General features: G+C 49.4%; 2 protein-coding genes and 1 pseudogene across 5 annotated transcripts; all 3 read left to right on the top strand.

Moving 5' to 3' along the window:
- Positions 1-4,583: 4,583 nt before the first annotated feature.
- On the top strand, positions 4,584-12,244 carry LOC130024075 (aldo-keto reductase family 1 member C15-like; annotated as a pseudogene).
- Positions 12,245-40,976: 28,732 nt separating this feature from the next.
- On the top strand, positions 40,977-67,180 carry LOC130024073 (aldo-keto reductase family 1 member C15-like). Of its 3 annotated transcripts, none has more exons than XM_056114718.1 (9): positions 40,977-41,111; positions 43,130-43,297; positions 46,425-46,541; positions 47,015-47,092; positions 47,548-47,670; positions 47,976-48,085; positions 49,857-50,022; positions 66,149-66,231; positions 67,046-67,180. In XM_056114718.1, the coding sequence occupies exons 1-9, from the start codon at positions 41,025-41,027 to the stop codon at positions 67,086-67,088; spliced, it is 975 nt and encodes a 324-aa protein (XP_055970693.1). In that variant the 5' UTR covers positions 40,977-41,024; the 3' UTR covers positions 67,089-67,180. The 3 variants fall into 3 exon arrangements, with proteins under 3 accessions (XP_055970693.1, XP_055970692.1, XP_055970694.1); XM_056114717.1 differs by lacking the exons at positions 66,149-66,231; positions 67,046-67,180 and adding exons at positions 51,775-51,857; positions 53,257-53,569; XM_056114719.1 differs by lacking the exons at positions 40,977-41,111; positions 43,130-43,297; positions 46,425-46,541; ... (2 more) ...; positions 47,976-48,085; positions 49,857-50,022 and adding exons at positions 57,961-58,047; positions 59,364-59,531; positions 60,669-60,785; ... (2 more) ...; positions 63,643-63,752; positions 64,461-64,626.
- A 12,376-nt stretch (positions 67,181-79,556) lies between these two features.
- On the top strand, positions 79,557-93,950 carry LOC130024071 (aldo-keto reductase family 1 member C15-like). Of its 2 annotated transcripts, XM_056114714.1 has the most exons (9): positions 79,557-79,672; positions 80,798-80,965; positions 83,459-83,575; positions 84,240-84,317; positions 85,008-85,130; positions 85,445-85,554; positions 91,971-92,136; positions 92,751-92,833; positions 93,774-93,950. In XM_056114714.1, the coding sequence occupies exons 1-9, from the start codon at positions 79,586-79,588 to the stop codon at positions 93,814-93,816; spliced, it is 975 nt and encodes a 324-aa protein (XP_055970689.1). In that variant the 5' UTR covers positions 79,557-79,585; the 3' UTR covers positions 93,817-93,950. The 2 variants fall into 2 exon arrangements, with proteins under 2 accessions (XP_055970689.1, XP_055970690.1); XM_056114715.1 differs by lacking the exon at positions 85,008-85,130.
- The last annotated feature ends 15,943 nt before the right edge of the window (positions 93,951-109,893 follow it).

Here is a 109,893-nt window from a genome sequence, read left to right as displayed (position 1 = left end):
AGCACCCTGTGAAATCCTCTTCAGAGATAACAGCACTGGCAACAACACCCAGCATGTGGCCTTGGAACCTAGCAAATTCCTGCTTATGACTAACCCCCAGATGAAAGATTAGCCAGAAAAAACAAAGATCTCAAATGACTTCTTAACTTTTCCATTTGTTCCAATGAGCTAATCTAGAAATCCATTCAAGCAAATAAGCTAACTTCCTAGTTTTCTAGAGGTCCTTAACCCTTCTAGGCTCTTCCTCTTCCTAGATTTTGTAAACGGTCTTAGAACTGCTGCCTTCACTCTCTTTTTAAATTTTCAACCATTTCCTATGTTATCTCATGTGATCTATAATTGATGGTGATTTTATATTTGTTCTATCAGCTGAGATAATATAAAACACACTCATTCACACTCTCACACACACCCTCACACACATACTCTCTCACATGCATCTTCACACATCTTTTCTCTTACACACACTCTCTCTTTCACACTTTCACATTCTCTCACATTCTCTCACACATTCTCTTACATATTCACATACGTATACTCTCTTACACACACTTTCTCTCTTACACACACTTTCACAAATACGTACTCTCACACACAATACTCTCTCATACACAGTCTCTCACACACCCACACACATTCTCTCACACACACACTTTCTCTCTCTCATACTCTCACAGGCACATTCTTCTCTACACACACACTTTCACAACTCTCTCTCAAACACTGTCTCTCATAGTCTCCCCACACACTTTCTCTCACACACACACGTTCTCTCACACACTCTCTAAAACACATTCTCATATAATCTTTCTCACTATACTCTCACAACATTCTGTCACCCACTCTCTCACACACTCTATCATACACACTCTCATACATACTCACACACACTCTCTCACATGCACACTATCTCACATAGTCTCACACACACACTCTGTCTCACACACTTTGTTTTTTTTTTTAAATTTTTTTATTTAAACACCAATCCCACCACCATTATACCTTCCTACCACCAAATTTGGGATATTTCCATCCCAAGCCCCAATCCCTGTCCCAAAGCACAACTGAAATAATATACTTTGTATTGTCTGTTATGGTAAACCATCTTATTCGCGTGGCTACGAATGTGGCTGCCTCGTCCAGGAATACATTCACTCATTTGTGAAGCTTGGCCTGAGCGTGTGGGGAATGGCCTTGAGCGTGGTGGCTACTGGGTTCTGGAGGTTTTTGGCTGACAGGGCTGGGTCCCTTGGGGCAGGGAGGGCTCTCACCTGCCCCCTCTGGGGCACCCTGAGTGAAACAGCCTGTCACAAGTCTGGTAGCATGGCTATGGAGGGTGTCATATTGTTCCCTTCCAGGAGGAAAAACCATGTGATCTGAACGGTGTCTCACACACTTTCACACACACTCTCACACACTTTCTTTCTCACATACTCTCACAGACACAGTTTCTCTCTCTCTCTCTCTCTCTCTCTCTCTCTCTCTCTCTCTCATACACACATACTCTTTCACAGCTCTAACTCACACACTCTCTCACACATTGCCTCACACACACTCACACAATTTCTCACACACATACTCTTTATCTCTCACACACATTCACAGTCTCCTTTACACACTCTCACATACTCATATACTCTCAGACACACACACACATAGTCTCTCTCACACACACTCTCACATATACACACATACTATCTCTAACACAGACTTTCTCACACACTCTCACCAAGTCTCTCATGCATACTATCTGACACGCACTCACACACTTTCTCCCTCACACACTCTCATAGACACACTTTCTCACAATGCTCTCTTTCACAATTCTCACACTGTCTCTCACACACACACACTCTCAGCCTGTCACACACACTCTCTCTGATACACACACTTTCACACACACTATCTCACATATACACACTCTCACAACTCTGTCTCACACACTTTGTCTCAGATACTCTCACACACGTACTCTCTCTCACACATACTTTCTCTCGCACACACCCACACACACTCTCTCATACTGTCCAACACTCTCACACACAGACTTACAGGCTCTCACAATCTCCCTCTCTGGCACATATACTCTGTCACTCCCACACTCTCCCACAGGCACCCACTTTCTCTCAAACACTCTCTCAACACACATTTTCTTTCTCTCCCATTCTCTCTCTCTTTTCCTGATAGTGAGAGTTAACCCATTTCACTGTCCTCCACTTATAGACCAATTTTCAAGCCACAAGAGCTGTGTGTGAGAAGACAGGTGAACTCGGTGCTAGTGGCCTGAGAGGATGGCAGACTTGTCCCCTGCGCTCTCTCGTGCTAAGCTGTTTGGCTTATGCAGAGGTGATAGAAGAGAACTTTGCAGAGGTTTGTGGGAGGGGACGAGGGGGTTTCAGGAGTCAGAGAAACCTCACAGACTCTCAGAGGGCCTGGTGCTGAGACTTCTCTGACAGGGCTGGGGTCTGTGAGCCTGAGCGGCTGCAGGGAGGTGACCACAGTTCCTGCCACTTTCTCTCCCTGCCGTCTTGGGCAGAGACGCGGCTCCACAGCCAACACACAATACATGGGAAGTTGAGAATGGGACGCAGGCCAGAGCCACAGAGAATGTGGCCTAAGAAATGCAGGTGTGAGGAGCAGCATGAGCCTCGAAGGAGTCTGCCTTCCTTGGCCCTGATCTTCCTCACTGCTGATCACTGAGGCAATTGGCCTGGGCCATGGACTTTTTCTTCTTCTCTCTGATGCACTTTGACTTTCTCAGCTCTCAAAACTGTGGAAAGGCCGATCCCCCACCCGACCTGCAGTCAGCTTTCGTTCTGCTCTACCATTTCCCGATCTCCTATGTGCCACGGGGGTGGACTGGACACCTCACACTCCGCAGCTCTCCTGACAGTCCTCCTGCTGCTCTGCACACGCCCTACCTGCCTTTACTACTTGGCCTCTTTCCCACGCCGCCCTCCCTTCCCCAGACTCTCCCATCTCATGCTAGGCAGTGAATTCACTGGAGAGTGACTCTCTCTCTGCTGCCTGGCAGCACCACAGGCAGAGACTGCTGTGTGTGTCGGGCTCATGGCATGGTGGGCCTGTGTCTTGCCCGTGGGAGTTGCTCGCCGAGTGTGTGTGGGGTCGTGAGTGTGAGTCACTGTGGGAGCCCATGCAGGTCATTGCAGAAGCTCCTGCTCCACTCTGGGCTGGGGGGGCTCAGCCACGGCCTGCTTTCCCAGAACTCCATGCATCACTGTCTCCTGTGCTCGGGGCTTGGTGCTTCATTCCGTCACACTTCTGTGTGGGAGGCATTGCAAGCTGCTCTATTTGTGCCGTTTAATAAATGATTTGCTGGATTCTGCTCAGAGTCTTGAACCAGTGAAGTCAAGTTTCTGCTGACACCATAGCGAATCAATACCATGTGTTTGGAATAATGAAATCAACCATTCGACTTGGACTGGGCTTCTGTATTGCTTCAGCCTCTGTGGAGCAGTTTGGTGTGGTGCCAGCACTTGTGGTTTGGACATGGTGCAAGGCCTCTTCAGCTGAATTTGTTCACTCTCTAGGTTTGTTAGTTATTTAGATCTAGAGGCTATACAATACACTTTGTTCACAGGAGAGAGAGAGAGAGAGAGAGAGAGAGAGAGAGCACTGTGTTAGTATAAGAGAGAGATGGACAGTGAATGGGTGAGAGAAAGCTAAAGAGAGGGATAAGAGGTGGGAGAAGATGAGCAAGAGAAGAGATAGAGAAGGGAGGGCGATGGTGAGAGGGGTTTGGTGCTGCACTTGAAGTGACTTGAATTGAGTAGTACTTTACTGGGGAACTCCAAATATAAGATATGGAAATTAGAGATTGGGGAAAGAGAGCAGGAAGGAAAGAAAGAAAGGAAGAAAGAAAGAGAGAAAGGAAGGAAGGAAGAAAAAAGAAAAAATGAAGGAATGACAGAAGAATGCAAGGAAGGAAGGGAGGAAGAAAGGAGAGAGGAGGGAGGGAAGAAAGAGAGAAGGAAGAAAGAAGGAAGGAGAGAGAAGAAAGTGAGGGTAAGAAAGGAAAGGAGGAAGAAATGAGGGAAGAAGAAAAGAAGGGAAGGACACAAGGAGAAGGGGAGGAATGGAGAGGAGGAAAGAACGAGTAAAGGAAAAGAAAGAGGGGTAGGAAGGAGGAAAGGAAGGGATAAGTGAGGGGGGAGGAAGAAAGAAGCTGCATGAGTGCTCAAGCTAGCAGTCGCCTGGTTCGGCCACTCCAAGTCACGGCTTTCTGGGGGGGGGGGGGGGTTTCATGTGGAACTATTCCTGTGTGCGGATGGCATTGACCGTGGGGTTTGATCGCATCTCAGGGGAGAGCCTGGAAACGGGTTGGCTAGTGAGACCAGCCCTAAGGCTCATGTGTGAGTGAGTCTGAGTTTGTGCCTGAGGACACCAAAAGGACGCCCAGAACCTGGGACTCTGGTCCAGTTCCAGGTGCCCTCTGGACAGTATGCCTGCCCTGCCTCTCTGTGGGGGAATAAGAGCCCTGAGCCCTGCACTCCACTTCTCACCGCTCTGCAGACTCTGTGTTGGGGCAGGGAAGCACTGTTGGCAGTGCTCTATGTGCGGGTATGGACCTCCAGGGCATGCAGAGTGTGCGGCTCAGTGACGGGCACTGGATGCCGGTGCTGGGACTTGGCACCTATGCTTCTGGCGATGTGAGTGTGAGGATGGCGAGATCTAGCCGGGACCCAAGTGCACCTGCGAGAGACCCCAGGGCAGGGCACATGGGGCTGTCAGTGGTTGCCACAAGCTTAATGGACCTGGAGGCGCTGCCTAAGGCACAGCGGTGACTAATATCTGGGCTGTGAGCAAGGGGATAGGTGCTCATGTGAGCACAGCACAGGGAGATCTTGGAATCTCTTGGCTGCCCTTGGCATTCCTGTGAGTGGGTGCTCCCTGGGCCTAGGGGCAACCAAAGAATGGCCATGGCACATGGATTGACAATTGTCGGGGTCTGTTTGAGCTTTTAATTGGAGCTACCCAGGACCTAGACATTTTGGGGGGTAGAGATGGGTGCCCCTGTGTGTCAGCAAGTCCACTGGCTGTATGGGACCCAGGGAAGGAGCCTTTGGGATACCGCGCTGCTTTCTTGCTGGGGCTGCCTCTGTCCAGGGTGCTGACAGTCCTTGCAGGGCTGAGAGGCTGGACCTGGGACAGGGCAGGTGACCCCAGAAGTGCCTGGTGTTTCCAGGGCAGAAGCAGCAGGACCCCTTGGCTCTCTGGGGTCTAAGCCACCAGGCGGCCATCACCACCCTCGGAGGGAGCCCAGGGGGCAGCAACTGCATTTCTCCTATGGGACGGGGGAGTTTGTGGGGACCCCATGGGCCTGTGCTGGGCTTTGAGGAGGTGAAGACTCTGGCTGCCCCAGGCACCAGCTCCCTCCCTGGGTTCAGGGTCACCCTAATGCTGGAGAAGGGGAGTGTGAGGGCAGGAAGGGGGAGCTGCAGAGGCTGGAGGGCCTCAGGGAGGAGTTGACACAGAGCCCTCAGGCATTCCCTGAGAGGAGCTGGGGGAACCGCTCCCCCTGAGCCGGGAGGCCAACCATCCTTCTCACTTGCATTTTGAAGGTTCCAAAGAGCAAAGTCCGTGAGGCCACCCAAGTGGCCATTGATGTTGGCTTCCGGCACATCGATGCCGCCTACGTGTACCAGAATGAGGAGGAGGTGGGGGAGGCGATGTGCGCAAAGATGGCTGATGGCACCGTGAAGCGCGAGGACTTGTTCTACACCACCAAGGTACGCAGGGGGCCATTGTCTGAGGGAAGCCCTGCTGCCCACGGGAGGTCATGAGCCCAGATGTGTGTCAGATTCCTCTTGCATCCCCCTCTTTGATAGTCATGGGATGGGGCCACCAGATCCTTTGTGGACTTCCAGGCCATTGTGAGAAGACACTGTGCTCCCTTCCCTGACACTGAGATGACCAGTTGTCCGCGCACTCTCAGAGTTGCTTTTCTGAGAGGCTCTCAGTCCTCTCAGGTCTCAGGCAGGGAATGCCAAGAGAGGTCCATTGGCCCCTGCGGCTTGGTTGGCCCCGTGGAAGGCCACCTCTCCTAGTTTCTGGACCCCATAGGCCATCGGTCATTCCCACAGCGACAGGCTCTTTGTGGGTCTGTGGGGGAGAGAGTCAATGGGGCTTGGGTTCCTGTCATGTGCCCTTTTAATATCTCCAATTCAAGACTAACAATTCATTTCTTACCATCAGGCCCACTCAGATCCAGTCTCTGGGAGAAATATATTATGGGGTGAGGCAGCCCCGGGGCTTGTAACTGGTTTATTGCTCATGGGTAAGCAATGCCAATATTCAGTGGGGTAAGAATACAAAAGAAAGAGGTTCCTGGATTTGTAACCCATTCAAACAGTGTGCATTTAGATATTTTCATTTTATTTTTTTCCCATACACCTAGCTTTGTGCTCCAAGACTTTGGGATTCTTTGGGTTGAGCCACAAGCAAACCCCAGTCCTTAAGCCTCTTTCTGCATTCCCTAGTGTTCAGACACTTCACAAGTTTCACTTTGGTCCCCAAATATGTATGACTCTAAGCTCTATGTTATTCATTTGGACCCTGCAGGTTTGGCCGACTATCCTTCAGCCATATTTGGTTCGCCAGAGCCTGGAAAGGTCTTTGAGGAAACTGGGGCTGGACTACGTGGACCTCTTCACCATTCACATGCCAGTAGCTATGAAGGTAGCTTGGCTTTGCTCTTGGAGTGTGGATAGTTTGGTCAGCCTGTAGCTGCTTCTACTCTGTGCTGGGGGTTCCCTATCGAGGGTCCTGGGGAGGCCCAGGTGGCTGCGAGATGGACCTCCATGACCTTGGGCATCTTCCCACTCTTGGGGTTGATTCCACAGCTGAGGCTGCATGAATGAAAGTTGGGGGCCACACACACAAACACACACAGGAAAGCACACATACACACACACACACACACATACACATGCACGCATGCGTACATACCCACATACACCCACATGCACATGCATGCACACACAGAGTCCAGTGAGCCCAGCTGCGAAGTGCGATCCTTGAGAAACTCCTCTGTTCTCTGTTGCAGCCTGGGGAGGAGATCCTCCTCCAGGATGCCAGTGGGAATGTTCTCTTAGAGCCGGTGAACCTGTGTCAGACATAGGAGGTAGGTGCAGCCCCACAGCCTGGGGGCCCCGCCTGCTGGTGGCATCAACCATGGAGCCCTGGAGTCAATGTTTGTTCTGGTGTCCCTTCTTCTCCCACCAGTCCCAGATGACTCCTTAAAGCCACCCGGGGCGGAGGGTCACCTCCAGTGCCTGTTTCCCTGACCCTGAGGACTCAGGTTCCTCCTCACAGGGACTGTGGGCGTGTGGAGCCGCCTAGGGCTTTGGCTGGACTCACTCCTGCAGGACTGGGCTCCATGCACGCTCCCTACACCCACAGGGAGAGCAGATGCTGCAGCCCCCAGAGGGCAGGGGCATTTGGGGGTGGAGACCCTCAGGAGCCCTTTTCCCAATCCAGGGGAAGACAGAGAACAAGTCTCTAGGGTCCCGACGGTGCCCATCTCTGGTTGTTGAGTAACTGACCATGGGGAAGAAGAGCCCAAGGGATCCAAGACTTTCCTAGGCCCATCCTGGCACTCCCCGACCCTGAACACTGCAAGACAAACCAGTAAAACAGGGAGAACTCGGGCCGGATGGACGGTGTGGCAGGAGCAGACCTCAACTGGTGTGTGGCTGACCTGCTCTGTCTCTGGCCTCACTCATCTCCCTCTGAGATCAACCAGGGGTGACCTCTGAGCGCAGAGCCTGGTGGAAACCCTGAGCACAGTTGGAGGGGGCCCAATCCTTAGCTTGAAAAACCACCCCCAAAACAAAACAGTCCTTCATGCACGTAGGGACGTGGGCACCTTGTACAGACATGGCTGAGGTGTAGGCAGGCACGAGCCCCTGATGGCAGTGACCTGTCTGTGGAAAAGGGGCTCCTGGGGACACAGTCTTGGGGCACACGATCATGGGGCATGGGCAGATGACAGGGCTTCCGTGCGCTGTCCCCAGGCCCTGGATAGCTGCAAAGGTGCAGGGCTGACCAGGTCCATTGGCGTGTCCAACTTCAACCGCTAACAGCTGGAGATGATTCTCAGCAAGCTGGGGCTCAAGTACAAGCCCGTGTGCAACCAGGTGAGCCATGGGTGGGCCTGTGTGCCCCCTGATTCCTCCCTGCCCCCACTGTCCCCAGGGGTCCTGACTGCAGAGATGCCCAAGCAGGGAGGGTTGATGGGGCCAGAACCCTATCCCGGGCAGGCACGCATGGGCCTATGGTCATGCCCCGGGAGAGGCCCTTGGCAGTGGGTGCCCTTGTCCAGCCTGTGAGAGGGTCTGTGGGAAGGACGTGCCCAAACAAGCTCCCCATCTGCTCCTGACTCGGGAGAGCTTCCTTGGGACCTGAGTCTGTGTTCTTGGTCCTGCAGGTGGAGTGTCACCCTTACCTGAACCAGCAGAAACTGCTCGGCTACTGCAAGTCCAGGGACATTGTTTTCGTGGCTTACAGCGCTCTAGGGTCCCACAGAGACCCAAAGTGGTAATGAGAATTTCTAAATACATCATATCAGCATCTCTGTACCATAACACAGATCTCATTGCTTTTAAAAATTTGGGTTTGGAAAGATTCAGCATAGTCTAAGGCTTCCATATAGCCTCATGGGCTGCCCTGTTTGCCACTGCTCCTGTGGCCTTGTTCATCCTTGCGTCCATCTGCTCCACCTACACGATGTTATGTACATCTCTGGTCACTATTGGTGTGGGAACCTGCCAGCAGTGCTGGAGGCACATGACACTGGGCTGGGCCCATATTCTAACCATGCCAGGCTCAGGTGGAACCACCTCTCACAGCCTATATGCACTTAGAAAGTGAGGTGATGGACGTGTTTGCCCACGTTCCACACATGCACTCTAAGTCCCTCAGTTTGACAATGGGTGGACTGAGGGGGCTTCAGCCTGCAGGGAGACAGAAACTTCCACCTCCCGAAGAGTCCGGCTGTGCTACTTCCACACATGGCTCCTGCCCCAGGACACTTTCTTGGCTTTAATTTTTTGTCTGGGTGGGTTCCTGTGTGCTGGGCTGACAGGGGAGGCAGGCACCGAGGCCCTCTCTGCACCCAGCTCCCACACAGCATGCCACCTCTTTATTTCCTCTCTGCTGTATAGTTTGGCTATGCGAATACATACCAAAAATCAATTTTCAGTTTGAGAGTCGAGGGTCATGTTGACTCTTACCAGTTCTGTGCCTGTAGGAATGTTTCTGAGGATCATGCGAATCTTCCCTAAGTCATACCATGTCATCCCCTCAGCTCTCTGGGGATCTTGGGAGGCAGCCCACAGTACCCTCAGGCCACCTGCAGGTCCTCATGCTGGGAGTTTTTTTTTTTTTCTTGTAGGATCAAAGGTGATTGTCCACAGTTCTTGGAGGATCCCGTCCTGATGGCCATCGCCAACATGGCCGCAGCCCCGCTCAGGTGGCCCTGCGCTACCAGCTGCAGCGGGGGGCGGTGGTGCTGGCCAAGAGATTCAGTGAGAAGAGGATCAAGGAGAACTTCCAGGTAGGGGCGCGGTGGTGAGTGAGCAGGGCATGGCCCTCTCTCTCACCCCTGCATTTGGGCCCGCATGTTCTTTCCCACTCACGTCCAAATTCATTCTTGGTGTTCCTGGGTCCCCGGGGGTCAGTGTGTTATGGGATGTCTGGTCTGACTGCACAGCCCTGGGTGGGGATATGGTGTTCTCTGTCACACTTGGTTTGGCACGAGGACCTTTTCCTCGGGAGTCACATCAGTTCTAGGACTCCTCCACCCACAGGAACTGTGGTACCTGGATTGAGCTTTTCTCTTTCTCCCCATCAAGCACCATTTGCACCCAGGGCTGGTCTTGTGGGGAGGCCGTTGGGGCTCATCCGCTCTCGGCCCATCTTCCGCTGTGTCTCTACCAGCTTCTCCCCTCGACGGAAGCGTGTGGAGTTGCCGGGGGTGAGAGGCCCTGGGAGCAGCCTTACACATACTCTCCACACATTCTCTTCGACCTCACGGACACTCTGTGAAGAGAGAAAAAATTTCATCAGGGGAATTTATCATTTGTAGAAGATGACATTGTGTCAAATGACATAAGTATTGAATCTATAGACATGATTCACAGAAACACCTGAAAGCAACTCCAAAATCACTGAGACAGTGTCAAGCTTCATCTTATCTTCAGTTCAGCTCAGCCTATTCTCCAGACCTCACAGTAGCATTTCATGTCTGGAGTGTGTATGTGCATGCGTGCGTGTGCGTGCGAGGGTGTGTGTGCGTGCGTGTGTGCGTGTGTGCGTGTGCGTGTGCGTGTGTGTGTGTGTGTTTGGTCCACACCCAGAAGATGTTCAGGATTTGCTCATTGTTGTGTGCTCAGAGATCACTTCTGGAAATGCTCAGGGGAACATGTGTGGTGCCTGGGATAAAATCCTACAAAGCAAGTGCCTTATCTGCTGGTCTATCCCCCTGGCACAATGAAGAAACACTGAAGGGTTAGGTCCTTGGCATAGAGGGCATCTGTGTTTTCCTTTGCTATGCCTAGCAGCTGAGGTCCCTTCCCACTGTCTGCTGTCCTGCCGTGGAGTCTCCACCCAGACATGGATGCAGACTGAGGCAGGGTGGCTTTATTCCTGGGCGGGCTCTCTGCTGTGAGACCTGTGAGCCTCTCAGCCACTCTGGGCTTTCCTGAGAGGAGACAAGAAGAGAAGCAGCAGCACCTGGGGGCCGGGGCAGCTGAGGTGGCTGCACCTTCAGGCAGGAGGGAGGTTTCAGGACCTGTGACGCCGGAAAGGCCACCAGGACTCTATCTCCCTCTCTATCTCTGTCTCTGTCTATGTCTCTGTCTCTGTCTCTCTCTCATCTGAGCCAAGGGTCCAGGCTCTCCCAGTTCTACAGAGCGGCAGAAGAAGCGAAGATCCGCCTCAGTGTGGCTCAGACAGCAGGTGCTTTGGCAGTTGGTGCTGCTGTCCTTCAGCTGAGAGAACACAAAGGCCTTTCACTCACATCCACAGAAACCCACTCAGACAGATTCAAAATGGGCGAGTTGTGTCCTTCGTATGTGTGTTGAATGGAGACAGCAGAGAGGGCACAGATGAGTGGGGAACTGAGGCAAACGAAACTGGAAGCTGGAGACAGAACCCTTTCTAAACGGCTTGGGGGTGGGGAGTAGGTCCTGTTTCAGGGGACACTTCAGGGCATCCTTTCCTGCAGGTGTTTGACTTTAAATTGACTCCAGAGGACATGAAAGCCATTGACGGCCTCAACAGGAACTTCCGCTATTTCAAAATAGACTTGTGAGTGGGGTGCAAGCTCTTGGTGATGCTGGGGATGGGACTAGGGGAACAGGCTTCCTGAGTTGGGGAACGCCGGGTGTGTGGCAGAGAGTGGAACTGAGCTTCTGGACTTTGCAGCAGGGGACAGTCACTAGTAGGGGACTGGTCCCAGGAGTCACTGCAAAATGCCCCTGCCTCTTCATGGGTAATCACTGTCTGGCCTCGAGTCCTGGGCCTTGTGTGCTAGGACCTGCTCCCCTGCTCAGCTCAACTCTCACACACAAAGCCACGCCTTCAGGACTCTGGACAGCTGGGTTCAGGGCAGGGCACCCCCAGAAAGGGACATGTGGAAAAGGCAGAGGGAGAGCCGAGCACTGCATGAGTGGCCCATGAGGGCAGGGCTGGGTGTTCTCTGGGGTAGGGAGAGTTCAGGGAGGCCCCATGGGCGCCTCCTGTTCAGGGACTCAGCCTGGGGCCATGGCCCTTCCGGCTCTGACACTGGGGTCTCTGTCATGTCCATGGCCTTGGTACCGTGTCCCCTGGGCTGTGGGACTCAGAGTAGGTGCGGGACTTGCCCAGAGCCCCTTTGTTTGTTGGGGAGAATTTGTCAGCTGAGAGAACACAAAGGCCTTTCACTCACATCCACAGAAACCCACTCAGACAGATTCAAAATGGGCGAGTTGTGTCTTTCGTATGTGTGTTGAATGGAGACAGCAGAGAGGGCACAGATGAGTGGGGAACTGAGGCAAACGAAACTGGAAGCTGGAGACAGAACCCTTTCTAAACGCACTGGTGGGTAAAGGGGGTTCCTGGCCCAGCCACGCCCCCAGGCACCCTGTTGATGCCATGAAAAGGCGGCCACCAAACTGACCCGTCCTTGTCCTTCTCCCAGTGCGATGGGCACCCCAACTACCCATTTGCTGATGAGTACTGAGGCTTCACGTGCTGGTGTGGAGGGACTTGTACATGGCTGACGGGGGCAGCGCCTACGGTCTCAGCCTATTCTCCCCGTGAATTAATAAAGATAGGGGTTGTGTCCCAGTCACAGGGTTTTCAACATGCAGATTCCATAGAAATCATCTATTAATTATGAGGATAAAAAATTTGGAATTTTCTGATTAAATCTGTTTCCTTTGAGTCTTTCCATTATGATTTACTTCTTTCTAGTCATTGTATTGATATTGCCTCAGCTTACAATAGAGTATGTTCTGGGCACACTTTCCACCTGGGTTAGTGACATACCACGTTGCCCCCCGGCATGCCTTCCCGTGTCGTCACAGAGACCCCTGGCCTGTTCCCCTCTATGTCCCCATTCATTGTGAGTCCGAGGGCATGGCTGGTCCTTCAGCTTGTGTGGGTCATCTCTGTACCAGGGAATGGAAGTGCCTAGTAACTGTGCCTCCTGTCCTGCCTCACTCCCCAAGCACCATTCCCCCATGACCGGTCGTTTGTGGCAAGGGACAGATTCAGGCTCTGTTGTCATGGTCCCGTGGAGAACACAGTGCCCTGAGACCTCAGACAATGCCTCTCGAGTCAGTGTCCTGTATGGGGACCCATGGTCACCTAAATTTTAACATATATTTAAGGAATTTTTAAAAATTGAGTCACCATGAGACATTCAGTTATAAAAGTTGAGTTTCAGTCATACCATGTTTCAACACCCATCGATTCACCAACACATGTTTCCTGCCACCAGTGTCCCCAGTTTCCCTCCTGCCTGCTTGCTATTCCCCCTTACCCACCCCAAGCCTGCCTCTATGGTAGTCACTTCTCTCTCTCCCCTTCTCTCTTCTTCTCCCTCTCACTCTCTCTCTCCTCTTATCTCTCCCTCTCTCTCTCTCTCCCTCTCCCTCTGTCTCCCTGTCTTTCTCCCTCTCCTTCCCTCTCTCCCTCTCTTCCTCCCTCTCCCTCTCCCTCGCTCTCTCTCTCTGTTATTTTCTTTTTAGACATTGCATTGAATATGTATAACGATTTGGAGGAGTATTGCCATTTTAATGATATTAATCCTCTCAATATATCTGCTAGGATTATGTTTCAATTTTCTTGTTTCTTTTTTTAAATTTATTTTTGAGGTTTTTTTTTGTATAGGTTGTTCACCTCTTCTGTTAAGTTCATTCCTTGGTACTTGATTTTCTGAGGCACAGTTGTGAATGGGATTTTGTTTTTGAATTTCTTTCTCTTCTGTTTCATTATTTGCATATAGAAAAGCCATGGCCTTTTGCAGATTTTATAGCTTGCTACTTTATTATAAAAGTCAATTGTTTCTAGGAGCTTTTTAAAGAGTCTTTAAAATTTTTGAAGTATATTATCATATAAAGTTCAGAGGCATCTCTTCAGCAAGCTGCTTGGTTTGGAGATTCTTTTGTGTGTCTTTGGATCATGGCCCTTGTTTCCATCTTTTCCAGAGAAATGAACTATTGGCATATGCCCTGTAGGGTGTGCCTGCTCACCTGAATTGCTACGCGCCACCAGCCCTAACTGTGGCTTTTGATCTCTTTTGAGATTTATGGGTCTCTGAAATAAAGCCAATAAATGAGCTTTATAGCTGAGCCAGAGGTAGTTTGTGGGTTTGGCTCCCACATACCTAGCTTTTGACCTTTAATTTCTTGGTAAACTTGACCTCAAGTTGTTGGGGTCTGGCCAAAGGCACAGCGGCAATTTTGGGGTATCTGGAAGTCTGAAGGCACCATCATGCTGCTGATGCACTGGCCAGCAGGCATATGTTGACCTGCTGGTGGCACCATATCCCCCTAAGAGATATTTTTTTTTTATCTTGAAAGTATTGGATCTTATCAAATGATTTCACTGATTTATTGATATGATTATAGAATATTTATTGTTCCTTGTATTGATATATCAATTGATCTGCATATGTTAAACCTGAGGATATACATCCTGAGGATGAATCCCATTTGGTCATTTTGTACGATCTTTCTAATGTATTGTTGAATTGGATTGCTAGTATTTTGTTGAGGATCTTAGTATCACTGTTAATCAGGGATGTCAGTCTGTAGTTTTCATGTTTGGGGCTGCCTCTCTGCTTTTGCTCTCAGGGTAATGTTTGCCTCATGGAAACCATTTGGGAGTGTTTGAAGAGGATTGGCAGTAGGTCCTCTTTAAAGTTTTAGAAGAAATGACAAGTAAACCAATATATCTGGTCCTGAGTTTTTGTTTTTTTGGAAGACTTTTGATTTCCACTTTGATTTTCTCAGTAGTAATTGTTCTGTTCAGATGTTTCTAATCTTCTTGGTTCAACCTTGGGAGGTTATAGCACTCCAAACATTTCTTAATGGTTCCCTCGTTTTATGGCATAGATATTTTCACAGTGATCTCTGATGGTCCTTTGAATTTCTGTGGTATCTGTTGTGACATCTCCCTTTCATTTCACTTCATTTCATTTAATTTCATTTCATTTTATTTCTCCCTCTTTCTTGTGAATCTTGCTAATGGTTTGTTGGTCTTGTTTATTTGGGTTTTTCCAGTGAAGCAGTTCTTGGTTTCATTTATCTTTTTGATAGTTTTTAAACCCAAAATAATGAATTTATTCGCTAGTTTTACTATTTACTTCCTTTTGCCTTCTTTGAGCCCCTTTGGTTGGTCTTTTTCTAGTTTGTTAGGCTGTGAGGTTAGATTATTTAGGTGTGTCCTTTTTTTCTTCCTAATGTACACTTGCTTGCTATAAACTTTCTTCTTTATACTGCTTTTGCTGTGTCCCACAAGTTCTGGAAACTCATATCCTCATTCTCTTTTGTTTCCATGATGTTTTGATTTTCTCTCTGATTTATTCTTTGATTCATCATAGTAAATGATTTAGCTTCTAGGTATTTGAGGTTTTTTTTTTTCTCTCTCCACTTCTCTTTGTGATTCTTTTATTTTCAGTAAATCATAGTCTGAGAAGACAGTTCCTATAGTTTCTATTCTGTTGACCTTATGGAGGTATGTTTTATGACCCAACATGTGATCTATTTTGGAGAATATTGTATGAGCATTGGAGAAATGAGTATTCAACATTTTTTAATTTTTAATTTTATTTTATAAAGTAATCCACAATATTTGATTACATTTAATATTCAAACACCAATTCAACAACCATTACACCTTCCCACCACCATATTTTGGATGTTTCCATCCCGAACCCCAACTCCTGCCCCAAAACAGAACCAAATCATATATTTTTAAATTGTTTTTATGAAAATCCACTGAAATGCTATAAAAAAGTTTCCTTAGAGTAAACAGTGTGAAGATTGTTATTTTACCGAGTGGCCATTAAGCCCTTCTGTAAGAGATCACTAACATATTGTTAAAGGTTGAGCCTTGTGTGTGTGCATATATCTGTATCTATATCTATATGTAAAAAATATTTCCCTCTAAGATTGGTTGCCTCCTACTTTGAACCCCATCAAAAGTGGTGCGGTACACTTTGAGTCTGGGTAGTGTGTGGTATGAAGTGTGTGGTATTTAGGTCTCTTTTAGGTAGTAAACTTTGAAACTGGTTGCACATGCTTCTCACCTCTGGGGGCCTCCCCATTCTGATTTCTTTGACACTTGCTTTTTCATCGGACTTTCCTTCCAGGCCTTCTGGGGTTCCCATTGTTAGGTCCCTAGGAACCCTGAGGGAGATTCCAGAGTTAAAACTCTATAAATTAGTAACTCTCCCTTTCCTGCCCTCCTTATCTGTTACCTCCCTTAAGAACTATTCCCTTATCCACCTCCGGAATGCAGGGCTGAGAATCAGAGGAAGCAAGGTGATAACCAAATGTCCAAGTTACCTGATGCCCACTAGTCACAATGCCTATGTACGTAAATGCTGATCGTTGAATCTATAGGCTAAGGAGTGATGTACTTCTACATGGATTGGTTAAGAAAGCATATGTTGTTACAAATCTATTGGCTATGAAATGCGCGGGCTTTGCTGTACCGGCCAGTGAAGGCCTATATAAGATCCCCTTTGAAGAGGTTCGGGGTCTTGCCTCACCTAACTGACCTGCGTGTCTGTGTAGGCGGCTTGACCCTGGCTAGCCAGTCTTACAATAAACCTTGCTTGCTGTTTGCAGTCTCTGGAGTTTCTTTGTCGTTAAAGGGAGATCACGATCCGTGCCCTAACATTTGGAGGCCCCAGTGAGATCTCCCGACGGCAAACGGGCCCAGAGAGCGGGTTTTGAAAAGGCCTTAAAAAAAAAAAAATTTTCTGGGGAATATTCCATCTGTTCTGTGGGGGGACGGTGTCCCCTTCTGGACCGCGGCAGGGAAGTAGCTAACCCTGTGAGGACTTGGGGGGACATAGGGTTCCCTTGGGTCCTCTTCTGTTCTGGAGGCCTCGTCTGTTCTGGACCGCGGCAGGGAAGTGGCCAACCCTGTGAGGACTTGGGGGGACATAGGGTTCCCTTGGGTCCTCTTCTGTTCTGGAGGCCTCGTCTGTTCTGGACCGCGGCAGGGAAGTGGCCAACCCTGTGAGGACTTGGGGGGACATAGGGTTCCCTTGGGTCCTCTTCTGTTCTGGAGGCCTCGTCTGTTCTGGACCGCGGCAGGGAAGTGGCCAACCCTGACTGGGAGGACTTGGGGGGACATAGGGTTTCCTCGGGTCCTCGTCTGTCTGTTCTGGAGGCCTCATCTGTTCTGGAAAATCCGGCGCCGGGAGAAGACCTGGAAGAACTAAACCCTCCGGAGGTGAAAATCACGTGCACGCCCTTTGGGCATATTCGGGAGTCCCAGGGTGACTGGTGAGTGTGGTGCGCACCCGTGTGAGAGAGTAGACCGGTCCGAGCGAGTGCAGGAGTGTGATCTGTGCGTGTGTCCTTAGTCTGTGTATTTGTCTTATTATCCTTCTCTTAGTTCTGTTTATTGAGATTGTTTAATATGGGTCAGAATCAATCGACCCCCAAAGCTTTAATTCTTGATCACTTCTCTGAGATCCACAGGAAAGCTCAGAATCTGGGCTTGATGATCAAGAAAGGTAAGTTTGCCAATTATTGTTCATCAGAATGGCCTTCCTTTGGTGTGGATTGGCCCCCAGGAGGTTCCTTCTCTCCAAACCTTGTGGCTCGGATAAAGGAGGCAATCTGTGGAAGATCTGCTGTGAAGGTATGCTCCCTTGGAAATCTCTAGGGGGACTGGGGGAGGAATGTGATAACCTCTGTGTGAATGTGTGTGTGTCTGAGCACCCTGATAGGTCCTCCTATCGGGCGTGATTTTGTAGCTCCACGACCTGGCACTCTTAAAGTCCCTCTAAAGTCACGGAGCTCGAGTGGGCTGCCTGCGACTCCACGGAGAACATCCGGTCAATGGTGGCACTGGTATAGCTACCGGTCGCAAGTCACAACGCTGAACCACTAAGGCTAAGTTCTCCTCCGGCCAGGCAAGCATCTGAATGGTCTCTGCAAAGAGGCACCCCTCCTTTGTCTGTCTCGCGTCACCGTCCACTATGGGAGGAGAGCCCACTAGTGAGAAGATCCTGGTAAACTAAGGCAGATCAATTTCTAGTTAGAAATCCCTTTCTTAAGCATTCTAACCAGCAGAATCAGCTAGAGGTCAATTCAAATGCTAATGGAGGCAGTCAGCAGGTTTAGCCCTAGGCAAAGTGAAGCAGAGAAAAAAAAAGGTAAAAAGACAGACAAGAAGTTTGTGGAAGAAAGTGTCAGCAGGGAACATTGGAATATGTGGCAAGCTAAGAAAGGCAGAACTTTTCTCTTCTCCCCTTAATAGGCTTATTGGAAACCCATGGCACTCTAGGTATGGCTCCACATGTGCAAGCCATGGTTGTGTGGACGCTCGGGAGGCAGGACCCAGGGATTCCTAGGGTGACTCAGAAATCTCTAAAGGAGACATCCTTTAAAGAGAGATTTTTCTGATGGGCCGGCATGCAGTTGTGGTCCTGTCCGCTCCCTCTGTCTAGAACCACAACACCACGGGCCGGCATGCAGTTGTGGTCGTGTCCGTGCTCTCTCTAGAACCACAACACTAGAAACTATTAGGAGGAGAGCTTGCTAAGGACTTATCCTACCCTAGATTTTTCTTTTCCCTCCCTTTCATAGGTTATTGCTGACACTTAGGAGATATGGGAAATTCTACATCAGTACCTAAATATTCTCCTTTGGGTTGCTCTTAAAACACTGGAAGAGCTTCCAAGTAGGTAGTTTAGATAAGGAATATCTTGTTGACCTCTGTAACACCACGTGGCCTGAGTATAAGTTAGAATATTGGGAAGGATATACAGTGAATGGCAGTTTGCATTACCAGATCATTCTGCAGTCAGATCTTCGTAGGTAACAAAAGAAATAGGATTATCAAAGCAGAGGAGGCAGGAAAATGCAAGATCATGATACTAGCTCCCTGCCTCAGATTTAGCCTTGGCCAAAATATGGTAACATCTTTGTCATAGTTTATTTTGCCGGCTTATATCAACAAAAGCGCTTTCTTGACCCATTTTTAACAAGCGGGAGACTGGATGGTCAGGCTGGGAAATGGGGAGCAGAGTTCCCAATCAACGATAAGGTTTCTTCGCCCTGGGGACAGTCCCTTCCTTTCTCAGTCCATCAGTCTCTCCCTGCCATTTTTTTGAAGGGTCAGATTGATCGATCAACTACAGATATGTGCACATGTATGTGTGGTGTTTTAGTCAGTTCATTGTCTTGTTTGTCTGTTTGTCTGTCTGTGTCTGTCTATCTGTCTCTTTACGTGAAACACTAGAGTGTTGGGACCAGGCTGAAATCAGAAGTAGAAATTCTAGAGAAGTCAGTGATATGCAACTCAGTGATTTAAGGAATGCAGTTGTTTTTGGAACTTGCTAGACAAGGTTTAAACGAAGATTTCTTATCAGAAGTTTGAGCCTACAGAGAAAGCAGAATTCTCAATCTTGATTTCTTATTAGAAGAACGTTAATGATTATGTGATTAACAGTTGAAATCCTTTTGAACTTAAGAATCTTGTACTATCTAGAAGAGCTATGGAACTAGAGCCTGAAACTTAAGTGAAATAAGAGTTCAGAGAAAGCAAGACCTTATCTTATAAGCCTCAGCTAACTTTAATGAAAAATTAGGCCGCTTTTACAAACTACAGAGGTACAGAAGCCATTAAAATTAAGTTTCCTTGTTTTCCTAAACTGTGGCAATTTATAGGATAACAATTGGACTTGTCCATTCCTCCTTGACAGAAGGAGCTAAGGTTTATCATGTTACACCCATCACAGTGCTCCTGAGTCACTTCCATTCCTTTGTTTTTCTGTAACCACTTCTCTATGCTCTCCTCCCCAACCAGATAATCAGCTTTCACCCTAGTCAGAATCTGTTATTTTGTAAGATCAGATCCTTCCAGGACACTGAACTTGTATTGTAAATTGTGAGTCGATCTGTTAAGTAAGAATCTGTCCTAGAAGAATGTCCTGACTAGTTTGGATGAGGTTAAACATTTTTCCCTTTCAAACTGCCTTCAGTAAATAATTTCAGTATACTGCAAGAGGCAGCTTCCCTTATCTCACAGAGCAGATCTCAGGTGCTAGCCAGGCCTGATCTTTGGGATGTAGATTCCCAGCTCTAGCCAGGCTAGTCTTTGGTACTGGCCTGCAGATGTAAAGAAGCAATGTATGTTTTGCTGCCTCAATGTTCTTTCTCCTTTTTGCCCCTTTAGAAGTACCATGAGATTTTGGGGCTCTCTACTAGGTCTGAGAGAACAGGGGAAAACATGCTTGAGAGAACCTGAGTTCCTTTTATGGGATATAATGAGACTGTAAGAATGGGTGGCTAGGAGAGGCAGGAGAGATACGGGAGTGAATGGAGAGAGGATTGGAATAAACTGCAACTAAGATCAAGCAACCTGGCCATAAGATTTCCTTCCTTTTCTTGCCCATCTCCATCTACCTCCCTGGAGTGGGGGAAACTACCGAACGCGGGCGGTGGGAAAGATAGATTGTTGCCATCCTTTTTGTGCTCACACAGCAATTCAAATATTTTCTTATACTGATATCAAAGTTTGGTTAAAAAAAAAAATCCAAAGGGCTTTTTCTGTGTCTGAAAGCATGTTTGTATTTTTGTGGAATTGTTAAAAATGTCTGGTATAGAGAGCTCATGATTTTAAATAATTAAGGTACAAGAACTATTGAAATTAAGCCAAAGAAAGTTTTATCATGTTCTATAAAAATTGATTGTTTATAGGTCTTTTGCTGTTATGTTAATGTACATATTTGTATCTGGATTGGATTAGAATATTTGACATAGAAGGAGTTAAAATGACACATGAAAACAGGTTCAAAAAATAATGGTTTAGTTTAAACATGAGTTTCTAGAGTTATAAAATTGGTTGCAAAGTTTGTCCTACCAGTGCTCTATGTGATCTCTGAGACTCTTGGTTAACTAAAATTTCTAGAACTACTAAGAGTTATAAAATGGGTTCACCTCAGATGTCAGCCTTCTGTAATAGTTTCTGAGAATGGAGAATTGCATGGAAAATGTGGGAAATTTTACTAACTATGCTGTTAATCAGCCTGTCTATTGCTTAAAAGTGCATGCTATTATTTTGATAATTTTATTTCATGCCAAGCTTTGTCTCCAGGTATCAACCTAGTCCTGACATTCACAGAACTTTGTACCTAAGTGTGAAATTCTTTCTGTTTCATGGTCATCTATGAGTGTTTTAATCTTTTTGTATTTGTGTTTTCCTAGAAATCAGAATTCTAAGATGTCTCTTGGTTAATTTCTAATGTGAAGTGAACTTTTGCCCAGTGAATGTATGTTGTAAGAACTTTAGTTGTGAGCATCTCTAAAGCCTTTTGCATACCTATAGAACTGATATAATGCTTTTGAAATGGTACTTCAGAGTATTTTTGTCAATGTTAAATGAGATGATTGGTAACTAGTGTCTAAACTTGGAAGATCATGTTGTACTAAGTTCAGTAAAATAAGAGGTTAAACTTGTGGGATGACTATTAGGAATATAGATGTGTGTCTTAAGTCAGAAAGATAATTGATGGAGATATCAGTGGGAAAAAGAAAAGGAATCCAGTTATAGAATGTTTGTAAAAGAAATGTGTATATGAGGCTTGAGGTTGGTTTAAGAAAAGGAACTGATCAAATTGTTTTGTTATAAGAAACTCTTTAAATCATATGCAGAATTGTTCTAATACCTTTTCAGTAAGATCTATGGAAAAGACGATAGGTGGATTATCCGGACTCCTGTTACAGTGCTCTTAGATAATTGAATTTTTCAAAAGTTGCAGAGAATCAAGGGTTTTGACATGGGATTGAAAACATGTTAAATGGTATGCTCTTTCTCTACAGATTTTAGCTTCTTTTGACTAGGACCCACAGCAAACAGGTGTATTACATCTCTGTGAGTAAAGTAAAATGCTTGCTTTTCTCTTTTGCACCTTCAGTATGTTTTTGATGTTTCATGGCTCTATGTTGGTTTGCATAAATCCAGATAAGCCTTTCCTCTCTGTAATAGGGTCTACCCCTCATGCAGACAGGAAAAAAAAAAAAACAACTGTGAGACCCCAAATCCCTCTTCCAGGGAAACAGTCAGGGGATCTGTCTAAATGACAGGAGTAGGGACTTAACAGGTACTGTTTCAAGTACCCTACAAACCTCAGGGCGACCCTAGAGGCAGGCCGGCTCAAGAAAAGACCAGAAATTATCACTGCTATAGAGAATGAGGAATCTAGGACTCTGCAATGACTAACTCAGTCTGGGCCTACTCTCAGTGTCAAGGAAAAAAACCTGGAAACCAGGATTTCTCCCACCCCTGAAGAAGGGATGGGATGGACTCCTTTCTGCCAGGACATCTCTGTGGAATATGAGGCCTGAAGGCTCGAGGCCATCCAGTTCATCGTGGGACATCTTCTGGCTAGGCCTGGGTAGCTCTGATGTGCCAAATCAGATTAATGCCACTATTGGTGTGTCTCCTGTCTTTAGTCAATCCCCAGGACTTCTCAGTTAATAATGGGGTATCCGAAATGGAGAGTTCTCTAAGCTTACTGTGTTTATGCAAAAGAACAAGCCAGGTTTGTTAAACTATCTTGCAAAGTTTTAAAATGAAGGTGGAGAGAAAACCATGTTTCTGCAACTAGTTTTTTGTAAGAACCAGATTCTAATTCTACAGAGGTGATTGAATAAATGTATTTAATCTTGATCTAAAAGGTCCTTCCTCTTTTGGGAAATTTAGATAAAACTTGGTTTACTGACTGTAGGAAAACAGCCTAATCTATAAAGGAACTCAATGTTATACATGCTGTCACTAGTCTGATCAGAGCATTGGAAGTCAGAGCTTTACTAGGGTGAAGCTCATCTCAAAGTGCAGAATTGCTTTCCCCCAGTTTGTGAATTGGCAAAAGTGTCAAGAAAGGGCATCTAAACTGGTTAAGTTAGAATGGATTAATAGCTCGTTCTAAAATACTGTGAATTTTCTTTCTATACTTTTTGTATTGCATCTCATTTTCTGTGAACAGTCATTTGGAGAGAACAAGGATGTTAACAGCTCTTAATTTTTGTTGCATCATGGGATTAACACCAGAGAGTATTTCCTCTAAGCCAGAATGTTCTGCAGAAGAAGAACAGTGGACATAGTGGACATTGGAGGTTTCCAAAATAAAGTTGGTGGATGATTTACCAACAAGGAAAGTTGCTAACTCCTGGACCAATGCAGTAGAATATTATTAAAGGGACTCAATAGCAAGTAAGGTAGAAGTAACTCAGAACTGTGCTTTCTGTGCCATTAATGAACCTAGTGGAAATCTTGATCCTTCTCTCCTAACACCTGTTCAGCATCAAGGAACTTAGAGGAGGATCGCAGCTTGGCTTTATGCAAATGATCAAATGCTCATATGTTCAAGGTATAAATATCTGTTGGTTCTTATTGATAGCTTCAGTGTATGGGCAGAAGCTTTTCCAATCTGCACTGAGAAAGCCAGAGAATGGCTTGGTGTTTCTGTGTCCAGTAGAAAAATCTGGACACAGGAAGTCATTTTTCTATCAGCCAAACCTGTGGGTAGAGAACTCTGTCCTTACTGGGTCAGAAAGGAACTTCTACTCCTCCAGGGTCTAACCCTTTCAAAGTGATATCCCTCAGTCTAATCGAACTGATCTTTTCTTTCAGATAACTTCAGGAACCCAACCAATTCATTGCTGAGGGCCACTAAAAAGCTGAGGTAGCATGAGATTTCACCCCTTGTGTAGGCAGGGCCAGCGCCCCATTGTCAGCATGAAGCAGCTCCAGAAGATGGACCTTCTGCCATTCTCCCTTAAAGATTCAAGGTGGTGGAATCTCTGGGGGGGTGGGCAATAGGATGTAGGCAGGTAGATAGGGAAGGCCCCCTCCCAAGGCAATGAAGAATGGGGATTTATGTGTGATGTTGGGAGAAAAATGCTGCTACTCTATACTGATCACACAGGGATGGTCTGAGACTTCACGGCCAAGCTCGGGGAGGGCCTTGAACAACGTCGGAGAGAAAGGGAGGCCTGGGAGAATTGGTTTGAGTCTTGAAAATCCTCCTAATTCTGGGTAACAATACTGGACCCTGCCCACTGAGGAAATTACTCCTCTGTATGAAGAGCCCACTGAGGAAGATTCCTCAATATGAAGTAGAGAAAGGGAGGAATGTTAGGTCCCTAGGAACCCTGAGGGAGATTCCAGAGTTAAAACTCTATAAATTAGTAACTCTCCCTTTCCTGCCCTCCTTATCTGTTACCTCCCTTAAGAACTATTCCCTTATCCACCTCCGGAATGCAGGGCTGAGAATCAGAGGAAGCAAGGTGATAACCAAATGTCCAAGTTACCTGATGCCCACTAGTCACAATGCCTATGTACGTAAATGCTGATCGTTGAATCTATAGGCTAAGGAGTGATGTACTTCTACATGGATTGGTTAAGAAAGCATATGTTGTTACAAATCTATTGGCTATGAAATGCGCGGGCTTTGCTGTACCGGCCAGTGAAGGCCTATATAAGATCCCCTTTGAAGAGGTTCGGGGTCTTGCCTCACCTAACTGACCTGCGTGTCTGTGTAGGCGGCTTGACCCTGGCTAGCCAGTCTTACAATAAACCTTGCTTGCTGTTTGCAGTCTCTGGAGTTTCTTTGTCGTTAAAGGGAGATCACGATCCGTGCCCTAACACCATGAGTTGGTTTTCTTTCTCTTGAATTCTTCCGAGTTCTCTTGTCTGCTGTTCATTTATCAGAATACAAAATTTAAAAAGCCTCAGAAGGCTTTCCCCCTATCTTCTGCTGATTTCTGCATCTCATCCTGGAGCTCACCAATTTTGTTCTCAGCTGATGTTATTCTGCTGCTAGTGAATTTTTCATTTCACTCACCAAATTCTTTATTTCTGTCATTTATCATATAGTTCCCTGACTTTTGTGTTCAGAATGTCATGTGTTTCATTGGCTCTCTGTCCCATTGTTTCTCTGAGTTCATCAAACACCTCCCACATTTCCGGTCCACAGTCCGTATCCAGGAGGGTCTATACGTGGTCAGTGCAGGTTGGACTCTTCGAGGCTCACAAGTCTGTGGCATCTGTGCTCTGTCTCCCTCATGCCTGTTGCAGCCTGGGGTTTTTATTTCCAATTCGCAGCTCACACCTTCCCAGTGTTGGGTGACCTCTTGGGAGACCTGATGGTCAATACTCTCTTTGTTCCCTGCCGAATCTATTCCGACCAGTGTGTAAACACAAAAAGGCTGCAGTGGTCTATTTCTCCCGCCGCCCACGTTTGGCAGTCTCAGGCTGTTTCCCCACTCCAGGGAGGTCGATGGCAATGGGCAGGCGAAGGAAGGAAATGAGGGCCAGGCTGGTTGGTCTTAGTTGCAGTTTATTCCAATCCTCTCTCCATTCACTCCTCTCCTCTGCCTCCCTCAGCCCCCTCTTACAGTCTCATTATATCCCATAAAAAAATTATGCCATGGTGTTTCTGCCTGGTTTTCTCAGACCTCTCTCCCTCAAGAGCCCGAAATCTCCCTTTATTGATCATGCTACCTCTAAAGGATGCAATGGAGTGATTTCATCAAAAGGAGTTACAGAAAGAACATTGAGGCAACAAAACATACATTGTTTCTTTACATATGTGTGCTAGTAATTTTGGCCTCAGGAAAGAAGATACAAAACCAAAACTGAAACCTTTCTTGGGCTACAAACACTTGGATTTGCATCCCAAAGACTAATCTGCTAGAGCTTGGAATCTACATCTCAAAGATCAGGCTAGCACCTGAGATCTGCATATCTAAGACCAACTAGGTTTCTGTGAGAAAAGGAAAACTGCCTTTTAACAATATACTGAAATTATTTACTGAAGGCAGTTTGAAGGGGAGAATTGTTCAATCTCATCCAAACTAGTCAGGACACACGGGAAATCTGCTTCTAGGACAGATTCCCATTTAGCAGATCAACCCACCCTAGAACAGAATCCCCTGGGTGTGTTTCTCCTCTCCTTGTCCAACAAACATATAAGCATACATAATATAAATCATTTTGTATGGACACAGTAAAAAATACTTTAAGTTTATAGAATTGCTCTCCTAGGGCCATCTCAATCTCAGACTATAGTGCTCAGGCCAGATAGTCTTTCTTATCCCTAGCAGGGTCCTAGTATCACTGTTACTTTTGGATCATGACAGCATTTGTCTATGATCAAACTCTTAACTTATAGTTAAGAATTGTGGCACTTTGGCCTGGCCCATCTCGATGCCAGGGTAGCACATAACTTACCGCTTGCCCTGGTTCCATCCAGTTCCTCATCGGGACCCTGCTTTTGGGGGTGCTAGGAAGTGAGGGCAACTGAGGCTTAAGTTGAGAAAGCAGATGCCCAGGAGTGAATAATATTCAAAGCCAATTAAATCCTAAGTTACAAAGCATAATATTAATGGTCTTTCTGTATCTATTCAAAAAGGACATTTGCATTAAAGTAAACTATTCAAAAGACATAAGGAGAGGAGAAAGGCAATATTAACTTACAAGTTCAGTGTCCTAGAAGGATCTGACCTTACTGTAAGGTCCCATGGGAGTCTGAGGGAAATTCCAGAGCTAAACTCTGCTAATTAGTAACTCTTCCTCACCTGCCCCCTCCCTAGAAAGCCTTGAGATGTAAATCCTGCCCCTCTCTAGTAAAGCCTTGAGATGTAAATTCTGTCTCCACTTGTTGACTCTTCCTAATTGGGATGTAAATCCTGTCTCCACTGTTGACTCTTTCTTATCTGCCCCTCCACTAGTAACTCTCCCCTCATCCCCTCCACCGGAATGCAGGTGTCCTGAGCTGTAAATCATGGGGAGCCGGGTAGACATAGAAGATAACAAGATGTCTGAGTTATGAGATACCCACTAGCCACAATGCCCATGTACGTAAATGCTAATCTTTGAATCTATAGGCTAAGGAGTGATGTGCTTTTAAATGGATTGGTTAAGAAAGTATATGTTGTTACGAATCTATTGGCCATGAAATGCACGGGCTCTGCTGTAATGGCCAGTGAAGGCCTATATAAGATCCCCTTTGAAGAAGTTCAGGGTCTTGCCTAACCTATTGGACTTGCGTGTCTGTGTAGGTGGCTCGACCCTGGCTAGCCAGTCTTTTTTTTTTATTATTATTAGTGAAACACCATGAGGTACAGTTGTAGATTTACAAATTTTTGTGCTTGGATTTCGGTCATACCATGATCAAATACCCATCCCTCCACCAGTGCCCATTTTCCACCACCAGGATAATATCCCTCCCCCTCCATCCCCCCCATCCCCCCATCCCCCCCTGCCACTGTGGCAGGGCATTCCCTTTTGTTCTCTCTCTCCTTTTGGGTGTTGTGATCAGCAAAAGAGGCATTGAGTGGCAAACATGTTCAGTCCAGTCTACTTTCAACCTGCATCTCCCCTCCTGGGAGGATCCTCCAAACACCCTCCATTTGGTGTTCCCTTCTCCATCTGAACTGTCCTTTCCCCTAGAATACCCGGCTGGCCTCTAAGCTATGGCCTCTAAGCTCCTGGTGTTGATCTCTGGCTAGCCAGTCTTACAATAAACCTTGCTTGCTGTTTGCAGTCTCTGGAGTCTCTTTGTCATTAAAGGGAGATCACGATCTGTGTCCTAACACTTACAAATTAGCAGATTCTGATTATGGGAAAAGCGGATTAACTGGTTGGGGAATAGGGCATAGATAAGTGGTTACAGTTAAACAAAGGAATGGGAGTGACTCGGGAGCACTGTGGTGGGTATAACCTGATAAACTTAAACTCCTTGTGGCAAGGGAGAAAAGAACAAATCAATTGTTATCCTACAGACCAGATTTATTATTACTAACTAGTTTGGAGGTTCATGCTCTGGTTCCAAGAAAATTTTCAGTGTCATTGACCTGCTGATATGATGGCTGAAATTAAACTCCTTACCACCTTCTGTGTGTCCTTGTGTGACTGGAATTGGATCTCTAACTTAAACTCCCCCCTGAGATATGAATGAGTCAGGTATCTCCAAACTGCTGACCCTCAAAGGTAGTCTTGGTGGCTTCTAAGGCAAGGCCCAGGAGGGACTCTGATGACCCATCCATTTCCTGGGCTTGGTTGAGCAGGCTTTAGGATTACAACCCTGTGTGGTCCCACAGGGACCCTGACTGGTAGAGAGAATGCTCTGGTTACTCTTCCTTTGAGCCCTATTGACAATTTAACACTTCTCTGTTTTAATTTTTTTTATTCTGGAACGATTCCAACATAAACTCTACACTGTGAATGCTCTGTACACTCATGGGGCTGCAGTACTCACCACCATTCTTTCATTTTTTAAATTATTGATTTTTTGGTCACATCCAGCAATGCTCAGGATTTACTCCTGGCTCTGTGCTCAGGGTTTACTCCTGGTGGGCTCCGTGAATGATATCGGGTGCCAGGGTTGGACCCCATGCTGACTAAGTGCAAGGAAAGTGCCCTTCCCCCCGTACTGTCACTCGTGTTCGCTTTCATTCTTTTTTGCCCATATGTTGGTCTAATCCAGATTCCACTCCAAACATCACTGTTCTTTCGTCATGATTGTCTTGCAGTCCACACCCAGGGATCTGGGCAGCAGTGAGGTGACAGGGACAGATCCAGCACCCGGGACACCGGAGATGTGTCCATGAGTTGCATCTTCTGTCCAAACCATTTTGTGAAGGTGAATCCAGTCAGTTGGCACCACACATTGTAAATCTCCAGGTCTGGTGAATGGGTGCACTGTACTGGCCATACTCCATGGAGAAGCAAAACCTTCCACATCCCTAATGATCCTTCCGTGTTCCCACCAAGTCTCCTCTTTACCCAGAGCCACCCTTGCCTCTGACCTCTCCTTCAGTCTTGGTAAGCTGCAGCTCTCACCTGAAAAAGACCACGAGAGAGAATACACTTGTGAGCATCAGGCTTCCTCTCTCGCCTTCCACTCATGTCTCTCTGAGAAGTGACAAATACCTCATCATTTTCTTCTCTTGTATGGGCACATATATCACATTCCTTCATGACAAATATCTCATCATTCTCTTCTCTTGCTGAGTAAATTTTTTATGTAGGAGTATTGCTACTTATTCAGTCATTGATTAGGCTGATTGAATTGGGCACGAACTCCACATTACTTTTTATTTTTTTTCCTTTTTTATAATTTTATTAGCACAGCGGTAGGGTGTTCGCCTTACAAGCAGCCAACATGGCCGACCCGAGTTCGATTCCTCCGCCCCTCTCGGAGAGCCCGGCAAGCTACCGAGAGTATCTCGCCCGCATGGCAGAGCCTGGCAAGCTCCCCGTGACGTATTCGATATGCCAGACACAGTAACAACAAAGTCTCCAATGGAGACGTTACTGGGCCCGCTCAAGCAAAATCGACGATCAATGGGAGGGCCTTTACTTTTTTATAATTTTATTTATTGAATCACTGTGAGAGCAGTTACAAAGCTTTCGGGTTTAAGTCTTGGTCATACAATGAAACACCCGTCCCTTCACCAGTGTCTATTTTCCACTACCAAAAACCCCAGTATACCCCCATCTCATACCCTCTCCCTACCTGTGGGGCAGATGATTTCCACATTACTCTCTCTCTCTACTTTGATCACATTCAATATTTCGACACCAGACTCACCATTATTATTTGGAATTTTACCCCAACACTCAGATCTGCCAAAAAGGCAACAGTAGACAATTAGTTTTCTATTTGTAGTTATGAATAGCATATGATGCTGCACGGCCACAGTAGTGGCCGTGTGATTTTGGAATTCTGAAATTTTAACACTTAAATCTGGAGGGATTTCTGTCAAAACCTGCTGGGTTCTGAGATTTTTGTTCATGAGTCTCTTGGATCATGGCCTTTAAGCAGCTTGATCAGGAACCAGAGAGGCTGTTCATGGGCAGCAACTCGGGATCTCGTTGGGGTGGGGAGGAAAGGGCTGGCTCCACCCCCATCCCTTGAGGTCCCACGTGTCTCATCACTGCGCGCCCAATCCTGACTGTCCAATGACCTCTGGAGGATGTGACCACCGAGTCGCCAAGGGGGAGCAGATGGAGGGACAACACCCTCTCCCCCTGGGGTGGTTGGGTGCCGGTAACCTACTGCGGGGACCAGACGCATTTCTGCCAAAAGCCGCTGGGTTCCAAGATTTATCTCTGAGTCTCTGGGATTATGGTCGTTAAGCAGTTTGATCAGGAACCAGAGAGGCCTTGCCTTCAATATATAGCTGAGACAGAGGTGGTTTGTGGGTATGTCTTCCACATACCTAACTTTTGGCCGTTTTCTTTCTTGGGAAACCTTGCCCCAAGTTTTTGGGGTCTGGCCAAAGGCACAGCAGCAATTTTGGGGTATCTGGAAGTCTGAAGGTGCCATCAGGCTCTTGATGCACCCGCCTCACAGGTATAGATTGACCGGCTGGTGGCACCATATCCTCTCTGAATAATTTTTTTGTATGGGCACATACGTCACATTCCTTCATGACAAATGTCTCATCATTCCCTTATTTCTATGAGTAATTTTTTTTGTATGGGCGGATATATCACTTTCCTTCATTTTCCTGTTGTTGCAATTATGAGCTGTTTCCATTTTGGAGCAATTATGAATTAGTCTCCATGAGTATGAGAAAAGTCAACCCTTTAGTTCTGCCATATTGTTTCTCCTTTTCTCAACTCTTGTTAATTTGAAGCTTAGAGGGACAGTATGCTGTGAATTCTCAATCCTACACCTTTTACACACACTTTTCAGTTTTTGTTTGTTTTTAACCTTTTAGTTAATTTTTTAAATTGAATCACCATGAGATACAGAGTTATAAAGTTGTTTTATAACAGGGTTTCAGTCATTAAATATTCCAACACCCTTCTCTCCACCACCACACACTTCCCACCAACAATGATCCCAGTTTTGAGGTTTCGTTTGGTTTTAATTTTTTAGTTAATTTTTTATTGAATTACCATGAGATAAACAGTCACATGGTTGCTCATGACCATGTTTTAGTCATCCAATGTTTCAACAGCCTTAACCAGTGCACATTTCTGACCACCAATGTCCCTAGTTTCCCTCTTCTCACCCTCCCCACCCCAGCCTGCCTTTATTGCAGACACTTTTCTTCTTTCTCTCTCTCTTTCTCACTCTCCTTTTTCTCCTGGGAATTCTGGTTTGCATATCAGTACCGGGAAGTTATCATGTATATCCATTTACCTATCAATAGCTCTCAGTTCTTGTCCAGAATGATCACTGCCAACTGTCATTGTCATTCTGGTCCCTTGGCTAGAATTTTTGTTTTTAGGGTCACAGAAGACAATCCTGAAAGAGCCAATATCAAGTGCCTTTGCCAAGACATTCTACTGAGAGAATCAAGAACTTCTAGGTCCCAGTCGTGGGGACCTGTGATCCCCGAGGTGAGCAAAATGCTCTCTCTCCTCTCTCTCTCTCTCTCTCTCTCTCTCTCTCTCTCTCTCTATCTCACCTTTGAACATATGCTCACTTCCTCCAATAATCCTATGCTTTTTCTTAGTGTCCAGGGGCCAGCAAAGGTGGGCTGGGAGAGCACCTGCGCGCAGTCCTGGTGGTGGCTACCCCAACTATCATTTGACAATGAGAACTGTGTCCCTGCAGTCCTCTCCTCCTCCGAGGGACCGACTGAAAGACTGACAGAGGCAGAACTTGGGGGGTCAGCCTGGCCTCCCGGTTTTGATATTTTCTCCCTGTGAAATAATAAAGACTCAAACTGAGGGGGTGTGTCCTTATTACTCAGTCACACGTTTGAACATGAAGATTGCAGGAGATTTGGAATTCAAGGGGAAAGGAGGAGAACCAACCAACCTGTAACTTCCTCTTACAAAGCTTACATCTTATTGCTTTCTTGAATTTCATCTTTTGCTTTGAGTGCCACCTGGTGGTGCTCAGAGGCTGTGCATGGCTTCCTCCTGGGTTTGCTGTGGAGTGCTCAGGGGACCCTATGATGCTGGGGATGAAACCCGGGTCTCCTGCTGCCAACTGTGTGCCCACTCCTTGAGCTGGATGCCAGACTTCACTTACCAAATTTCTCTTTTTTATGTAGGAGTACTGCTATTTATTTAGCCACTGATTAGCTGATTGAATTGTACATGAACTCCACCTTACATTTTCCCCCCCATTTTTTATAATTTTACTTATTGAATCACCGTGAGAGCAGTTACAAAGCTTTTGGGTCTAAGTCTCGGTCACACAGTGAAACACTCGTACCTTCACAGGTGCCCATTCTCCACGCCCAACAACCCCAGTGTACCCCTATCCCACACCCTCCCCCTACATGTGGGGCAGATGATTTCCACATTACTCTCTCTCTCTACTTTGATCACATTCAATATTTTGACATCAGACCTACCATTATTATTTGATATTTTACCGCAATACTCAGATATGCTGAAAAGGCAACAGTAAACAATTTGTTTTCTATTCTGGTTATGAATAACATATGATGTTGCATGGCTGCAGTAGTGGCCGTGCGATTTTGAAATTCTGAAATTTTAACACTTAAATCTGGAAGGATTTCTGCCAAAACCTTCTGGGTTCCAAGATTTGCTCCTGATTCTCTGGGATCATGGCCATTAAGCAGCTTGATCAGGAGCCAGAAAGGCCGTTTGTGGGTGATGACTTGGGGTCTCTTGGGGGGGAGGAGGACAGGACCGGCTCCACCCCCATCCTGTGAGGCCCAAAATATCTTGTCACTGCAGGCCCAAACCTAACTGTCCAGTGGCCTCTGGAGGATGACGGCCACCGAGCTGCCAGGGGGAAGCAGGAGGAGGGAAAACACCCTTTCCCCCCTGGGGTGGCCTGGCGACAGTAACCTATTGTTGGTCTGGAACCATTTCTGCCAAAAGCCGCTCACTTACCAAATTTCTTAATGTTCTGTCCACGCTGGGCATTTCCTGTATGTTTTCCCTTTAATGCAGGAAGAATTCCTTGAGTATCTTGTATTGCCTGATTGTTTCATCAATCAAGGAAGCACTACAGAGTTCAGCTGTGAGCTTGAGGTGATAGATCAGGGTTTTAGGGAGTGCTTTTCTTCGGCCCAACCCTGTTCTGAGTCCCTGCAGCATGGTGCTGGTGCTCCTAGGGGATCAAGAAATGTTCAGGTTCTAGCAAGAAAGTTCCGGACTCAGCTGAGTCCCCACACACCAGGGTGTCTCCCAGCACCACCCCTCCAGTCCCATCCCCAGTTAAACTGAAATAAGGGAGGCCTTGGGCTACAGTCTGAGGAGGAAGGCTGTGAAAGCAAAGGCTGGTTAGCTGTTAGCAGTGGGTCAGGGTCCACGAGGCCGCTGTTCCGCTCGAATGTGTGTATTGGCTGATAGGTACTGACTGTTGCCCATGACTACTGACCTGCTGAGGGCAGAGGCAAGCTGCAGACCGAGCACAGAGGGAGGGAGCTTGTCTGTCATGGGAGGGCACCCAGGTGCCATCCCCAGAAGCCCAGAAGGTTCCCTGAGTTATGCCAGAGGTGATTCCTGAGGGCAGAGCCAGGAAGAATTCCGAGGGCCATCGAGTGTGGCCCCCAAGCAAAGGTCAGCAGAAGGAGTCAGGCCAGTGAAGAACTGTGGGCCAGGACATCGAATTCTGCAGGGACGTGGGTTCATCGCTCCCTGCTCAGGGCCACCATCCTTCTTGCTCCTTCATGTTTGCTACCACCCTGACAGCAATGAAGTTAACATTGAATTGCAGTTGACGTTCTCTGCACACAACGTCACACAACATAATGACTATTTCTGTGGAAATAGCCTGGACATGGTTTTGTTGTTTTTGTTTGGTTGTATGTGTGTGCGAGTGTGTGTGTATGTGTTGTGTGTGTGTGTGTGTGTGCATCTGTGTGTGTGTGGCATAGCAGAGTTGAACCCTCACACGGTTTCCAGAGCTGAGCCCTAGCTTATCCTCCAGGGTGGCGATTTACCACAATCAGGCCAATGGGAATGGCACCTTTGACCCCTGTCCAGCAGGATCATCAAGAAAAGTGAGACCAACAGACACTGGGTTTTCCCCATAGACACTGGGTTTTCCTCTTGGCAGCTGACCATTTATTTAGCAGGACTTCTGCTCCCCCAGCCTGGCTCCTGGCCCCAGAGGTGTGAGCCATTGTTTATGTTACCAGGTACTTTAAGGACAGTTGGCAGCCATTTTAAGAATTTTCTGGCACTGAAAGGACAGGCACTAGGAGCCCAAACTGGGAAGTTTATGTAGCTTTGGCCGCAGGGTGATAATCGACCAGTGAGCTCCTTTGATGTACATCATTAACACCATGGTTCCCTCCTTTCTGTTCTGGCCCTGCACATTTTTGCATCCTTGATTGTCTAAGCTAATTGAAACTTGTCTTTATTCCAGGAACAGTCCCTCCCTGGGGGTGGGTTATTAAGGGGAGGATTTCATACAGTCCAGGAGGCCTTGGGCAGATGCCTGTTCACACTGGCCCCTTATGGTCCCAGGGCAGAGTTTTCCCTGTAATCTGTCATGTGAAACGTTCTTCTACCTTTGCTGTTATTTCCTGGGTACTGCAATGTGTGTGTGTGTGTGTTGAAGGTTGTATGAAAAGTTACTTTTTCTAGGTTACTGCACACTTCAATCTGCAACTCACAAGCTTCCCTTCTCATCCATGCCCCTGCCTGCAGGAGAGAAATGTTGTACTCTTAACTTCTAGCAGAGGACGATCACTTCGTTAATGCATTTGTAAACCCAAACATCTCTGATATTATTGTGGTCATTTCTTCTTTCGGCTGCTATTTCTTCATCATTTTCATCAATTATTCATAAGTTTATTTTGTGTGTGTGTGGGGGGGGGGTCATGCACACGCACGTGCACGTGTATTTTTCTTGTCAATTTTTACAACAGGGGTCACCCCTTGCAGTTCTAGGTGTTTGGAACTTGCCCACTGGAGATGAAACTGTGGGCCTTTCTGAGCCAGCCTATACTCCCCAATTTGAATGAGTTTCCCGGTCCTCTTATCCATATTTAAGAGCCACCAGTAAGTAGGCAATAAAATGTTAGCTGCCTTTCAGTGTCTTAAATATTTTTCAAATTTGAGATGTGTCTTAACACTGTCAATGGAAGGTTTTACCATGTAAAATTTTAGTTTTTATATAGTGAAATGTATTTGCGTCTTTATTCTAGCATTTGATTTTCTGGAATATAAAATATATTACAGTAGATAAATTGTGTCTTGGAGGTTCCTTTAATCACCTTTATTTTTTATGCTTCTTATCATTTATGTTTCTGACCAAGTAGCTTTAACATAAAGCAAATAATTTGAAATAGGGTTGGACATTTCACTTGTTCAGTATTAAGTAGATATGGAGACTCGACCCTTCTCAAAATATACGTGCTGCATGAAAGTGTAGCAGATGGAGAGACATAAACTTGTCAAGTTACATTGGCAGCACTGGAACAGCTAGACTGGACAGACCAGTTGGAAAGAACACATGCCCACGTGCCCAGACCCCTTTGTCCACCTGAAGTCCAATACACATTCTTTGTTGTTGTTGTTTCGGGTCACATCTGTCTGTGCTCAGTGTTTACATCTGTCTGTGCTCAGTGTTTACATCTGTCTGTGCTCAGTGTTTACTCCTGGTTCTGTGCTCATGAATATCTCACAGGGGTACTGGGAAGATCGTATGTGGTGCTGCAACAAGGCAAGCGCCTTCCTCACGGGGCTCCCATTGTGAATACTGTGGTGTCACTGTTTTTGCTTGCTGAATTTACTTGGCTTCTGTGCTATCTTCTCACCTAATTTGGTGTGCTCCTACTGGAATTTCAGTACTGCGAAATTTGGAGCTATAGTGTGGCCGTGTACAAGGCCAGAAACTTCAGTATCTGTAGAACTGAGATGAATCTGCAGAGATTCTTAGTGATGCTGAGGGGGTGGGCTGTTGGCAAGGTGGCAGCCGTGGAATGGGGATACAGCTGCCTGGACTTTGCAAGTCTCGGACATGGCCCACCCTCCTTTCGAGGGGCCCCAGAGTTTTCAGCAGGAGAACCGGTGTGCCCACAAATTTCAGCAGCTTGGCTAACATTCCCTTGGAGATTTAAGTCATGAATTGGAGGAGCAGGGAGGGTGGTGAGTGTAGACGGTGGTAGCTATGAGAGTAGGGCCTGATTTTAGGGTTTTAATCACTTGCTGGGTGATGGGCTGGTCACGTAATGAGATTTAAAGACGACCGCTGGACTAGAGCTGTTACCGACTGGATTCCACGGGATGTCAAAAGACCGCGTGGCCGCCCACCTACCAGATGGTCAGACTTCTTCGTCAAGATCATGAACGATTGGTTTGAGGCTCTTCATGTTCCCAGAGCGAACAGATGCCATTGGGCTACACTAGCACGCGACAGGGACAAATGGAGACATTACTGGCGCCCGTTCGAGCAAATCGACGACTAACGGGAAGTTAAGTGATTAAGTTAAGTGAATCACTTGCATTTCTTAGGAATCCTTCCCCACCTTAATTTCTAGTGTTTGCTAAGGAATTCTAAACTCTCCAGTATACTGTCATTCTCTGGTCTGGCAGGATTAGAAATCAATTTTGTAATATCTGAAATTGTATTGATCATCATAGAGACTTGCATTACACAAAACATTTATTGTTAGGCTTCATAATCTCTTATTTTCTATGGAATGAGAAGTCACAAGCAGATAAACACATATTCAGTGATAAAGGCTTCAACATTGATCTTGGTTGAAAAGTAAAAATGGAGAAGTCAATAAATTTTATCTAGCATCACTTAACAAAAGTTTAAGGTCACAAAAATGATTTAGAAAGTATTTTAGCCACACACAACAGAAATCACGGTATTGAAAAATGTATTTGTGAATGTTTTTGTCATCAATCAAGCCAATGTTTGGTCTCTGATTTATTTATTTATTTATTTATTTATTTATTTTCTTTTCATGCAGAAGGTCCAACAGGCGGCCTGTTGGATGGTGCTGAGTCTACCCTGGAGGGGACACTCTACTGCCTCTTCACTAAGGGCATCTCCACAGCCTTAATTTCAGCAGGGAGTAGATGTGCAAGCCAGCCCACAACCCAAAGTTTTATTAGCCTATTTTCTGACAGAATGCTGAGTTCTATCCTCCCAGATGGACACCACTCTCTTAGCAAGGACACTGACAACAAGCACCCTGTGAAATCCTCTTTAGAGATAACAGCACCGGCAACAACACCCAGCATGTGGCTTGCAACCTAGCAAATTCCTGCTTATGACTAACCCCCAGATGAAAGATTAGCCAGAAAAAACAGATCTCAAATGATTTCTTAATTTTTCCATTTGTTCTAATGAGCTAATCTAGAAATCCATTCAAGCAAATAAGCTAACTTCCTAGTCTTCTAGAGGTCCTAAACCCTTCTAGGCTCTTCCTCCTCCCAGATTTTGTAAAGTAAATGGTTTTAGAACTGCTGTCTTCACTCTCTTTTTAAATTTTCGACCATCTCCTATGTTATCTCATGTGATCTATAATTGATGATGATTTTATATTTGTTCTATCAGCTAAGATAATATAAAACACATACTCTTTTACACTCTCTCACACACATCTTCACACATCCTCTCTTTTATACATATGCTTTTTCACACTCTCACACTCTGTCACACACCCTCACATAATACTCTCTCACACACTCTCTTACACATTCATATACATACTATATAACACACAATTTCTTTCACACACATCTTCACACATACATACTCTTTCACATACTCATACAATACTCTCATACACCCTCACACAATACACAACTTCACATACCTACACACATACTCTCTCACACACGCACTTTCTTTCTCACACACTCTCACAGACACATTCTCTCTCTGACACACACTTTCACAACTCTTTCTCATACACTGTCTTTCACAGACTGTCTCAGACACATACCACTCTCTGTTACAACTCTCTCTCTCACATTGAATCTCACAGTCTCCACACACTTTCTCTTACACATATTTTCTCTCACGCACTCCCTAAAACACATTCTAACATATCTATCTCACAATACTTTATCTCACAAACACACTCTCTTACAACATTTTCTCACCCACTCTCTCACACACTCTCATGTACACTCTCTCACACACACTCTCACAAGCACTCTCATATGCAAACTATCTCACATACTCTCACACACACTCACACACCGTCTCTCTCACACTTTCACACACACTCTCACGCACTTTCTTTCTCACATGCTCTCACAGACACATTTTTCTCTCTCTCACACACACACTCTCTTTCACAACTCTGTCTTACACACTGTCTCTCACATACTGCCTCACACACTCACACAATCTTTCACACACATACTCTATCTCTCATACACACTCTCTCACTCACAGCCTCTCTCACACACTCTCTCACACACTCATACTGTCAGACACACACTCACACATGTAGTTTCTCACACACACATTCTCACACACTCAAACACACTATCTCTAACACAACTCTCACACACTCTCACACATGCTATCTGACATGCACTTATGCATTTTCTCCCTCAGACACTCTCATAGACACATTCTTTCTTATAATGTTCTTATTCACAACTCACACTGTCTCTCACAGACACACATAATCTCTGTCACACACTCTATCTCACACACACTCTCACCTACTCATATACTCTCTCAGATATGCACAATCTCACACACACTTCTCCCATATACACATTGTCTCACACACTGTCTCACACACTTTGTCTTATATACTCTCACACATGCTCTCTCTCACAAACTCTCTCAGTACACACTCACACAGAGTCTCTCACACTCTCTAACATACTCTCTCACACATACTTACACTCAGTCTCTCACAAAAACTCCCTCTCTAGCACATATGCTCTGTCACTCCCACACTCTCATATGCACCCACTTTCTCTCAAACACTCTCTCAACACCCATTTTCCTCTCCCATTCTCTCTTTTCCTGATTGTGAGAGTTAACCCACTTCAGTGTCCTCCACTTATAGACCAATTTTCAAGCCCCCAGAGCTGTGTGTGAGGAGACAGGTGAACTCGGTGCTAGTGGCCTGAGCGGACGGTAGACTTGTTCCCTGGCTATCTCACGCTAAGCTGTTTGGCTTATGCAGAGGTGATGGGAGAAGACTTTGCAGAGGTTTATGGGAGGGGATGAGGGGGCTGCAGGAGTCAGGGAAACCTCACAGACTCTCAGAGGGCCTGCTTCTGAGCCTGGGGTCTGTGAGCCTGAGCAGCTTCATGGAGGTGACCACAGTTTCTGCCACTTTCTCTTCCCACCATCTTGGATAGAGACGCGGCTTCACAGCCAACACATAATACACAAGAAGTCGAGACTGGGACACCGGTCAGAGGCACGGAGAATGTGGCCTAAGAAATGCAGGTGTGAGGAGCAGCATGAGCCTCGAAGGAGTCTGCCTTCCTTGGCCCTGATCTTCCTCACTGCTGATCACTGAGGCAATTGGCCTGGGCCATGGACTTTTTCTTCTTCTCTCTGATGCACTTTGACACTCTCAGCTCTCAAGACTGTGGAAAGGCCGATCCCCCACCCGACCTGCAGTCAGCTTTCGTTCTGCTCTACCATTTCCCGATCTCCTATGTGCCACGGGGGTGGACTGGACACCTCACACTCCGCAGCTCTCCTGACAGTCCTCCTGCTGCTCTGCACACGCCCTACCTGCCTTTACTACTTGGCCTCTTTCCCACGCCGCCCTCCCCTCCCCGGACTCTCCCATCTCGTGCTAGGCAGTGAATTCATTGGAGAGTGACTCTCTCTCTGCTGCCTGACAGCACCACAGGGCAGAGTCTGCTGTGTGTGTCTTGCCCATGGGAGTTGCTGGCCGAGTGTGTGTGGGGTCGTGAGTGTGAGTCACTGTGGGAGCCCATGCAGGTCATTGCAGAAGCTCCTGCCCCACTCTGGGCTGGGGGGACTCAGCCACGGCCTGTTTTCCCAGAACTCCATGCATCACTGTCTCCTGTGCTCGGGGCTTGGTGCTTCATTCCATCACGCTTCTGTGTGGGAGGCATTGCAAGCTGCTCTATTTGTGCCATTTAATAAATGATTTGCTGGATTCTGCTCAGAGTCTTGAACCAGTGAAGTCAAGTTTCTGCTGACACCATAGCGAATCAATACCATGTGTTTGGAATAATGAAATCAACCATTCGACTTGGACTGGGCTTCTGTATTGCTTCAGCCTCTGTGGAGCAGTTTGGTGTGGTGCCAGGACTTGTGGGTTGGATATGGTGCAAAGCCTCTTTAGCCGAATGCATTCACTCTCTAGGTTTGTTAGTTATTTAGATCTAGAGGTTACACAATCCACTTTGTTCATGGGAGAGAGAAAGAGAGAGAGAGGGAGAGAGAGAAAGTGCTGTGTTTGTGTAAGAGAGATGGACAGTGAATGGATGAGAGAAAGCTAAAGAGAGGGCTAAGAGGTGGGAGAAGATGAGAAAGAGAAGAGATAGAGAAGGGAGGGCGATGGTGAGAGGGGTTTGGTGCTGCACTTGAAGTGACTTGAATTGAGTAGTACCTTACTGGGGAAATCCAAATAAAAGATCTGGAAGTTAGAGATTGGGGCAAGAGAGTAAGAAGGAAAGAAAGGAAGAAAGAAAGAGAGAAAGAAAGAAAGAAAGAGAAAGACAGGATGAAAGGAAGGAAGGAAGGAGAGTGGAGGGATGGAAGAAAGAAAGAGAGGAAAAAGAAAGGAACAAAGAAGAAGAAAAGAAGAGAAAGAGAAGGACAGGGAGAGAAGAAAGCGAGGGTAAGAAAGGAAAGGAGGAAGAATGGAGGGAGGAAGAAAAGAAGGGAAGGTCACAAAGAGGAGGGGAGGAATGGAGAGGAGGAAGGTAGGAGTAGAGGAAAAGGGAGGAAGGAAGAGGGGGAGGAAGGAGGAAAGGAGGGATGAGTGGAGGGGGGGAGAAAGAAACTGCATGAGTGCTCAGGCTAGCAGCAGCCTGGCTCGGCCTCTCCGAGTCACGGCTTTCTAGGGGTTTCATGTGGAGACGCTCCCATGTGCAGACAGCATCAACGATGGGGCCTGACTGCATCTCGAGAGAGAGCCTGGAAACGGGTTGGCAGGTGAGATCAGCCCTACGGCTCAAGTGTGGGTGAGTCCAAGTTTGTGCCTGAGGACACCGGAAGGATGCCCAGAACCTGTGACTCTGGTCTAGTTCCAGCTGCCCTCTGGGCAGCATGCCTGCTCCGCCTCTCTTTGGGGGAATAAGAGCCCTGAGCCCCGCACTCCGCTTCTCACCGCTCTGAAGGCTCTGCGCTGGGACAGGGAAGCACCGTGGGTAGCACTCTGTGTGCACGGATGGACCTCCAGGGCATGCGGAGTGTGCAGCTCAGTGACGGGCACCGGATGCCAGTGCTGGGACTTGGCACCTACGCTCCTGCTGATGTGAGTGTGAGGATGGCGAGGCCTAGCTCAAGAGGGGCTACCCAAGCACAGCCAGGACCCAAGGTCTCCTGCAAGAGACCCTAGGGCAGGGGCATACGGGGCTGTCAGAGGGTGCCACTAGCTTAATGGACCTGGAGGTGCTGCCCAGGACAGAGATGTGACTAATGTCTGGGAGTGAGCTAGGGGATAGGTGCTCGGGGAGAGCATGGCACGGGGCAATTTTGAAATCTCTTGGCTGCCCTTGGCATTCCTGTGAGCGAGTGCTCCCTGGGCCGAGGGCGACCTGGAATGGCCATGGCACATGGACAATCTAGGGCACTCCCAGGTTGACACGTGGTTCTGGGGCTGTTTGAGCCTCTAATTGGGGTTACCTAAGACGTAGACCGTTGGGGTGTTTGGGCACATACACAGGCGATCAGGACGCTGTTGGAGCCACTAGCTGGGACTTGTGGAGCACGATGTGAAGCTGCAGACAGGAAACTCAGAGGACATGAGTCTGCACCAGAATGAGGCTGGCCCTAGCTCTGGGCTGACACGTGTCCTTTGGGAGAGCATGTCCTGTGTGTCAATGTTATCCTGGTCACACGGCCGGTGTCCGGGACTTGGCACATACTGAGTTCTGTAAGGAATACTAAGGGCTGCAGATGGGGTGCTCCACTTGGTGCCAGCACCTTGCCCTTTTTCCAGTCCCCACCAGTGCCTGGAGTCTCCTCCTGCCCACAAGCCATGTCGCCCAGTCCCTGTGCTCCTCACGGGAGTCCTTTGTGCAGACACACTGGCTGGTCGAGCATCTTGGCACTGCCTGGCAGCTCGGCTGTAGTTGGGGCTCAGGAAGAACTGCTTGAGGGTCCTAGTTGGGAGCTGCTGTCCCCTGAGAGGCAGCAGGGGCCCAGGCTGGGCACTCTAAAGGGCGTCTTGAGCATGGGCACCAGGGGCTGGGCTCGGTTCCCCACTGAGGGCCTCGACCCCCCTCCGGGAGCTCTGGGGAGGCCTGGGCAGATCATGCCATGGATGTAGAGCCTGGAAGCCACTGTGGTCAGCAGGACACCAGCACAGCAGCCCCTGCAAGGGATGTCTGCAAGGACTCACAACGTGCAGTGTCCTTCCCGACTTCACCTCTCAGGTGCAGTCACACAATCCAGAGTCCCTCACTCTCTAGACCCCAGGAATTTTAATCACAGTATTTGCAGGCAAATTGCACTCACTGTGCAGGGCCCAGGGAAGGAGATTGTGGGCGCCTGCTCGGCTTCCTCTGCTGGGGCTGCCTCTGTCCCGGGTGCTGACGGTCCCCGCAGGCCTGAGAGACTGGATCTGGGACAGGGCAGGCGACCCCTGGGGTCTGGTGCAGACTGGTCATGAATTGAATAGGAGTCATGAATTGAGCTCGGAGGAGGCTTTGTGCCTGTGGGGAAGATGAGGGTCTCGGTGAAATGTGAGGCTTCTGCTACAGGTCTTGCATAAGTCCAAGGTCTCCAAGTCCTGCACCATCGTTCTGTCCTTCTTCCTCAGGCACCCCGGCACCCCAGGACCCCACAGCCCCTGGCAGGGAAGCCAGTGTGTGGGACGGGTCTCCTCAGGGCTGAGGCGGGTCTCAGAACACAAGCGCCTGGTATTTCCGGGGCAAGAAGCAGCAGGACCCCTTGTCTCTCTGGGGTCCAAGCAACGAGGCAGCCTCACCATCCCTTAGAGGGAATCCAGGGGGTGCCAGCCAAGCACAGCATGGCCCCATCTGCAGTTCTCCTGTGGGAGGGGGAGTTTGTGGGGAACCCCATGGGCCTGCCCTGGGCTTTGAGGAGGTGGAGACTCTGGCTGCCCTGGTCACCAGCTCCCTCCCGGGGCTCAGGGTCACTCCTAGTGCAGGAGAAGGGGAGTGTGAGGGCAGGGAGGGGGAGCTGTAGAGGCTGGAGGGCCTCAGGGAGGAGGTGACACGGAGCCCTCAGACGTTCCCTGGGAGGAGCTGGGGGAAATGCTCCCGCTGAGCCAGGAAGCCAACCGTCCTCCTCACTCATATTTTGAAGGTTCCAAAGAGCAAAGCCGGTGAGGCCACCCAAATGGCCATTGATGTTGGCTTCCGGCACATCGATGCTGCCTATTTCTATGAAAATGAGGAGGAGGTGGGGGAGGCAATTCGCGCGAAGATGGCTGATGGCACCGTGAGGCGTGAGGACTTGTTCTACACCACCAAGGTATGCAGGGCTGGGCTGTGGGCAAGGCGTTGCTACCCCAGAGGGTGCCCCCAGGCATTCTGGGTGGTTGAGGCCTTCGGAGAGGGAAAGACCCACCTTGGCACTGTCCCTGATGGAGTCATTGGTGAGGGGTGGGCTCTCAGACATGTGTCTGTCCCCAGGGATGGAACTGACTGGCTCCACACTGGGATTCCTTGGGCACATGTCTCAGAACAAGTCCTTGGAGGTTTCCCTTGTACTCACTCAGGGGTCTGTGTGGAAATTCTACTTGCTGTCTACCCAAAGGTGACTGAAAACGTGTGCCATTGTCTGAGGGAAGTCTGAGGTGACCATCTGTCCATACATTCTCAGAGTTACTTTTCTGACCGGCTCTCAGGCCTTCTAGCTCTCAGGCACCAAGAGAGGTCCATTGGCTTCTGGGATTGGTTGGCCCCGTGGAAGGCCACCTCTCCTCAGTTTCCTGGACCCGACAGGTACCACTGGTCATTCTCACAACAACTGGCTGCCTGTGGAGTTGTGGAGGAGAGAATCAATGGGGGCCTGGGTTCCTGACACATGTCCTTTTAATGTCTCCAAATTCAAGTCTTACAACCCATTTCTTTCTTAAAATTTTTTTTTATTCATGATCATATTTCCTGTCCTGTCCTCCCATTGTTCATCGATTTGCTCAAGAGGGCCCAGTAACATTGTGAGACTTGTTACTGTGTTTGGCATATCGAATACGTCACAGGTAGCTTGCCAGGCTTTGCTGTGCTGGTGAGATACTCTTGGTAGCTTGGCAGGCTCTTTAAGAGGGGTGGAGGAATTGAACTCAGGTCAGCCTTGTCGGCTGCATGCAAGGCAATAGCATAGCGGGTAGGGCATTTGCCTTGCATGCGGCTGACACGACCAATCTGAGTTTGATTCCTCTGCCTCTCTTAGAGAGCCCAGCAAGCTACCAAGAGTATCTCGCCCGCACGTCAAAGCCTGGCAAGTTACTCGTGACGTATTTGATATGCCAAACACATTAACAAGTCTCACAATGTTACTGGGCCACTCTAGCAAATCAATGAACAAGGGGAGGACAGTGACAGTGACAGTGATTAGATTTCAAAGCTATTCATGATTAGATTTTAGACATCCATTATTTCAACACCAATGCCTTTACCAGTCAACTTGCCTCCACCAGTTTTCCTCCATCCCTTCATTTGCCTCCCACCAACCAGTCTGCCTCTACAAGGGCCACTTTTTAAATACATAAGTTTTTGCACTGTAGTTTTCAGTACTTTTGCCAAATGGATTTCATCCATAATACTCTACCATCTTCTGCACCACCCCCTCCTCCCTGTTGATCTTCCCTCCATCACGGTCTTGACCCTCGTCCCTGTCCTAATCCCAGTTCCCTCAGGTGGTGTGTTTCCTAATAAATACCAGTTCTTGTGTTCTTGTTTCCATTGTTTTTGCATCCTCATTATTCCCCGATTATGTTTCCTTATATCCCACTTATGAGAGAGATCACTCTGTGTCAGTATCCATGTGACCAACTTCACTTAGCATGATACTTTCCAGGTCCCTCCATGTAACAGGAAACTGCATGACTTTATCTTTTTTATGGCTGAGTAATATTCCATTGTGTATATGTACTGTAGTTTCTTTATCCAGTCATCTATTCTTTGACCCCTGAGTTTTTTTTCCAGAAATTGGCTATTGTGGATAGTGTTGCAAGGAGTATAGGGGTGAAATACCATGCACAAAAGTCAAATGAAATGGATTAAAGCCTTTGATACTAGACCATAATCCATAATGATCCATTTCTTTTTTTTTTATAAATTTATTTATTGAATCACCATGAGAACAGTTACAAAACTTTCAGGTTTAAGTCTCAGTCATACAATGATAAAACACCTGTCCCTTCATCAGTTCATGTTTTCCACTATCAAAAAAATCCAGTATACCCCCCAACCCACACCCTCCCCCTACCTGTATGGCAGATGATTTCCACATTACTCTCTCTCTACTTTGATTACATTCAATATTTTGATACCATTATTATTTAGGATTTTACGCCAACACTCAGACTTGCCAAAGGCAACATTAGAGAGTTTGTTTTCTATTACTGATTATGAGTAGCATATGATGTCTTGTGGCTGCTATTGCGGCCATGTAATTTTGGAATTCTGAAATTTCAATAATTAAATATAGAGGGATTTATGCCCAAAACTGCTGGATTCTGAGATTCGTTTGGGAGTCCCTGCGATCATGGCGGTTAAGCAACTTGATCAGCAGCCATAGGGGCCATTCATGGGTGGTGACTTGGCGTCTCATTGGGGCAGGGGAGGATGAGCCTGGTTCCACCCCCATCCTATGAGGCCCTGTGTGACTCGTCACTTCTTGCCCCTACCTGACTGTCCAATGGCCTCTGGAAGATGGCAGCCACAGAGCCGCCAGGGGAAATAGGTGGAGGTATGACACCTTTTCCCACCTGGGGTGGCCTGGCACTGGAAACTAAGTGCAAAGTCCAGACACATTTCTGGCAAAAGCCCCTGGGTTCTGAGATTTGTTTGTGAGTCTCTGGGACCATGGCCATTAAGCAGCTTGATCAGTAGCCAGAGGGGCCGTTCCTGGGTGGGGAGACTCATTGGGCAGGGGAGGAAATGGGCTGACTCCACCCCCATCCCGTGAGGCCCCATGTGTCTTGTCACTGCTGGCCCATACCTGACTGTCCAATGGCCTCTGGAGGATGGCGGCCACCAAATGATCCATTTCCAAGCTTGGGAAACCTCAGACCCAGTTTCCGGGGAGCAGCGTGTTTTGGAGGAGCTTCAGGCCCTGGATCCCATATCTGGTTTATTACACAGGACTCTGAGATTCCTCTCCTCTCACCACATACAAATAGTGTGCATTTTTATCATTTTGTTTCAATTTTAAATTCTCACTTTCCCCCCATTCTCCTGGTTTTGTGCTCAGCTTCTTTGGGATTCTGTGGGTTGTATCACATGCGAATCACATGCCTCAGGCTTCGACTTCTTTCCCATTCCCCAGTGTTCAGGCACTTGACACTGAAGTTCCAGTTCGGTTCCCAAATAACTGCAACTAGATGCCATTTTATGTAAATAAAAGCTCTGTGTGATTTATTTGTACCATGCAGCTTTGGGTGACTTTCCTTCAGCCACATTTGGTCCGGCAGTGCCTGGAAAGGTCCCTGAAGAAACTGGGGCTGGACTACGTGGACCTCTTCATCATTCACATGCCGGTAGCTATGAAGGTAGCTGGACTTTGCTCTTGGAGCGTGAACAATTTGGTCAGCCCGTAGCTGCTTCCACTCTGTGCTGGGTGTTCCTGAGAGAGAGGCTTGGGGAGGCCCAGGTGGCTGCGAGATGGATGCCCATGACCGTGGCCACCTTCCCACCCTTGAGGTTGATTTCAGGCCTGAGGCTGCACGAATGAAAGCCTGGGGCCACACATACACACACACAGAGGCACGCACACACAGAGACACACAGGCACACACACAAGCACACATACACACATACACATGTGAGCACACACACATGCACACACCTCACACACACACACATACACACACCACATATGCACAGCACACAGATACACACATATACACACATGCATACACACATGTGTACACACACAAAAATACACGCACACTCATACACAGAGTCCAGTGGACCCAGCTACAAAGTGTGTGTCCTTAAGAAGCCTCTCTGTTCTCTGTTGCAGCCCGGGGAGGAACTCCTCCCACAAGACGCTAGTGGGAACTTTCTCTTAGAGCAGGTGGACCTGTGTCAGACGTGGGAGGTAGGTGCAGCCCCAAAGCCCGGGGGCCCCGGTCGCTGGTGACATTGGCCTTGGTGGGACTGCCATACCCCAGAATACCCCCATAGGAACATGGAAAACATGGATCAGAGTACTCCTGGTAAGGCATTTGCCTTGCATGTGGCTGCTCTGTGTTTCATCCCCACCACTGCACCCGGTCCCCAGTAATCATCCCTGAGTGCAGCATCAGAGGGAGGCCTGAGACACAGGAAAGTGTGGCCCAAAGGCCCTTCCCTAAAGTCAAAACAACACTGACAGTTCTGCGGGCCCGCAGGGACGTGGGCACCTTGCACAGACATGGCCTGGGTGCGGGGAGGGAATGCAGCCCTGATGGAAGTGACCCGCCTGTGGAAAGGGGGCTCCTGGGGACATGGTCTCGGAGTACTCCGGTCACAGGGCATGGGCAGATGACAGGGCTTCCTGTGCACCGTCCCCAGGCCCTGGAGAGCTGCAAAGACGCAGGGCTGACCAGGTCCATCGGCGTGTCCAACTTCAGCCGCAAACAGTTGGAGATGATCCTCAGCAAGCCAGGGCTCAAGTACAAGCCCGTGTGCAACCAGGTGAGCTGTGGGTGGGCCCGTGTGCCCCCTGCTCCCTCCTTGCCCCCACGTCCCCAGGGGTCCTAAGTGCAGAGATGCCCTGAGGGCAGAGAGGTCCTGACGACAGGAACACACACACACAGAGCCCTCTCCCGGGAGAGCACCTGGGGCCTGTGAACCTGCCCTGGGAGGGGCCCATGGCAGTGGGTGCCCTTGTCCAGCCTGTGAGAGAGTCTGTGGGAAGGACACGCCCGAACAAGCTCCCCGTCTGCTCCTGGCTCAGGAGAGCTTCCTTGGTGCCTGAGTCTGTGTTCTTGGTCCTGCAGGTGGAGTGTCACCCTTACCTGAACCAGCAGAAACTGCTGGACTATTGCAAGTCCAGGGACATCATCCTTGTGGCCTACAGCGCCCTGGGATCCCACCGGGACCCTCGATGGTAAATGAGAATTTTTGAAAACACTTTGTCACCATTTGTTCTCACAGGTACCCAAAGTGATAAAGAGAATTTTGGATACACTCTAGCAGCATCTTCCCTGACAACCAAACAGATCTCTTTAAGCTTTCACATTTGTGTATAGAATGACTCAATCATCACTGTATCACTGTCATCCTGTTGTACATCTATTTCCTTGAGCAGGCACCAGTGACGTCTCCATTAGTCCTAACTCTGAGATTTTAGCAAGTGCCACATTGGAGGCTCTTTCAGAGTCAGGGGGTCGAGACCCATCATTGTTACTGGGTTTGGCATATCAAATATACCACGGGGAGCTTGCCAGACTCTGCTGTATGGGCAGGATACTCTTGGTAGCCCAGGTTCTCCGAGAGTGAGAACTAGACAATAAGAGGTTGCGCAGCCGCAAATGGAACCATGTGCTTCTGGGACCTTGGTTTTATTGTCTCTGGATCTTGGCCATTAACAGCGCTGGAGGCAGTTGGTGGGTATAATTTCTAACTACTGGAAGATGGGGAAACTGGGTGGAGGAGGCCCAGTCTTGATCCGAGCAGGCTTGAAGATCTAAGCCCCGGATCCCGCACACCTGGGTTCCTCTGCAGGTTTCTTCATGCGTGAGGCTCATCTGAGCATGTGGAGAGTGGTCTTAAGCATGGCTGTGGCTGATTCCAGAGGTCTTCAGCTGTCGGGGCTCTGCTTGGGGTGGGGAGGGAAACTCTCAAAGGGACCCTGGTGAGGACAGCCAGGTGTGGGGCAGGAGATTGCATTGCTCTCTTCAAGCATAAGCATAAGAAATATATGCCAGGGCAATAATACATGGGTACTGCATTGATCTTGCACGAGCCAAACCAAGCTTGATTCCTAGCATCCCATGTGGTCCTCTGAGCCCACCAGGAGTGGTCCTTGAGATAAAAGCCATGTGTAAGCCCTGGGCGCAGCCAGGATTGGCACCAAAACAAACAAACAAAATAAACCCTAAAAAAAACCAAAAAATCCTCAAGGGTTAGTGAGTTCCACATGGCCTCATAGGCCTCAACTGCACACCGCAGCTACTTGTGGCCTTGTTCGTCCATCTGCTCATATTCATTCTGATGTTATGTTCCTAGTCACTATTGATGTGGGGCCCACCAGCAGTGCCGGGGAGTCACATGGTGTTAAGGATAGACTCCAGACTCCAAGATTATGTGGTACCACCTGAGCTACACTTACAACCTATGTGCACTTAGAAAGTGAGGTGATGGGCATGTTTGCCCATGTTCCACACATGCACTCTAAGACCCTCAGTTTGACAAACGGGTGGACCGTGGGGGCTGCAGCCTGCAGGGAGACAGAACCTTCCATCTCCTGAGGAGTTGGCCGTGCTACTTCCACGCACAGCTCCTGCCCCAGGACCCTTTCTTGGCTTTATTTTTCGGTCTGGGCAGGTTTCTGTGCTGGGCTGATGGGGAGGCAGGCACCTAGGCCCTCTCTGTGCCCAGCTCCCACACAGTGCGCCACCTCTTCATTTCCTCTCTGCTGGATAGTTTGGCTGTGTGAATACATACCAAAAATCGATTTTCAGTTTGAGAGTCAAGGGTCATGTTGACTCTTACCAGTTCTGTGCAATTCTGAATGTTTCAGAGGATCATGCAAATCTTCCCTAGGTCACACCATATTGCCCCCTTCAGCTCTCTAGGGATATTTGGAACAGGGCAGCTGGCTATGCCCCTAGGCCTACACCCTGCACATCCTCATATTTGGGATTTTGTTTTTGTAGGATCAAAAGAGATTGTCCGTTCCTCCTGGAGGAGCCGGTCCTGAAGGCCATTGCCAAGAAACACGGTCGTAGCCCCGCCCAGGTGGCCCTGCGCTACCAGCTGCAGCGGGGGGTGGTGGTGCTGGCCAAGAGCTTCAGTGAGAAGAGGATCAAGGAGAACTTCCAGGTAGGGGTGCGGTGGTGAGTGAGCAGGGCGGCGCCCTCTCTCTCATCCCTGCATTTGGGCCCACATGTTCTTTCCCACTCACGTCCAAGTTCATTCTTGGTGTTCCTGGGTCCCCGGGGGCCAGTGTGTTGTGGGATGTCTGGCCTGACTGCACAGCCCTGGATGGGGGTATGGTGTTCTCTGTCACACTTGGTTTGGCACGAGGACCTTTTCCTCGGGAGTCACATCAGTTCTAGGACTCCTCCACCCATAGGAACTGTGATACCTGGATTGAGCTCTTTTCTCTCTCCCCATCACACACTGTTTGAACCCGGGGCTCCAGGGAGCTGGTCTTGTGGGGAGGCCGTTGGGGTGCATGCACTCTCCGCCCATCTTCCGCTGTGGAGGTGCGCTCGACTGAAGCATGTGAAGGTGCGGGGGGAAGGGGCGGGTGAGAGGCCCTGGGGATAGTGAAGCCTCGGGGCAGCCTTAACATGCTCTCCACACATTCTCTTATGTGGAGAGTGTCTACACAGAGTGTCCACAACCTCATGGACACTCTGTGAAGAGAGAAAAAACTTAATCAGGGGAATTATCATTTGTAGAAGATGACATTGTGTCAAGTGACATAAGTATTGAATCTATAGACATGATTCACAGAAACACCTTAAAGCAACTCCAAAATCACTGAGACAGTTTAAAGCTCCATCTTGTCTTCAGTTCAGCTCAGCCTATTCTCCAGACCACACGGTAGCATTTCATGTCTGGAGTGTGTATGTGCATGCATGCGTGCATCTGTGTGCGTATGTGTGTGCGTGGGTGCATGTGTTGTGTGTGTGTGTGTGTGTGTGTGTGTGTGTGTGTGTTTGGTCCACATCTAGAGAATGCTCAGGATTTTCTCAATGTTCTGTGATCAGAGATCACTTCTGGAGGTGCTTAGGGGAACATGTGTGGTGCCAGGGATAGGATCCTATAAGGCAAGTGCCCTGCCCTCTGGTCTATCCCCCTGGCACAATGGAGACACAATGGAGGGATAGGTTCTTGGCATAGAGGGGAACTGTGTTTTCCTTTGTGATGCCTAACAACTGAGGTCCTGCCCTTCCCACTGTCTGCTGTCCTGCCGTGGAGTCTCCACCCTGACCATGGAAGCAGACTGAGGCAGGGCGGCTTTATTTCCGGGTGGGCTCTCTGCTGTGAGATCTGTGAGCCTCTTGGATGCTCCGGCCTTTCCCGAGAGGAGATGAGAAGGGAATAAGCAGCACCTGGGGGCCAGGACAGCTGAGGTGGCTACACCTTTGGGCAGGAGGGAGGTTCCAGGATCTGTGACGTTGGAGAGGCCACCAGGCAGGTGCTCTCTCCCTTTCTCTCTCTCTCTCCCTCTCTCTCTTACACACACACACAGACACACACACACACACACACACACACACACACACACACACCCCTGAGCCAAGGCTCCAGGCTACCCCAGTTTCACAGAGCAGCATAGGAAGCGAAAACCTACCTCAGCGTGGCCCAGACAGTGGGTGCTTGCAAGTTGGTGCTGCTGTCCTTTAACTGAGAGAATACAAAGGCCTTTCACTCACATCCACAGAGACTCACTCAAGAGAGGGTACAGATGAGTGGGAAACTGAGGCAAGGAATGCCTCAAGCAGTAAGCTGAGAAGTTGAAGTCATACTCTACCTGGCTGTGAGTGTGGGCTGGGTGGGGAACCCATGTCCTGGGGAGAAGCTGCCTTCCCTGAGGAGACTCCCAGGCGTTCCTTCTTGCAGGTGTTTGACTTCCAGTTGACCCCAGAGGACATGAAAGCCATCAATGGCCTCAACAGGAACTTCCGCTATTGCGGAATGGAATTGTAAGTGGGGGTCAGCGATTCTAATGGTGTGCTGGGGAGCGGGAGCTTGGAGGTGGGGAACAGGCATCTTGGGTTAGACAGATGGTAGAATATGTGACAGAGGTGTAAAACTGGGCCTCTGGCTTCCTCAGACCTGATGTCCAGCCTAGGATTCAGGGTGGACAATAGCAATAGATTGGGTCAGAGCCACTGAAAAACGCTTTTGTTCTGAGCCCCACTGTTGATGCACAAGGACCTGCTGCCCCATTTATGTCTCTCACACACAAAGGCCACCCTGAAAGGGGCCGTGTGACAGCTGGGGGACAAGACAGACTCCCTGAAGGACAGACATGCAGAAGGAGGCAGAGGTGAGGGCGACTAGTGTGACAAAGGGAAGAGGTAGTCCCATGGGGAGGACCTGAACCCCTCCTGTGGAAAAGCTGTGTGCATGTCCTGGGGTCTCAAGACCTTTGGGAAGACCACAGGGGCTAGGGAGGATGTTTGGGGGAGTGGACTGGAGAGAACAGGTGGCCTTGAGTCTCCATGTGGGTTTCGAAGCGGCCTGGAGCAGTAGTTCTGGCAGCTTCAGAAACAGGGGTTCTCGGTCACACCTGATGCCGTTCAGGCAGTGTTTCCCCCGGAGAGTGGGAATTGGGGACATGGGGGGACTTGTCCCTGCTCAGAGTCCATTTTGTCTTGGGGGAATTTATCACTGTGGGTAAAGGTGGGAGGGGCTAGCCCAGCCCATGCCCTCTGAGAACCCTGCTCTTTTTTCCTCCACTTTGTTTGCAAAGTTGTTCATGATGATTTGTTACTGGCATTCAGTATTTCAACCCCAATCCAACCACCACTGTCCCCTTCCCTCCATCATTGTTCCCATTTTCCCAACCATCCCTCAAGCCTGTCCTCATAGAAGCCCCACTAGATTTTATTTTAAATTGCTTGGTTACCACAGAGTGGCAAACTGAATGACCAAAAAATATTTCAGTAAAATAAAATTAGTAAAAATTGTTGTATCTCACCCTGGGGACATTAGGTCGCCTGAGGGTTTACTGAGCTGCTGTTACTAGTGGAACCTTCTGTGTGGATGTTTTTCTTAGATGAGGTTCGTTGGCTTCTGTGTTACATTTCCATCCTATCTGATGTGCTGTTAGCATTGTAGAGTTTGGAGGTGTCACTCCAGAAAATCCAGAATATTTAACTAGGCAGTGAGCTTACATGGAGATGGCTGTGGGATTCGAGTGTGGCTTCTGGGGCTTCCGGAGTCCAGGGAGGTGGGCGGAGGTCACCCACTCCAACTCCGAGAAGACCTGGAGTTTTCAGCCAACAACTCTGGTATACCTGAAAGTTTTGGCAGAACGCTGCTCTTTGACCCCAGAGACCACCGCCATGCTAATCCTGTTTGTCTCCCTCCCCACAGCACAGTAGGCCACCCTGACTACCCGTTTGCTGAGGAGAGCTGAGCTCAATCGCTGTCCCAGGCACCATCCCCAGAGCTCCTGGACCCTCAAACATGGCTGTGGGAGGCTCAGCCCCACCTTTTCCGTTTGACCTGTTCCTTCCAATCAATACTCAGATCGAAGGCATTGTATCCTGATTATTCAATCATAGATTATTCACTACAAATTACATTGGAATCAGATACTGATATAGGCTAATATAAGAATATAACAGTTTGGAAATTTCCAATTAAACTGCTTTCTTGGGGGCTCTCCTGTTGATTGTTCTTTCTAGTTGTTGTATCGATGTTGCCTCTGTTTACAATACAGTATGAGTTCCATTGTGAGTCTGAGGGCATGGCTGGTCCATAGGCCTGTGTGGGTCATCTTTGTCCCGGGGAATGGAAGGGCCTAGTAACTTTCCCTCCCATTCTGCCTCACTCCCTGAGCACCATCCCCCCTTAACCGGTCATTTGTCTCAAGGGGCAGATTCAGTCTCTGCTGTCATGGCCCCGTGGAGCACACAGTGCCCTGAGACCTCAGACAATGTCCCTCGCTTGAGTCAGTGTCCCGCATGGGGCCTCACAGTGACCTTGATTTCAATCTATTTTTAGGGCATCATTACCCTGTTCTCTAGAGGATGTGCCAAGTCTATGCAAATGTGTGTTTGTTTATAGTGTTGAAATTTTCAGAGTTTTGGTACATAGACTGAAAACATTTTTAGTCATCGTAATTTTCCAAGCTTGCCATTATTGTCCAAGAACTCCAGTCTTAAATTCATTGGTGGTAAAGCAGGTGTCCTATTCACTATTGAATTTTCTAGTCCTCTGCCCATGTTTGCCACTTTTAAAAAACAAACATTCTTTTGTAGTTTGCCATTCATCTTGCAGACTTTATTGAAAATTCTTTATCTGGCTGATTTTTTTGTCAGTTGTAAAACCAGATATTGCTTGCTCTGAACACGAGAGGTTGTGTGTGTAGTCTACTGGAGCAGGAAGCAAGTTAGGTGTCCGTCTGGCCTTTGAGGACCCAATGTCTTCAGTCCCAAGAGGCTCTGGAGAATTCAGGAGAGCAAACAGTCGTGTGCCTGAGGAGGGACGAAAGGGGTGACAGCTCACCTTGTGAAACAGCAGGACTCTCCGGGGTCCTGGGCAGACACTGACCTCCTGTCCCCAGCCATGCCTGACTCTGATCTTCCTCCCACAGCCGTCACTGGGCCCTCACTTCTCCCTGCCCCCGCGACCCTATTGGCAATACCCTTCTCTCTGGATTCCTCAGGCCCCTTCCCCCGGTACATCACACATCTGCTCACCCCCCACTCCACAAACACACAGTTAGGACTGTCTCTCTTCCAGTGACAGTGCTGGGGTCGTCTCCCCACCCCGTCCTTCTAGAGAAGGATGCTTGGAACATTGTGCCCGACTTCCTCCTGGTTCCATGCATAGCTGAGCACTGACGGCCAGAGTCCATGTCCATCCTGAGGCAGCCATGTTGCAGTGTCCTCTTCCTAGGTGCCCCTGGGACCACTGCACAGTCTCGGGCACCAGAGGCCACACCACAGGGAACGTGCTGGCTGACCCTGGAGGGGATATCTGTCAGATGCACTGAGGTCCTGACCCTCAGCCAGTGGGAGAACAGGAAGCAGGCCAGGCGGGAAACTCCCTGCCACACACACTCATCCTGTCATCAGCCAGGAGATGGGTGGGGGGATAGGGGGTGCGAGACTCAGACTCCAAGCCACGGCTCTGGAAACAACGAACCTCGCTGGTCACCAAACGTGGGCGACTGAGCCCAAGCTGGGAAATTCTGGGAGCCCCCACCTGCCTCCAGCCAGCCAGGTGCCCCTTGCTTTGCGGAGCAGAAAGAGAGGAGGAAGAGGAGGAGGAAATATGAAGGTACTCCAGAGTACACCTGCCTCAGCAGTCAGCAGCGAGCAGGTTAGTGAGGAGTGTTCACTTGGCACAGTGCCCTGAGGGCTAGGCAGTCCCTCAGCCCTATACTCCCTTTCTGCTCTCTTTTAATACTTTATATCATTCATGCACTGTAGCACTGTCCTCTCGTTGTTCATCAATTTGCTCGAGCGGGCCCAGTAACACCTCCATTGTGAGACTTGTTGTTTCTGTTTTTGGCATATTGAATACATCACTGGTAGCTTGCCAGGCTTTGCTATGAGTGCAAGATACTCACCGTAGCTTGCCGGGGTCTCTGAGAAGGGTGGAGGAATCGAACCTGTGTCGGCCGTTTGCAAGGCAAACTCCCTACCTGCTGTGCTATCATTCCAGCCCAGTATTTCAGATACATATACATTTATATTTCAGATAAATATACCTCTGTATATTTCAGAAAATTACTGAAAATTACTTATGTGAATGATGAAAGAGAAGCATCTAATCTGGCATTCTTTAGGCAGGGAGTATCATGTATTACTAGCATATTTATTCTTTTTCGATAACTCCACATAAATGCTGATATAAATAAAAACAAATTTTGCAAACCACAGCACTCAAAAGGAGAGAGATAACAAAAGGGAATGCCCTACCACAGAGGTAGGGTGGGATGGGGGGAATGGGGTGGTGGGAGGGATACTGGGATCAGTGGTGGTGGAGAATGGGCACTGGTGGAGGGATGGGTATTCGATCATTACATAACTGAAACCCAAGCACAAAAATTTGTAAGTCTACAACTGTACCTCATGGTGTTTCACTAATAAAAATTTAAGGGAAAAAAAATAAAATAAAATTTTACTTTAAGAAAAAAGTAAAAAAAACCTAATTTTGTAAATATCAAGCAGAAGTTTCATCTCTAATCTATGCACAAACTAATATAAACATACAGACATCTTAAAACTTAAAATTACGGAACTGGAGAGGTAGAAAAGCAGATAGGGAGTGAACTTCACATGTGGTTGGCTCAGGGTCGAACACCAGCACAGGGTCCCCTGACCACAGCCAGAATGATCCATGAGTGCAGCCAAGTGGAAGATCCGAGCACGATTCTGTGGGCTCCAAAATCCAATCAAATAGAAAAGGCTTCTCCTACAGGACACCGTCAGACAAACTCCCCATGCGACTCTCCATCTTGCTCAACCCTGCTCTGTGAGCTGCATCTCAGTTCCTTACTCTCTTGGGGTGCACAGCATGTCTTCCACCGTTTCTTCCTCATTCCCTCCTGGCACGTGCAAGCAGTGTCAGAGGGACTGTGAGCCCCAGACCTGCATCTCCCACCCTGCCCCCCTGGCTCTGCACTCTCTCTGCAGCCAAAACAAGCCCCTCCGAGTTCCCCTCAGCAGGCCCCAGGTCCCAGCCCTCTTCCTGCTGCCCCACCTTATCCCCCTCAGCCTCTTTCCCATGTGTCCCTCCCCTCCTAGACTCTCCCATCCCATGCTGGGCAGTGAACTCATTGGAGAGACCCTCACACAGTGCCGTGGGCCCATGTCTTACCCGTGGGAGCAGCTGGCCGAGTGTGTGTGGGATCGTGAGTGTGAGTCACTGTGGGAGCCCATGCAGGTTACTGCAGAAGCACCTGCCCCACTCTGGGCTGGGTGAGCTCAGCCACGGTCTGTTCTCCCAGCACCCTGTGTTCATGGCCCCTGTGGTGCTGGGTGCTACACCTTCCTGTGTGGGAGTAGACACGCGTTTGCCCCCTTTGGAGCCCTTGACTGCTTAGTAGGCATGACTCAGCCAGATCTCTGTGCGGATTATCGAATGGGTGCAGCCAGGATTCTGTTGACACACATTGAGTCAACATCACGTGTGTGGTTATTGGAATCCGAGCTGGCTTTGGTGGATGCTGTGTTGCTTCAGCCTGTGTGGGGCTGGGTCAGCCCTGAGGCTCTGATATGGTCCACAAGTCACCATTTATACACACTCCAGATTAGTCCTGGAGATTACACAGCATACTGGGACCACCTTAATGTTACAATGTGTGTGTATGTGTGAGTGTGTGTAAGTGTATGTGAGTGTGTGTGAGTGTGAATGTGTGAATGTATGTGAGTGTGTGAGTATGTGTGTGAGTGTGTGTCTGTATCTGTGTCTGTTCTTATGTGACAGAGAAAAACCAGAGAGAAAAATGGGGAGAAAGAATCAGAGAGAGAAAGATGAAATTAAGAAGAGATGGAAGAAGGAAGAGAGAAAGTGAACGATGTGGACAGGGGTCCTGCATTTAAGATCTAGCATGGAGGCCTCTGGGATTTAGCAGGTTCTTGGCAGTGCATTCAACTATGAAGAACTGAATGTTCAAAGGTGAAATGGGAGAAAGAAAGGAAGAAAGAGAGGGGAAAGAGAGGAGGAATAGAGAGGAAGGGAGGGAGGAGGAAGGAAAGAGGAAAAGCCACATGTGTATCTCAGCCTGGTTGTTGGGCAGGGTTGGGCTGTCCTGAGCACGCAGTTCTGTGGAACTTCTGGAGAAGGGCCCTGCATGCAGCCCTGGTGCCGTCATGGGAGTGACCTGGAAGCGTTTGCCATCAAGGACAGGCTGAGAGGCCCTGCCGGCATTGGGAGTGCCCCAAGATGCCCCCACACATTTGGCAGGCACCCAGAGTGCGAGCGCTGATTCTGCCTCCATGTCAGAATAGCTGGCAGCATGCCCAGGGTCGCCTTGCTGCAGGCTGCCTAAGAACCCCTCAGCTGATCTTTTGCTGGGCTCAGCTAGAAACGGCCAAGACCGGGGAGCAGTACTGCACGGGGATGAACCTCAGGGGCAATTGGAGCGTGAGGCTGAATGATGGGCACTGTATGCCAGCGCTGGGCTTTGGCACCTATGCTCTTGCCAAAGTAGGTAAGCTGGGGTGGAGGGGCCGGGGCCAAGTCAGGAGGGGGTCTGGGCACAACGGGGGCTGTGTCAGGGCTTCTGGAATGGGGGTATCAGGAGGGGATGCCTGGAGTGCAGGGTTGATCTGTAGAGGCTGCCTGAGGAACACCAGGATGTGAGGGGCTGGGCTGGGCTCCCCCCTGAGGGTCTCATCCTCCTCTGGGAGTTCTGGGGGGACCTGGACAGATTGTGCCCTGGAGGTAGAGCCCAGAGGCCACTGTGGTCAGCAGGACACCAGCATAGCAACTCCTGGGATGGGGTGTCTGGAAGGAGCTTGCGACTCACGCACCTGCAGTGTCCTTCCCTACTTCACCTCTCAGGTGAAGTCACACAGTCCAGAGTCCGAGTGTCCGTCTCTCGCCCTCTAGACAGCAGAAATTTTTAAAAAAATATTTTTATTAGTGAAGCACCATGGGATACAGTTACAGACTTACAAACTTTTGTGCTTGCGTTTCAGTCATACAATGATCGAGTACCCATCCCTCTACCAGTGCCCATTCTCCACCACCGATGATCTCAATATTCCTCTCACCACCCTCACCTCATCCCCCCCACACCACCCCGTCTCTGTGGCAGGGTATTCCCTTTTGTCCTCTCTTTCCTTTGGGTGTTGTAGTTTGCACTAGAGGCATTGGGTGGCCATTGTGTTCGATCTATAGTCTAAACTCGGCTAGGGTAGACAGCAGGAATTTTAATCACAGTATTTACAGGCAAAGTGCACGGCTGTGCCGGGGCCAAGGAAGGAGACTGTGGGCGCCCGCTCTACTTCGTTTCTGGGGCTCCCTCTGTCCCATGTATTGACAGTCTCTGCAGGGCTGGGAGGCTGGACTTGGAACAGGACAGGTGACCCCAGAAGCGCCTGGTGTTTCTGGGGCAGAAGCAGCAGGACCCCTTGGCTCTCTGGGGTCCAAGCAACCAGGTGTCTGTCACCATCCCTCAGAGGGAATCCGGGGGCACCAGCCAGACCCAGCCTGGTCCCAGCTGCAGTTCTCCTGTGCGAGGGGGAGTTTGCGGGGACCCCATGGGCCTGCCCTGGGCTTTGAGTAGGTGGAGACTATGGCTATCCCGGGAAACAGCTCCCTGACTGGGCTCAGGGTCACCCTAATGCAGGAGAAGGTGAATGTGAGGGCGGGGTGGGGGGTGAGGGGGGGAGCTGTAGAGGCTGGAGGGCCTCAGGGAGGAGGTGACACAGGGCCCGCAGGCATTCCCTGAAAGGAGCTGGGGGAAATACTCCCCCTGAGCCGGGAGGCCAACCATCTTTCTCACTTGCATTTTGAAGGTTCCAAAGAGCAAAGTCCGTGAGGCCACCCAAGTGGCCATTGATGTTGGCTTCCGGCACATTGATGCCGCCTATGTGTACCAGAATGAGGAGGAGGTGGAGGAGGCGATGCACGCAAAGATGGCTGATGGCACTGTGAAGCGTGAGGACTTGTTCTACACCACCAAGGTACATGGGGCCGTTGTCCCAGGGAAGCCCTGCTGCCCACGGGATACCGTGAGTCTTGAGGTGTGTCAGGTTTCTCTTGCATTTCCTCTTTAATGGTCACTGAACGGGGCCACCAGATCCTGAGTGGACTTCCCGGCCGTTGTGAGAGGACTTCCCCAACACTGAGGTGACCAGCCATCTGCGCATCCTCAGAGCTGCTTAACTTTTTTTAAAATTTAATTTAATTTAATTTTTTTATTGAATCACCATGAGATATAGTTACAAAACTTTCATGTTTTAATTTCATTCATGCAATGATTGAACACTCATCCCAAAGCTGAAGAGCACATGCTACCAGATTCGGGAGGCCTGAAGGATACCAGCTAGAGGAAATCCAAATAAAAATACTCCAAGACACATCCTGATCAGAATGACGAAAGCCATAGATAGAGATAAAATTCTGAAAGTAATAAGATTCAAAGAAAGAAATTGCCTATAAAGGGGCATCCTTAAGATTTACAGCCGACTTATCTGATGAAACCCATAGAGCTACTTTTCTAACAAACTATCAGCTCTTGGGCAGGGTGGCACCAAGTGAGGTCCATTGGCCCCCAAGGCTTGCTTGACCATGTGGAAGGCCACCTTCCCTCAGTTTCCTGGGCCCCACAGGCTGTTGGTCGTTCCCACAGCAATAGCTTTCTGTGGAGATGTGGAGGAGAGGGGGGACTTGAAGGGGATTCGATGAAACCTGCTGCTCATTGCCAAATATGTTGCTAATCCCCCTGTCTAGCACCTGGGCGTCTTCATGTGAGGACACCGTCCCCTCCTAGCCGTAAGGGCTGAGCAGTTGGGTCCTGTGGCTGCTGGCCGTGAGGAAGTGAGCTCTTCCTCCCACCTCTTCCAAACAGTGTTCGCACTTTCCCACTTTATTTACTTATTTTTCACCATTTCTGATGGTATTTGTATTGTTACTCTGGGTTTGGTACTCAGGGAACCCCATGGTGTTGGAATGGTTTCTGGGGCCCATATAAAGCATATGACCCAGTTCTTTGATTACTCTCCCAGGCCCCAAATTTTCACACTTTTAACACTGAAGGTGAATTTGGTCCCTGAAGAAGTGAGACTCTAACCAACAGGCCATTTCTTTGGTCCCTGCAGGTTGGGTCAACTTTCCTTCAGCCAGAGTTGGTCCGCCAGAGCCTGGAAAGGTCCCTGAGGAAACTGGGGCTGGACTATGTGGACCTCTTCATCATTCATGTGCCGATAGCTATGAAGGTAGCTGGGCTTTGCTCGTAGGAGGTGACGTTTTATCACTCCCAGGCCAGCCTCCGACCATGTGGCCTGCTGGACAAGTCAGGGGGGTAATGTGGCAACCACAGTTGCTAAACTTCTCTTTCTCCTTGGCCATAGAGCCCTTTCACCACCACATACATTTTCCTATTATGAATTTATATTGATGCAATATTGTTTGGCAAGAAAGCAAATGATTATGTATGATTATGTTTTAGAATTTCAATTAACACTGAAGTCCAACCTTTCTTTACCACTGTCCATAAGACACATTTTAAAAGAGTTTATTCTGGTCTGGCACTATGATATTTTGTCAATAATAGAGTTTGTTAATAATAGAGTTTCAGATAAGTAATTCTCCATTGACCATCAGTGTTAATGTTTCTCTCCATCAAAGCTGCATTCAGCACCCCCACCACTCTGTCTACTCTAAGCACTCTTATTTAAATTTAATTTTTGCTGTCTGGGTCACACCTGACCATTCTCAGGGGTTACTCCTGACTCTGTGCTCAGGAATTTCTCCTTGGGGGACTATATGAGATACCAGGAATCGAACCCAGCCTGGCCATGTACAAGGCCAACACTCTCCCTGCAGCGCTATTGAGACAGCCCAATTTTAAACATTCTTAATTATTTAGGTTTTTGCTCATCCACAGGAGGGTTAACCCTTTGGGATTTGTTGTATTCAGTTACCTCACCCCAGCAAAGTACCACAACTCCCTGCCAGTGACCTTCTGTGATTAATCAATGTACTCACATGATAAATAGAAAATGCCCAAGAGTTGAAATTCAAAATAAACATATAATGAGAGAAAAAAGTCTTAAAGGGGGAAACTAACAGAGCGCAGAGTGAATGTGGGTCATAATGAACTGGGTTCTGTGCGTTTGCCGGAGAAGTTCAAATAAGAACCGTGAATTTAGAGGTCAGAGCAACAGCACAGTAGGAAGGGGGCTCGTCTTGTGTGGCTGACCTGGGTTCCATCCCTGGTACCACATATGGTCCCTGAACCTTCCATGAATGATCCCAGAGGGCAGAGTCAAAGCCAAGCCCTAACTAAGCACAGCTGGGAGAAGCTCAAAAACAAAAATGGAACTTCAAGAGGATACAGAGGAGATGCAAGTAGGGTTTTCACAACCTAAAGAGAAACTGAAAGTTACTGAGTATGAGACCAGAAATGAGGATTGACTCAGCACTTCCAGTTGTTTGCTCCCTTGCCCCAGGCTCCTGGGGACAGAAATCAGGGACCTCTCAGATCTCCTGCCCAGAAGAGCCAAACCCTGCTGCCGTTTGTGACAGACACATGGGTGTCACCAGGCCCTCACCACCAGGCTCCTCAAAGACACCGTGACAGACTGAGGGGCATCCGGTACAGCCATCAGCACAGATGCTTCCCCCACAGCTGCCCCCCACCCCGGGGTCCCCTCCCCCGCACTAAAGGGCCTGTTCCTGGGGACAGGGCAGGTGGAGGCCTGGGGATGGGCCATGGTCGCCGCTTCCCAGACGCTCTGACCTTCCTCCTTCCGTGTCTTCTCATGAGGGACATGTACATGCACACATGCAGCTATCCTGGCACAAGTGTGTAAACACATATGTGTATGCAAAGACATGCCTATGACATGTGTACACACTCTCTGTGCATGTTTGAGTGGCGAAGCTACTGTGAGTGAGACATCTCCCTGTCCTCTCTCTGCCCCGCAGCAGGTGGAGGACCTCCTGCCCACAGATGCCAGCGGGAAGGTGATCCTCGAGCCCGTGGACCTATGTCAGACGTGGGAGGTGAGTGTGGCCCCACAGCCAGGGGACACCTGCCACCGGAACAGTCACAGTGTCAGGAGGAAGAGGCTTGTCCTCTATCACTGGAACTTGGGCCTGGCTATTCCCTCTATCGGTGCAGACAGGGCTTCTTCTCCCTGAGCTCTGGGGGCGCTGGGGGCTCTTTGTCTCAGGAGCAAGACCCCTAAATGGGCTTGGCTGCGACAGCCCATCATGAACGGGCTAAGTGGGGGTCTTCACATTCCCAGGGATCAGGGGCTGTGGCTTCAGCTGTAGTTGGGCTAGATTGGGGGTCAAGAACTTTGGGAACCTGTCCAGGCCTCCCTCATCCTGGGGCAGGCACATGCTCACTGCAGACATGTCCCGGTCTCTCGGCCCTTTGCTGGTGCCTGTTGAGGAACTTCCACAGGGCAGGAGAAGGCCCAAGGGATCGAGGATGCTCCTGACCTGGGGAAGTTCCATCCTGTTCCTGTGTAAGCCCCGAGCACCCCCTGAGGATCCTATAAACAAGGGACAGGTCCCAGGCATGGACACGGCTGGGGTGCGGGCAGGGACGCGGCCCTGATGGCAGTGACCCACCTGTGGAAAGGGGGCTCTTGGGGACACGGTCTTAGGGGAACTGGTCACGGGTTGCGGGCAGATGAAAGGGCTTCCTGTGCACTGTCCCCAGGCCCTGGAGAGCTGCAAAGACGCAGGGCTGACCAGGTCCATCGGCGTGTCCAACTTCAGCCACAAACAGCTGGAGATGATCCTCAGCAAGCCGGGGCTCAAGTACAAGCCGGTATGCAACCAGGTGAGCCCCCTGCTCCCTCCCCACTGCCACTGTCCCCAGGGGTCCTGACTGCAGAGATGCCCGGGCGAGGAGGGAGCATGGGTGCAGAGCCCTTTCCAGGGCAGGCATGCAAGGGCCTGTGGACATGTCCCTGGAAGGGCCCATGGCAGCGGGTACCCTTGGCCGTCCTTTGAGAGGGTCTCAAAGTGGGAAGGACGTACCCAAACAAGCTCCCCGTCTGCTCCTGACTCAGGAGAGCTTCCTCAGGGTCTGAGTCTGTGTTCTTGGTCCTGCAGGTGGAGTGTCACCCTTACCTGAACCAGCAGAAGCTGCTGGACTTCTGCAGGGCCAGGGACATCATCCTCGTGGCCTACAGCGCCCTGGGGTCGCAAAGGGACCCTCAATGGTAACGAGGGAGTCTGTTTTCTGTATTAGCTCTTAGTGCTGATGTTCTGTGACTGACTCTGCGGAGCGAGGGCCCAGCATAGCCATGAGCTCCCACAGCCAGACCCTGACTGAGGGCGACGCTTCTGACCATTCGCAATATGGAGTGGCATTTTGCTATTGGCACACAGGCACTACCGACAGTTCTAGGGGTCTTAGGTGCCGGGGACGGACGTTGGGTTCTTGGACGTGCCTGCTCTGTGCTCGGGCCAGCGAGACGCACACCTTGCTAGGAGTCCGCTGGATGCTCCAAGTCTGGCGAACGGACGGTTCATACCCTGTGTGAAACTAACACTTCCACCTCCAAACTTCGGGCATGCTCCCCGCTGCTGTCCCCTTCATGCCGCAGTTCCTGTCTGTGAGTTCTTTCTTAGGCAGCACATTGACGCACTGCGGTAACACAGGGCAGAGGGACCCCGGACACTGTCTCCTTGTCCTCTACTTCACACGCACTGTGTATTTCTGTGGAACGGACATGGAACCTATATTTGTTTCCGATTGTGCACTCGTGTAAATATCAGTTATTTCAGGTTGGTGAGGCTGTGGAGGAATGTCTGTGGTGTGTGCCAAGACTGCACACCTCATTGTCTCTCTGGGGATCTAAGGGACGGGGGTGCCCAGGAACCAGTCTTCACCTTACACGTTTCACATCCATGTGTATTTTATTTAGGGTCTCCAAAGACAGTCCATATCTCCTGGAGGAGCCGGTCCTGATGGCCATCGCCAAGAAACACGGCCGCAGCCCGGGGCAGGTGGCCCTGCGCTACCAGCTGCAGCGGGGGGTGGTGGTGCTGGTCAAGAGCTTCAGTGAGAAGAGGATCAGGGAGAACTTCCAGGTACGGGCACAGTGGTGAGTGAGCAGGGGCCGGGCCCTCTCTCCCTCGCCTCTGCACAGAGACCCTTGTCCTTCTGTTCATTCTTCTCCTTGTGCCTTTGTGGGCAAGAGTGGCCGCGAGACCCTGAGCGCAAGTCCTGGCCTGTCTGTCACCACCTGGGTTTGACATGAGCTCATGTCAGCTCTGGCTGGCATCAGTTTTGGGTCCTACTGGTCACAAAGGCATTCGGTTTCCTCTCTTCCTTCTCCACCCTCCGAAGCCTGTTGGCATAGGGGCCCCCACACAGTGTATTTATTTTGAGGACTCAAGGGTTGCCTGGCCTCATCCAAGGCACCATTGCGCTGCCACAGCTCTGCCAGCTTCTCCTCCTGAAACGGAAGTTGGGTATTAGGAGTACACCAGACAGGGCCTGGGGACAGTGTCAGCCTCTGGGTCATCGTGATCAATGGGACCTGCCCAGCTTCTGGCCAGTCAGAGACTGAGCAGGTTCGTGGGGGAGGGCTCCTCCCAAGTCCACTTCTCTCTCCTGGTGCCTCAGACAAACAGTGCTCTCTGCTCTCCACGACCCTCGGGTGCTCTGAGAAACTGTCTCCGCTGACTGCAGTTTGAGAAGACTCATTGTGCCAGCGTCTGCTGCATGTTTGCAGAAGAGAACATTTAGCCCTTGATTTAATAGGCGTGTGCTCTAACCTTGGAGCTATTTGCAGGCAGCATCGATGGCTGGTGAATCATGAGAGGAAAGCACTGTCTTCCTGTCTGTGTTCAGCTGGGCTGCTCTTCCAGAACTGTCTGGAGCATTTTTCAGGAGCAACAGGGCCTCTCTAAGTGGTGGTGAGGGGCCACTGCCTTTTTCATTGAAATTGTTCACAGGAGGACGCATGCCCTCCCTCTTTGAGACTCTTGGCGCTAACATCTGCTCTGTGGAGTCTCCACGCAGCCAGGACTATCTACCAGAGACAGGAGGGAGCTAGCCTTAGGGGGACAGACCTTCCTCCCAGACTCTTAGATCTGTGAGACTCAAACACGCTGAGAGGGCTGAGCAAGTAGGGAACCAGGCTTGGGAACCCTAGGCAGGTGGGGTGTTCACAACGTTGATCAGTGAGTGATTTTCCTGAAACCAGCAATTCTGGAGAGACCCTCCAAGTGGGTCCTTGGTCCTCCCATATCTGCTGCAATCTCAGTGAAGGTGGAGCAAGAAAGACTCAAAAAAAGTGGTTCAGTGTCTGGACATGTTTCCAGTTGGTCCAAGTTTCTGTTTAAAGGAGAAAAAACACTTCACTTGAATTCACAGAAATTCACTTCAACTTGGGGTGGCTGAGTCTAGTGACTTTGTTTTGTGAGTAAAAGCAGCAGGATGTGGGAGAGTCAAGGCAGGAAAGCGAGGGACAGGCTCTAAGGTCAGCACCCCGGAGGCTGGCCAGCCCCTCCCTACATGACCCCAGCATGGCCTGTGCTGGGACAAGTTGTGCCTGGGGGGGGGGGGGACAGGGGAGAGTTCCCTGAGATTCTCTCCTTCCTACAGGTGTTTGACTTTGAACTGACCCCGGAGGACATGAAAGCCATTGACGGCCTCAACAGGAACTTCCGCTATATCAGAATGGACTTGTGAGTGACACTAAAAAGGAAAAGCACCTGATTCTAAAGGAAGGTTTGGGGGTGCTGAGTTTGTGGGGAACAGGCTTTTTGGAGTCAGAGGCTTGGAACTGAGCTTCTGGACTCCTCAGACCCAACATCCAGCCCAGGACACAGAGTGGACAGCAATGGGGGACTGGGCCCAGAAGCCACCTCAAAGTGCCCTGGTCACCTCTGAGAAATCACTGTCATGGTCTGAGCCTCAACTTTGATCCTGGGGACCAGCTCCCTGATTCTGTCTCACACACAAAGACCACCCCAGGGGCTGCAGGACAGCTGGGGACAGGTCAGGGCATTCTAAAGGAGAGGCATGTAGAAGGAGGCAGAGAAGAGGGACTGACCACTGAGTGACAGAGAAGGGGCAGTTCCAAGAGGAGGAGCTGCACGCCCTCTGGGATCTCAAGTGGGGGTGTTTCGGGGGCACCCCAAGTCCGTTAGAGTGGCCCAGGGCGGCAGGGCTCGGTGTTCTCTTGGGGGGAAAGTGCAGGGCGGCCCCATGGGCTCCTCCTGTCCAGGGACCACGTGAGCCCCGAGGAGGGACTCAGCCTGGGGCCATGGTCTTTCTGGCTCAGACACTGGGGTTTCAGTCACACCCATGGCCTTGGCGCTGTGTCCCTGGGACTGTGGGAAGCAGAGGGAGTGGGGGACTTGCCCAGGGTCACTCCGTGTGTTAGGGAGAATTTTTCATGGTGGGTAAAGGGGGAATCCTGGCCTAGTCACGCCCTCGGGCACCCTGGTTGATGCCATGAAAAGGTGGCCACCACACTGACCTGTTCTCCACCCGCAGTGCGATTGGTGACCCCAACTACCCGTTTGCTGATGAGTACTAAGCAAGATCCTCATGGCAGGAGCTCCTGGACCCTGCGGAGGGATCTGCCTGTATGGAGGGTCAGCGCCTTTGAGGTCAGCCCGGCCGCTCTTGTCCATTTCTCTCAGTGAAGTAATAAAGACTCAGACTGAAGTTATTGTGTCCTGATTATTCAGTCATAGATTATTCAGCATGCAAATTACATTCAATTTGGAGATTAAGGGGAAAGAATAAGAATGAAACAACCTCAATTTTCCCCATGACAACTATCATCATTTAGGGGCTAGAGAGATTGTACAGCAGGTCAGGAACTTTTCTTATATGCAGCCAACCCAGATTCGATCCCTGGCAAGCCAGCCAGGAATGACTGACTGGCCTCTGACTACAAATCCAGAAGAAGGCCTGAGCAGCACAGGGTGTAGCTAAAAAAAAAAAAAAAAAAAAAAAGACTGTCCTCCTGCTGTTCATCTATTTGCTTGAGCGAGCCCAGTAACGTCTCCATTTTGATATTTGTCTCAATTTTGAAACTTGTTGTGGCTGCGTATGGCCTATTGAATATACTCTCGGTAGTTTGCCTGGCTCTCCGAGAGGGGCAGAGGAATCGAACCCGGCTCGGGCCGGGCTGGCTGTGTGCAAGGCAAATGCCCTACCGCTGTGCTATCACTCCAAACAAGACAAAACAAAAATATAGAAAAAGAAAAAGAAGAAGAAGAAGAAGAAGAAGAAGAAGAAGAAGAAGAAGAAGAAGAAGAAGAAGAAGAACAACAACAACAACAACAACAACAACAACAACAAGAAATCCTGTGCTACACTTGGGACTGTTTTCCTTCATGGGCTCCTCCCTATTTCTTGTTCTGCCCATATTGCCTTAGTTTATACTCTCAGGAGCTTTGGTTCCCTCCAGGATAAGTGAGAGGCATGCTCCACCCAGTCCAAGAGCCTCCCTCCCCCACCAACACACACCTGTTCTCCCTCTTGTCACCCTACTGTGTTGTCAGAGTTTGACGGATTTTCTTGGTTTGTTTTTGCTGTTCTTTTTCTGTGCCATGTGTGTGTGAAACCGCAAGTAATGGCTCTACCTTTTGGACTTCCTTCCTTAAGCATCATCCGTGCAGTGCCATCAGTGTCTGTGCACAGTGCTCTCTGGAGCTCTTGCCTGCTCTGTCATTGGGTATTTGACTTCCTTCTGTCTCTGGGCAACTGAGAAGCACAATGTCTTGAGACTGTGGGCAGTAACTTCTGTTCAGTGTCGCAAAAGCTTCAGATGAAAGGCCAACCGCTGGATCAAATGCTCCCTTCCTTCCTCCCTCCCTCCCTCCCTCCCTTCCTTCCTTCCTTCCTTCCTTCCTTCCTTCCTTCCTTCCTTCCTTCCTTCCTTCCTTCCCTCCCTCCCTCCCTCTTCCTTTCCTCCCTCCCTCCCTTCCTTCTTTCCTCCCTCCCTCCCCCTTCCTTCCTTCCTTCCTTCCTTCCTTCCTTCCTTCCTTCCTTCCTCCCTCCCTCCCTCCCTCCCTCCCTCCCTTCTTTCCTTCCTCCCTCCCTCCCTCCCTCCCTCCCTCCCTCCCTCCCTCCCCCTTCCTTCCTTCCTTCCTTCCTTCCTTCCTTCCTTCCTTCCTTCCTTCCTTCCTCCCTCCCTCCCTCCCTCCTTCCCTCTTCCTTTCCTTCCTCCCTCCCTTCCTTCTTTCCTTTCTCCCTCCCTTTCTTCCTTCCATCCTCCCTCCCTCCTTCCCTTTCTCCCTCCTTCCTTCCCTCCCTCCCTCTTTCCCTCCCTCCCTCCCTCCCTCCCTTCCTTCCTTCCTTCCTTCCTTCCTTCCTTCCTTCCTTCCTTCCTTCCTTCTTTCCCTCTCTTCCTCCTTCTTCCCCTCTCCCTTCCTTCTTTCTCTTTTTCTTATAATGTTTTCTACATATTCAGAAAATCCTTTTAAATTTATTTTTGTTTAATTTCTAAGTGTTTGAGCTTTCCCCTGATTCTATTTTTGATCAATTTCCACTTTTCTCTATAAGGGATTACTCTAAATTTCTCTTTTTCCTTCCCTGCTATTCCTCTCCCAATGAGTATTTACTGTTTCTGCTTCATGATTTTGAGGCCTGGTGTGGATTATAAGGCTATTCCAATGCCATCTTGGCCTCGCCTCTCGTCTGGCTGTGATTTAAGGCTCTATGATGTCTTACCACCACCATGGTTTTATATATATATAAAATTTGTGTCTGTAATTTTATTGTTAATTTTAAAATTAGTCTATCTTGATTAACATCCCTGTCCCTTTATGTTCATTTTGAAGCATTCTCTTAGACTTTATGTCTCTTTTTATCTTCTTTGTAAGTATTTTCCATATTTAACATTTGCTTATTAACTCTGTTAACAATACATTTTTGTCATGCAAAAGTTTTCATTTTTATATAGTTCAGTATTTTTATTTTCTCTTTCATAGTATTTGCTTTTCTGGTCTATGGGCATGATTTTTTTTTACACTGTCCCTTAGAGAATCTTGTATTTGTATTCTCTCTTTTAATGCTTTTTATCATTTATTATTGGACACTTAGTTATACAAAAAGTGCAGGAGACGCTATCTAATCCCATTTTCCTTGTGGCGGAGAGCATCATGTAGTGTTAAACAATTCATTCTTCTGAATAACTCTATTCTTCTCCCCATATCCCAACTGCTCAGATAAATCAAAATGAATTTTTCCGAGTGCCTTATGAAACTCCATTGCAATCTTATTCCAATATTCTTACTCAGATGGCATTAGGTTTTTTTTTTTTGTGTAGGAGTACTGCTATTTATTCAGCCACTGGTTAGCTGATTGAATTGTGCATGAACTCCACCTTACATTTTTTAAATTTTTTATAATTTTATTTATTGAATCACTGTGAAAGCAGTTACAAAGCTTTCGGGTCTAAGTCTCGGTCATACAATGAAACACCCATGCCTTCACCAGTGCCCATTCTCCACCCCCAACAACCCCAGTATACCCCCATCCCACACCTTCCCCCTACCTGTGGGGCAGATGATTTCCATATTAGTCTCTCTCTACTTTGATCACATTCAATATTTCGACACCAGACCCACCATTATTATTTGAGATTTTACCCCAACACTCAGATATGCTGAAAAGGCAACAGTAGACAATTAGTTTTCTATTGCTGGTTATGAATAACATATGATGTCACATGGCTGCAGTAGTGGCCGTGTGATTTTGAAATTCCAAAATTTTAACTCTTAAATCTGGAGGGATTTCTGCCCAAACCTGCTGGATTCCAAGGTTTGCTCCTGAGTCTCTGGGATCATCACCGTTAAGCAGCTTGATCAAGAGCCAGAAAGGCCATTCATGAGCGATGACTTGGGGTCTCGTTGGGGTGGGGAGGACAGGACCGGCTCCACCCCCATCCTGTGAGGCCCAAAATGTCTCGTCACTGTGGGCCCAAAACTGACTGTCCAATGGCCTCTGAAGGATGACGGCCACAGAGCCGCCAGGGGGAAGCAGGTGGAGGGAGAGCACCCTTTCCCCCCTAGGGTGGCCCGGCAACAGTAACGTACTGTGGGGTTCTACTCATTTCTGCCAAAAGCCATTGGATTTTGAGATTTGTTTCTGAGTCTCTGGGATCATGGCTGTTAAGCAGCTTGATCAGGAGCCAGAGAGGCTGTTCGTGGGCAATGACTTGGGGTCTCGTTGGGGTGGGGAGGACAGAACCAGCTCCACCTCCATCCCGTGAGGCCCTGCATGTCTTGTCACTGCGGGCCCAAACCTGACTGTCCAGTGGCCTCTGGAAGATGGTGGCCACCGGGCTGCCAGGGGAAACAGGCCAAGGCACGAAATCTATTCCCACTTGGGTTGGCCCAGCAACCGTAACCTACTGCAGGGACCAGATGCATTTCTGCCAAAAGCCGCTGGGTTTTGAGATTTGTTTCTGAGTTTCTGGGATCATGGCCATTAAGCAGTTCAATCAGGAACAAGAGAGGCCATGCCTCCAATTATATAGCTGAGCCAAAGGTGGTTTGTGAGTGTGTTTCCCACATACCTAACTTTTGGCCGTTTACTTTCTTGGTAAACTTTGCCCCAAGTTTTTGGGGTCTGGCCAAAGGCACAGCAGCAATTTGGGGGTATCTGGAAGCCTGAAGGCGTCATCAGGCTGCTGATGCACTCACCTCACAGGTACAGATTGAACCTGCTGGCGGCACCATACCCCCTAGGTTTGTTTGTTTTTTTTTTTGAAGTTTTAAGGTCCAGTGAAAGTTTACCATCACTATTTTTGTTTACAATTTTTTTCTCTCTGGCATTAATTTGTTTGTATACACTTGAAGCAATCGTTTCTACAAGCAATACTGGTAGAAGTTGAGTTACATTAAGAGAATTTAAATGTTAAGAGAATATCAAGTGCCTTTTATACCAAAAATTGGCAGGAAATTTCACTGTTTAGATATTATTTTGTACCTTAAATGACATTTTACTCTATTTCCTGTAGAAACATTATTATCATTGTTAAATTTTATTCCTAAATGGTGTAGATATAATTTTTCAAAAGTCACAGATCATTTATAGGAAAAGGTTTAGTTAAGTCTGGAAAATAAAACATTATAGAGCCAGAAATTCTTTAAATAAAAACCACAAAATCATAATTCTTCCTACTATGAGTTCTCTCACAACCTTGTATTGAGTTCTTGCCACTGGTCTGTAGTTAGAGATTTCTAAATTAGGGTTCATTAATTTCTCAACAAGTACAGTTTTATCTTCATCATATTACCAGTTCATATTTACGAGTCCTTGTCAAAAGTCCAAAGTCTCATAGTAGAACAGTAACTTATATAAATGATAAGATTGAAAAAGTTCATGGCTAGAGATCTGCTTTGCCCAGTAGGGTCCCAGTCACTGTGACTCATCAGCAAACCCGTTTCCCTAAAGCCAAGATGATAAGCTTCCAGGCAAACAGAGGAAGTTGCCTGATTGTACAAACCTTCCTGATTGTTTCTGGCTTCGGGATATTGGTTGGTGGGACCTGCCAAGTGGTACTCAGGGAGCCTGGTTCCAACCAGCACCCTCTTCCCCCTGGGAGGAGCTCAAGAACCTTCACTTGTCTTACTGGAATTAAAGAGTCTGTGTTTTCCAGGGGAACCAGTCTATAATGAAATACGAAACTGGATTCTGGAAAAGCACAGTGCTGCTGTGCAAGCTACTTAAAAGATTGTCACTTTCCAAAGTCAGAAAATGATCTAGCACACTGCAGTTTCTAAGACAACGTGTATTTCCAGCAGATACAACTAAGGTTCAATTATACATATAGACTTATATTAAAGCACTGACTCCATACTCACCAAATCTGCCCTAGCTGGGTCACACACGACATTCCCTTCCCCAGTGCCCTTCGTGACTCTGCTGCGTTTGGACTTTTTCCTGTGTATCTCTTCTCCTCCTTCGAGAACAGGTAGCTTTACATAGAGAGTGTTTCCCCTCCGACTCCGTCTCTATCTCTCCCACTTCTGCTAAGACAGAAGAATCAGTCCTTGAATAGGACAATAAGTCTAGTGTTCTGATGAAAAGTATCTCCTAAAATCCTTACCTCTTTTTTTATGCTTTTTTGGGTCACACCTGGCGATGCACAGGGGTTACTCCTGGCTCTGCACTCAGGAATTACTCCTGGTGGTTCTCAGGGGACCATATGGGATGCTGGGACTCGAACCCGAGTTGGCTGCGTGCAAGGCAAATGCCCTACCCGCTGTGCTATTGCTCCAGCCCCAAATTCTTACCTCTTAAATGACTTAATTTCCAGTGTAAACTGAGAAGTAAACAATTATGAACTCTCACTTATGCTAGCATTCTCTGATCCGCAGGGCTAGTAATACATTTTGGAATTTCCAAAAGTAATAATATTCATCATAGCATGTCTTCTGACACCACACAAAATGTATATTCTACTAAACTCGCACATCTTTTGTTTTTCACTACAGTGAGAAATTACAAGTAGACAAATGAAGATCCACTAATTATTTTTTTTTATTTGTAAAGTCATCTAGTCAGTGATTTGTCTAATTTACTTCACTTAACAAAATGTTAAGATTTTAACTTACAGAAAATGAGTTTCAAACTATTTTAGCTTCATGGAGCCCATACCACAGTTAGTGAAATGCATATGCATGATGTTTACATCATTTGGCTTATTTCATTTTCAGGGCCCAGAACCTATGCTTACAGGACCCAGAGCTGTTCACCAGACATTAAAAAGTAAGCCATTATTCAAAGTTGTTTTTTCTTTTTCTTTTTTAAAATTTATATTTTATTTTTATTTATTTTAACTTAACATTCTATATTTTATTTTATTATTTAAAAAAAACTTTTATTGAATCATTGTGAGATAGTTACAAGCTTCCATGTTTGAGTTACAGTCACACAATGATCAAACACCCATCCCTCCACCAGTGCACACTCCCCACCACCAATATCCCCGGTATACCCCCCCCCCCCCTTCCCTCTCACCCTCTGTCTCCATGGCAGACAATATTCCCCATACTCTCTCTCTACTTTTGGGCATTATGGTTTGCAATGAGGCACACTATGCGTGCACCCAAAGCTGCAACGTCCCAGGCACCCTCTGCTCAACCCATCCAGGTACCCGCCCAGTGTCAGGGCTCCTTCTCGGAGTCGCGCATCTAACTGGACCCCCAGGGCAGCCGGTTTTCATCCTTGATCTGTGGGGGACAGGAATTAAGGCACATCGTGTGCAAAATTTTTTTTCTTGATTAAAATTAAATCTTTTTTACTGGAGGCAGTGTTGGGCATCACATCTGTAGTGCTCAGGATCCTGTGGTCCTTTGTCGCCTGAAATGCCCCAGGCAGTTTCTGGGTGGACCTGACATGCCGGAATCCAGTGGGCCTCCCTGTGCTCACCAGCTCTTCAAACCATTGTTCTGGCCTGACAAACCTTTCAAGAGGACACACAAAGAGCTTAGTTGACTAGGAAACCCAGGCAGAGTGAAAGTGGAATGTTTATTTTTTACTTAATGCTGCTAAATGCTGAACTCAGTCTTCTTAATTAAACAGACAACTCACAACTAGTTTTTCTTTACTGAAGAATACTCATGGGTCATGTTAATTTGAAAAATATTTGGGTTGGTGCCTGTGTTTCTGAATGTTTAAGAATCTTGCACTTCTATTAGGTTCTTAGCTTGTGCCAATTAAACAACATTCTATGAAATAAAATTAGTTTTGGTAATACCACACCAAAAAGTGGTAGAGCGCTCACTTTCATCTATAATATTCAACACAAGGAAAAGTGCAGTTTTTGCTTCCAAATGTAGCCCTGAGAACGATATGGCCATATAACAATATCTCTAGGTCTCTCTCTCTCTCTCTCTCTCTCTCTCTCTCTCTCTCTCTCTCTCTCTCTCCCTTTCTCTCACTCTGTCTCCCCTTCTCTCTCTTTCCATCCCTCCCTCTCCCTCTCCCTCTGCCTCTCCCTCCTCGTCTACTGGGAATGAGCAGTTATATTAAACCCAAGTATAGGAGCTCAAAACTTAAAGATCAATATTCAAGAGACAAGAATTGGTGTGACAGCAGAAACACCATCTGCTCTCATGTTCATTGCAGCATTGTTCGCAATAGTCAGAATCTGGAAACAACTTGGGTGCCCCTAAACAGACAAATGGATAAAGAAACAATGGCACATCTACACAATGGAATACTATGCGGCTGTTAGGAAAAATGAAGTAATGAAATTTGCCTCTAAATGGGTGAACGTGGAGAGTATCATGCTGTGTGAAATGAGTCAGAAGAAGAGAGACGGATATAGAATGACTGCATTCATTTGTGGGATTAGCACTGTCTGTCTGTCCTCCCGTTGTTCATCGATTTGCTCAAGTGGGCACCAGTAACGTCTCCATTGTGAGACTTGATACTGTTTTTGGCATATCAAATACATCACGGGTAGCTTGCCAGGCTTTGCCGTGTGGGCAAGATACTCTCAGTGGCTTGCCAGGCTCTCCGAGAGGGGTGGAGGAACTGAACCCAGGTTGGCCACGTGCAAGGCAAATGCCCTACCCACTGTACTATAGCTCCAGCCCTCTCTCTCATACGTTAAAAAAAAATCTGAGTGGCTGGAAGCTGATGGCCCAGGGCAGCCAACATATGTAAACACTTCTTAACTGCCAGAGTTATAACTGCCAGCTGATAAAGATAAAATAAGAGAGATGAAGAAATAATGATCAGGATGGGCTTCTATGTTGTTCAGAGGCAAAATGCCTGTATGTGTGAGAGCCAGTCTGATCTCTGCAGCCTAGCCCCCCAGCCCAAGAGATCAGAAAACAATAAATTAGCTTCTTCTGGCGGGGGGGAGCAGGGGAGCTTCACATCTGGGGTGCTGGGGAATCTTTGGAAATTGAACTCAGGCCTCGTACATGCCAGGCATGTTCTCAGCCCTGGTTAGGTCTCTGGGCCCCCTACAAGCTAATCTTAAAGGAGGGCTTGGGGGGGCTGGAGCGATACCACAGTGGGTAGGGCATTTGTCTTGCATGCGGCAGACCTGGGTTCAATTCCCAGCATCTCATATGGTCCACAGAGCACCACCAGGAGTAACTCCTGAGTGCAGAGCATTTGTAGGATATATATATATATATATATATATATATATATATATATATATATATTATATATATTTAGAGATACCTCAAACCCCGCACTAGGCTGAACCTCAGATCTGGGGCACCCCAGAGTGGGGGCAGGTGAGTCCCTCTACCCCAAGCAGAATCCTGGCAGCTGAAAACCTCCAGAACCCAATTGCTGCCATGCTCAAGGCCAGACTCCACAGGCTTGGATAAGTCTCATCCATGAATGAATCTGTTGAAAAACTCAGGTATGCAGGTTTTGTGACCAAAATCTCTAAGTTTCCATGGAGTTGAGGATGGGTGATCTCCCCCCATCCCCCTGTTCTTCTGGAAGCCTGGCAGTCATGTCCATGAGCTGCCTCTGGCACTGAACAACCTCATTAACCAGTCATGATCCAGAGAATCATAAACTAATCTCGAAAGAGATCAGCTGCAGAGATACCCCTGGACTCCAAAGTCACCATCCATTTAAAAGTTTAACCCCAGAGGTATCACTCCATCAAACTTTTAGAGTTCCTAGAGCGCCCAGCCACTTTTATGGCTATGCAATATCTCATACTCCACATCACTGACATACCAGGAGTATCACACCACATTGGACGGGGTGTAAAGTAGAAGGCAACCAATCTTGATTAAAAATGTTAACATATAGGCTTAACCTGTAACAGCATGTTAGTAATCTCTTATGTAAGAGCTTAATGGCTCCAGGGTGAGATACAACAATCTTCACACACTTTCTTTTAAAAAAAGGTAAAGGTAAAGGTAAAGGCCCTCCCGTTGATCGTCGATTTGCTCGAGCGGGGCCCAGTAACGTCTCCATTGGAGACTTCGTTGTTATTGTGTCTGGCATATAATTACTGCGAGAAACAGTTACAAAGCTTTAATGTTTGAGTTTCAGTCATACAATGATCAAACACCCATCCTTCCACCAGTGCACATTCTTCACCACCAATGTCCCCAGTACCCACCTCCTTCCCCATCCTCCCCCTGCCTCTGTGGCAGAAAATTTCCCCCATACTGGCTCTCTACTTTTGGGCATTATTGCTTGCAATGCAGATACTTCTCAGAGAGAGGGAGGGAGAGAGGAAGGGAAGGAGGGAGGGAGGGAGGAGAGGAAGAGGGAGGGAGAGGTAGAGGGAGAGAGAGGGAGAGAGGGAGAGAGAGAGGAAGGAGAGAGAGGGAGAGAGGAGAGAGAGGGAGAGAGAGGAGGGGGAGAGAGGGAGGGAGGGAGGGAGGGGAGGGAGGGAGGCAGGGAGGGAGAGAGGTGAGGGCAAAGCAGGTCAATTTTGTGCTAGCAACTCTCTTCCAAAAGCCATCTTGCCTTCAGGCTCCGGTTTGAGTTTCTGGAGGGCTTCCGGGAAAGTGAGTTAGCAGAAAAATGTGGGAAGTGAGTCAGGGAGGACAAAGGAACCGCTGAGCTTCAGGTTCTCTTCAGTGAAGTTTTTTTTCCTGAAGCTCCTTTATTCCCTCTCTGCTTTACTGAGGGGAGGGATCCCTGGACCCCACAAGCATCAGGATGGTTCTCAGAGTGCTTGTTATTTTCTCCTCCCCGGTTCCATTCTGAACTGGCCCTGGGTCAGCCCCCCCCCCCCCCCGCCCCCCACGCCCGCATCACGTGAGGCTGGGGGATGAGAGAGCCCAGGGGAGCATGGTCAGAGGGAAGGGCTGCGAGAAACAGCTGGCGCTGTCCACCTACACGGCCCTCCTCTCTGCACTTTTAGGTACTGGGGTGTCCTGCAGAGGCCCCCAACCCTTTTTTTTGTTACTGATGCACTTAGATACTCCTGCTCATTCAAAACATGAAGGGCTGTGAGGCCCAAATCTTTGTCTCTGTCCAGCCGTCCCCAGCACCCTGGCCACACATTCCTTGCCTTCTCACAGCCCACTCAGAGTGGAATGGGCACCGCCAACTGTATGACCCCCACAGCTCTGCCCCATGCCACATCCCTGGTGTTGACACAGGGCAGTTCCAGGCTCCCAGGCCGGCACCACACCATTGGCATCCCCTAGCTCTGCATTCTCTCTCCAGCCAAAATAAGCCCCTCCAGCTCTCCTCAGGAGGCCAGGCCCCAGCCCTCCTCCTGCTGCTCTGCGCTTGTTCTGCCTCCTTCTCCCCTTGGCCCCTTTCCCACGCTGCTCTTCCCTCCTGGACGCTCCCATCCCGTGCAGGGCAGTGAGCTCATGGAGAAACCCTCGCACAGCGCCATGGGCCCGTGTCTTGCCCGTGGGAGCTGCTGGCCGAGTGTGTGTGGGGGTCGTGAGTGTGAGTCACCGTGGGAGCCCATGCAGGTCATTGCAGAAGTGCCTGTCTCACTCTGGGCTGGGTGAGCTCAGCCACGGCCTTTTCTCCCAGAACTCCATGCATCACTGTCTCCTGTGTTTGGGGCTGGGTGCTGCTTCTTGTCGCCCTTCCGTGCAGGAGTGCTTTTGGGTGCAGGGACTGGTTCTCGAGCTGGCATGCCTCAGCTGGTTCTCTGCTCACAGTGTTGGATGGGTGCGGCCAAGTTCCAGCTGGAAACATGTAGAGTCAACACCACATGCACGGAATAATGGAACTGGACATGGCTGGAGCCTGTGTAGATGCTGACTGAGTGGGTCCTTGGTTGTGATGACGGCAAAGTGGCTTCAGAGAAAATGTGTCAGACAATGGGTGGGAATGTGCTCCAATGGCGTGAGATCTGCAGGATTCCTGGCAAGTCAAGAGCCACTGAGAGGGAGAGGGGGGAGAGAGAGAGAGAGAGAGAGAGAGAGAGAGAGAGAGAGAGAGAGAGAGAGAGAGAGAGAGAGAGAGGAGAGACAGTGGGGGTGTGGGGCAGGGGCCAGCATAGACATGCACAGCATGTGGCTGTAGCGCCTTGGTCTAGGATGTCACAGGGGAGTGTGCTACTGAGTTCACAGTCAAGGAGCTAGAGTCCAGAGCTTGGGAAGAGGGAGGGAGGAAGAGCACACACATGTGAGTGGAGCCCGGGTGACCTTAGTCCAGGCCAGGCTGAGCAGAGGTGCCTGTGCTGCCTCTCCCTGTCATTGGCGTGAAGGCGGCCGCCCTCCGTGCAGAGTACCCAGGCCACTAACACAGCCACTGGACACGGCCAGCACTCACTATCAGCCACAGGAGGGGCTGAGCGAGATAGGAAGCAGCTTTCTTCCGGATTGGCTCTAGATATTGCTGTCCCCAATAATACAGGGGAACATGCTCAGTACCCCAGGACGGAGGCAGTCCTGGTATAGGAGGGTCCCGTGTCCTTAGGGCTGACCCATCTGCTGTGGGGGATGTATGCGGGCACTATGCTGGCCACAGGAGGGGACCTGCCTGAAATGCAGAGGCCGTGAGGGGCGCCTGGTGGGGACAGAGCTCATCCTTGAGGACAAGAGTGCTCAGAGGGTCCAGGCCCAGCTGCTCCCTGCAAGGATACGGGAGTGAGCAGGGCCAATGCAGGTTCTGGGTCTTTGAGCCCCTCAGGGCGCCATCCTCCCTGCCACAAAGGTTCCAAGCCCAGCTCGAGGCTCCGCAGCAGGGGCTCGGGTGGGCCCCAGGGCGAATTTGTGCGGGCGGGCTCAGGCTGAGTGGTATCATGGGCTTGGCCCATGGTGAGCCCCGACTGTCTGTGGGCGTCCGAGGAGGCAGCGGGACAGTGGCCAAGCTCTGCGCTGCGACCACTGAGAAACACCCACGTGGGTCGGCTGTCACCAGGGACCACACAGGGTCTGTCTCCTTCCACCGGTGTTGGGCTGAGGTGGGGACTGAGAGGTCCCTGCAGCTTCTTGTGGACACAGGGGACGCCCAGAAACTGTAGCGCCTGGCCCAGTTTCACTTTGGAATCTGGCCACGTGCCCAGGCCCGCCTATCGGTCAGCAGCAAATAAGAACCCCGAGACTTACTTCCTGGCTTTGGGCTCTAGGCTGTGGGAGCAGAAGCACTGAGCTGGGCATGGACCTCAAGGGCACTCGGAGTGTGAAGCTGAATAACGGGCACTGCATGCCAGTGCTGGGGTTTGGCACCTACGCTCCCGAAGAGGTAAGTGCTGCGGTGGCAGGGTCAGAGCCAGCCCATAAGCGGCTCCTGGCACTCAGGGGTGCCAGGGACTGGGGCTGACGGGGTTGTCTGTGTCCTGCTGCTGACAGGACTCAGCCCCTAGTTTGCGGGAGGTCTGAGGCTGCCTCTGGCACATAGATCCCTTGCCCAGGGCCCCTTGCGGGTCTCCGCCAAGGGCGTGTTCGCCTGCAGGGGACACATGCAGAAAGGCTCCGCCCCTGTGGAACACCCTCATTCCCTCACCCTGAGGAGAAATACTAGTAAGGAAAGAATGCAGGAGAAGGGCAGGCTGCCACAAGGAGCCCAGGGGATGGAGCTGGTTTGCTCCCGCTCCGCTTTCTCTGCCTGTGATGCCCTCTGTCCCTATTACTGATAGTCACCGTGGGCTGAGAACTGGCACAGGGCATGTGCCCTCTGTGGCTCGGTGCAGAGCACTCTGTGGAGATGGGCATACAGCCCCTGGGGAGATGCTCAGAGGAAGGAGCTTTGTGATGGGGGTGGGGAGGCCATGCTCTGTGAGTCCATCCAGTGTGAGGCTTCACCCGCCCCCTCCTGAGTCCCTACTACTATGTCCTGGTCTGTGATCTGTCCTTCCCCTTCTCAGGGATCCCAGCACCCCGGGACCCCACATACCCTGTCAGGGAAACCAACGTGTGGGACAGGTCTCCTCAGGGCTGAGGCGGGTCTCAGAACAGAAGCACCTGCTGTTTCTGGGGAAGAAGCAGCAGGACCCCTTGGCTCTCTGGGGTCCAAGCAACTAGGCGGCCATCACCATCCCTCAGAAGGAATCTGGGGGGCATCAGCCAAGCCCAGCCTGGCCCCAGCTGCAGTTCTCCTGTGGGAGGGGGAGTTTGTGGGGACCCCATGGGCCTGCGCTGGACTTTGAGGAGGTGGAGACTCTGGCTGCCCCAGGTACCAGCTCCCTCCCTGGGCTCAGGGTCACCCTAATGCAGGAGAAGGAGTGTGAGGGCAGGGAGAGGGAGCTGTAGAGGTTGGAGGGCCTCAGGGAGGATGTGACATGGAGCCTCAGGCATTCCCTGAGAGGAGCTGGGGAAATACTCCCCCTGAGCCGGGAGGCCAACCATCCTTCTCACTTGCATTTTGAAGGTTCCAAAGAGCAAAGTCCGTGAGGCCACCCAAGTGGCCATTGATGTTGGCTTCCGGCACATCGATGCCGCCTACGTGTACCAGAATGAGGAGGAGGTGGGGGAGGCGATGCGCGCAAAGATGGCTGATGGCACCGTGAAGCGCGAGGACTTGTTCTACACCACCAAGGTACGCAGGGCCAGGCTGTGGGTGCGTAAGTCTTGGTTTGAGCGTCTGTTTCCTCCTATGTGGGAGAGGTTCTTGAAGTGCTGAAAATAGGTCTAGGCTGCCCTGGCAGGTAAACTATGGGGCATGGGCACCCCAACATAGCGTGTTACTGGGGGAGGCTCATCTTGGCACATAGTCATGAGCGTGAAAGAACAAGCAGACTCAGACATGCCTACACACTTCCTCTTTATTGAATAATAGTTCACACAATTAATATCATCACTATAAAATCATATATATGTATATATATATATATACACATATATATGAGAAAATTCAACTGAGAACATCCCTAGAGCAAATCATATCCTGACCTCTAGCTGACAGAAGCCAAAAGCCAGGCACTCTTTTTTTTTTTTTTTTTTTTTATTTTTTATTAGTGAAACAACATGAGGTACAGTTATAGATTTACAAATTTTGTGCTTGGATCTCGGTCATACCACGATCAAATACCCATCCCTCCACCAGTGCCCATTTTCCACCACCAGGATAATATCCCTCCCCCCCATCCTCCCATCCCCCCATCCCCCCCTGCCACTGTGGCAGGGCATTCCCCCCTGTTCTCTCTCTCCTCCTGGGCGCTGTGATCAGCCAAAGAGGCATTGAGTGGCGAACATGTTCAGTCCAGTCTACTTTCAACCTGCATCTCCCCTCCTGGGAGGATCCTCCAAACACCCTCCACTTGGCGTTCCCCTCTCCATCTGAATTGTCCTTTCCCCTAGAATGCCCAGCTGGCCTCTAAGTTATGGAGTAATTCTCCTGGTGTTGTGGGTATTAATCTCATATTTTATTATTTTATATCCCCCAGATGAATGCTATCTTTCTATGTCTATCCCTCTCTTTCTGACTCATTTCGCTTAGCATGATACTTTCCATATTGTACCACTTGTATGTAAAGTTCGTGATTTCATCTCTTTTAAGAGCCACATAGTACTCCATTGTGTAGATGTACCAAAGTTTCTTTAACCAGTCATCTGTTCTTGGGCACTCAGGTCTCTTCCAGTTTCTGGCTACTGTAAAGAGTGCTGCAATGAACAAACAAGTGCAGATGTCCCTTCGGCTACACGTTTTTGCCTCTCTGGGATATATTCCCAGGAGTGGTATCGCTGGGTCAAATGGGAGCTCAATTTCTAATTTTTTGAGGAACGTCCATACTGTTTTCCAGAAGGGCTGAACCAGTGGACATTCCCACCAACAGTGAAGGAGTGTCCCTTTCTCGCCACATCCGCGCCAGCAACGGTTAAAAGCCAGGCACTCTTAATGTGATGTGCCTCAGGTGTCTGTAGCTGCAGGGTCTCAGTCACCGAGGCAAGGTTGGCAGAGGGCGGACGTCCTCAGCAGTTCCATCCCCAAGACAAGTTGGACAGAGCCCATTTGCATCTTAGGCACGTTGTCCAAGATCCAGAGGCTCCCTCCGAGTCTGGCAGCAGCTTCCAGGACCCTCTCAATGAAGGGGCCACCAACCAATCATTTTGGAGTGTCACCGGTTGAATTGGCCGGTTGAGGTTCAAGGCTTGAAGTATTTGCCCCACATTGATAAGGAGATGTGTCAGCTGGGAGTGTCGGCCGTGTCTGGCTGTCAGTAGCCTTGTTAGCAACAAACTAGCTAACTACATCACACATAAAATGAATGTTTTGTTCACCCAGAACACTTGCCTCTATTCGTACTCACGTGCTCTGTGGACCACGTGTTATTAGTTCGAGGGCTGGCTATCAGAAGCAGAGCAGAGGGCTTTGTTCTCTGGGCTCTCTGTTGCCTGCTTTGTTTACGCTTTCCACAGCACATTTATTTATTTTTTTTTAATAGTTCATTTCCTCAATTCATTTTTATTTATTTTTTTAATTCTTATTAGTGAGACACCATGAGGTACAGTTGTTTTTTGTTGTTGTTGTTTGGTTGGTTGGTTATTTTTTTTTTTTTGCTTTTTTGTCACACCTGGCGATGCACAGGGGTTACTCCTGGCTCTGCAGCTCTGCACTCAGGAGTTACTTCTGGAGGTGCTCAGGGGACCATATGGGATGCTGGGAATCGAACCTGGGTCGGCCACAAGCAAGGCAAACGCCCTACCCGCTGTGCTATCTCTCCAGCCCCCATGAAGTACAGTTGTAGACTTACAATTTTTTGTGCTTGGGTTTCAATTATGCAATGATCAAATACCCATCCCTCCACCAGTGCCCATTTCCCACCACCACGGATCCCAGTATCCCTCGGAAATCAATCAACATAATCCATCATATCAACAAAAGAAAAGATAAAAATCATATGATCATATCAATAGATGCAGAGAAAGCATTTGACAAGATCCAGCACCCGTTTATGATGAAAACCCTCACGGAAAATGGGGATAGAGGGGACTTTCCTCAATATAGTTAAAGCCATCTTCCACAGCACATTTAAATCTGGTCCCGGATGTAGGATTCTACGTTGCATCTCTTCTCTTTCTTACTCTGCAGCTTTGGGCCACTTTCTTCCGACCGGAATTAGTTCGGCAAGGAGTGGAAAGGTCCTTGAAGAAACTGGGACTGGACTACGTGGACCTCATTCTCCTTCACGTTCCTATAGCTCTGAAGGTACCTGGGCTTGGTCAAGGAGGGGACCACCCGCCCCTGGCACCCCAGGACATAGCTCAGGACAGAGGCCCAGCTTGGGACGTCCCTCAGGTGGGGTAGGGCCCTCAGCAGGGCCATGCACTGACTGTTCTCACCGTCTCCAGCTCACCAAATTGGGACTTGTGACCGACACAAAATCTCATGTCTGATCCCTCCACTGAAGAGCCTGTCCTAGGGCAGTTGGGGTCTGTCAGGGGCGCTGGGGGATGGATCCTGGCTCCTGGCTCTCAGATACTCCTCATTCCTCTTCTTATAGCTTTTGGGGACACAACAGATTCACATACATGATGCATATATGTACATGTACTACCTCTTGGGCACTCATACACATAATACACATGCACTCAGTATGCACACGGATACACACACTCATGCATACACACATTCATACACACACTCAAGCATATACACACACTCATACACTCGTACACACTCTCACACATTCACACATACCACAGTCACACACACACTCAAGCACACACACACTCATACACTCATAAACACTCACACACATTCACACACACATACACCACACACACACATACACACACACTATGCATGTTTGAGCATGTTTGAGCATCGAAAGGCCCTGAGATATCTCTCCTGTCCTCTCTCTGTCCCGTAGCCAGGGGAGGACATCCTGCCCATGGACGCCAGCAAGAAGGTAATCCTTGACACTGTGGATCTGTGTCAGACATGGGAGGTGAGTATGGCCCCACAACCAGACAGTCACCAAGGGAGTGAGGGGTCAGGGCCTGAGTCCCAGAGCCCAGGGCAGGGGTGTCTGTCCGTGCCACAGTGCTGGCAGGGGTGTCTGTCTGTGCTACAGTGCTGGGATGACCTCTAGGGTTTTATCCTATTGGGGTGTTGGGGCGTCTCTTTGTGGGGACAGCAGCTAAACAAAGGGTCAGACACTCAGGGGGGTAGGGGCCTTCACTCAGGGGACCCCAGCTAACTACAGGGGGCCAGAGTCTGGGGCCCCAGGGAGGGGGTTGTTTGGGGTGAAGTCTCTGGAATGCCCATCTCAAACTTTCCCTGCACCCACGGGCAGAAACGCCCCCTGTCCAGAGCACTGGTCTCTAGGGCTGACGCTGGTGCCCATTGGTACAGAAACTCCACAGGGCAAGGAGAAGGCCTGAGGGCCAAAGACAAGGATGGCCTGGCATGGGAAGGCCTGGTTCTGTTCTGGCCCCGCATAAGCCCAGAGTATCCCCTTGTGGGCCCCATAAACCAGGGATAGGTCCCATGCATGGACACGGCCAGGGTGCGGGTAGTGACACAGCCCTGACGGCAGTGACCTTCAGTGGAAAGGGGGCTCCTGGGGACATGGTCTCGGAGTACTCCGGTCACGGGGCATGGGCAGACGACAGGGCTTCTTGTGCACTGTCCCCAGGCCCTGGAGAGCTGCAAAGACGCAGGGCTGACCAGGTCCATCGGCGTGTCCAACTTCAACCGCAAACTGCTGGAGATGATCCTCAGTAAGCCGGGGCTCAAGTACAAACCAGTGTGCAACCAGGTGAGCCGCAGGTGGGCCTGTGTGCCCCCTGCTCCCTCCCAGCCCCCACTGTCCCCAGGGGTCCTACTGCAGAGATGCCTGGGTGGGCGGAGAGGGCGGATGGGGGCAGATCCCTCTCCCGGGTGGGCATGTGTGGGCCTGTGGACATGCCCTGGGAGGGACCCATGGCAGCGAGTACCCTTGGCCGTCCTTTGAGAGGGTCTGTGGGAAGGACGTACCCAAACAAGCTCCCCGTCTGCTTGGTTAAATAAACTTTGGTACATCTACTCAGGAGAGCTTCCTCAGGGTCTGAGTCTGTGTTCTTGGTCCTGCAGGTGGAGTGTCACCCTTACCTGAACCAGCAGAAGCTGCTGGACTTCTGCAGGGCCAGGGACATCGTCCTCGTGGCCTACAGTGCCCTGGGGTCACAAAGGGACCCTAAATGGTAACGAGGGAGTCTGTTTCCTGTATTAGCTCTTAGTGCTGATGTTCTGTGACTGACTCTGCGGAGCGAGGGCCCAGCATAGCCATGAGCTCCCACAGCCAGACCCTGACTGAGGGCGACGCTTCCGACCATTCGCAATATGGAGTGGCATTTTGCTATTGGCACACAGGCACTACCGACAGTTCTAGGGGTCTTAGGTGCCGGGAATGGACGTTGGGTTCTTGGACGTGTCTGCTCTGTGCTCGGGCCAGCGAGACGCACACCTTGCTAGGAGTCCGCTGGATGCTCCAAGTCTGGCGAACGGACGGTTCACACCCTGTGTGAAACTAACACTTCCACCTCCAAACTTCGGGCGTGCTCCCCGCTGCTGTCCCCTTCATGCCGCAGTTCCTGTCTGTGAGTTCTTTCTTAGGCAGCACATTGATGCACTGCGGTAACACAGGGCAGAGGGACCCCGGACACTGTCTCCTTGTCCTCTACTTCACACGCACTGTGTGTGAAGGGTCTCTATTACTCAATGTATTGATTAATAAATACCTGAGCAGTCTATGGTGATGTAACAAAGTGGCCCTCTCTCTCCCTCCCTGCCAGTTGCTGATGAAACAGTTCCCTGTAAATTAAATTGGGACAGTTTTCTGACATGTTTGAAACATAAATGTCTAATTCAATAGTTACTGAACCCCGAAGCGGCATCGTGAGGCTATTGTGCTCACCGGAGTTTTCTTATCCTTTGCTGTATATAATTGTCTGCTCCAAACCCAAATGCAAATAGTCGCATTTCTGTCCCTACCGCTGTGGGCCCAGCCGGGCCATTTGGCGAGGAATTGTGGTTCCTAGAAGGACCCTGACACCTTGGGTTTACAAGGTTTGAAATCTACCAGCTACGGTGAAATCTTCCAGCTGAACCTTCAAATGTGATTTTAAAGGTTATTTTTATGGAAGTGTTTGCTCTCCTCAGCCCATGTGCACTGAAGTGTCCCTGTTTGCCAAGTGGGTGGGCTGTGTGGGCCACATGTGTGGTGAGCCAGGACCTGCTGTGCCTTTCCCAGGCAGAAGACAACCATTTTCTTTTTCTTTTTTTTTTTTTATTTAATCACCATGAGGTAGACCCTTACAGAGCTGTTCATGATTAGGTTTCAGTCATACAGTGTTTCAACACCCGTCCCTCCCCCAGTGTATGTTTCCCAGCACCAGTGTCCCCGGGTTCCCTCCTGTCACCCCCACCCCCCAGCCTGCCTCTACGTCAGATGGCAGTCACTTCTCTCTGTCTCTCTGTCTCTCTGTCCGTCTGTCCGTCCGTCCGTCTGTCTGTCTGTCTGTCTGTCTGTCTGTCTGTCTGTCTCTCTCTCTCTCTCTCCTTTTGTGCATTGTAGTTTTCAATACAGATACTAAAAGGTTATCATGTATATCACGTTGACCTACTTTTTTCACTCAGCTCTTGTCCAGTGTGATTGTTTCCAACTATTATTTATCGTCATACTGGCCTCTTCTCTGTCTAACCTACACACTGCCCCACACATATTTGTGGTATATTCCAAACATTTACTAGTCCTCCTAACCCTTGTTTTCCCTGGCCTTGGATATTAGTCTTCTTTCTTATGTTTTATGAAGATATATGAATGCATATGAATGCAGTCATTCTATATTTGTCCCTCTCCTTCTGACTCACTTCACTCAGCATGATACTCTTTTTTAAAAATTTTTATTAATGAATCACTGTGGGATTCATTAATAAAAATTTTACAGTTCAAATCTACAAACTGGGATTCACAGTTACAAACCTACAAACTTTCATGCTTGCATTTCAGTCATACAATGGTCAAGTACCCATCCCTCCACCAGAACCCATTTTCCATACCAGTGGTCCCAGCATCTCTCCCGCCACCCCCACCTCGCCCCCCCCCCCCCATCCCACCTCTGTGGCAGGGCATTCCCTTTGTTCTCTCTCTCTCTCTCTCTCTCTCTCTCTCTCTCCCCCCCCCCCCCCGTTTTGGGTGTTGTGGTTTGCAGTAGAGGTATTAAGTGGCCATCATGTTCGTTCTATAGTCTACTTTCAGTCCGCAGCTCCCATTCTGAGTGGACCCTCCTAGCACCCTTACTTGGTGGTTCCTTCTCTATCTGAGCTGCCTTTTCCCCCAGCATATGAGGCCAGCTTCTAAGCTGTGGAGTAATCCTCCTGGTACTTATCTCTACTGTTCTTGGGTGTCAATCTCTCATTCTGTTACTTTATATTCCACAAATGAGTACAATCTTTCTATATCTGTCCCCCTCTTTCTGACTCATTTCACTTAACATGATACTTTTCATGTTGATCCACCTATATGCAAATTTCATGACTTCATCTTTTCTAACAGCTGCATAGTATTCTATTGTGTAGATGTACCAAAGTTTATTTAACCAGTCATCTGTTCTCGGGCACTCAGGTTTTCTCCAGATTCTGGCTATTGTAAACAGTACTGCAATGAACATATAAGTGCAGATGTCATTTCTACTATACATTTTTGCTTTTCTGGGATATATTCCCAGAAGTGGTATTGCTGGGTCAAATGGGAGCTAATTTCTAATTTTCTGAGAAGCATCCATACTATTTTCCAAAAGGGCTGAACCAGTCGTGAAGAAGCAGTGAAGGAGAGTCCCTTTCTCCCCACATCCGCACCAACACCGGTTGCTTTTGTTCTTTTGGATGTGGGCCAATCTCTATGGTGTGAGATGATATCTCATTGTTGTTTTGATCTGCATCTCCCTGATGATTAGTGATGATGAGCATTTTTTCATGTGTCTTTTGCCATTCAATTTCTTCTTTGAGAAAGTTTCTGTTCATTTCATTGCCCCATTTCCTGATGGGGTTGGATGCTTTCTTTTTGTGGAGTTCAACCAGTGCCTTGAAAATCCTTGATATCAACCCCTTATCAGATGGGTATTGGGTGAATATCCTTTCCCGTTCTGTAGATTGTCAGTGTATTCTGGTCACTCTATTTTTTGAGGTACAGAAGCTTCTCAGTTTAAGGTAGTCCCATTTATTTATCTCTGTTTGCATTTGGTTGGCCAATGGTGTGTCACCTTTAAAGATAACTTTAGCTTCAATGTCGTGGAGGGTTTTGCCAACGTTGTCTTCAATGTACCCAATGGATTCTGGTCTGATGTTGAGGTCTTTAATCCATTTTGACTAACTTTTGTGCATGGTGTTAGATAGAGGTCTATGCCCATTTTTTGCATGTAGCTGTCCAGTTTTGCCAGCACCACTTGTTGAAGAGGATTTCCTTGTTTCACTTCACATTTCTTGCTCCCTTATTAAAGATTAGATGATCATATATTTGACGGTGTATGTCAGGATATTCAACCCTGTTCCATTGGTCTGGGTGCCTTTGTTCCAGTACCATGTTGTTTTAACTATTACCACTTTGTAGTAGAGTTTGAGGTTGGGAAGGTGATGCCTCCCATCTTCTTTTCCCCAAGAATTGCTTTAGGTATTCAGGAGCTTATTGTTCCATATGAATTTCAGGAGTATTTTCTCCATTTCTTTGAAGAATGTCATGGGTATCCTTTTATAGGGATCGCATTGAATTTGTACAGTGCTTTGGAAAGTATTGCCATTTTGACAATGTTAATTCTCCCAATCCGTGAGCAGGGAATATCTTTCCATTTCCTCGTGTCCTCTTTTATTTCTTGAAGTAGTGTTTTGTAATTTTCTTTGTAAGGTCCTATACCTCCTTAGTTAAGCTGATTCCAAGGTACTTGATTTTCTGAGGCATAATTGTGAAGGGGATTGCTTTTTTCATGTCACTTTCTTCTCTCGTATTATTTGCATATAGGAAAGCCATCAGCATGATACTCTTGATGTCCATTTATATATAAGCACATTTCCTGACTTAATTTTTCCTAACAGCTGCATAGTATTTCGTTGTGTAGATATGCCATAGTTTCCTTATTCATTCGTATGTTCTTGGGCACTCAGGTTATTTCCAGATTCTGGCTATGGTGAATAGTGCTGCAGTGAACATAGGAGTGCAGATGGTGTTTCTTTTGTGTCTTGAGGGCCCTAGGGTATATTCCAAGAAGTGGTATTGCTGGGTCAAATGGAAGCTCAATTTCTTGTTTTTTGAGGAATATCTATATTGTTTTCCAGCCATAAGGCTGGACCAGTCGGCATTCCCATCAACAGTGAATGAGAGTCCTTTTTCCCCACCTCCACGCCAGCACTGGTTCTCTTTTTCTTTTGGATGCGTGCCAGTCTCTGCGGTGTGAGATAATATCTCATTGTTGTTTTGATTTACATTTTCCTGATGATTAAGTGATAAAGAGTGTTTTTTCATGTGCCTTTTGGTCTTTCAAATTTCTTTTTTGATGTAGCTTCTGTTCATTTTTCCCCCATTTTTTGATTGGATTTTTTTTTTTCTTGTGAAGTTCTACCTGTGCCTTGTAAATCTTTGGAATTAACCCCTTATCAAAATGGTATTGGGTGAATATCCTTTCTCATTCTGCAGGTCTTTGTACCTTGGTCTCCTTTCTTTTGAGGTGCAGAAGCTTCTTAGTTTAATGTAGTCCCTTTTTTTCCTTTTAACTTTGCTTTGATTTGCTTGGTCAGTGGCATTTCATGCTTGAAGATACCTTTAGCTTAAGTATCGTGAAGGGTTTTGCCTACATTTTCTTCCATGAACCCCTTGGATTTGAGTCTGATCTTAAGATCTTTAATCCATTTTTATCTGATTTTTGTACAAGGTGTTAGATAGAGGTCTGAGTCCATTATTTTGTGTGTAGCTGTCCAATTTTTCCAGCATCACTTATTTTATTATTTTTTAAATTTTTAAACTTTTTTTTTGCTTTTTGGGTCACACCTGGTGATGCACAGGGGTTACTCCTGGCTCTGCATTCAGGAGTTACTCCTGGCAGTGCTCAGGGGACCATATGGGATGCTGGGAATCAAACCCGTGTCGGTCGCATGCAAGGCAAATGCCCTACCCACTGTGCTATCTCTCCAACCCCGAATTTTTAAACTTTTAAAATAATTTTAAATTTTTATTTTCATAAAATTTTTCACAATAATTGATTACATTCAATATTTCAACACCAATCCCACCATCACTACACCTTCCCACCACCATCCAGGCCTGCCACACAGGTAGATGCTAAATAATTTATTTTGTATTGCTTATTAAAAATTGACTAAAAATGATCCAAAAATATTTCCTTAGAGAAAATGTGTGAAAATGTTTGTAATCATCTTGGACCCATTAAGCCCTTGTATAAGAAATCATTAAGATTTTATTAGAGTTTGAGCCTTTGTGTGCTACTATATATCAAGATCGGTTGTCTTCTGCCTTATATTCCACCAAAAGTGGTGTGCTACGCTTGGTATTTCAGTGGCATAAAGTATGAGATGTCACATGGCTGCAATAGTGGCTGCACATTCCTAGAATTCTAAAATTTTAAATAGGATTCTAGAGCTGGAGTTAAATTGTTTAACTGGATGGTGATTTTGGGGTCTGGAGGCATCTCTGCTGCATGCTGCTCTCTTCTGAGATTCCTTTATGAATCTCCACATCTTGGCCATTCATGCACTTAAATGGCACCCAGAGGCAGTTTGTGGGAATGAATGTCAGGCAACTAGAAGCACTGGGAGATGGGAGGGGGGCCCATTCCCAACTCTGTACCAGCTGGAGGTTTTAGTCACTAGTTCTGCATACCTGGGCTTTTCAGCAGATTCATTCTCATGCGTGGGGGGTTTGGGACGAGTCTGTTAAGGTCAGCTGTCAGCGTGGCAGCAATTGGATTCTGGAGGTTTGTGGCTACCAGGGTTTATTTGGGGCAGGCAGAGGGATACACCTGCCCCCCTCCGAGATGCCTGGATAAAATCAGCCTGGCGCGGGGTGGGGAGACATCTCTGTGGCATTCCAGTGGCACTTGTTACAGAGGCTATCCTTGCTCCACTTCATATTTCTTGCTCCCTTATGAGAGATTAAATGATTATATATTGGAGGGTGTGTGTCAGGATAGCCAACTCTACTCCATTACAGCCAACCATTTTCTGATTTATTTTCCAGCCCAGGTAGTTTGTATTTCAAAATACTTCAGATGTAGGCATCAATGAGTAGATGCTTTTATGTTCAGTCTCAGCCTTTGGTCTTTGATCTCTTCATTCCTTCTGATTAGGTGCCTTTGGGGCTTACATACTCCAGTTGCTTTCCATTTGACCATTAACGGTCATATTTGTTCTTACCAGATTGCTGTACTCAGGAATAATTTTCTCTGACTAGTCATGGGCATTTCCTTTAGGCCCTTCATGTAAGTCTGCCCTCAAGTCACACTTACAGCTTTGCCTTAGTCCAGCTCCCTGGGGCCCTGAGGACTGTTACTGGCAGACTGTAAATGCCCAGGTCTGCCCCTTCAGCTCCTTATGCTTGAATTTTTATTTTTAGGATCTCCCAAGACAGTCCATTTCTCCTGGAGGAGCCGGTCCTGAATGCCATTGCCAAGAAACATGGTCGTAGCCCAGGGCAGGTGGCCCTGCGCTACCAGCTGCAGCGGGGGGTGGTGGTGCTGGCCAAGAGCTTCAATGAGAAGAGGATCAAGGAGAACTTTCAGGTACAGTTGCAGTGGCCAGAGTGAGAAGCTTTCTAGCTGTAGACTCTTAAGCGTTGCAAACACACTGAGATGTGGCTTGGTGAGGGAGCATTCACCAACTAAGAGAGTAGGGTTGGGGGTTGGGGGGCAGATGGATGGTATACTGGTACTGTGACCAGGGCGTGATTCTCCAGGACTCATGAGTCCAGAGAGACTGTCCAGGCAGGTGCTCTCTCTCCCGATTCTTGCAAAAAGGAAAGTCTCAAACTCCACGGATGGTGTAAGATGCAAAAGACCCATAGAAATGTGGCCCACCCCAGCATGCTGCCCAGTTGGTCCAGCTCTCTCTCTGTTTAAGGGAGAAAGGCATTTCACTTGAATTCACAACAATGTGGGGAATGGCTAGGTAGTATAAATTTCTTTTGCAAAAGGAGACAGTAGGAGAGGGGTCAGTCTCCTGAGGGTGGGACACTGAGGCAGAGGGACAATCCATACAGCACCCCTGGGAGCTGGGATGGGGCCCTCCCCGAAATGGACTGGGGATTGGCAGGGGTTTCCTGTGTCAAGAGAAGCTGTGCCTGGATCGGGGCGGGTGGGGGGGGGGGGCGCTCCCTGAGATTCTCTTCTTCCTGCAGGTGTTTGACTTTGAACTGACCCCGGAGGAAATGAAAGCCATCGATGGCCTCAACAGGAACTTCCGCTATTTCAAAATGGACTTGTGAGTGCAAAGGAGAAAATTGTAATGGGGCATTTGGTTCATTTGCAGGTTGGGGTTAAAAGCCTTCCCAGATCAAGTAAATGGCCCAACATTGGAACTATGGACCCAATGTCCAGCCCAGGAGAATGTGGGCAGCAGCAGGGGGATGGGTCCAGGAGCCACAGTGAAGTGCCCAGTCCTTTACTGTGTACTCACTGCCTGTGTGCAGGAGGACCCGCCCCTCCTTGTGACTCACGCTAGGGTTGGGGTCTTAGAGGCAGCAACTGGTAAGGAAAGAATGGGGGGACCCGTCTGGGCAAAGAAGACAAAGATTAGTTCTTAGCAATGACATGTGACAGAGGTGGAGGGCCCTGAGGCTGTTGGAAACCATCAACAGGACAGCAAAGGAGCAGGTCACAACATCAATACCCACAACCCGCGGCTCCCCCAGGGTGCTCGCTGGGCTCTGTCTGACTCACACACTTAGGGCTGGGGGGCTGTGGGGTCAGGCAGAGCAGCCCTAGGGGAGTGACATGTGGAAGGAGATGGAGTTGAGAGACTGCTACAAAGTGAAGAGTAAAGGGATATTTCCAAGGGGGAGAAACTGAGGCCCTCCCGAGGTTCCAGGTTCAGTGTGTCTGGGCCCCCAAGTCCCTAAGAGTGGCCTGTGGGGGCAGGGCTGGGTGTTCTGTGTGTGTGTGGGGGGGTGTAGTGCAAGACGGCCCTGTGGGCTCCTCCTATCCAGGGACCATGTGAACCCCAAGGAGGGACTCAGCCTGGGGCCGTGGCCCTCTGGCTCAGACCCTGGGGTTGCTGTCAGGCCCATGGCCTTGGGGCCGTGTACCCTGGGCTGTGGGAAGGAGGCTGACGTGGGGGGCTTGTCCCTGCCCAGGATCTGCAGGAGGGCCCTTCCCAGCACAGCCCTGCTTGCACCCCCTGACTGGTGCTCTCTTCCTCACAGCGGGATAGGCAACCCCAACTACCCGTTTGCTGACGAGTACTGAACACGCCGGATCCCACGGCCATTTCGCCTGCGGAGGGTCTGCCTCAGGGCCAAGGGAGACTTCACCTGTGAGTCAGCAGGGCCTCCCCTGTCATGACATTTTTTTCCCCGTGAAATAATAAAGATTCGTATTCAGTGGTTGTGTCCTGGTTGTTCATGGAGTACATCGAAGCTTGGGAAATAAACAGGACAGGGTGAGGAGAAAAGGGGGCTGCGTGCACAGACTGAGCCCCGCCAGCGGGCCTTTTCTCCTCAGGGGTTCTCAGTTTCCTCTTGCGCTGACACCCTGACACCGTGCCTCCTCTCACAACACTCCAAGGTCCAAGGTCCGGGAGCAGCATTTCCACCTGGGGAGTGACAGAGGACACCAGGGCAGGGTGCCAGAGTTCCAGTGCCATCCAGCAGCTCTCCCTCTGACTGCAGCAGTGGACCCCCAGGAGCCTTAGGCGAGGCAAGGATGAGAGAGATGCCTCTGGCACCCGGAACCCAGGGTTTCTAGGTTCTTATCTCGCCTCGCAGGAAAGAATTTCAGGAGTAGATGAGCAGTGAAGTAAAAAGGTAAAAAAGGTAAAGGCCCTCCCATTGGTCATCGATTTGCTCGAGCGGGCCCAGTAACGTCTCCATTGGAGACTTTGTTGTTACTGTGTCTGGCATATCGAATACGTCACGGGGAGCTTGCCAGGCTCTGCCGTGCGGGCGAGATCCTCTCGGTAGCTTGCCGGGCTCTCCGAGAGGGGCGGAGGAATCGAACTCGGGTTGGCCATGTTGGCTGCGTGCAAGGCAAACGCCCTACCTACCGCTGTGCTATTGGCAGTTTTGAGGAAGGGGAAGGAGGGAGAGTGGGAGAGAGTAGAGTGCTCAGGGGAGGTTGCAGCCTTCCCCAAAGGCGGAGGAGCCTTGAGTGGGCTTGGGAGCTGGTTCTTTTATGCCTATTCTTGGGGTTGCCTTGATCTGGAGTTTTCTCCTGGAGGTGGAGGTTTGATCAGGTATTGTCACAAAGGGACGGCTTTGAAGTTTCCTGTTATGCTCCTTCAGGTCTTTGATTGCAGTTCCTATCTCTGCTGAAGTCCGTCACCTCCGTAGGCGTTCGGCCTTCTCTGGGTCTGTGACTGGCCAGGTGAGCCAGGTGAAGCCTCAGTTCCTGTTTTCAGCAAAGTTGGCTATCTAATTATTGATAGTCCTGAAGTTTGCCACTTCAGGGCTATCAATAATTTTACTTCCCAGGAATTTGCTGCAATGGCCTTTGGGAGGGGGCCTTCCCTATCTGCCTGCCTGCCCACCTCACCTGCCTACCACCATGGTGTAGGCAGGGTCTGAGTGAGTTTCTTGTTTGTTTGCTTTGGTCATTTCTGTTCCCTTTATGAGTGTAAACAATCATAATCATCTCTCCCCTCCCGACTAATTTCCCTGCATAATCACCTCCAACTCCTGTGAATTGGCTTCCTGCCTCTGGGTAGAGCCCTGAGCTAACTCACGCCAGCTGGCACTTAGCTTGCTTCTGTCGTTTGACAATTTTAAAGAGCAGTGCCGGAAGGTCTCAGGAAAATACTCCAATCAGTGCTCTGCTTTCCTGGATTGAAGGTCAGTCAGTGGATCATATATGGTGGACCTAGTTGCAATTATTTGAAAAGATCTTGATACGATTTTCCATTGATTGCATCCATTCTATGAAAATTTGTATTTCTATGGTCACGGTCGCGGTCCTCCCATTGTTCATCGATTTGCTCGAGTGGGTCCAGTAACGTCTCCACCATGAGACTTGTTGTTACTGTGTTTGGCATATCGAATACATCACGGGGAGCTTGCCAGGCTCTGCCGTGCGGGCGAGATACTCTCGGTAGCTTGCCGGGCTCTCCGAGAGGGGCGAAGGAATCGAACTCGGGTCGGCCATGTTGGCCGCTTGTAAGGCAAATGCCCTAATTTGATTACATTTTCTTATATTACCAGCACGTTGCATATGTTTTCCCGAGCTATCCAATATGTATTCTATAAATCCCAGACCTGGTCTCAGCGACGCCTCAGCGACAGTGCCGACCTTCATTCAGGAGGCTGGGTTTGCTCCCACCGCTGCTTCATCCCAGTCAGGAGCAGCAGCCCCTGAGCACAGAGCCAGGCCACAACACTGAGCACTGCCTACTGTGGGCCTAAACTAAACATGAAAGAAAATAAAGGCCCAAAACAAAAGTCTCTGCCTTATGCTTGTGTTGACACGGGTGTTCTGTTATGCTGTTAAACAGTGTGAGCCTCCAACGCTAGTCCGAGTTGTGCTCACGTGATATATGTTGGCCATTAATTCTAAGAAACTTCATTGCGCATCCTCTTTCTGACAGGTTGATTCATCACTAGGAAAAGCAGATAAGATGAACAGAGAAAGGGTGGTCGTGGGTTTGCCATCTAGTAGAGCAAGAGGATCTTGAAGCTAGGAGTCATGTTCAGCTGCTACCAGTGGGTCAGAGGACTCTTGGGTCATTCTGCCCTCTGATGCCCCTGTTCATGCCAAGGACCACTGTCCTGGGTCAGGCAGGGCTGTCAGAAGCCTGGAACGCTCCCAATCCCTTCCTGCTCAGAATGGCCTTGGCTGTACAGAGTGTTTCATGGTTCCGTGGGAATTTTATTAGCGACTGTTCTAAGTCCTGGAAGAATGTCTGTGGGTTCCAATCAGATTGCATGGAATGTGGAGAATTTAGATAGGCTGATTTTTTTGACACTGTTATTCTTCCAAGCCATGAATGTGGAATATTTTCTATTTCCTGAGGCCCTCTCTATCTCTTCCTGCTAACTACTTTACAGTTAGTTCTCCAAGTAAATATCTTTCACTTCTTTTGTTGAGCGGATTACTAGGAATTTGATGTTTTCAGACACTATTACCAAATTTTATCAGCTGAGATTCTGTAGTTTACAATGCTGTTAATAAGGGTTTCTAATGCACATAATTTCACCACCACACCCATTGCCAATGTACCCACCTCCCCCAAGAACCCCCAAATGCCTCCTTCCCAACCCCCAACACCTCACCAACTCACCTTTGTGGGTTCAGTTCTCCCATGATGCTCCCTTCAGTCTTTGGTCATTCAGGCCCCCCTAGGAGAGAGGTTCTGTCACTGTCCCTCTCCCTCCAACTGCCTTCACTCAGCATGATCTCTGCTTCCATCCAGGTGGCTGCAAATTGCATGAATTTGCTCTTTCTCAGACCTACATAGTGGAATGCTATTTTGAAAGGAGTCGTATTTTTTTTTAACTCTTTCTCTTCAAATTCACGATTTCATTTAGGAATGCAAGTGATTTTGTGTACTGATTTGTGACTTATTGCTTTGCCATACTGGTTGATTCTTTCTAAAAGTCTCCTGGTAGAACCCTCAGGCCTGTTACCCATACTATTATGCCATTGGTAAGAAGCAAAGGTTTGCAAAACATTGGGTCTAGATCACAGAAGCAAAAATGCCAGGAAAGGAGATAACAGGGGGGAGGGGAGCAAGAAAAGAAGTCTGGGTGATAGTATAGCAGATAGTGTGCTTGCCTTGCTAGCGGCCCCTTTGGATTCGGTCCCCAGAATCCTAAATGGTCCTCGGAGCTCACCGGGAGTGATTCCTGAGTTTAGAGCCAGGAGTAAGCCCTGGCTTACCAGTATGGCAAAAACAAGACAAAAAGACAGAAAGACAGGAAGGAAGGGAAAGGAAAGGAAACAAAGAGAAAAGAAAAAGAAGAAAAAAGAAAGGAAGAAAAACAAAAAGAAAAGAAAAGTAGGTATGTGGGTTGGAGAGAGTACAGGAGTTAAGGCCATTGCCTTGCATGCAGCTGACCCACATGACATAGGATGTGTCAAGGCCCACCAGAAGTGATCCCAGAGTGTAGCTAGGAGTAAGCCCTAAGGACCACCATGTGTGACCCCAAAGTCAGAAAATAAAAAAATGAGTAATAGGAGGGGTTAAAGTATCATGGGGGCAAGGGGACACTCTGTCCAAGTGTCAGTGTGCTCTCCAATGGGGAGCACTCTACAGGAGTGGGGGTGGGAAGGCAGCTTTTGTCTGGGATTAAGAGACTGCTGAGAACTGGAGACCCTCAGAGATTGGCCCTCACAAATTACAGTGGCCTCATCATGGGGGGATCATGTATGAATAAGAATCAAAAACATAAATAAATTCTTGTTCAGTAATTAATGCCTCAAGAGTGAACTGGTTTGGAAAATACTCTTAGGTAGTCAATGAATTTGACACACTTATTATTAAAATTAGCAAACCTTTTTAGGTTTTAAGTCATAAGAAATTTGAAGTGTTTTAACAACTCATAACAAAACACAGTTACTGAAAAATTTGTAAATTTTTATATCATCTACAGCTATTGAATTTATAGATCTTTCATTCAGTTCTCTAAATTTATTAGTTTATTAATTTATCATTTTGAGGTGTTGTGATTGCTGTCAATGATTGTTGAATGTGGGCATCATTCCAACCCCCCCGCCTAGCCAGCTGCCTCTTTCATCTCTCAGGGATCCTGCCCCACAGGACAACTCACTCTATCAACCCGCTGCCTTTGGCACTCGGTTGCTGCCTCACTGTGTAGCCATACCCCACATATGAGAGAGACTGTTCTGTACCTGGCGCTTTCCTCCTGACTAACTTCAGTATACGGAACCATGCAGCAACTTGCTTGATTCCATGCATTCTTATGGCTCTTTGGAGTTTCACTGTGTCTATGTCGCATGGCTTTTCCCCGTCATCTCTTGTACATTTGTGCAGTTTATGTTTTGGCCATCTGAGCTGCCATGAATGTAGGTGGATGTGTTTTGGAATTGGGATAGATGCGGCGTTGTATCAAAGTTCTCTGCACACTTTTTTGGAGAAATCTCTGTTCTGCTTTTCTTGGAGACTGAACTGGATAATGTGGCTGTGGCAGTGGATGGGGCCTATCTGCCAGGATCCCCCGAGATGCAGGTTGTGTCCAGTCTGGCTGACATTGCATGCACACCTATGGGAGCTGATGTGTCATCACTGCCTCAATGTCCTTATCCTTGGGATAAGTCACGAGGAGCATGTCATACTCCTGTGAGCCATCCCTCTGCCTTCTTTGAGAAAGCCCCTGTTTGGAGATAGGTTCTTGGAATTTTTTCCTAGAAAGAGTGTAGCCAGGATTCTGTTGACAGGAGACAAATGTCACATGAGTCAAAGACCAGAATCCAAGGCATTCAGCCTGGGCAAGGAGCCAGCACCTGAGACTGCATGAACACTGGCTTGCCGACGTGCACGCAGGCACCAGAAGGGACCAGCAGGACGTGCCCTGGAGCCGAGTCTCTTTAGGAATCCTTGGCAGGGTCACTCTGCCCCCCCTCTCTGTGCCCACAGGAATAAAACCCTGAGGGACAGGAGCCAGGCAGTGCCCTGTGTGGACATGGACCTCACGGGCAACTGCTGTGTGCGGCTCAGCGACGCAGCCTTGATGCCAGTCCTGGGGTTTGGCACATATGCGCCTGCCGATGTGAGTGGGTGGGACATGGGCCCCAGGCCTGGGGGGCACCGAGGGGCTACCGGTGGGAGCGTGACCTGGAGGGTCTCTGCAGACAGCCCCACTCTGGGCGCCGTGAGGGCAGTGCACAGGCTCAGGCACAGGGGCTGCCGGGGGCTGGGTCAGGCGATGTGGGAGACGTGCTCGGGCTACGGGTGACCTGGGGGGCACACGGAGTTCCTGGAGGTGCCCCTGTGTGGATGGGCATCAGCAGTATCAAAGGCTGTATGCCCCGACTGCCCTGACAGAACAAAAGAATTATTTACAATAAAAAATTACAAGGCAAAGTGCTCTGGCAGTGTGGGGCCCAAAGAAGGAGACTGTGGGCGCCTGCTCTGCTTTCTCTCTGGGGCTACCTCTGTCCTGCATGCTGACGGTCTCTGCAAGGCTGAGAGACTAGACCTAGACAGGGCAGGTGGCCCCTGGGGCCCGGTGCAGACTGGTCTGTGCAGGTGCACATGCGCAGCCTCTGGGGGTCCAGAATCTGGAGGCAGCATGGTGGTGGTGGGCGGCCCTGGCATGTGTGAGGGCAGATGTGTTGCTTCTACCCTGCTCCCAGAGGTCGTGGACTCTACCCAGGGACCCCACAGCCCCTGGCAGGGAAACCAGCATGTGGGATGGGTCTCCTCAGGGCTGAGGTTAATCTCAGAACAGAAGCACCTGGTGTTTCTGGAAGAGAAACAGCAGGGCCCCCTTGGCTCTCTGGGGTCCAAGCAACCAGGCAGCCTTCACCATCCTTCAGAGGGAATCCGGGGGCGCCAGCCATGTCCAGCCTGGGCCCAGCTGCAGTTCTCCTGTGGGAGGGGGAGTTTGCGGGGACCCCATGGGCCTGCCCTGGACTTTGAGGAGGTGGAGACTCTGGCTGCCCCGGGCACCAGCTCCCTCCCCCAGGCTCAGGGTCACCCTAATGCAGGATAAGGAGAGTGTGAGGGCAGGGAGAGGGAGCTGTAGAGGCTGGAGGGCCTCAGGGAGGAGGTGACACAGAGCCCTCAGATGTTCCCTGAGAAGAGCTGGGGGGAATGCTACCCCTGAGCCAGGAGGCCAACCATCTTCCCCACTTGCATTTTGAAGGTTCCAAAGAGCAAAGCCCGTGAGGCCACCCAAGTGGCCATTGATGTTGGCTTCCGGCACATTGATGCCGCCTATGTGTACCAGAACGAGGAGGAGGTAGGGGAGGCGATGCGCGCAAAGATGGCTGATGGCACCGTGAGGCGCGAGGACTTGTTCTACACCACCAAGGTATGTGGGGGGGCCGTTGTATGAGGGAAGCCCTGCTGCCCATGGGAGGTCACAAGCCCCGAGGTATGTCAAGATTCCTTTTGATGGTCATCCCCCCTTTTGATGGTCACTGGAGCGGCCACTAGATCCTGAGTGGACCTCCCAGCCATTGTGAGAGGACTCGGTGCTCCCTTCCCTTACACTGAGGTGACCAGTTGTCTGTGCACTCTCAGAGCTGCTTTCCTGGCAGGCTCTCAGCCCTCTCAGCTCTTGGTGGTTGGGTGGGGGGCACCAAGTGAGGTCCATTGGCCCCCTAGGCTTGGTTGTCACTGTGGAAGGCCACCTCTCCTCAGTTTCTGGACTCTACAGGCCACCGATCATTCCCACAGCAACAAGCTCTCTGTGGGGCTGTGGGGGAGAGAACTGTGTGGAGGTGAGTTCCCGAGAAGAGCCCAATGCACAATTGCCTACTTCAGGGCTCAGAACTCCCTCCTGACCTCTGGGAGCTGTTCTTCAGAGTGGGGAAGAGCCTCCCCTCCACAGCCTGGGGACTGATGTGGACACGATGTGTTGAGTGCTGAGACTGCTGGCTGTGAGGGCTGTAAGCTCCCGCTCCTCCCATCCATCAATCGGTCCACACCTTTCAGTTGCTCTCATAGTTGTTCAACCACATCCACAGGCCTCAGGGGAGATGCCTGTTCAGTGCTCGAAAAACCTGAAGGCTCCACCAGCGAAGCACGCGCCTAGACCTGGCCATCTCTCTCAAAAAGAAAGATCACATTTTCAACAGCAAGTTCAATTTTTTTTTCTCCAAAGATACGAAACTCAAAGCCAAATCTTATTTTGTTTTCACCCTGCAGCTGTGGTGTACGTTCCTGCAGCCGGAGTTGGTCCAAACGTGTCTTGGAAGATCCCTGAAGAAGCTCAGGCTGGACTACGTGGACCTTCTCCTCATCCACCTGCCCATCGCTCTGAAGGTGGCTGTGCATTGCCTATGGGCGCTGCTGTCACCTCTGTCAGGCACCCCCAGTCCTGTGCCTGAGATCCCGGGAGAGGAAGCCTGAGGAGGTTATGGACCCTCCTGATCCTGAGCCCCCACTCCACCTAGATGCTCCTCTCTCACCCCGGGCATCTGCAGGTGCCACCAAGCCCTCGCCACCAGGCTCCTATAAAGACACCGTGACAGACTGAGGGCACCCAGTACAGCCGTCAGCACAGATGCTGCCCCCAAAACTGCCTCCCTGGAGTCCCCTCCCCCGCACTAAAGGGCCTGTTCCTGGGGACTAGGCAAGTGGGGGCCTGGGGATGGGCCATGGGCGCCACTTCCCAGATGCTCTGACCTTCCTTCTTTCAGGTTTTCTCATGAGGGACACGCACATGCACACAATGCGGCTATCATGGCACAAGTGGGCAAATACGTATATGTACACAAAGACATGCATATGACATGTGTACACATTCTCTCTACATGTTTGAGTGGCGAAGCTGCTGTGAGTGAGATGTCTACCTGTCCTCTCTCTGCCCCGCAGCCGGGGGAGGACCTCCTGCCCACGGATGCCAGCGGGAAGATGATCCTCGAGCCCGTGGACCTGTGTCAGACGTGGGAGGTTAGTGTGGCCCCGCAGCCGGGGGACACCCACCACCTGGACAGTCACCAATGGGGTGAGGGGTCAGGGCCCAAGTTCCAGAGCCCAGGGCAGGGATGTCTGTCCATGCCAAAGTGCTGGGGTGACCTCTAGGGTTTCATCCTATTCGGGGTTTTGGGTCCTTGGCCCCCAGTTTAGTGGGAACTGGAGTCAAACAACGGTTCAGAAACTCAGGTGGGAGGGGGCCAGTCAGAGGACCACAGGTTACTGCAGGGGGCCAGGGACTGGGGCCCTTGGGAGGGGGCTGGTTTGGGATGAAGCCTCTGGAGTGCCTGTCTCAAACTTCCCCTGCATCCATGGGCAGACATGAGCCCCTCCCCCCCCCCCCATCCAGAGCACCAGTCCCTAGGGCCAATACTGGTGCCCATTGGTACAGAATCTCCACAGGGCAGGGAGAAAGTCCAAGGGCAAAGGACAGCCTGGCACAGGGAGGCCTGGGTTCTGTCCTGGCCCCGCGTGAGACCTCAGCACCCCCTGAGGGCCCCATAAACCAGGGACAGGCCCCAGGCATGGACACGGCCGGAGTGCGGGCAGGGACCCACCTGTGGAAAGGGGGTTCCTCAGGACATGGTCTCAGGAGATCTGGTCACGGGGCACAGGCAGACAACAGGGCTTCCCATGCACCGTCCCCAGGCCCTGGAGAGCTGCAAAGACGTAGGGCTGACCAGGTCCATCGGCGTGTCCAACTTCAACCGCAAACAGCTGGAGATGATCCTCAGCAAGCCGGGGCTCAAGTACAAGCCCGTGTGCAATCAGGTGAACTTCGGGTGGGCCCGTTTCCCCCCGTCCCCACTGTCCCCAGGGGTCCTGACTGCAGAGATGCCCGGGCGAGGAGGGCGGATGGGGGCAGACCCCTCTCCCAGGCAGGCACGCGGGGGCCTGTGGACATGCCCCAAGAGGGACCCATGGCAGCTAACCCTTGGCCAGCCTGTCTGAGAGGGTCTGTCTGTGAGAAGGATGTGCCCGAACAAGCTCCTAGTCTGCTCCTGACTCGGGAGAGCTTCCTCGGGGGCCTAAATCTGTGTTTTTGGTCCTGCAGGTGGAGTGTCACCCTTACCTGAACCAGCAGAAGCTGCTGGACTTCTGCAGGGCCAGGGACATCGTCCTCGTGGCCTATAGTGCCTTGGGGTCCCACAGGGAACCAAAATGGTAATGAGGGGGTCTGTGTTATCCTTCCTCAGCTTTCTACTGATGATGACATACTCCACTTTACATGCAACATTTATTATGGGATGTTCCAACTGCAAACACATGGGCCAATCAGAGAGCCTGTCGTAGCATAGTGGGGCTGCCACCCTCACGCCATACTCCTTCCTTGTTTCATCCACGAGGCATCCACTCAAAGACCACACCCCAGTTTGTAACAGTCAGTGTTGGGGTCTCCTGAGGAGCAGAGAAGGGCATATTTGCAGGGATAGGTCCACGGGCCAGAAACTACCCTAGGAACCAAGTTCTCTGCTATGATGCCACGTGGAGGGATTTTATGGTGAGATTTCAATGATCTGTCCTGCATGCATGTTACTGATCAAACACGGCAAGTGGATGGCCCTTGGGGGTGCATCCTGCAGTTGACCAGAGCTTTCTGTCTCTGGTGTCAACGTGTTCCCCAGGCAGTCGAGCCCAAGCCAGCCACTTCTCTGACTCTCTTTCTTGGAGATGAGTCCTTTCTTGCAGTCCTCAAGGCTGCATGTTCATGGGGAGCACTGTTTAGAGTCCAGTCAAAAGTAGGGCTCTTGGTGGAAATATTTACTCATCCCGTTCTCTTACTGAGTTATTGTTTTCACGGGCATGTAGCAGCACGCTGTCTCTCCAGTCTGGTGCAGTGTGAGTGAATATTTCTGAGTGTCATGAAATCTAAACATACTGTGCTGTTCTGCCTTCTCAGCTCTGGGAATGCAAGGTCTACATCTTCTGTCCTCCATTCTACACAGAAGTATGTTTGGGCTTTGCTTTTAGGGTCACCAAAGACAGTCCCCAACTCCTGGAGGAGCCGGTCCTGATGGCCATCGCCAAGAAACATGGCCGCAGCCCCGCCCAGGTGGCCCTGCGCTACCAGCTGCAGCGGGGGGTGGTGGTGCTGGCCAAGAGCTTCAATGAGAAGAGGATCAGGGAGAACTTCCAGGTACCGGGAATAGTGGCTCCAGGACCAGAACTCCCAGATCAGAGCTACAGATCAGAGCTCCCAGATCAGAGGTCCCAGATCAGATCAGCCAGGTCAGTGCTCCCACATCAGTGCTCCCACATCAGAGCTCTAGAACAGTGCTCCCAGATCAGAGCCCCAGATCAGAGCTCTCAGATATGTGCTCCAAGATCATATATCTCAGATCAGTGCTCCCAGATCAGTGTTCCCAGATCAGAGTCCCAGATCAGAGCACCATGTGAGATTTTTCTCTTGACTTGACACGTGCTCCTTTTCTTCCTTAACTTGTCACAGCCACATTGCAAGGTGACGGTGTCCCCTGGTGCGTTAAGGGTCGTAGTTGTTCTCCCAGCTGATGGGTGGGAGGGCTGGTGGCTAGCACCATCTTTGTTGAAACCAAACAGGGCTAATAAAGGGCAAGAGAAACTGTGCTCCTGAGAGTGGGGATGGGGTTAACGAGAGGGGAAGTGGAGCACGAGAGGAACGTTTAGACATAGCCCAGGGGCTTGGGGTGCTCTGGAACTGGGGTGGGCACTGGGAGCAGGGGGACAAGCAACTCCATTACCATAAGCTGCCAGAGACAAGGGCAGCCAGGCTCAGGCCTGGGGCACTCGGAGCTAAGAAAGACCAAGCAGCTCAGCCGCCCCAGTGATGGGCGACCGTGCGCGGTGGGTGCCATCTCCCCATCTCCGCAGCCTCGCACCTCGAGGAGAATCCCTTAGCTTCCTCCAGCAGGGTGGGGCAGGCACAATGCCAGCAGGGGATGCAGTATGAACTGGTGTCTGCCCGGCCATGGGTGGGACAAGAGGGCCTGAATAGGCCCCTATGCTGGCCCCTTCACTTCAGGGACGGTCACCCTCCGGGAGTGACTTGCACTGGCTTTGGCTCTGGCTTCTACCGGATTTGGAGTCCTTCCAAGCACAAAGGTTTGGCTTCCTGGTTTTCTCAATTCCCTAGTTACCTCATAACATACTTTCGGCACCTGGAACCATGGGGTCTGGCCTTCGGAAGGGGATGCCCAGCGCCGCTGCGGGCCTCACTGCTGTGCAGCGCCCCCAGCGTCTCCTCTTGAAACTGAATCTGCGGGGGAGGTGCCAGGAGCTCTCCAGCCTGCCCTGGTGCAGTGCCTGCTCTGGGCCATGGTGCTCACTGTCCCCACACAGTTCCTGACAGGCCAGGGCAGGAAGGAGGACCACAGGGAAGGGGTCTCCAGAGTCTCCTCTTCTCCCCGGGGCCTCCTATGGACAGTGCTCACTGCTGGACACACTTGGAGAACCTGTGTCCGCTGATGGCAGTCTGAGAAGAGGCTCAACATTTCAGCATTTGATTAGTTTCTGCAGAAGAGGACATTGGAGTTGGTGATTTCTGAATTATGCGTTCCCATCTGTGAAGCTGTGGGCCTCTGTGTTTTATTCAATTCGTGGAGACTTTCACTGGGTAAATCTAATCGCATCGAGGCAGAGAGAGAAAAGGACCATATTTCAGCTTCTATCAACTCAGCCTGTTTTTACACGTGGAATATATTTATTTTTACTCTTTTTCAAAAGACACTACTTTGAAAGTTATTCATAGTTGAGCCTCAGACATACAAGCTTCCAGCTCCAATCCCACCACCAGAAATAAATCCTTTCCATCAGGGTCCCTAGGAACAACCCTCGCCCCCCCCCCCCACCACCAAACACACACACACACACACACAGTCTGCCTTGACAAGTTTGACCAAGATTTTTTCAACTTGCTTGTGGTTTGGATTCATCTATGGTTTGGTTGAGGTCTGGATTTGGCTCTCCTGCTTTCACTGTTGTTTACTCTGTGTTTGGGGCATATGTTTGCACCACCCCTCCACACCATGGATGAACCTGAGGCCCCGGATGCTATGTCCCTGTTACTCCCCATCTGCCTCTTCTTACTGCCCTCATCAATTTCTTTCTTCTCTGAACTTCTCCTCCCTGTACTCTGGGTCAGTGTTGATCTAGGTGTCCCCAATCCCCTTACTGGATGCCTACTTCCCTCGTCCAGTATTCTCTATACCATAGATAAGTGAGATCGTCTCGTGTTTGTCCTCTTCTTCTGGCTTACTTCACTTAACATTACTTTGGGGCTTGTTTTTGGGCCACATTCATCAGTGCTCAGGGCCTCCTCCTGGCTCTGCACTCAGAGATCACTCCTGGTGGGCACAGGGGACCATATGGGGTGCCCAGGATAGAACTCAGGTTGGCCACATGCAAGGCAAGTGTTCTACTCACTGTACTATCACTCTGGCACCATTAACATCATATTTTTAAGGGAATGATAGGGGAAGAGACACGTGACAGAGAAGGGATGGATATTCTACCAGCTTGTCTGATAGATGAATTCCTCCACTCTCCACTTGAACATTTAGGGGAGAGAGGGACATTCTGCCAGGGAGAGAGACTCTCAAGCACACAGGGCCTCCCCTCTGCACCCACGGAAGCAGGGCTGGTGCCCTGGGCAGGATGGGGGGTGGACTTTGACCTGGGCATGGTGTTTCTCAGTTGGGCTGATTTTGGAGACGCCATATAAGCGGCTGTTGGCTCTCCCATGCTTGCTGAAGGTCCAGGCTCACCAAATCTCTGTGGTGGTGAGGAAGGAAAGACCCAGAAAGAGAGGTCCAGGGAGCAAGTATCTTCTACTTTGGCTTACCTGAAAAAAAAAAAACAGATTTCACAAGAAATTTACTTAGAAAGACTCGGGACTTATGTGACTTCATTAGTGAAATGTGACAGTAAAAGAGGGAACAACCCCGCTCATAACTGAGGCCAACCATCTCCGACCATGGATCTTAGAAAAGCCAGGACCTTGGGGGTCACAGAGAAGTCCCAGGCGCGAACCTGGTGGGTCCAAGAAACCAAGTGCCCAGGCACCCTAGTAACAAGGTTTCTGGAGCATGGTAGCCACACAGCTTGTGCAGGGTCTCCGAAGCTCACAGGCCCAACAGTCCAGTGCAGTGAAACAAAGAATCAGAGGGCATACCGTGTACAGGCCCGCTCAGCACAGAGGCTCAATCAGCACCACACAGCTCCACAAAGCTGTGGACAATAACTGTAGTAACACCATTATGCTACGTGTATGAGTGTGTATGTGTGCGTTAGTGTGTGTATGTGTGTGACGGTATGTGAGTGTATGTGTATGTGAGTGGGTGGGTGTGTATGTGTGTAAATGTGTGTGAGTGTGTTTGAATGTGTGTGTGTGTGATTTGTAACAAGCAATATGCAGTATATTATTTGTGCCTGCTATGGGAGCAGGCTAGAGCTGGAGGTTTGGTGGAGGGAGGTCATGCTAGAGGGGATTGGTGTTGGAGTATTGAATATTGGAATGACTGTATGATGAACAACCTTGTAAGCCACAGGGCGTAAATCAAGTTTTGAAGTGGGAAAAGGGAAACTGAGGCAGAGGCATGCCTCAGCCAGCACAGGAGAAGCAGAGGACAGGGACCTCCCCAAAATGGATTGGGGGTTGGCTGGGAGTCTCTGTGTCGGGAGAAGCCATGCCTGGGTGGGGAATTCCTTGAGATTCTCTTCTTCCTTCAGGTGTTTGACTTTGAACTGACCCTGGAGGACATGAAAGCCATCGATGGCCTCAACAGGAACTTCCGCTATTTCAGAATGGACCCGTGAGGATTAGATGCTCCTGGGGCTTAGGGGGGGATGTGAGTTTGAGCGGAGGGACAGGCCCCTGAGTCAGGTAACAGCCTGATGAGCAGCAGAGGTATAGAACTGGGCACTGGACTCTGTAGGCCTAATGTCCAGCTGCAGCCAGTGGCCCCAGTCCCTTCGTGTGAACTCACTGTCATGTCCTGAGCCTGAACTTCATGCATGAGGACCCTGATTATGACTCGGGGGTTGAGGACAGCTGGGGACAGGGCAGGGCACTCCCATGAGGAGAGGTAAGGAATGAGGCAGAGGTCAGGAGTGACCACTGAGTAACAGGGAAAGAGCTGTGGAAATAGGTGTGGGGTGTCTCTGGGCCCCCAAGTCTCTTAGAGCTGCCCATGGGGGCAGGGCTGGGTGTTCTAGGCAGGGAGAGAGGAGTACAGGGCAGACCCATGGGCTCCTTCTGTCCAGAGACCACGTGAGCCCTGAGGAGGGACTCAGCCTGGGGCCGTGGCCCTTCCAGCTCAGACCCTGGGGTCTCTGTCAGGCCCATGGCCTAGGAGCTGTGTCCCCTGAGCTGTGGGAATCAGAGGGGATAGGGGGACTTTCCCAGGGCCTCTCTGTGTGTTGGGGAGAACTTAACACAGTGGATAAAGGGAGATACTGGCCCAGCCATGCCCTCGGGTATCCTGTTGCTCCTGTGAGAAGGTGGCCACCACACTGATCTGTCTTCCACCCGCAGTGCAATGGGCCACCCCAACTACCCGTTTGCTGATGAGTACTGAGGCTTCAAGTGCTGGCGTGGAGGGACCTGTGTGCTCGGCTGACAGGGGCAGCGCCTGCAAGCCCAGCCTGGCCTCCCACTTCTTCACTTTTTCTCTTCGTGAATTAATAAAGATTTGAAATAGCTCCAACAAGGGGTGTGTCCTGATTATACAGCCATGGGGTTTTCAACATGCAGATTCCGTAGAGACTGGATTAAAAGGGAGTCCATGAGAATGGACAACCTGCAATCTGCCCATCGAGCTGCTTCTTTCGGTGCTTATTCCTTCAAGGTTTCTCATTTTCTCCTTTGACCAAGGTTGACTTAGTTCATAGTACACTGTGAATCCCAGTAGTGCTGTTTCCCACTGGGTGTGTGCAGACCACCCTGAGCCTGACACAGCTATGCACACACCCCACAGTCGGATGACAGCCTACCTGCCCTTCCCCCGTGCCCCATTCTGCCATGGGCCCCCGAGAGAGCTGTGCTTGGTTCCTTAGCTTGTGTTGGTCATTTCTGACCCATGTATGTCAAAGCAATTCAGGAACTGTTTTCTCCTCTCCTGACTCACTGCCCAGAGTATTCCCTCTTCCAGCGCCATCCGAGCTGGTGCAAAGGGCACGGTTGCATCTTGTCTTCAGTGGAGCTGAGGTCTCTGGGATATCCAGGCAGGTGCTGATGCTGCTGGGAGTACAGGGGACGGCCTGGTTTTTCCTTCTGTCCCCAAGCCCCTTGCTCCCTCGAGACTTGGGACTCCAGCAAGCTTCCCCCCACGGCCCCCAACTATATTGGCGATATTTCTGATGTTCCAGGCCTGTGCCAGCCCCTGCCCTGCAGTGGGGGCTCTTGGGGACAAACACCTCCCTGAGCACTGAGGCCTGTGACGCCGATGCCATTGTAACAGAGCCCCCTTGGTGACAGCTGGGCTCTCTTGTGTGTGGAATGGCATGCCCCTGCTGACAGACGGGCCCTGCCCAGAGGCACAGGGCCCCACATGTCAGCAGACAGCAGAATGGGTGCCGAGACTCAGGGGAAGCTCCCTACCATGCACATTCTTCCTGTTGACAGTCAGGAGACTGGGGGGCAGAGGCTCGAACTCCAAGCCACAACTCTGAAAACAACGAGCCTCGCTGGTCACCAAACGTGGGCAACTGAGCCCAGGCTGGGAATCCCTGGGAGTCCCATCTTCCACCAACAT

Source organism: Sorex fumeus, unplaced genomic scaffold (assembly GCF_029834395.1).
Source record: "Sorex fumeus unplaced genomic scaffold, SorFum_2.1 ptg000026l, whole genome shotgun sequence".
In the NCBI taxonomy this organism is placed as follows: Eukaryota; Metazoa; Chordata; class Mammalia; order Eulipotyphla; family Soricidae; genus Sorex; species Sorex fumeus.
This window is presented reverse-complemented; position numbering and strand designations above follow the sequence as displayed.

Excerpts from the sequence above, each read along its gene's own strand:
- LOC130024073 (XM_056114718.1), top strand. The coding sequence starts at position 41,025 with ATGGACCTCCAGGGCATGCGGAGTGTGCAGCTCAGTGACGGGCACCGG. Across the intron at positions 41,112-43,129 it reads GCACCTACGCTCCTGCTGAT|GTTCCAAAGAGCAAAGCCGG; the intron begins GTGAGTGTGAGG and ends CATATTTTGAAG. Across the intron at positions 48,086-49,856 it reads TCCCACCGGGACCCTCGATG|GATCAAAAGAGATTGTCCGT; the intron begins GTAAATGAGAAT and ends TTGTTTTTGTAG.
- LOC130024071 (XM_056114714.1), top strand. The coding sequence starts at position 79,586 with ATGGACCTCAAGGGCACTCGGAGTGTGAAGCTGAATAACGGGCACTGC. Across the intron at positions 80,966-83,458 it reads ACTTGTTCTACACCACCAAG|CTTTGGGCCACTTTCTTCCG; the intron begins GTACGCAGGGCC and ends CTTACTCTGCAG. Across the intron at positions 92,137-92,750 it reads GGATCAAGGAGAACTTTCAG|GTGTTTGACTTTGAACTGAC; the intron begins GTACAGTTGCAG and ends TTCTTCCTGCAG.